At 47.6% G+C, this 144,179-nt stretch overlaps 1 protein-coding gene across 1 annotated transcript; it reads right to left on the bottom strand.

Annotated features, from left to right (window-relative positions):
* Nucleotides 1-12,274: 12,274 nt before the first annotated feature.
* Nucleotides 12,275-116,474, bottom strand: LOC142312838 (uncharacterized). The gene is made up of 10 exons (XM_075351824.1): nucleotides 116,329-116,474; nucleotides 116,123-116,246; nucleotides 115,473-115,567; nucleotides 96,132-96,222; nucleotides 83,627-84,791; nucleotides 65,690-65,873; nucleotides 38,127-38,250; nucleotides 37,946-38,043; nucleotides 34,155-34,245; nucleotides 12,275-13,371 (listed from the first exon to the last, which is right to left on the bottom strand). The coding sequence occupies exons 1-10, from the start codon at nucleotides 116,350-116,352 to the stop codon at nucleotides 12,275-12,277; spliced, it is 3,093 nt and encodes a 1,030-aa protein (XP_075207939.1). The 5' UTR covers nucleotides 116,353-116,474.
* Nucleotides 116,475-144,179: the final 27,705 nt, after the last annotated feature.

Genomic DNA, 144,179 nt, shown 5'->3' on the forward strand with positions numbered 1-144,179 from the left:
AATAATACAGATACTGAGACTTACACTCAGTATACAGGACAGGAGAAGTGGTACTGTGCAGTGTATAAATACAGAGTAATGCAGATACTGAGAATTACACCCAGTACACAGGACAGGAGAAGTGGTACTGTGCAGTGTATAAATACAGAATAAGGTTGAGAGAGCATTGGATGCAATATGCTAATGAAACTAGGCTCAGGCTCTGCTGCGAGTGTGATCCGATTGTCGTTCACTGTGATCTGATTCTCTGACATGGAATTGGATCACAGGTGCGGAGAAGATGAAGAGATTAATTTCTCCATCCCTGCATATATTGCACTGCACTCGGATGTCATCCGAGTGCAGTCCGATGTTTCACATGCACCCATAGACTTGTATGGGTGCGTGTGATTCGATTTGTGCAGGCACTCAGAGATCTGCTCTGCCTTATTGACTAACATTAGGTTGAGTGCAAAGCGAGTTTAATGATAACGTGACAGAGGCCTAATACAGATACTGAGAACATTTGACTGTTATGGAATTGAAACAATGCAACTCACATGGGCAAATAAAAAAAAAAAAAGAGTCCTTCAACTTTTTTCCCATTTCCTTGCAGTACTGCTTGTTTTCTTTATAGACACACACATACATTAGAGTTGCACCATGTATACAGGACAGGAGACATATGCTCAGCTCCAAAATATATGCTGCAATCGATTATATACAAGGCTCAACACTACATATTGTGTTAAGGGGGCTTTACACGCAGCGATATCGCTAGCAGTATCTCTAGCGAGCGTACCCTCCCCTGTCGTTTGTGCGTCAAGGGCAAATCGCTGCCTGTGGCGCACAATATCATTAGGAGCCATCACACGGGCTTCGTGTCGCTGTGGCCGGCAAACCGCCTCCTAAGGGGGCGGTTCGCGCTGCGTCACAGCGGCGTAACCAAGCGGCCACCCAATAGAAGCGGAGGGGCGGAGATGAGCGGCCGTAACATCCCGCCCACCTCCTTCCTTCCTCATTGCCGGCGGCCGCAGGTAAGCTATAGTTCGTCGTTCCCGAGGTGTCACACATAGCGATGTGTGCTGCCTCGGGAACGACGAACAACCTGCGTCCTCAACAATCAACGTTTTTTTGAAAATGAACGACGTGTCACCGATGGACGATTTGCTGAGTATTTTCCATCGTTAACGGACGCTCGTTGGTGTCACACGCAGCGACGTCGCTAACGATGCCGGATGTGCGTCACGGAATCCGTGACCCCGGCGATATATCGTTATCGTTGCGTGTAACGGGGCCTTTACAGAATATAGTGTGGAGCTTGTGAGACTGTGACCGGGGTTATCTATGACGGCCGGTATGTCTCGCCCCGGTTGTGCTCACTCCATGATAGAAAGTAAATCCACTCTAGGGTTAATGCTGTTTTCCTACAGGCTGAAGGAAGGGTTAAATGGAAACAGGAACAAGGGCAGGTGTGCCGGGTGGGAGGGAGTGAACAGAACTCCCTGAGCTCTCTGCTGGAGAGGCACATGTATATTGTTGTGGACTTTTGTTTGGACATTAAACCGTGTGCTGTGAACCTTAATGCCTAGATCCCGTGTCTTCTGCTGCGCAGCCGACCACGCTACCTCACATATGGTGGAGAATGCGGGCATGCCAGCCGGTGAGGTGTAGCATCCATCCCTGGTGACCCAGTAGCACATGTCCTGGATTCGAGCGGCTATACTACAGCCCAAACCCGGTGACGCCATGGAGGACATACTAAAGCAGCTGGCTCAGGCTAATGCACAGCAACAACAGGCTAATGCACAGCTACAAGAGGCTAATGCACAGCAGCAACAGACCAATGCACACCTGCTCCGGGCGTTGGAACGTCAGCAGCAATCCTTGCAAGGGCAGGACAAAAGGCACCAAGAACAGCTGGTTCAGGCCAATGCACGTCAGCAGCAAGCCTTGCAATTGCAGGAACAAAGACATCAAGAACAGATGGTTCTCCTGGCCAAGTCGATCCGTGCCGGACCGGCAGCATCAACCCCGGGACCGGGTGACGACGGCAGCGTCCGGAAAGCGGTGAGACAAGCGTTGCAAAAGATGACCCCGGGGAATGATGTGGAAGCGTTCCTGGCGGTGTTTGAGCGGGTGGCCGAGCGGGAAAAGCTGCCGACCCCCCAGTGGGCTGAGGTATTGTCGCCCTATCTGACGGGGGAACCCCAAAAAGCGTACCTGGACCTCTGTACCGAGGACGCCATTGACTATGTGACCCTGAAAGCCGAAATACTGGCTCGGTTGGGGGTGAATACCTATGTACGGGCTCAGCGGGTAAATCAGTGGTTCTATGAGGAAGCCAAACCCGTACGCTCCCAGGCCTATGACTTGTTGCATCTTGTAAAAAAGTGGTTGCAGCCTGACACTCTGAGCCCGGCGCAAATGGTGGAAAGGGTAGTAGTGGATCGTTTTGTGCGCACTTTACCCGTCACCGTTCAACGGTGGGTAGGACAGGGTGACCCGAGTACCCTGGACCAATTAGTGTCCCTGGTAGAGCGGCATGTGGCTACGCAGGACTTCATACGGGACACTGAGACTTTGCGTACCGCCCGACGGTCCGGCCCCTCCAAGCCTAGGGCCAAGGACCCACCGCTGACAACGGTGCAGGAGTCCCCTACCGTCCCGTCTGAGGCCGCGGTCGCCATTCCTGAGGTCCGGAAGGTTCTGTACCCTAAACGACAACCCGTCAAGGGGGTTTCCGTCCCCATTAGATGTTGGCGGTGCCAGCGGGTGGGTCATATGGAAGCCCAGTGTCCACTCACTACGGAGCCCATGGATTGTGGGGTTACCCGGCGGGGTTCAATGTATGCTCAGGTGGTGTGTACCGCTGACCTGGTCTCCCCAGAGATGGAGCCCCACTTGTGCCAAATACAGGTGAATGGATGTTCGGTTACAGGATTGTTGGATTCCGGAAGCTTAGTGACCCTTGTGCGATCCACCTTGAGGGCTAAAGTAAAGGCCACAGGACGTACCGTGGGGGTGGTTTGCATACATGGGGACCGCCGAGACTATCCCACAGGGATTGTCACCATCACAGCACCTTGCGGTCAGGTGCAACATGAGGTGGGACTTCTTAACACTCTTCCCTATGACGTGATCCTAGGAAGGGATCTGCCCTATTTTTGGACTTTATGGAAGGGACCCCCTAAGTCTCCTCAGATATTGGTCAGTCCGGGACCTGAGCCCTACAATCCTGAATCTGGGACACCTGCCATAGGGATCCCCATGATAGGGACAGAATGTGAACCCGATAGGTCGCCCCTAGAGGTATTGGCAGGAGAGGCTGAGACGGTCGAACCCATCCCGGAGTTGGAGGCGTCCCCGGATACGTTTGGGACTGCCCAACTCCAGGACCCTACATTAATACATGCCCGGAGTCGGGTGACAGTAATTGACGGGGTGGCACAGCTGCCCGGTGCCCAGGTAAGGTACCCCCATTTCGCTCTTAAGCAGGATTTACTCTACCGGGTAGATGAAATACGGGGCGTGGGGGTAGAGCAGTTGGTGGTGCCCCAGCCGCATCGCCGGCGGGTCCTCGACTTGGCTCATAAACACCTGATGAGTGGCCACCTAGGGGTCAAGAAAACGCAGGAGCGAATATTGCAAAGGTTCTATTGGCCCGGAGTCTTTGGGGAGGTAAAACGGTTCTGCGAAACCTGCCCGGAGTGTCAGCTTACCGCACCCCTGACCCATTTTCGCAGTCCGTTGGTACCGTTACCCATTATAGAAGTCCCTTTTGAACGGATAGGGATGGATCTGGTGGGGCCCCTCGTAAAGTCCGCTCGAGGGCACCAACACATCCTAGTGATCGTTGACTATGCCACCCGGTATCCCGAGGCGATACCTCTCAGACATACTGCAGCAAAGCTTATAGCTCGGGAGTTGTTTCTGTGTTCTGCCGGGTGGGGTTGCCCAAGGAGATCCTTACGGATCAGGGGACCCCATTCATGTCTAAAGTGACCAAAGAGCTATGCCGGCTACTCCAGATCAAGCAGTTGCGTACGTCTGTGTATCATCCTCAGACGGATGGGTTAGTAGAACGATTCAATAAAACCATGCTCAAAAGGGTGATCTCCAAAGACGGGAAAGACTGGGATATGATGCTTCCCTATTTGATGTTTGCCATACGAGAGGTGCCACAGGCATCCACGGGGTTTTCGCCTTTTGAATTGTTATACGGGCGACATCCCCGGGGATTGTTGGACCTGGCAAAGGAAACATGGGAGCAAGAGCCCACCCCCCATAAAAGTGTGATTGAACACATTTTGGGTATGCAGAACCGCATAAGCGCGGTCATGCCAATTGTGAAGGAGCATTTGCAGGAGGCTCAGGCCGCGCAAAGCAGCCGCTACAATAGACAAGCCACCGTGCGGACCTTTAAACCCGGGGATCGGGTGTTGGTATTAATCCCCACGGCGGAGAGTAAATTCCTGGCTCAGTGGCAAGGCCCCTACGAGATAAAGGAAAGAGTCGGGGTGGTTAACTACAAAGTATTGCAGCCCGGTAGGCGGAAACCTGAACAAATATACCATGTCAACCTATTAAAACCTTGGCAGGAACGGGAAAGCCTGATGGCTGTTTTTTCCCCATCTCCCTCCTCTTCGGGTCGTTCACATCCGGCTCCAGCGACCTCCGGAGAGGACGAACCGGAAGTAAGGATTGGAGAAGCACTAACCAAGACTCAGAGGCGAGAGGCCAGACGGTTGGTTCAGCAGAACCCCGATGTCTTCTCCGAGCTGCCCGGTAGGACCAGTCTGATACGACATGATATTGTCACCGAGCCCCACCTGAAGGTACGCCTGAAGTCATACCGGGTACCGGAGGCTCGACGACAAGCCATATCGGAGGAAGTAAAGACAATGTTACGCCTGGGGGTCATCGAAAAATCCCGGAGTGAATGGGCTAGTCCGATTGTCCTAATACCAAAACCCGATGGCTCCTTAAGGTTCTGCAATGACTTTAGGAGATTGAACGAAATATCCAAGTTCGATCTCTACCCCATGCCTCGGGTGGATGAGCTGATTGATAGGCTGGGACAGGCGCGATATTTTACCACGCTCGACCTGACCAAGGGGTACTGGCAGGTGCCACTGACGGAGTCCGCCAAGGAGAAAACCGCTTTTGTTACGCCAGAGGGTCTCTTCCACTATGTTGTCTTGCCTTTTGGGTTACATGGCGCTCCGGCCACGTTCCAGGGGTTGATGGACTTGGTGCTGGAACCCCACCAGGCGTATGCATCAGCGTACCTTGATGACATCATTATTTACAGCTCCGAGTGGCAGACCCACTTGGAACAGGTACAAGCGGTGGTGGACGCGCTTCGAACAGCCGGATTGACAGCCAATCCCAAGAAATGTGCGTTGGGACTCACGGAAGCCCGTTACTTGGGCTACGTGATAGGCCAAGGAGTGATTAAGCCCCAAGTTAACAAGGTTGAGGTGATCCAGAAGTGGCCTAGACCCCTGACCACGAAGCAGGTTAGGGCCTTCCTGGGTATCGTGGGATACTACAGGAGGTTTGTAAAGGATTTTGCGGGACTATCAGCCCCCTTGACGGACCTTCTCAAAGGCAAGAAGTCCGTCATGGTGCGCTGGACTCCGCAGGCCGAGGACTCCTTCCGGGCCCTGAAGGGGGTCCTGTGCGGACAGCCCGTTCTTGTACACCCTGATTTCCGGAAGGAGTTCATAGTGCAGACTGACGCCTCAGAGGTCGGCCTGGGGGCAGTGCTGTCTCAGGTGGTTCAGGGGGAGGAACACCCCGTCACCTTCTTAAGTAGGAAGCTCACCCCTCCCGAGCGGAATTATAGCGTAGTGGAGAAGGAGTGCCTGGCGATCAAGTGGGCCTTGGAGTCCCTACGCTATTACCTGCTGGGACGGCAGTTTCGCTTGGTGACGGATCACTCTCCACTGGTCTGGATGAGGTCCGCCAAGGAACGGAATGCCCGGGTTACCCGGTGGTTCCTTTCTCTGCAGAACTTCCGGTTTACGGTTGAACATAGGGCCGGTAGGTTGCAGGGCAACGCCGATGCCTTGTCCCGCGGCCCGTGTTTGATGGCGGGAGTTCAACCCCGCACGCTTGAACTGAGGGGGGGGGTATGTGAGACTGTGACCGGGGTTATCTATGACGGCCGGTATGTCTCGCCCCGGTTGTGCTCACTCCATGATAGAAAGTAAATCCACTCTAGGGTTAATGCTGTTTTCCTACAGGCTGAAGGAAGGGTTAAATGGAAACAGGAACAAGGGCAGGTGTGCCGGGTGGGAGGGAGTGAACAGAACTCCCTGAGCTCTCTGCTGGAGGCACATGTATATTGTTGTGGACTTTTGTTTGGACATTAAACCGTGTGCTGTGAACCTTAATGCCTGGATCCCGTGTCTTCTGCTGCGCAGCCGACCACGCTACCTCACAAGCTAAATACAGTGTGTCCACCCATATCCTGTCCACCGCCATTAACTTGTGAACGGCAGCAACTATAGGTATAGAAGTGGTGTCTAGGTATAGTAAAGTAGCCAAGCGCTACGCAATGAAACCACCTGGTGGAAAACAACGGAGTTAGCATTTTTATTTTGAAAACGAAACGAGATAGAGAAAAAAAGTGAATTACAAAGTTGTAGGGCACCATCAATTCAATATGAATCGACACCTTGCATACAGAAATGCTATGATTAGAATGTGTAAAACTCACAAGGCTGCGGACATGAAGTGATACCTCATGGACACCTTCCTACAAGTCATTGGGTATGGCGGCTGCGTGGAGTGGCCTCCACGCTCACCTGACCTGAACCCATTGGACTTCTTTCTGTGAGGTCAAATCAAACAGCAGGTGTATGCGACCCCTCCACCAACATTGCAGGACCTACGATGACGTATCACAGATGCTTGTGCAAACATGTCACCTACCAAATTGCACAACGTGCAGCAAGATACAGTATGCTGTCCAGAGTCCAGATGAGCATTGCAGCTGACGGTGGCCACTTTGAGCATCAAAGTTAAATGAGCGCCATATGCGTGACAAGAATTCAATAAGTTCTTTTTTTTGGGGGGGGGGGTCATGGGTTTCATATCATAGCATAGCATTTCTAAATGCAAGGTGTCGATTCGTATTGCCCCTGCTGGGACTTGCCGTTGCTGCTGCCCATTGCCGCTGCTCGATCTCTGCCTCAGCCGCTGCAAGTATTGCACCCCCTCTGATCTCTCCATCCATCCCCCCTTCCCCAGGGCTTTTCCTGCCCCCCTTCCCTCTTCTCCCCATGGCTTCTCCCATCACCTGTCCCCCCTCCCATCACCTGCCCCCCTTGGCTTTTCCTGTCCCCCTCCAACGTCCCCTTGCCTGCTGCCGCCGCTGTCCGGATCCTCCTGCTGGGTCGTCAGAGGTCTTCATCATACCCACGTGGTCAAAATTGTTAGTAACCCTTGTTTAATGAAAGAAAAGCCCACAATGGTAACAGAAATACCTTGAATCTGACAAAAGTAATAATAAATAAAAAAATCTATGAAAATGAACAAATGAAAGTCAGACATTTCTTTTCAACCATTCTTCCACAGAGTTTAAAAAAAAATAAAACTTATGAAACAGGCCTGGAAAGAAAAAAAAGGTACCCCTGAAAATAATGAAACAAAAGGGACATGTTAAATCAAGGTATGTCCACTAATTAGCATAAAAAAGAGTGAATCAGCTCACCACCATGTAGTCATTCCAGGAAGGAAAATCCAGATGGTGCTCGTGGGTCAAGAAGGCTGTAGTCAATCAAAGAAAGGCGGATCCCCAGCACAAAGAACGTCCAAAGAAACTTGAAATAAAGTTAAAATTTCATTTTATTCCAATAATGGTTAAAAAAAGGGGGAAATAGGAATAAAACATAACTCCTCCGATTGAACGTTCTTTGTGCTGGGGATCTGCCTTTTTTTATTCACTAATTAGCATCACAGGTGTCTACAATCTTCTAATCAGTCAGTGGGCCTGTATATAGGGTTACACACACTCACTGTGCTGTTTGGTGACATGGTGTGTACCACACCACACTCAACATGGAGCAAAGGATGCAAAGGATAGAGTTGTCTAAGGAGATTAGAAAGAAAATTATAGACAAGAATGTTAAAAGGTAAAGGTTATAAGACCATCTGCAAGCAGCTTGATATTCATGTGACTATGGTTGCACATATTATTCTGAAATTTAAGATCCATGGGACTGTAGCTAACTTCTCTAGATGTGGCCACAGGAGAAAAATTTATGACAAATCAAATAGATGGATAATACAAATGGTAACAAAAGAGCCCAGAAAAACTTCTAAAGAGATTAAAGGTGAACTTCAAGCTCAAGGAACATCAGTGTCAGATCGCACCACCCGTCGTTGTTTGAGCCAAAGTGGACTTCATGGGAGACGACCAAGGAGGACACTATTGTTGAAAAAAAACCCATAAAAAAGCCAGACTGGATTTGACAAACTACATGTTGACAAGCCACAAATCTTCTGGGAGAATATCCTATGGACAGATGAGACAAAAATGGAACTTTTTGGCGAGACACATCAGCTCTAAGTTCACAGGTGGAAAAATAAAGCATATCAAGAATATGTTATGTTCTGGGGCTGCTTTGCTGCATCTGGCTTAGGGTGTCTTGAATCTTTGCAGGGTACAATGAAATCTCAAGACTATCAAGGGATTCTAGAGAGAAATATGCTGCCCAGTGTCAAAAAGCTTGGTGTCAGTCGCAGCTCATTGGTCTTGGAACAGGATAATGATCCAAAACCCCCAAAAATGGCTAAGAGGAAAACATTGGACTATTCTGAAGTGGCTTTCTATGAGCCCTGACCTAAATCCTATTGAGCATCTTTGCAAAGAGCTGAAACATGCCGTCTGGAAAAGGCAACTTTCAAACACGAGACAACTGGAGCAGTTTGCTCTTGAAGATTGCTTAAATCAGATAAGAGGCTAAAACATAATTTTGATTATCAAAGTTATTAAAAAACCTATAATAATAGGTCGAAGTAACCAAAAGCATCTCCAGCCTCTAACATAACATGTCAGGCATGGGTTTCAGACCACATATAGAGATGCCACTACTATAGCAAACAAAACAAAAAAAAAACAACAAAAAAATGTGTTTCCAAGTGCTAAAAAGACAGTGGTCCTATCTAGATACACAACAAAATAGAAAAACACAATATACATGAATCATACAGATTGTTCACAGCGCTCAACAGTTCAAATGCACCCAAGTATAGTACTAGTAGTACAATTGATATATCGGTATACAAAATGGAATAATCTCACCGAATGGGTGGTATGCAGGGTGAATCAGTCTTTCCCTCCTATAGGTCTTGACGTTGCCATGGCGTCGCTGACCCTATTTCTCACTGGGAGATCACCATATACTGTCACCCCAAACTTCCGCCCTAACAAGGGCAGACCACAGCTAGCTATTCTAGAACCCCAGTGCTCTCCCTCATAGCATCCCATTTGCACGCTGGGTAATAAGGGGTTAATGCCAGCTTTGTTTTATCAGCTAGTATTAAGCCCGAGATTCTTAATGTCAGGCCAAGTTTGACCTGGCCATTAAGAATCTCCAATAAAGGGTTAAAAAAAGACACCACAGAGAAAAAATACTTTATTAGAAATAAATTCACAGATATACTTAAGGACTCTATCTTTATTACTCCCTCTCATCCCTCCACGATCCTGGTCTTCTGTCTTATTCAACCGATCTAGTTCTGCTATATCAGACAGCACAGGATGGGAGGAGGAACGCTGCTGCTCCTGAGTGAGCAAAGACTGCAGGTTGGTAAGCGGTGACGTCACCGCTGCCACCATTGCCATAGTAACCTAATGAGCGGGTTTATTATAGCAACGTTGATCTCCGATCACCTGATTCCTGGCGCCGCTATTCACCGCCTGTGGCATTAATGTGTGGCAGCCAATCCCTGCATGTGGGCTGACTCTGTTAAGAGCGCCGACATGCAGGGACGGGGAATCGAGCATGTGCCCGAGCATCTCGCCGGTACACGGTGCTTGCCAAGTATACAGAGTATACGATGCACCAGCGAGCACCGAGACACTGACACTGCAGGACCTTGCAGACGTCATAGTCATGTGAGCAGTCTGTAGATAATGAGATAATATAACATTCACTCGTGACTGGTCACATGGCTATGACGTCACGGAAGGTCCTATCGTCAGCGGTGGTTACCAGGAGGGCAGTGGGCACAGCGATGATCAGAAGCAGAAGCGGAGGGAGACAGAGTCTGCAGGACATATCATGGGACCTGTAAGTATAATGACAATATTTATTATTAACTATATTCTTTATTTTACAGTCCCCCCCTGCCCCATCCCATAACTATAAAGTCCAAGTTCGGTGTTTCGGACACAAGTCCCAGATCCCAAACTAGAACTTTACAAAGCGTTCGGGCGAGGCTCCTGAACATCGGGGGGGTTTGTCCATCACTAGTCATGATCATGTATAACAGCATCTCCCCATTGTCGATGTTTCACTGAGCAGAAGATAGCAGCATCAGACAACTTGTTTATATACAGTAATATGAAAAAGTTTGGGCACCCCTATTAATGTTAACCTTTATTCTTTATTACAATTTGGGTTTTTGCAACAGCTATTTCAGTTTCATATATCTAATAACGGATGGACTGAGTAATATTTCTGGATTGAAATGAGGTTTATTGTACTAACAGAAAATGTGCAATCCGCATTTAACCAAAATTTGACCGATGCAAAAGTATGGGCACCCTTATCAATTTCTTGATTTGAACACTCCTAACTACTTTTTACTGACTTACTAAAGCACTAAATTGGTTTTGTAACCTTATTGAGCTTTGAACTTCATAGGCAGGTGTATCCAATCATGAGAAAAGGTATTTAAGGTGGCCACTTGCAAGTTGTTCTCCTATTTGAATCTCCTATGAAGAGTGGCATCATGGGCTCCTCAAAACAACTCTCAAATGATCTGAAAACAAAGATTATTCAACATAGTTGTTCAGGGGAAGGATACAAAAAGTTGTCTCAGAGATTTAAACTGTCAGTTTCCACTGTGAGGATCATAGTAAGGAAATTGAAAAACACAGGTACAGTTCTTGTTAAGCTCAGAAGTGTCAGGCCAAGAAAAATATCAGAAAGGCAGAGAAGAAGAATGGTGAGAACAGTCAAGGACAATCCACAGACCAGATGGTGTCAATGTGCGTCAGTCAACAATACAGCGCACGTTGCACAAGGAGAAGCTGTATGGGAGAGTGATGCGAAAGAAGCCATTTCTGCAAGCACGCCACAAACAGAATCGACTGAGGTATGCAAAAGCACATTTGGACAAGCCAGTTACATTTTGGAAGAAGGTCCTGTGGACTGATGAAACAAAGATTGAGTTGTTTGGTCATACAAAAAGGCGATATGCATGGAGGCAAAAAAACACGGCATACCAAGAAAAGCACTTGCTACCCACAGTAAAATTTGGTGGAGGTTCCATCATGCTTTGGGGCTGTGTAGCCAATGCCGGCACCGGGAATCTTGTTAAAGTTGAGGGTCGCATGTATTCAACTCAGTATCAGCAGATTCTTGACAATAATGTGCAAGAATCAGTGATGAAGTTGAAGTTACGCAGGGGATGGATATTTCAGCAAGACAATGATCCAAAATACCGCTCCAAATTTACTCAGGCATTCATGCAGAGGAACAATTACAAATTTCTGGAATGGCCATCCCAGTCCCCAGACCTGAATATCATTGAACATCTGTGGGATGATTTGAAGCGTTCTGTCCATGCTCGGCGACCATCAAACTTAACTGAACTGGAATTGTTTTGTAAACAGGAATGGTCAAATATACCTTCATCCAGGATCCAGGAACTCATTAAAAGCTACAGGAAGCGACTAGAGGCTGCTATTTTTTGCAAAAGGAGGATCTACAAAATATTAATGTCACTTTTATGTTGAGGTGCCCATACTTTTGCACCGGTCAAATTTTGTTTAAATGCGGATTGCACATTTTCTGTTAGTACAATAAACCTCATTTCAATCCAGAAACATTACTCAGTCCATCAGGTATTAGATATATGAAACTGAAATAGCTGTTGCAAAAACCCAAATTGTTATAAAGAAAAAAGGTTAACATTTATAGGGGTACCCAAACTTTTTCATATGACTGTAAATGTTATATATTTTACATGTATATGGTTCATACACAGCTGTATTATATGGATGCGAATTGCTTTTCAACAAAAAAAATCAATAGGAATTGTATACATTTTTTTAATAATCAAATGCTCCAAATTGTTTTCCTGTGTGTGTCCTTTGATGTCTAACAAGATTTCCTTTCAGATTAAAACATTTCCCACATTCTGAACATGAAAATGGTGCCTCCCCTGTGTGAATTTTCTGATGTCTAAGAAGATCTGATTTCTTTACAAAACGTTTACCACATTCTGAACATGAGAATGGCTTCTGCCCTGTGTGAATGTTTTGATGTCTAACAAGTTCTGATTTCCCGTTAAAGCATTTCCCACATTCTGAACATGAATATGGCTTCAGCCCTGTGTGAGTTCGCTGATGTACAACAAGATGTGATTTCTGATTAAAACAATTCCCACATTCTGAACATAAAAATGGCTTCTCACCAGTATGAATTCTTTGATGTATAACAAGTTTGTAGTTCTCCCTATAACGTTTCCCACATTCTGAACATGGAAATTCCTTCTCTCCCGTGTGAATTCTATGATGTATAACAAGATGTGATTTCTTTAGAAAACATTTCCCACATTCTGAACATGAAAATGGCTTCTCCCCTGTGTGAATTTTCTGATGTACCACAAGATCTGATTCCTTTACAAAACATTTCCCACATTCTAGACATGGAAATGGTTTCACCTCAGTGTGAATATTCTGATGTCTAACAAGTTCTGATTTCCCTTTAAAGCATTTCCCACATTCTGAACAAGAATATGGCTTCAACTCTGAGTGAGTTCGCTGATGTACAACAAGATGTTTTTTCTGTTTAAAACATTTCCCACATTCTGAACATGAAAATGGCCTCTCCCCTGTGTGAATTCTCTCATGTTTAACAAGATTTGATTTCTGATTAAAACATTTCCCACATTCTCTGCATGAAAATGGTTTCTCCTCTTTAAGAGCTATTTCATGTTCATAAGTTCTTTTGTTTTTAATATCAGTCATTGACGAAGCAGATGAAAAGACTTGTTCATGATTAGATGAAAGATTTTTTCTGAAAAGGGCTTGAAGTATGTCTGGGATATTGGCATGTTCTTCATATGTGTCTGGTGGCATATCATGATCATCTGTTACAAAATCTGAAAACATCAGATGTTCCTCTGAGCTCCCGGTGCAGTCATCTGTCAAGAATAAAAGTGTTTTTTTATTTTTCAATAAGACTGCATTGAAATTATACCAATATTATATATTTTGTACATATTCATACAAGTTGTAATGTAAATTAACTAAGAGAATATAGCCCAAAGCAGGAACTACCGATATTAGATTAAGATGTTAGGCCATCAGGTTGTTATGTTTCAATTTTTCATTTCTCTATTGGAGTCATCTTTTCCATAAGTTCATGTTTCATTTCGCCTGTCACCAATTCTTACCAGTTATTTAAGGGGTGAGGACCATTTTTTCTGCCAAGGGCCATTTGGATATTTATACCATCATTTGAGGGCCGCATAAAACTATCAACTTGAAATTTATCCTAGAAATGCACCATAATGTAAATAATATCCCATTACTATAGGGGGATATTCATATTAAATGCAAATAATGAACCTACAAAGATGAGTGAATAACCAAAGAAAGATAAATAAATCTATATTTTTATTAGTACAAATGCATTAAAAGATACATTAAAATAATAGGGAGCAATTAACAAAAGAAAGATCACAACAAATGTATCAGAAAAAGGGGATGCTATAAATAGTGGTGTTTTATTCTCTAAAATACAGTATGCGCTGGACTGTTTGTAAAAGATATAGCAAAACAATGTGCACTTAAAGTAAATTTAAAAATATTGAAATAAATAAATATAGCAAGAATATACTTTTATATATATATATATATATATATATATATATATATATATATATATATATATATATATATATATGTATACACCGTAAATAAAATCACTGCATATATCAATTAACACGTACCAAAGAGAGAAAGAGAACACTACAAGCGTAAAGATGCCAGGGCTCAGATGTATTTTTAGCTCAGTGAGATATTCAAATTGTTTCTTCAGGGAGGAAGGAAACAAACTCTAGTGCCACTTATTAGAGGTACCAATCCTAAAAGTCAATAGTGACCCTTTAATGATCCTTTTCATATGACTAAAGGGGACTTTACATGCAACGACATTGCTAACGAGATGTCATTGGGGTCACGGAATTAGTGACGCACATCTGGCCTAGTTAGCGACGTCGTTGAGTATGACACATCATGATCACAAGCTGACAGCGTACCCGCAGTGACTACTGACGGGGGAGTTCGGTCACCTGGTAGTGCCACCCGAAATCCACCCAGAGCTAGAGAGAGCAAAGGGGTGGCAGAGTAAGGGGACTGCCAGGGAGGTACCAGGCCCGCACGGGTAACAGGTCCCAGTGCAGAGATAGATTCACCTTTCTTCTGCTAAACCTGCCTGAGGGGGCACTTCAGACCCTCAAGACAACACCACAGAGTCCGCAGCCATGTAGCAAAGTGAGGACCCATAGTTCACAGGAGGCAAGCAGCCGGAGTGACCTGGTCCAGGCTACAAGCAAACGGGCTAAACAAAGAAGGGGAGAAAGGCACCAGCTACTTCCCTGGGCGACCCCAGCAGGGCTTCAAGCAGGGGTTACCCCAAAACACAGAAGGGCTAAGGAAGGCGAGTTGGTAGTCACCCTCACAAGTCAGCCTGAAGGACGCCTGGTTCATCCCAGCTACGCCCGGGTTACTCACCCTGCCACCATCAGTGAGTAAAATCCCTGAAAGACTGTTTGGACTGTGCCTGAGTCATTCTGCACCTTGTGGTTCCACACACCTACACGGGGTCCTGGGGCTTGCCTCACTCTCGGGAGGCCACTACAACTGACTGCACCCACCATCAGCTCCAAGCACCCCTTAATCTGCAGTGGCGGTCACCCTGACCGCAATACCGAGAGTGGCGTCACGACAATCCTAGAAGAAGGTTCCCTACCTGTGACCAGACCGTCCCGCCACGTGGAGTCCCTGAAGGTAATGCACCGACACAACACCTGTGGGGCTTCACATCTGGCGTCACGAACAGGATAAGGACTAGACCTGTTAAGACAGGTGACCATGTGCCTGGACGTTCCGCTTAAAAAGTTTGAAGCGCCACCATATTGCCACCATAAAAAGCGCGCTGAAAAACAACAGAAGCCTGCGCTAGAAGAAGTTACCGCCCACGAAGAGGTGTGGCTACCCAGAGATCCCCTGCAGAGTCCTGACCTCGCAAGTGATGAGAGCGGAGGTGTGCAGAGACGGCGGGAAGGAAAGGAAGCCACAAGCCTGCTGCTGGGAGAAGAGTTACAGGAAGTGACAAGCCTGCTGCTGAGAGAAGATCTGGAGAGCAGCGACGACGCAGAGAAAATGGCGTTCACACACAGCAAAACAGAGATGGGCTCCGCTGCCTGGTGGAACTGGGAGCTGGACCAGTGGTGTGAAAGGCTGGAGGCGAAGGTGATGCAGCAGATCCGGGAAGCAGGCGCAGAGCTCAGCGAGATAGCTGGAGTCGCCTGGGCCAATGAGAAGTGGACGGCGAGGCAAGCGACGCGCGGAGCAGCGACCGCCCAGACACCGGAGATGCTGCGGAGGGGTGAGTCATCTGATGCCCCTGCCGGCGCGAGTGCCCCGAACCCCGCTGCCATGCCCGTGGTCCCTGGAGAGATGCCCGGCGACGCCGAACCAGGACGCCGCCACGCCAGGCCTGGCCCGCCAAGATCCCGCCGCAGCCGCGACGCCTATCCACACCGCAAAAGCGACGCTGAACCAGGCCGCCGCCACGCCAGGCCCGGCCCGCCAAGATCGCGCCGCAGCAGCGATGCCCATCCACACCGCAGCAGCGATGCCCAGCCCGACCCGTCCAGCTCAGGCCGTCGCAGCGATGCCCTGCTCGGCCAGACAAGATCCCGCCGCAGCAGCAACGCTAATCTACGCTGCAGGAGTGACGCTGACCCAGGCCGCCGCCATGCTAGGCCCGGCCCGCCAAGAACCGGTTGCAGCAGTGACTCCAATCCAGGCCGCAGCCACGTCAGGCTAGGCCCGCCAAGACAAGACCGTACAATTATCTACCCCGGCCTGCAAAGCCAGAGCAGACACCACTCCCTAGCCCAAGGAAGTGGACCCCTCGTCCCTACTGGGAGAGGACCCCGAATACTGGAGGCTGAAGGCTGATCTGGAGGCTCATTTCCCAAAGGAGATGGTGGACCGGTATCTGCTCCCTCCGCATTCCCACAAAAAGACTCCAGTAACATCCACGATAAAGAGTCCACCGTCCTGGCCTGCTGATGAGGACCCATCCCCAGCGCTACAACGGGAGGAGTGCTCAAGAGCACTAATGGGGAGGAAAGGCCCAGATCCAGAGATGCTGCCGTACTCCCGCTGGGATGAAGAGAGCCCAACACCCTCTACTGAAGAAGAGCTGACTGTCTTCATGACCAGTAAAGTACATCACCTGGGAGCCTGCAAGCAGTGAGGTGGCAGCCCAGCAGAATCCAACCTGCAAGACACGGCGCCGCAGCAGAACGAAGTTTTCCCCGGCACAGCAGTCTCCAGATAGGAAGGACGAAGTAACAGCCAGAGACTTGGAGGAGAAGCAGTCTTTAAGGAGAGCTAAATCTCAAGTCAGAGGCCCCCTTTGTCGTGGAGTTGTGGAAGATTTCAATTTGAAAAGTGGATACGGCTTCATTGTTGCACCAGGCCTGAAAGAAGGCATCTTTGTAAGCAGGAAAGACATTAGAGCACACTTGCCTAGAGGACATCAAGGAAGAAACCTGTACATGGGAGACCTGGTAGAATTCACCAAACACCAAGGAGAACGCGGATGGTACGCACTAGATGTTACACCATGCCCCAGAAATCCCTACTGTAACCCTGCTGTCTCAACACTACAAGATAAAGAAAGAGTAAAAGAAACAGAAACAGAAGATGAAGATAGAGAAAATAAAGACAAAGAACCCATTGATTTTTTTTTTTTTTAATCCAATCAATTTTTATTGTAGGAAGTTACATTACAAAAAGGAGAAAATCAGGTATCATTGGCAATAATACACAAAGAGGACAACGCTGTAACACGTGGTAGTATCACCTTTGATTATGATTCACATTTCCTGTCACACCACCACCAATCATGTCTGATGCAAGTTGCAACTTTTTTTAGGTTAATCAATACCCAATACGTATAGAGTCAACCTACCAATTTACTCTTTAATCCTCAAAACGAGGGATCCAAACAACCAGAACCAGAGAGTAAGAAAGGAAGATAAGAAAAGGGAGGGGAGAGAGAGGTGGGGGAGAGGGGGAGAACCATGGATGGTTGCAAGGAAGCAACCAGGGAGGGGGAGGGGGGAGGGTGGGAATTGGATGGCGTTTCGGGGTAGCCCGAGCAGTAACAACAACAGAGATTTAAACACCTTGAATATTGACATGTGGTATGGGTGAACTCCCTGCGTAACACTCTCTTTGACCCTATTTGACCCATTTTTAATTATCAACAGTTTGCCCTGGAGACCGATGCCTGACAGGGGATGCATATACAGAGTTTAGCCACGTGTCCCAAATCTGAAGTATTTTGTTTTTGGCGCGGATGGAGTGAGCCAGACAGAACTCGTATTGGCATTGGAGATTAATTTGGTTATATAGTTCAACTAATGTAGGCGTCTTTGGGGATTTCCAGTGCAAACTTATGCAATATCTGGCAGCTACTAGAATGTGAACTAATAAACCCCTGGATTCCCAAGAGAACTCCTCTATACCCACGTTTAGCACTGCCAGACCTGGATTCGGATTAATAGGATTGCCTGTCAGCTCACCCATCAGGCCAAACACCTCCAACCAGAACGAGAAAACCTTGGGACAAGCCCACCAGCAGTGACCAAGAGTACCCCTTTGGAGGCAGCCCTTCCAACAATGTGGCGAATAATTTGGGAGGAACTGTGCTAAGCTGGCTGGGGACCGATACCATCGCAGGTGTACTTTTTTCAGTTGCTCCAGATGATTTATACACTTGGAATATTTTTGGATATTTGCTGAGTGCCAGTTTGAAGGAGAGGTAGAGACACTCAACTCCACGTCCCATTTATTCATATAAAGGAGATTTTTGCTCTTCGGGGGGGTTATTGAGACATTTGTATGTCGAGGAGATACCTTTGGATTTAATTATCTTTTTAAATACCAAAGCCTTTGTTGTAGGTGACTGAGGATTCGACTTTGGAGGAAATTTAGAGGCCAGAAAATGACTAATTTGGATGTGTTGATAGAAACAGCCCTTTAAAGAGGGGTGTTCCCGTACTATTTTATTAAAGGGGTTAACACCCAAATCAGAGTATAGATCCGCCAGCACTGTAATGCCCGATCCCTCCCACCTGGCCAGATTCAAAAAGGGGATTTGAGATTCCAACGACTTGAGGGAAATCTCTGAAAGAGGAATCTGAATCTTATGAATCAAGTCATTTCGCCAGACCTCCAGGGAGGCTGACATGGTGGGAACACACGGGGAGAACCGTGAACGGCTCAAATATTCTGCTTCCATCATTCTTCTGACCGAGCCCTGGTGGGACAGGAAATTTTCAATCTGAGCCCATCTATGTGAATTACCTGGACGCCACCATTCCTTTAGTGATTCAATTAGTAAGGCTTTATAATATGCCGATATGTTTGGGGTGCCCAATCCCGCTAAGTCATATGGGGGGTATAACACTTTACCTGCGACCCTAGCCCTTTTATTACCCCAGACAAATTTGTTAGTCAACGATTGAAGTTTCATCAGGGTTTTGTGAGAAATTTTGATGGGAAGGCATCTGAGCACATACAATATTTTGGGTAAGAAAACCATTTTAAAAGGACTGTATCCTGGCCATCCAGGACAATGATATTTTTTCATACCTTCCCAATTCCTTTTCTAAATTTTGGATCAGAGGTTCCAAATTTTCTTTAATTAACATCTGCGATGGTGTCAGCTTAATACCCAAATAAGGTATCCCCCTGTCGCACCATTTGAATTGAAAGGCCCCCTCCAGCGCACTCCTGGCCTCCACCGGTACATTAAACGGCAGTATCAAAGACTTTGCCGCATTAAGCTTATAATACGACACTTTAGAAAAGTTTGATAATGTGTTCACCACTGCTGGAATCGACACTGCAAGGTTAGAACAGGAAATTATCACATCGTCTGCGTATAAACACAGTTTATGTTCAAATTCCCCAACTCTTATACCAGAAATGGCTATGTTTTTTCGTATAGCTTCCGCCAGAGGTTCTACCACTAAAGCAAAAATAGCGGGAAACAATGGACACTCCTGGCGGGTGCCATTAATTATTTGAAATTTAGATGACAGAAACCCCGATGCCAACACTGACGCATTTGGGTAAGAGTAGAGGGCTAGAATGGATGACTTGATTTTCCCCAAGAACCCGAATTTTGTTAGAACTCTCTCCAGGTATCCCCAGTGCACCCTGTCAAAGGCTTTTTCAGCATCAAGAGACAGGAATGCACTGGGTTCACCCGATATCTCCACCAGTCCAATCAAGTCAAGCATCCGTCTGGTGCCATCCTTAGATTGCCTCCCTGTCACAAACCCAACTTGGTCTGGAGCCACTAAGGTCGGGATCACTTTATGAAGTCTATCTGCCAATAGTTTGGCATAAATTTTAACATCACAATTTAGGAGTGAAATGGGCCTAAAATTACCCGGGGTGTCTGCAGGTTTCCCTGGCTTGGGTAGCGTGATAATAATCGCTTCTAAGTTGTCTGGGGAAATTGACCCTTTCTTTTGCCAAAAACTGAAGGTTTTTGACATAAAGGGGGACAGAGTGGATGTAAATTGTTTGTAATATTCGTATGGCAGCCCATCGGGGCCCGGGGCAGAGTTAGACTTAGTCATTTTGATGGCACCTAGGATTTCATGTGTAGTAAAGGGAAGATTAAGTTCCTCTAATTGCTCATCTGAGACCCGGGGAAGATCCAGGGTGTCTAGGAAACCCTGTATATCCACTTGAGTCGGCTGTGACGTATTGGAATCATATTTTAGATTATACAGGGCCTCATAGTATTTCGCAAATGCGTCTGCTATTTCAATGGGATGTCTAGTGATTGTTACGTTTGGGTCCCTCAGGAATTCTATTTTAGATTGGATCTCACGTTTTTTCGTCCTTCTTGCCAATAAGGACCCCGCTCTATCCCCCATAGCATAAAATGTCGATCTATTTTTTTTAAGATTATGTTCGTATTTTTGCAGGAGTAGGGATCTTAGTTGGAATCTATGGGTTACAATTTCTTTAGTCAAGTTAGGGGATGCTTTTGCTTTATTCAGGGATTCAAGGTGATGAATACGGGTTAATATATATTTAATATCTGCGTCTTTTTTCCTTTTTTGGATGGAGGCTATTTTTATGAGCTGCCCTCTGACTACTGCTTTATGAGCAGCCCACAGGGTCTCGTCAGAAATTTCCCCATTATTATTAAGTTTAAAATATTCTGTTAACACTGACTCTACTTCATCATGTACCTTCTGCCTACCAAGCAAGCTGGTATTCAGTCTCCACCTAGGGGAATTTTGAACATTAAAGCTACCCTGAACAGACAAAGAGATCGGCGCGTGATCTGTCCAAGTAATTAAACCAATATCAGCTGCCACACAATTACTTATAGATTTGCTGTCGACCAAAAAAAAATCAATTCTACTGTATGAGCGATGCCTGGAAGAGAAGAATGTATAGTCTCTTTCTGATGCGTGCAAATATCTCCAGATGTCATGAAAATGGAATTCATTGATGAGATGCTTAAGTACCTTAGCATGTGGGATGCTGGTGTTGGAGCAATCCATGGAGCGTATTACAGGTATATTAAAGTCTCCACAGATGATTTCCGCCCCTGTGGCAGTATCTTTGAATGCTTGGAAAAATTTCCTAGCAAAGGTCAATTGTGATGAATTTGGGGAGTAGACCGTTGCCAAGGTATAAGGGACGCTGTTGATATAACAAGACAAAATAATATATCTTCCATCCGCTCCATAACTGACATTTATCAATTTAAAGGCCACTGAGTTCTTTATTAAAATGGCCACTCCTCCTCTTTTTTTTGAGTCATTAGCAAAAAAGGTGTGTTGGAACCTTGGATGAAGTAGCCGTTTATTATCTGTGGAAAGAAGGTGGGTCTCCTGAATGCACGCTATATCACAGTTAGATGCCTTCACCTCTCTCCACATCATTGACCTTTTTGCTGGGGAGTTGAGTCCGTTCACATTAATAGACAATATCTTAATTCTCATATTGGAGCCGCAGGGGGGTTTGAATTCCTAGGAACGCCATCAGGGTTGAGAGGGGCTAGACCAGCAAGGAATTGAGAGAAATTTCCAGAAAAAATTAAGGAACATTTGTGAGAAGAGGAACAAAAACAAAAAAATTCCAACAACACCGGTTTGCCCCGAGTAGGGTGCCCGGTGTATAACCGCTCGCCATAGGCGAGAACATCAGGGGGGCTACGTGACATCCCGTGTCACAGAAGCAGGGACAGCAGGTGCCATAAGCAGGAAGGAGTCCTAGCTAAGCTACTGACCATTCAGGGTTAATCCTGTCTGGAGGGCCTCTATGATTCTCCTGCCCACCAGGGTTTGGTGGGTGGGTTATTCCCCAGTCATCCAGCAATTTGCCCAGCTGAGAAGGAGTATGACATATGTGAGTGCCTCCATCTTTGAAAATTATCATCTTCACCGGAAAACTCCACTTGTACTTGATGTCTTGATCTCTAAGGAGTTTAGAAAGGTGGGCAAATTCTCTTCTTTTATTAAGAGTTGCAGCAGAAAGATCTGGGAAGATTTTTAGTCCCATGAAAGTGTCTGGCAGGGCTGGATTTCCCCTCAGTTTGTGCAGCACAGCTTCTTTTGTTTTATAGAAATGAAGTCTAGCCAGGACATCTTTAGGCAGAGCTGGATCTATGCCTTTGGATTTAGGGACTCTATGAATCCTGTCCACTATCAGGTCTCTGGTGTCCCATCCAGGGAGTATAAGCTGCAGAAACTTGTGGAAGTATTCCTGGAGGTCTTTATCTGCTACTGATGAGGGAATCCCTCTGATTTTTAGGTTATTTCTTCGGGATCTGTCCTCTATATCACTGATTTTAAGTTTTAGTGCCTCCACCTCCTTTTCCAAAGCTGTGTTAGCATCTATCAGATTGTTATGTGATGTTGCAAGTTCAGCCATTTTAGTTTCTACATGCTCTGTGCGATCACCCAGAGACCTAATCTCTTCCTTCAGCTCTCTTACTATTTCTCTGAGATCAGCCTGCAGGGAAGCCCTCAGCGTTTTCAGCAGAGATTGCATTGTTTCCTCTGTCAGAGGAATGCCTGTGCAGCCTCTCAAGCAGCCTGTATCTCCTTGTGAGGAGTGGGAAGAAGCTGAGTGGGAAGCCAGTGCCATCTTGCTTGGTGAGGAGAGATCCCTATCCCGGGGGTAGAAGTCTGTCAGTTTGGCTGGAGTGCCAGTTTTTTTAGGTCTCCCCTTAGGTATAGCTGGGGGCTGGGGTTACTCACACCTCCTGTAGCTGGTAATCCTGTTATCTGTGAGCTGATAAGAGCCGGTTTATCCTGCTGTCAGCACAGAGCTCTCCTTCAAGCAGCTGTCCCCATCAGCGTGCAGGCCACGCCCCCCAAAGAACCCATTGATGAGACCACTGTTCTGTTGTTGTGTCTCTCAGTAATCACACTCAGTGGAGATCTTCAGGCTATTTATTAGGTGGTATTGTCAGCCATAACATCTCTCTCTGCTGCCTGCACTCTGTCTGCAGTACCAGCGAGTTCCCACTTGCTTGTGAACACATACAAGAAGAGAGACCCCTAGGGGACATACAGCATATACATATTGCTACATCCTTTCTCTTTAAACAAGAATAACAATCAAACTTAATAAACACAAGTTAATCTGACCAAGTAAAAGAGAATTACAATATATACAGTTAGATATAATCCTTGAGGTGCGCAGGCTTTCTGATCATTCTGCCGGCCCTAGTAACATAAGAAGAGTCAATGTCCACCTCTGGTAGTTGTTCTGATTCTGGTAATGTGCCTTCTGATATTGCCTGTCTCTGGTTAACAGTCTCACCCTGATGGTCAGCAGTCACTGTTGGTACTTGGCTTGGACTTGCTGCCTCGTTATCTTGGGTATCAGGATATTGTTCAAAAGGCCATGAATCATCTTATCTTGTGTTTTCCTCAAATATCTCCTATTTCTCCTTAGGCTTCTTCCGTCTTCTGTTACAATTTCGTAGGACCGAGGTCCTAGTTTCTGGACAACCTTTGCCAGTGTTTGTCGTATTTGCTGCTTGGCTGCAGCCGTATGTTGTCATTCCTCTGGAGATCTGGCAGATCCTTTGCAGATTTATTGTAATAGAAAGCTTGCCTATCTTGATTTTTCTTTAGTTGAGCTTTGATGTTTCCCACCAACTTTGGCTTTAACAGATGACTAGCGGTTGGTATGAGTGTCTTTGTACGTCTACTCATGAACCTCTGTGCCGGACTGCTGTCTATGCCTTGGGTGGGTGTGTTTCTATGATCCAGTATAGACAGATATACATCAGTACCTGCCTGTTTTGCTTTTTTAAGGAGTCTTTTGGCCGTTTTTACTGCGGACTCTGCTTTGCCATTACTCTGTGGATATCTTGGAAAAGACGTCTGGTGTTCAAATTCCCATCTCTTGCTGAAAGTTTTAAACTCTTCTGAAGTAAACTGAGCAGCATTGTCAGAGAACACGATATCTGGAATGCCATACCTGGCAAAATGGGCCTTGCATTTTTTAATCACTGTTCTCGCCATTGTGTCCTGTAACAAATCAATCTCCCAAAAGTTAGATAAATAGTCCACTGTAATCAGGTATTCTTTGTCATTCCATGTGAACACATCTGTTCCAACCTTTGACCAAGGCCTCTGTGGAATTTCATGAGGTTGCAATGTCTCCTTTTGTTGCTTATCACTGCAGGATGCACATATTTCACATTGTGCTATATAGTTTTTAATGTGGTCATTCATTCCTGGCCAATAAATAGATTCTCTTGCTCGCCGTAGACATCCTTCCCTGCCTAAGTGCAAAGAGTGCAGTGTTTCCAGTATGTCTCTCCTGAGTGCTTCTGGTATAACAGCTCTGCCTCCTTTAAAGATGATTCCTTGCTGCACTGACAGTTCATCTCTTATGTGGAAGAATGGAGAAACTTCCCTAGGTGCATGCTGCTTGTATTTTGGCCAGCCCTGCAAGATGACAGTCTTTAAGATCTGGAGTATTTTATCCTTCTCTGTACAAGTCTGTATTTGCTTAAACTTGTCTTTTGACACCGCCAGATAGTCACACATATTGATGGTTTCCATTTCATTCTCCTCATCATTTGTGACAGGTAGGTATGCTCTGCTTAGAGTATCTGAAATCAGTAAGGCTCTTCTAGGACAGTAACAGATGTCAAAATCGTATTTCTGAAGTCGCAACAGCATGCGCTGTAGTCTCTTTGGGGCATTTAGTAGTGGTTTCTTTGTAATGTTCTCCAATGGCTTGTGATCAGATTGCACTGTTACTCGTCGACCACTGGTGAAACTTCTCCATCCCAAATACCACAGCCAGTAACTCCTTCTCAATCTGAGCATATCCCTGCTCTGTTGTTGTTAGGGCTCTGCTTGCAAACGTGATTGGCTGTTTGTTCTGCATTAGTGTAGCTCCAAGGCCTTTTTCTGAAGCATCACATTCTACCACCACTTCTCGATCTGGGTCGAAATACTTCAGGGTTGCTGCATCTGCAATAGCCTTCTTTACTGACCGGAAAGCAGTTTCCTGGTTTTCGGTCCATTCCCAGAGCACATCTTTGTGGGTTAGCTGTCTCAGTGGCACACACATATCTGACAGATGCTTGCAAAACTTGGAGAGATAATTTACCATGCCCAGAAATCGTTGTACTCCACACACATCAGTTGGGGTTGGCAAATCTTGAATTGCTCTCACCTTTTCTGGATCCACTTTTACACCATTTGAGGTCAGAAGATGTCCAATATATGCAACTTCTGTCATTTTCAGTTTGAATTTGTCCACGTTCAGCTTTATTTGTTTTGCTCTACATCGGTCCAAAAATTGTATCATCTTCTGATCATGATCCTTGATTGCAGATTCCATATCTTCGCCTTCTCCCACTATAAGGATATCATCTGCTATTGTTTTTACTCCAGGAAGTCCTTCCAAAGCCTGCATCAATTTCTGCTGGAACATCTCCGGGGCAGGTTTTAGTCCCATGGGCAGTCTCAGCCATTTATAGCGTCCAAATGGTGAAGAAAATGTTGTCAATAAACTTGATTCTTCAGTCAGTTCCACATGCCAGAATCCATATTTGACGTCACATACAGAAAATATTTTAGCCTTTGATAGATCTGGGAGAACATCCTCCAATGTTGGCATCGGGTAATGATTTCTTTTCAGCGCCTTGTTGAGTGGCTTCGGATCAATGCATATTCTTAACTTGCCTGATGGTTTCTGCACTATGACCAAACTGCTGATCCAATCTGTACTCTTCTGGACTGGTTCTATCATGCCTCTTTTCTGTAAATCTTGTAGCTCTACTTTCAGTGGTTGCATTAAAGCTACAGGCACCCTTCTTGTAGGTAATCTGGTAGGCTGCACGGTTTTATCAATTTCTAGCCTGTATTTACCTTCAAAACATCCATCACCTTCAAATAAATCAGCATACTCCATTTTTATTTTTTAAAAGTCCAAATTGCGCTCTGCATTTAGTTTGGGATTTGGTATATCCTGGGAAACCTCAACAGACTTAATGTTCTGCGACTGTACTTTTATTAAGTCCATTGCCTGCACTGCTTTTACTCCCAGTATTGGTACATGGTTCCCAACATGCAGCACGGTAAATTCAGCTCTGTAACTTTTCCTGTTACATGGGTTCCGTATTTTGAGCTTACATGTCCCCATAGGTTTCAGAACACTTTTGTTGTACATCACCAGTACCTTGTCCGTTGGCTCAATGGAAACCTGTTTGTCAGCAGAGCACTTGGAATTACATTGCAGCTTGCTCCACAATCCAGCTGAAATCTAATGGGCTTCTCATCCAACAGGAAGGTTGCATAGAGCTGCTTGGCATCCTTGACTACTGGCTGCCTGATTACATTGACATTCTCTGTTGCAGGTTGCAGCTGTAGCCATGTAATGTCCTCTGCACTGTCAGTGTCTGGTGTCACAGTGTGGAACTGTCCATGCTGTTTGCCTGTTCCCAGCCTGCAGACAGCTGAGAAATGATTCTTCTTGCCACATAACCTGCAGGTTTTGCCATATGCTGCACACTTGGTCTTGTTTCTCTCATGTCTTTTACCACAATATTTGCAGTGGATCGTGCTTATAGGGGAGCTTGGTCTTGTCTTTCCTCTCATAGATACTGCATGTACCTCATCATCATTATTATCACTGGTGCCTGCCATCATCTTCAGGCTGCGCTTTGTCAGCTCTGCAGCCCTGCAGGCTAGTTCTCTGCCTTTTTCCCCAATTAAGTAATAAAACAGCTTTACTTTACGTTTGTCATCACTGGGGGCCACTGTCAGATCCACATACAGAGTAAACTCCTCTTTCCAGTGTCCCCATGTCTGGGATAGATTACATAATGAGATATCCAGTTTCTGAGGGGGCTTCAGACCAGTCTCCATCTTGTATAATGACAGGAAATCTGTACTCACAGTTGCAATGATGTTCTGTACAGTCCTCGTCACACACAAGCTCTGAGGATTTGCAGGTGTGTTACATGAAGGTTCTGTGCCCAGCTGCCACCATGTTCTGTTTGCTGTGTCTCTCAGTAATCACACTCAGTGGAGATCTTCAGGCTATTTATTAGGTGGTATTGTCAGCCATAACATCTCTCTCTGCTGCCTGCACTCTGCAGTACCAGCGAGTTCCCACTTGTTTGTGAACACATACAAGAAGAGAGACCCCTATAGGCCCCTAGGGGACATACAGCATATACATATTGCTACAACCACTACAGATGATGACAGAGATGGAGAAAGTAACAAATGCCGCAGCCCTACAGGCCCAAGCCCTGGTGAAACAGAGGAGTAGAGAAAAGTAAAGAAAGTACAGCAAGTTACTGTTTTTGACAAGTTTTGCAATGTTTACATGTTCAAGAATGTGCCCACATGAACTAATGTAAGAAACCCTTTTGCACTTTAACCTATGAACCTTAAGGCTATGAACTGGCTATAGCCACAAACTCTCGCAGTGTAAATAGTTACCCCAGAGGTACAACCACTACCAGAGCAAGCCTGTTTAGGGGCCTGGCTCGCCTGCGACAAGGGAGCACCCCTGTTTATGGGGCCTGGCTCTCCACCACAAAGAGGGTACCTGGTCAGCACCAACTGTGGAGGCCGCCTCTACATCCTGCCAGAAGAGGCTGAAGGCGCGGCTCCACCAGGCCAGGTATACCCTTAAACCACCAGACCAGGAAAGCCGCCTCTACATCCTGCCAGAGGTGGCTGAAGGCGCGGCCAACGGGAGAGGAAGATTGGAGGAAAGGTCTGGGGAAGCGGATGGCCCAGACCTGGTTGCCAAAAGGACCGGTGACCTAGCCCCTGAGAGGGTTTTGGGTGGGTTAACGGACTTGTGGGTGGAGGGTAGTGATGTATGGTACCTGGTGGTTTTATAATGTTTTTACAAGGTTTTACTGTTTTATGCATTTTAAAATGTTGTCTTGCAGCCCGAGGACGTGCTGGTGATAACTAAGGGGGAATGTGGCGCCCCTGACCTGGTCAGGCACCACTGAGTACTGCACCCATGCTGGGGGCAGTACAATACAGGTAATCCAGAAGGCTAACCGAGGTGTGACTACACAGGCGCATAGTAATCAGGTCTCACACATGTACCTTTGGGAGGAATCCTGAGAGCTTCCAGGAGGGGGCGTGGCCTCTATGTCCACTCAAGGGGTGTGGTAGACAGCCTGGTTGCTAGGTTGCATAGGCAAGAACAGGAGAGGAGGAGCAGTGAGCCAGTTTAGTAAGTGCAGCTCAGGGAGAGCAGATGTGAGGAGCAGACCCTGGAGTCTGTCACAAGCTGACAGTGTACGCGCAGTGACTACTGACGGAGGAGTTCGGTCACCTGGTAGTGCCACCCGAAATCCACCCAGAGCTAGAGAGAGCAAAGGGGTGGCAGAGTAAGGGGACTGCCAGGGAGGTACCAGGCCCGCACGGGTAACAGGTCCCAGTGCGGAGATAGATTCACCTTTCTTCTGCCAAACCTGCCTGAGGGGGCACTTCAGACCCTCAAGACAACACCACAGAGTCCGCAGCCACGTAGCAAAGTGAGGGCCCATAGTTCACAGGAGGCAAGCAGCCGGAGTGACCTGGTCCAGGCTACAAGCAAACGGGCTAAACAAAGAAGGGGAGAAAGGCACCAGCTACTTCCCTGGGTGACCCCAGCAGGGCTTCAAGCAGGGCTTACCCCAAAACACAGAAGGGCTAAGGAAGGCGAGTTGGTAATCACCCTCACAAGTCAGCCTGAAGGACGCCTGGTTCATCCCAGCTACGCCCGGGTTACTCACCCTGCCACCATCAGTGAGTAAAATCCCTGAAAGACTGTTTAGACTGTGCCTGAGTCATTCTGCGCCTTGTGGTTCCACACACCTACACGGGGTCCTGGGGCTTGCCTCACTCTCGGGAGGCCACTATGACTTACTGCACCCACCATCAGCTCCAGTCACCCCTTAATCTGCAGTGGTGGTCACCCTGACCGCAATACCGAGAGTGGCGTCACGACAATCCTAGAAGAAGGTTCCCTACCTGTGACCAGACCGTCCCGCCACGTGGAGTCCCTGAAGGTAATGCACCGACACACCTGTGGGGCTTCACACTAGGTCATATGAAAAGGCTCGTTAAAGGGTCACTATTGACTTTTAGGATTGCTACTTCCAATAGGTGGTGCTAGAGTTCGACTCCTTCCTCTCTGAAGAGACAATTTGAATATTTCCCAGAGAAGCATTACGGCTATAAGACTCCTCACTGGCAGCCAGATTGGTTTGTCAGTCTCCGCAAAGAGAAAAGTTTTCCCCTTAGATAAGTAAGAGCACAGGCTCCCTAATTTTTACCCCTTTTAACTATTTAAACCAGCCAAAAGTGAATATAAACTCACTTCCAGGACTCCTGTTGTCTGTCCCACCATGCCAACACCCTGAGACAATGGAAGGCTGCTTCTTGGAAGACCGTTGATTGAGCCCCTGAATCAGGACCCTGTATGTGGCCTGATTCCTGTTGGTGCTTCCCCTGCTGAATTTGAGTCAGAAGGACTCGGAAGCTACACCCAAATCAGACCTTTGAAGTGTGCTGTGTCACAACCTGAATTGTCACAACCTGAAATAATAGGGAATGTTGCCCCGCCACATCTCAGGAGAACCAGGCTAGACACGCACAGAGGACAGAGGATGGCCAATGGTGATGGTTTCCTGAGCACAGGGTCCATTGTGCTTAGTGATAGACAGCTAACCTGGGTGATCGGAGCTCAGTGACAGGTGCGTGCTAGCCTGTAGCGGATGAAGGGATCTCCTCCTTCCTCTCCCTGGTATTCTTCCCCAGAGACGCCATTGTAGCTATTTTTGTCACCGAATTCGCCATCTTGGAAATTCGTGGACAGGATGGTAGCAGTTTCCGCCTGTCTCTCCCTCCTGCTTCCTCTCATAAAAGTGTTTGCTTTAGGATCCCTGCATATGTGCCTAGAAATTGCCACCCTTGCCAGAACATAAGTGGCATCCAGCAGCAGGCAACTATTCCAGTCTTTTCTCTGCTTAAATATATAAGCTATTATAGAGCACAGAATTGTCAAGTACACTACTGCCACCTAGTGGCGCTGTCTGTAACTATGCTGGTAACTTCTAACTGTGGAACTGAACTATCCACCTACTGTATCTGTAAACATGAGAACTCAGACTACTGGACAGTCTCTCCTATTCCAATGTCAATTTGCATTGACTAAAGGCCCTGTCACACACAGAGATAAATCTGCGGCAGATCTGTGGTTGCAGTGAAATTGTGGATAATCAGTGCTAGGTTTATGGCTGTGTACAAATGGAACAATATGTCCATGATTTCACTGCAACCACAGATCTGCCAAAAATGTATCTCTGTGTGTGACGGGGCCTTAAGTCGTTATGGTTGAAAGCCGTGTCTAATGACATCATAGAAATGCTGCCTCCGACCTCACAAAGAAGAAATTCCACAAACATATAGCACCCACTGGCCAAGACAAAAGGGAGAAGTGCCAAACAAATGCACCCAACACCCTTAGGGGTACTTTACACGTTGCGACATCGCTAGCATCGGCTAGCGATGTCCAGCGCAATAGTACCCGTCCCCATTGCACATGCGATATCTGGTGATCGCTGCCGTAGCGAACATTATCGCTACGGCAGCGTCACACGCATATACCTGTTCAGCGACATCGCTGTGACTGCCGAACAATCCCTCCTTCAAGGGGGAGGTGCGTTCGGCGTCACCGCAACGTCACTAAGCGGCCGGCCAATAGAAGCGAAGGGGCGGAGATGAGCGGGATGTAACATCCCGCCCACCTCCTTCCTTCCGCATTGCCGCTGGACACAGGTAAGGAGATGTTTGTCGTTCCTGCGGCTTAACACACAGCGATGTGTGGTGCTGCAGGAACAACAAACAACATCGTATCTGCAGCTGGAGCGAGATTATGAAAATGAACGACGTGACACAGATCAGCGATTTTTGACTGTTTTGCGCTCGTTCATCGTCATTCCTAGGATTTACACATTGCGATGTCGCTACCGGCGCCGGATGTGCGTCACAACAACCGTGACCCCGACGATATATCGGTAGCGATGTCGCAACGTGTAAAGTACCCCTTAGATTGATACTTTGTAAAAGGCAATTGTGCTATTGCCTTTTGCAAAAGAAGAAGCCACCATTTTATAGATTCAAAGCTGCAATCTTTACCCAGTGCGCCCTGTCCCTTCTTGGCCTATAGCACAAAAGAAAACAACCACAGCCTTGACCCTGCAACTCCGTGTCTGGAGGGAATTTCACTGACTAAGGTCAATCAGAGTAGTGCGCAACAGGGAGACATCCCAGCAGCTCCTACAACGACACCAGAGCAGAGGAGAGAGACACGTACTACACAGACACAGGGCCTACAGTTGAGAAGCCTATAGTAACTTCTTCAAATAGCGTAAGGCTGCGTGCCCATGATCAGTGTTCATAGCGTTTTAGGTGCAGAGTGCTTTCGCTATGTCCAAAATGCTACGTTGTACAGTACAAGCACAGTGGATAGGATTTCTAGAAATCCCATGCCCAGTGTGCTTTTTCCAGCAGCAAATACTGACCTGCGGAGTGGCTTTCCGAGCCACAGCATGTCAATTGTTTACTGCGGAGACACACGCGTTCTCCGTAAGGACAACACAGTGAGATGCTGCAACTGCCTGAGCATAGATCATGGGCACGAACAGCTGCAGTCTCCTGCGGAGGAGACTTGAAGCACCGCAGGTTAAGACTTTCCGCGTCCAGGATGCAACATTTCCTGATTGTGGGCACGTACCCTGACAGTGGAAGAAGAAACAACTAAACATGCGCTTTCTCCATTAGATGTCAGTCTCCCACATTGAAGCTTGTAAACTGAAACCCTTCTTGATCCTTCCGTACCCAGCATAATAAACTGTATTGAGGACATCATGCTACCAAAGTCAATGCGGCAACCGGCTGAAAAGTGATAACTAGTGAAAAATTGTGGAGCCTTGTCGGACACCTCCGACATGGACTTGGGCACGACTCCATTATTAATGGACTTAGCTTCTGCTCAGGATACTGGAGGAGGCTCCCAAGATGCCACCTTGGATGTTAAATCAGGTGAGATGGATCTTAGACACCTTCTCACTAAAGAGGACTTTAAATATCTTGTTTTTTAAGTAAAAGATGCTCGCAGAGCTGAAATCCAGTCCATGCAGATGTTAAACTTTTGCAGACATTGGATTCCATGTTAGTAGAACATGACGTCACTAGACGATACATTACTAGACTAAACAGTCATGTGGTTTCCTATGCTAAAGCTATGAATGAGACAAACACCTTGAAGATCTAGACAATAGAGGTCGCCGTAACAACATCAGGGTGATGTGTATCCCTGAAGCAGTGGGTTTAGACGATCTTCATGCGATACTTGAATCATTGATCAACTCCCTCCTGAGCCAACCCTCGTCTGACAAAATAAAATTGGATAGAACACAAAGAGTGCTTCACCTTAAGGACTCTCAATCCCAACCATAAGATGTGATATGTTGCTTTCATGTCTTTCAACAAAAAAGGAATCCATAATGTCCAACGCTCACATGCTGCGCAGGATTGAATTTGAAGAGACACATGGTCATCTTTACCCTAACCTCTTTTGGATCACTATCCAAAGAAGAAGACGACTTAAACTGCTCCTTCTGACCCTGAAAAACAGAAACCTACAGAACCGATGGGGCTTTTCATAATCCTGAACAATGGAGGTCATCCTGTGTTCTCTTAAAGACCTCCAAGCTTTCCATTCTGACCTGGACTGACAGGAGCGGCGGTGTCTTCTGCAGCTCCTGTCACCTCCATGCAGCAGAGCTGGAAGCAACGCTGGACCATCCTGGATGACGCCGGACATGGAGGGCTTTTTCAGGCTGATTAAATTGTTGAACCAGGGTATATGTTTGTGTTTTTTATTTCTAATAAAGGATTTTTTCGGGTGTGTGTGTTTATTTACTGTCACTTACAGATTAATCATGGAAGGAATCTCGGGGAGACGCCTGACATGATTAATCTAGGATTTAGTGGCAGCTATGGGCTGCAATTAACTCCTTATTACCCCGCACCAGGGCAAATCGGGAAGAGCCGGGTACAGTCCCAGAACTGTCGCATCTAATGTATGCGGCAATTCTGGGCGGCTGCTGACTGATATTGTTAGGGTGGGGGGCTCCCCATAACGTGGAGCTCCCCATCCTGAGAATACCAGCCTTCAGCCGTATGGCTTTATCTGGCTGGCATTAAAATGGGGGGGGGACCGCACGCCGTTTTTTTTAATTATTTATTTATTTTCCTGCACAGTATAGACACGCCCACCGGCTGCTGTGATTGGGTGCAGTGAGACACCTGTCACTCAGCGTGGGGGGCGTGTCTCACTGCAACCAATCATAGGCGCCGGTGGGTGGGGAAAGCAGGGAATAAGAGATTGTTTACTGAGCGGCCGGCTTTTTCAAAATAGTAAAAGCCGCCGCAGCAGTGTGAACGCCGTGCAGCGCCGCGCCGGTGATTGGGGAACGGTAAGTATGAGAGAGGGGGGGGGGGACTGACCGACAGACTGTGAGAGAGGGACAGACAGACAGAGAGACCGACCGACGGACTCAGGGAGATTGACCGACATACACAGAAATAGAAAGAATGGCCGACATCACTAGAAAAAAAAACAGCAAACGGACACGGACTATAGGTAGATGCATACGTGTTTACTAACGTGTGTGCACATACCCATAGACTTTCATTGTGTCCACGTGTGCGTGCTCCGTGCAGATAACGGACATGCATCCGTGCAAAACACATACGGATCACGGACACGCACACACGGACATAATGAAATAACGCACGTGTGACCACAATCATAGATTAACATTGGTGCATGTTTGTCCGTGTCTCCGGTATATACGGAAACGGAACAAACACGCACGTGTTTCACGGACGTGTGAAGGGGGCCTTAAACGGAGAGACAACCATTCAAAATAGTGTGAAAAGGGGCTTTTTGTGTTTTTTTAAATGATCAATCTTTAGATGTAAAATCTATATAACAATCTTAGTGTAACAAACAAACACATAATTATACTATACAAAGACTGAGCAAAATCTGTATTTAGTGATTATTTACTACTCACCTGTGCGATTATCGGTAGGAATTTCCTCTTTACACCACTCATCACCGATCACAAATATCTCTATAGTATTATCATGGGTCAGATCTTCACCCTGAAACAAATGTAAAAGTCACAGAGAGATGGATAAGTCATGTGAAAAAACTAAACCCCCCCAGAAACAATAGAAAATTAACCTGGTGGCCAGAAATGGCACCTCCTTATCTATCGTTCATCCTGCTGTAGGCGCTTTAAGTGGTCATGCCCTCTACTGGTAAGTCAGACTAAGGGGTACTTTGCACACTACGATATCGCAGGTGCGATGTCGGTGGGGTCAAATCTAAAGTGACGCACATCCGGCGTCGCTGTCGACATCGTAGTGTGTAAAGCCTTTTACATACGATTAACGAGCGCAAAAGCGTCGTTATCGTATGATCGGTGTAGGGTGGGACATTTCCATAATGCCGCTGCTGCGACGGTACGATATTGTTCCTCATTCCAGCAGGCAGCAAACATCGCTGTGTGTGAAGCCACTGGAGCGAGGAACATCTCCTACCTGCGTCCCAGCCGGCTATGCGGAAGGAAGGAGGTGGGCGGGATGTTTACGTCCCGTTCATCTTCGCCCCTCCGCTTCTATTGGCTGCCTGCCGTGTGACGTCGGTATGACGCCGCACGACCCGTCCCCTTAGTAAGGAGGCGGTTCGCCGGCCAGAGCGACGTCGCAGGGCAGGTGAGTGCATGTGAAGCTGGCGTAGCGATAATGTTCGCTACAGCAGCAATCACAAGATATCGTACCTGCGACGGGGGCGGGGACTATCGCTGCAGCGACGGTAACACATTGTTACCGATGTCGCAGCGTGCAAAGTACCCCTAAGTGTATGTGCACACAATGTCTTTCAGGCGGATTCTGCCTAGAACCCATTGAAAAAACAATAAACATATGCACTGCAAAGTCAAAACACCTTGCTGTGCATATGATCGATTTCCTAAGGGTATGTGCGCATGACAATCTTTTTCTGGTGGTTTACAGAGCGTTAAATAAATACTAAAAAGAATAACCATGTGCACTACAAGGTCAAAAAGACTTGCTGTTCATATGTTAATGTCACAGGTGACAGACAGTCATGTGGTTTCTGGCAATAGAAGGTCACAGCGTTTGGCTGCGCAAAATGCTCCCTGACTTTCTATTGTTCCTGCTGTCAGTATTCATTGTAATAGGTAGCTTTCCTGCTAGATTTTCATCTCTCCCCCTTTTGGATCCAGCAGAAGCTCGCCTTCCACCCAGCTGCTGATCATCAGTATTCTCTTGGTGCTTAAATACTCCCTTTTTCCCTGGACTGGAGTTGGTGATATTATTCAGTTAACTCTAGCTCTGGTTGCAAGCAGGTGGCTTGCTCTCACCTGTAGGATCGTTGCTGCTCTTTGCTGAACTCCTGTCTGAGTTGTGTGTGTGTCCTCCTTTTGTCTTCCTTTAGTGTTTAATGAGATTGACAAAGAGCTCATTCCACCCGTTCCCTATGTAGAGTCCAGCACTAGGGATACCTAGGGTCAGGTGTCCCTATTGGCGCATAGGTGTGAAACCTATCTAGGATGGTGAGAAACCCCAGGGATCAGCAGTAGGTTTGGGAAGGGGTCACCATCTCCCCCTTACCTAGATACAGGGGTCCCCTCCCCTTATCTTTTGACACTCGTACCTGGCATGACAATTAAGTCTTTCAAACATCAGGTTTTCAAAGATGTAAAGCAGTTAAAAGTGACCAGACCATTCTTTTGTGGTTTCTGCTTCAAAGTCACTCTCAGTTGATTCAATATAATTTTTGAATAAAAAGCTGGCAGCCATATTACAATCAGAAAAAATACTGAAAAGATGCAAAAAAAACCCAAAAAACAAAATACCCAAAACGGTTCAAAACAAAAGTCTTCAACTTGAAAAATTCATTCACTAAGTTTGTAGATGTTTAAAAGATGTCTGCACGTACCCTAAGGGGGCACATAACTTTTAATAAGTAGTTATGGCCCCCAAAGAAATTAGATTAATGTCGGACTACAAGCTTGGCTGACGGTTTGATGTGTATCGGTGCCTCTGACTGATGACATCAATGCAGATAATACTTGTCAGATTGCGGACTGCAAATCCTTTTGTTCTCTAAAAGAAAAGCCGCCACCAGACATGTCTAGTAGCAGTTCTCAATTGAAAACAAAGATGCACTCGGCAGAGAGTCAGAGTGAAAGGGCAAAATTCTGGCAACATTTCCGTCAGTTGACAGTCCTCTAAAGTGTATGGGGTATTTAGCCAAACACCTGTTCGGATGAAATATATGGTTTCATTCAGACAGTTGTATTTTCAGTCTTTGTGTTGTCCATGTGTGCAATGATCAGCACCTTATAATTATCTTGTATCAATAAATTAAAGATTACTACATCAACATTAACAAAGTTTGAAAATCACCATCAGGACATGCATTCATCATCAGAAACACCATCAGAACATAAATACATCTCTAGAACCATCATCAGTACATGAATACAGCTCCAAACCATCAGCAGTACATGAATACAGCACCAGATCCACCAACAGTACAGGAATACAGCATCAAGCTTATTACAACAACTCTAATCTTAGGTAAGCCTCCGCCATATACAATTGTTTGACATGAACTTGCAACTCCCAATATATCCTTAATCCGTTCAAGACATATGATGTAAATGTAAAAGTCCTATCAGTTTAATTAAACAGAGCTGGACTCCAAGGAAGGATTAGAACCATCTCAAGGAGGATCACAAGGAAATGGACAGCATGTGACTTAAATATGAGTGTCTGAGCCAAGGGTCTGAATACTTAACACTAGAACTACTGAGGTAGTCATTTTGACTACTTTGCACCATATATTTCTATATAGGTGTCACGAGTCCAGTAGTTCTAGTGTTAAGACCATGTGATATTCCAATTTTTCTTGTTTAATAAGTTTGCAAAAATGTTTACATTTCTGTTTTTATCTGACAAGATGGGGTGCAGAGTGTACATTAATTAGAAAAAAAATGAAGTTTTTTGAATTTACCAAATGGCTGCAATCAAACAAAGAGTGAGAAACGTACAGGAGTCTGAATACTTTCCGTATCCACTGTATATATATATTACGGTAAGCACCAGTCACCTTACTGGTCCAATAATTGTATATCTTTGTTCATGTGTGTGTTTTTGTTTTTTTGCTTTTTTTAAAGTAATATCGAATTAAATACTGTTTTTCACAGGGGGGTCTTTTTCACATATGGTAGTCTCTTGGGCAAGACTTCCAAAGGATGCCATTTTTTTTTTGTTAAATATTTCCTTTCACCATAGGGTAAACAGATGCCATGAAGAGATGATTTTGGTTGGCCACAATACTTATGTAACCCTGAGTGTCCAAACCTCCATCCACAGATATCAGCGATACCCAGGATGAGCCAAAAAAAGCTTTCCCACATTATTATTCCACTTCCACAGCCTGAAGTGTTGATGTTGGATGTTTTCCTTCATCACAATATTCTCAGTATAGCCATGAACGATACCATTGCAAGGAAAATCCTCACAAGGTTTGAAGATTTTGAAATACTGGTCCTGGCTAATGTAGCACCGATGCCCATGTCTGAAGTTACTCAGATCATTCAATCTTCCAATTTTAATGTTGATTACAGCTGATAACTGATCACTTAATTTTATACTTCACTCTGGGGTCACAGGTCTCACTACATACATTGAAGCTACAATCAGGAAAAAACAGGTGTCTAAAATTAACCCTTCAGTGTATAATCCTGGTGGACATCTCTCCATTTACCTGATCATCCTGAGGAACATCGGGATCTTCTTGTTTACAGTCCTGTGGAAGAAGAGGACGGGGACATCTCTCTGGTGTTGTCCTCTCACTGGATAGAACTGGAGGAAACACATACAAGGACTGAATTCATTCCTTACATATAGATAATTATAGGCCGTGTGTATTTAGTCATGTCTATTACCTGGTGATGTGAGGGGCTGGGGAACCTCCATCATGACGTCCTTGTACAGATCTTTGTGTCCTTCTAAATACTCCCACTCCTCCATGGAGAAATAGACGGTGACGTCCTGACACCTTATAGGAACCTGACACATACAATGAAACCGTCATTCCCCGATCCCTTCATAGCGTTACTGTATAATGTCCCAGCATTCCCAGCAGTGTCACCTCTCCAGTCAGCAGCTCAATCATCTTGTAGGTGAGTTCTAGGATCTTCTGGTCATTGATGTCCTCATGTATCAGGGGGTGAGGTGGAGGCCCCGTGATTGGGCTCAGGGGTCTTCCCCATCCCTCAGACACAGGGTCCTGACAGCGCTCACTAGAGGTCTTCTTCACTACTGTGTAATCCTGGATATGGAGAGACACATTAATAAACCTCACTACAGACATTTCCAGAGTCCTCACCTCTCCAGTTCTGTCCATCTGTTATTCCCATAGATAAGAATGATGTAATGTGACGTCATCAGAATCTCTCACCTCTCCAGTAAGCCGGAAGAGGATCTCTAGGGTGAGGTGTAATATCCTCTCCACCATCTTGTCCCTGTCCTTATCCATTCTTGATGGGTCAATCTGGAAAATTCTCTTATATAGAAGATCTGAGAGGATCCGATATTGTAGGGACCTGAATGGGGAGAAGATGACGATGTAACATCAGAAAGATCCCATGTAAGAAATCTCCGGAGCTGTGACCGGCTTCACATGATCACTACATCCAGTCCTGCCCCCGGTATAACACACAATGCAACTATAGTCACACACAGAGATTTATCACAGAATATCTCCAATCCAGCACCAAAAACATAGAAATAATGTAAAAGGAAAATCTGAAATATATTATTATGTCTAATGAAAATAGGCAACACAGAAACACCTAAACAGTCTCAGCACTGAGGGGTTAATGCGCCCAGTAATGGGGAATCTCCACATACCTCCTCCTGCAGAGCCGCACACTGCATATATGTCTATTCTGCGCTTACAGGACCTGTGATGATGTCACATGGAGGGGAGGAGTCAGGGGTCACATGATCAGCTCCTCAGTGTGTGCAGGACTCTGCTGTGCTGAATGAGGTGAAGTTTATGTGTGGGGTCAGGAGGGATTTGCTGTGTGTGCAGAGCGGAGCCGTGTGTGTGTGTGTGTGTGTGTGTGTGTGATGCCTATGTAGGAGAGCCATGTGTGTATGTGTGGTGCCCCTGTGGCTCCAGTCACTAGAGTATTGCACCTCAGTTAAGGTGTGGTATTCGCCTCGGGTAAGGAGGGGGTTAATCATTGGTGTTCTATATTAACACTTTACATACAGCTTAGGAGCCTTCACACTGGGGAGCTGTGCTAGTGTAGGCAGGGAGGTTAGCCAACAGGAGCTTGGGACTTTCCCGGTAACAAGGACAGCCTCCTGGGGGCGGATTCCACTTGGGGTAGAAGTAGGAGCAACTCACACAATCACCAGTCAGTCTTCCCGGGACATCAGATCTGGGGACACGACACCACCTTCTCTTCATCTTTTTCTTTCCTGGGGCCTAGGCTAGGAGTGGAACGGTGAGCTCGGGTTCCTTACTACTGGAGGGGCAACTCTTACAAACAACATTTTCCAAACACCGGTGACTTCTTCCAACTTATCCGAGGTCGACAGGGCCCATCACAGCGGTGACCAGTGCTACTGCGGCAGCAACCAGGCTTCTTAAAGAACTGAGTAAAGACACCTGGAACCGCAGCAGCCAACTCAAACTCTTATTACCGACGCGCCACGCCTCGGCGCCAACAGCCACTGCCACTACTACTACTACTCCCCTCATCATCTTCCCTGGGGCCTGCTCCACATGTGGAGTGATACCATCTTTGCTGCTATTACCACCCGCCCTGGAGGACAGCGACAGCAGTGGCGGCTAATCCCTGGCCGCGTACCACATGTGGCGTCACAACAAACATTCATCTCCAATCCCCCTTTATTGGTGTACACTTCGGGGTCACGAAACCGGGCAGGCCACTGCGACATCCCAAACCTCCTCATCGGCCCAGTGACGAGTAAACAGGTACGAAACCCGACCTGGACTCCCTGCTCCTGAGTGCTACATTTTGGCGTCACGAACAGGATAACGTGCCCCGACAAAACCTGGGTACTGTGCGCCTTATTGGACTGTGTTTAAATAATTTTGCGTGAGAAAAGAAGGCGCGCCATTGGGCAGGACCCGCAAAGAGCGCAAAAGCGTGGGTGGAGCCCAAAAAAAGCACGAAAAAGAGCCCCATTGCCAGCAACTAACAAGAAACCCGGTGCCTGTAAAGACATGTCCAGGGCGGAAAGAGACCAAACCGTCCCTGTTGCTGGACCTGCAGCATTGACCCCTGCTCCGGTGCTACCATTTACCATGCAATATCTTCCAGGGGCAACGTGGCATCCCCAGTATTCCGGGGAGGCATATACCCTGGCTGATTTCAAGGAGAGACTTTACAGTTTATTCCGGGTGTACCCCATGATGGAGGACCAGAAAGCCAGTGTCCTTATTGGTCAATTGACCGAGGCAGCCCGATGTGAAGTCAAATCCTGGCCGGAGACCGATAAGAGAGTTGCAAAGTACATTTTTACTAAACTCAAGAAAACCTTTGATACCCATACAGCGGCAGAAATAAAAATGCGATTTTACGGATCTAAGCAAAAGGTGCAAGAAAGTATTCGGGACTATTCTTTAAATTCAGGAGGCGATGATAGCTGTCCGGCAGGTGGAACCGGAGGGGGTGAAGGATGAGAACCACCTGCTAACTGATCAATTCATTAAGGGGCTTCTGTCCAATGCCCACCGGACCCATATGCGAATTATATCCATGCAAAACCCTGATCTCAGCTTTGCGGAGTTTAAAGACCGGGCCATCCAAGCGCTGTGTGAACCGGATCGCAGCAGCGTTGTGTTAAAGCCACCGGGATTATTGCCAACTACACCCGTGAGGATGGGAGCCAAGGAACAGACTGTGGGTGAGAGCTCCATTGATGGACTGCGGCTCCACAATCTGGAATTGATTTAAAAGTATGGCTACTTTAACCATAAGTTGGACACTTTGCCCATGGCTGTCCTTTGAGTGCCCAGAGCCAGGGGGCTGGGACCAGCCCTCTAGCACCACCAGCAGCCAAGCAAGAATGATTGTTTTTCATATGCAAATGTTGACGTTTATTGCATGATGATACTACTGACTGGTAACTGTTGAAAATGTTTGAAACTGTTTATTAACCCCTTCACGACCTTTGACGGATCTAGCCGTCATGGTGCCCTGGTACTTAAAGACCCATGACTGATACATCCGTCATGGCGAAATCGTGGCCCCGGAGTGCAGGGCACCGCGATCGGTTTTAAAAAACTGTAGATTCGGGAAGGAGAGGACTGGTACCTGACCTCAGGAGGGGTGGTGTCTCCTTCCCGGACCTACGGAGGCTGTGATTATCTGACGAATGCCGCTCAGCCAATCACCGCCAGTGTTATGTTTCAGCCATTGAAAATGGCTGAAGCATTGAAATCCAGCTATGTCAGTGCAGCTGCAGCACTGGCCATTGGCTGGAGCTCAGTGAGCTTTACTGCACCCGCCCCCAGCTCTGATTGGAGAGATCGGCCTTGTGACCGATCTCTCCAAGCACCGTGCATCTGGGACCGGGTGAGCTCGCTGTAGGAGATCGCTCTCCTTAGCTTCTCCCTCCGTGGAATCTGAGGAGAGCGATCCCTGCGGGTGCCCATCTGTGAGTCACAGCCCCCGATCCACCGCTGCCCTGCTCCATGTGCTTCGCCCCTGCTCTCCCGCTGCGCCCCTGCATGTGACGCCGCTACTCTCCCGCTGCGCCCCTGCATGTTACGCCGCTACTCAGCAGTAAGAGAGCAGCGGCGTCAGATGCAGGGGGTGTCGCAGCGGCGTCAGATGCATGGGGGCATCTGACGCCGCTGCTCTACTCACTCTGCGCCCCCCCTGCATCTGACGCCGCTGCTTTCTTTCTGCTGCCTCCTTGTATCCGCCGATGCGCCGCCCCTGCATCTGCCGCTCCACTGCCCCTGCATCTGCCGCTGCAGTCTCATCATCAGCCACTGCACTCTCCCCATCAGCCGCTCCACCGCCCCTGCATCTGCCGCTGCACTCTCCCCATCAGCCGCTTCACCGCCCCTGCATCTGCCGCTGCACTCTCCCCATCAGCCGCTCCACCGCCCCTGCATCTGCCGCTGCACTCTCCCCATCAGCCACTGCACTCTCCCCATCAGCCGCTCCACCGCCCCTGCATCTGCCGCTGCACTCTCCCCATCAGCAACTGCACTCTCCCCATCAGCCGCTCCACCGCCCCTGCATCTGCCACTGCACTCTCCCCATCAGCCGCTCCACCGCCCCTGCATCTGCCGCTGCACTCTCCCCATCAGCCACTGCACTCTCCCCATCAGCCGCTCCACCGCCCCTGCATCTGCCGCTGCACTTTCCCCATCAGCCACTGCACTCTCCCCATCAGCCGCTCCACCGCCCCTGCATCTGCCGCTGCACTCTCCCCATCAGCCACTGCACTCTCCCCATCAGCCGCTCCACCGCCCCTGCATCTGCCGCTGCACTTTCCCCATCAGCCACTGCACTCTCCCCATCAGCCGCCGCACTCTCCCCATCTGCTGCCGCACTCTCCCCATTTGCCGCTGCATTCTCCCCATCTGCCGCCGCATTATCCCCATCTGCCGCCGCATTCTCCCCATCTGCCGCCGCATTCTCCCCATCTGCCGCCGCACTCTCCCCATCTGCCGCCGCACTCTCCCCATCTGCCGCTGCGCCCCTGCATCTGCCACCTCACTCCCCCATCAGCCTCTGCGCCCCTGCATCTGCCACCTCACTCCCCCATCAGCCTCTGCGCCCCTGCATCTGCCACCTCACTCCCCTATCAGCCTCTGCCCCCTCCCTGATCTGCTGCCTGCTCTCTCCCATTCCCCTTAATCCTCTGCCCCCTCTCCCCCCTCCCGGATCTGCTGCAATCCTGCTGCCTAGATCCATTCTGTAAGGTAGCTATCCCCAATCTCACCTCCCACTCCCCTTCCACCCTTCCCCTTGCCCCCCCTTCCTCCGCCGCTCCTGCATCCGTTGTGCTCTCACCCATCCTCCGCCGCTCCTCCATCCGCCATGCCCTCTCCCATCCTCCGCCGCGCCCCCTCTCCCATCCTCCACCGCTCCTGCATCCGTTGCACCCTCTTCTATCCTCCGCCCCTCTTTTTTTTCATCCCACCTAGTCCCCCCCGTTTTGCAGCAGATCCGTGCGTTCGTCCTAATTTTTTTTTATGTAAACTAAGAAAGAAATACAAATAAACTTAGTTTAGGGCCAGTAAAATTATACTGTAGTAATCGTCAACTACAGTATTTTTTACTGAATATTGTAAGGGTCAGCCCAGTGCCACACATGAGAGCGATGCACGAGTCTCACATCGCATCATCTGGCACGGTCGCTCTCTTCCAGACAGTAGTGTGCCGCTGTGTCGGGTGATGCGATGCGAGATTTGTGCATCGCTCTCACATGTGGCACTTGCCTTAGTGTCAGTTGCAGGCGCATATATATATATATATACATATATATATATATATTTTATTTTTTTTTTTACTGACGTCTGTATTTTTTATTTTGCCAAACTAATATTTCTTTGTATGGGGGGTCTAGTTTCCAACATGGGGTCACATGTGGGGGGAGCTCCACTGTTTGGGCACATCAGGGGGATCTCCAAACGCAACATGGTGCAGCTAACGATTTCAGCTAATTTTCCATTTAAAAAGTCAAATGACGCTCCTTCCCTCTGGAGCTCTGCTGTGCGCCCAAACAGTGGTTTTCTGCCACATATGAGGTATCAGCGTACTCAGAACAAATTGCCCAACAAATTTTGCGGTCCAATTTATCCTGTTACCCCTGTACAAATTAAGCCTAAAATAACATTTTTGTGGAAAAAAAAGTACTTTTTTGTTTTTATGCCTCAATGTATGAAGCATGTGAGGGTTCAAAGTGCTCATTACCCATGTAGATTTATGCCATGGGGGTCTAGTTTCCAAAATGAGGTCACTTGTGGGGGAGCTCCATTGTTTAGGCACCTCAGGGGGTCTCCAAACGCAACATGGCGTACGCTAATAATTCCAACCAATTTTGCTGTGAAATGGCGCTCCTTCTCTTCTGAGCCCCGCCGTGTGCCCAGACAATTGATTTCCCCCACATATGAGATATCGGTGTACTCAGGAGAAATTGCACAATTAATTTTATGGTGCACTTTTCCTGATACCCTTGTGAAAATGCTAAATTTTATGGCTAAATTAACATTTTTGTGTAAAAAAAGTAAAATTTTCATTTTTTCCTTCCACATTGCTTTGGTTGCTGTAAAGCTCCTAAAGGATTAATAAACTTCTTGGATGTGGTTTTGAGCAGAGTGAGGGGTGCAGATTTTAGAATGGGGTCACTTTTGGGTATTTTCTGTCACCCAGGCCTCTCAAAGTCACTCCAAATGTGATGTCGTACCTAAAAAAAATTTTTTGTAAATTTTGTTGGAAAAATGAAAAATTGCTGATGAACTTTGAACCCTTCTAACTTCCTAACGGAAAAAAAATTTGTTTCGAAAATTGCGCTGGTGTAAAGTAGACAAGTGGGAAATGTTATATAGTAACTATTTTGTGTGACATACAGTTAGGTCCAGAAATATTTGGACAGTGACACAATTTTCGCGAGTTGGGCTCTGCATGCCACCACATTGGATTTGAAATGAAACCTCTACAACAGAATTCAAGTGCAGATTGTAACGTTTAATTTGAAGGTTTGAACAAAAATATCTGATAGAAATTGTAGGAATTGTACACATTTCTTTACAAACACTCCACATTTTAGGAGGTCAAAAGTAATTGGACAAATAAACCAAACCCAAACAAAATATTTTTATTTTCAATATTTTGTTGCGAATCCTTTGGAGGCAATCACTGCCTTAAGTCTGGAACCCATGGACATCACCAAACGCTGGGTTTCCTCCTTCTTAATGCTTTGCCAGGCCTTTACAGCCGCAGCCTTCAGGTCTTGCGTGTTTGTGGGTCTTTCCGTCTTAAGTCTGGATTTGAGCAAGTGAAATGCATGCTCAATTGGGTTAAGATCTAGTGATTGACTTGGCCATTGCAGAATGTTCCACTTTTTTGCACTCATGAACTCCTGGGTAGCTTTGGCTGTATGCTTGGGGTCATTGTCCATCTGTACTATGAAGCGCCGTCCGATCAACTTTGCGGCATTTGGCTGAATCTGGGCTGAAAGTATATCCCGGTACACTTCAGAATTCATCCGTCTACTCTTGTCTGCTGTTATGTCATCAATAAACACAAGTGTGCCAGTGTCATTGAAAGCCATGCATGCCCATGCCATCACGTTGCCTCCACCATGTTTTACAGAGGATGTGGTGTGCCTTGGATCATGTGCCGTTCCCTTTCTTCTCCAAACTTTTTTCTTCCCATCATTCTGGTACAGGTTGATCTTTGTCTCATCTGTCCATAGAATACTTTTCCAGAACTGAGCTGGCTTCATGAGGTGTTTTTCAGCAAATTTAACTCTGGCCTGTCTATTTTTGGAATTGATGAATGGTTTGCATCTAGATGTGAACCCTTTGTATTTACTTTCATGGAGTCTTCTCTTTACTGTTGACTTAGAGACAGATACACCTACTTCACTGAGAGTGTTCTGGACTTCAGTTGATGTTGTGAACGGGTTCTTCTTCACCAAAGAAAGTATGCGGCGATCATCCACCACTGTTGTCATCCGTGGACGCCCAGGCCTTTTTGAGTTCCCAAGCTCACCAGTCAATTCCTTTTTTCTCAGAATGTACCCGACTGTTGATTTTGCTACTCCAAGCATGTCTGCTATCTCTCTGATGGATTTTTTTATTTTTTTCAGCCTCAGGATGTTCTGCTTCACCTCAATTGAGAGTTCCTTAGACCGCATATTGTCTGGTCACAGCAACAGCTTCCAAATGCAAAACCACACACCTGCAATCAACCCCAGACCTTTTAACTACTTCATTGATTACAGGTTAACGAGGGAGACGCCTTCAGAGTTAATTGCAGCCCTTAGAGTCCCTTGTCCAATTACTTTTGGTCCCTTGAAAAAGAGGAGACTATGCATTGCAGAGCTATGATTCCTAAACCCTTTCTCCGATTTGCATGTGAAAACTCTCATATTGCAGCTGGGAGTGTGCACTTTCAGCCCATATTATATATACAATTGTATTTCTGAACATGTTTTTGTAAACAGCTAAAATAACAAAACTTGTGTCACTGTCCAAATATTTCTGGACCTAACTGTATCTCACAGATTTATGGGCATAAAATTTCAAATTTTGAAAATTGCGAAATTTTCAAAATTTTTGCCAAATTTCCAAAATTTTCACACATAAATGCAAAAAAGATCGGCCTAAATTTACCATTGACATGAAGTACAATATGTCACGAAAAAACAATCTCAGAATCGCCAGGATCCGTTGAAGCGTTCCAGAGTTATAGGCTATGTGCACACAGTGCGTTTTTGCGCGTTTTTCGGGTGCATTTTTGGCCTCAAAACTGCATGACTTTGCTTCCCCAGCAAAGTCTATGAGTTTTCATTTTTGCTGTCCCCACACAGCGTTTTTTTTCAGCTGCGTTTTTGTGGTGACCACAAAAGCGCAGCATGTCAATTATTCCCGCGTTTTTCACTGCGCTTTTCATCCATTGAGTTCAATGGGATGTTGAAAGACGCAATGAGAAACGCAAATAGCTGCGTTTTGGTGCGTTTCTAAGACCAAAAACGCAGCTATAAACGCAGGAGGTGGGTAGTAAAGTGACGTGTACAGGAAGAGGATTCCTTCTGTCAGTATATACAGAAGCGTGAATCCTCCCGGTACCGTTACCGTCGCTTCCATCTCCCGTCCTGTGCATGTATGCTGCCGTGCGGCGCCATGTCTGGGCGGGAGGTGGAAGCTGCTGCGAAAACAAAAGTTAACAGTAGAAAAAAAAAAAAAAAAGTTATACTCACCTGTCTGCAGCCTCCCGGTGCCATGCCCGCTCCCATCTCCTCTCACGGTATCGCCACCCTCGCTCCGGCTGTGTGCAGACGGCCGGGAAAGCTCCGATGGATGCAGGACCTGGCGATGGATCACCTGATGCAGTCACCTGACGCATCAGCTGATCGTAAGTATCGTGGTGACGCGGGCGCCCGGCCGGTATCAGCGGATGCGTCAGGAGACTTCATCCCTGATTACCGGCAGCTGCTGCAGCGATCGGACAGGATCAGACTCCCGCCCCATCGCTGCAGGAGCTGCCGGTAATCATCACATAAGTGAGTATTATTTTTTTTTTTTGCACCGATGCATCTGCTGATTGTATAATCAGCTTTTATACAATCAGCTGATGTGTGATGGAATTCAGCCCCTAGAACCTGACATCATCTGATCGCTTTGCCTTCCAGCAAACCGATCAGATGATATTGGATCCGGATTGGACGGCGCGGGACCCTTGACCCAGGATTACTGCGGAGGGGGGTTCTTTATTTCAATAAAGATGGAGTCACTAATTGTGTTGTGTTTTATTTCTAATAAAAATATTTTTCTGTGTGTTGTGTTTTTTTTTTATCTTTACTAGAAATTCATGGTGGCCATGTCTAATATTGGCGTGACACCATGAATTTCGTGCTTAGGGCCAGTTGATAATATACAGCTTGCTCTAACTCCATTATTATTACCCAGCTAGCCACCCGGCTTCAGGGCAGCTGGAAGAGTTGGATACAGCGCCAGAAGATGGCGCTTCTATGAAAGCGCCATTTTCTGGGGTGGCTGCGGGACTGCAATTCACAGCGGGGGTGCCCAGAAAGCATGGGCACCCTGCACTGTGGATTCCAATCCCCAGCTGCCTAGTTGTACCCGGCTGGACTCAAAAATTGGGCGAAGCTCATGTCATTTTTTTTTTTAAATTATTTCATGAAATTCATGAAATAATTTAAAAAAAAAGGGCTTCCCTATATTTTTGGTTCCCAGCCGGGTACAAATAGGCAGCTGGGGGTTGGGGGCAGCCCGTACCTGCCTGCTGTACCCGGTTAGCATACAAAAATATGGCAAAGCCCACGTCATTTTTTTTGTTTGGGGGGGCAAAGAAATCCTGCATACAGTCCTGGAAGGAGGATGCTGAGCCTTGTAGTTCGACAGCTGCTGTCTGCTCTCCTGCATACACTATTGGATGGAGGATGCTGAGCCTTGTAGTTCTGCAGCTATCTGCTCTTCTGCATACACTAGTGGAGAATGAAGAACACATTGAAGAAGGAAATGACATCAGACCTTTTTTTTTTGTTCACTGATAAAAAACGCATAAAGACGCAGTGAGCAAAAACGCAGCAAAACGCAGCAAAAAACGCACCAAATCGCGGCAAAACGCGTGCGTTTTTTGCCGCGTTTTTTCGATGCAGGTGCGTTTTTGTGCGTTTTTAGCGGCCAAAAACGCACAAAAACGCAGCGTCAAAAAGATGCACTGTGTGCACATAGCCATAACCTGTCAAAGTGACACTGGTCAGAAATGGCCAGGTCTTTAAGGTGAAAACAGGCTGGGGGCAGAAGGGGTTAATGATGCCTCCCATAAAGGTAAGAATGTTATTTTGTTTATTGCATACAAAAATTGCAGTGTTCTGCGGCTCCAGTGACTACAGAGTATTGCACAACTATTAAGGTGCGGTATTCGCCTTGGGTAAAGAGGGGTTAATCACCGGTATTCCACATTTACACTTTACATACAGCTTAGGAGCCTTCACACTGGGGAGCTGTGCAGGCAGGGAGGTTGGCCAGCACGAAGCTTGGACTTTCCTGGTCTCTAGGACAGTTACCTGGGGGCGGGTTCCACTTGAGGGAGAAGTAGGAGCAACTCACACAATCACCAGTCAGTCTTCCCGGGACATCAGTTCTGGCGACACAACACCATCACCTTCTCTTCATCTTTTTCTGACACGGGGCCTGTCACGGGGCCTGCGGCCTATAGCAGAACGCTCAGCTCGGGTTCCTCACTACTGGAGGGGCAACTCTTACAAAGAACATTTTCCAAACACCGGTGGCTTCTTCCAACGTATCTGAAGTTGACGGGGCCCATCACAGCGGTGACTAATGCTACTGCGGCAGCAACGGGCTTCTTAAAGAACTGTGAGTAAAGACACCTGGAACCGCAGCAGCCGACTCGGACTCTTATTACCGGCGCCTCGGCACCAACGGCCACTGCCACTACTACTACTCCCCTCATCATCCCTCCCGGGGCCCACTCCACCTGTGGGGAGCAATACCATCTTTGCTGCTATTAGCATCCGCCCCGGAGAACAGTGACAGCAGCGGCAGCTAATCCCTGGCTGCGTACCACAGGTGGCGTCACAACAAACATTCACCTCCAATCCACTTTTATTGGTGTACACCTTGGGGCACGAAACCAGGCAGGCCACCGCAACAGCCCAGACCTCCGCACCGGCCTGGTGACGAGTAAACAGGTACGAGACCCGACCTGGACCCCCTGCCCCCTGGGAGCTACATTTGTACTAGAGCTGTGTGTATGATGTGTATGTAGCAGAGCCGTGTATGAATGATGTGTTTGGAGTGGAGCTGTGTGTCCATGATGTCTACAGAGCAGAGCCGTGTGTGTACGATGTGTATGTCTGGAGCCGTGTGTCTACCATGTGTATGTCTGGAGCCGTGTGTGTACCATGTGTATGTCTGGAGCCGTGTGTGTACCATGTGTATGTAGCGGAGCCGTTTGTGTACCATGTATATGTAGCGGAGCCGTGTGTGTACCATGTGTATGTAGCGGAGCCGTGTGTGTACCATGTGTATGTAGCGGAGCCGTGTGTGTACCATGTGTATGTAGCGGAGCCGTGTGTGTACCATGTGTATGTAGCGGAGCCGTGTGTGTACCATGTGTATGTAGCGGAGCCATGCGTCTATCACTTATATCCTGTTATACACGGTGTGATATAATCTTTCTCTTATCGGGTGGTGATTATTCTCTATACATTATGTTGTGCACCTTTAGGGTCATGCAGTGAAGTGTATGATAAGGACGTGTGGTTACAGACTTTTGATTGGCGAGCACTGACTCATAATATTCAATAGGGCTGTGCAGATGAACACTATTTCTCCTTGGTCCAACGGTCTATGAGAAAGTAATTACAGCCTGACTTTCATCAGTCATGTCTCACACAAGTCTATGGGATCGTGAGAATATAATAATAATATTTATTAATTTATATAGCGCTGTTAATTCCACAGCGCTTTACATACACATGGCAACGCTGTCCCCATTGGGGCTCACAATCTAGAGTCCCTATCTGTATGTCTTTGGAGTGTGGGAGGAAACCGGAGAACCCGGAGGAAACCCACGCAAACACGGGGAGAACATACAAACTCCTTGCAGATGGTGTCCTTAGTGGGATTTGAACCCAGGATCCCAGGGCTGCAAGACTGCAGTGCTAACCACTGAGCCACTGTGAGAAAAATCGAATCCAACACGGAATAGATGAGGGATGTCAGGACCGGGAGGACTGGTAGACCCAGGAGGTGGATCCGCTGGACCGAGCACCCCACCGGGGGGCAGGGTACACGGCAGCCGGAGCACTGGCGTGGCCGGGATGGGAGCCGCGTCCCACAGGGGACGGGAAGAACAAAGTCACTGGGGTCACGGAGTTCCTAAGACTGTACGGTATACTGGTACAGGTGCCGGGTAGGAAAGACAAACAGTAGTCCAGGACACGGCACAAGGGGACCTGAGCACCTAGCTCACAAGACAAGGCTTCAAGACACGTTGATCAGGCCCCGCCCACATGGAAAGGCAAGTCTTATATACCCAGCACAGCCCTATGTCATTTCCTGCTTCAGGTGTGCTGGGCCTATAAGACCAGGAGAGTGGGCGCGGCCTGGTCCTATACAGAGGCATTAGTCAGAGTCAGACTCCTGAGACCAGGAACAGAACACAGGAGAGCACGAGCGGGGGCGGTAGCCGTGACCGGTGGACACGTGGACAAGATCAATGGTCACGGAGCGGTACTGGGATGGTGCAACCGGGTCAGTGGGTAAGGAGCGGTGCTGAGGTTTCAGGAGCGTGACAGTACCCCCCCTCTATGCCCCCCCCTCCGTGCACAGTACCCCAGGGGCACCCCGGATCGAGTCACCGGACCAGGACCCAACGCAAAGGCAGGGAAGGACCGCTGACCCCGTACCGCCTTCTTGGCCGCACGACGCTTAGCCGAAGATCTACCAGCAGTGGCAACGGGGGCAACGGGAAGCGGGGGACAGACAGAAACAGGACTGGGGTCGTAGACGATCGGATCGGGCGTCTCGGACCGGGTACAGGACGGTGTCTCATCCTCAGTGGCCGGTGACATCAAATTCTCAATAGCCAGGGACGGTGGGGCGACGCTAGACTGCGTCGTTTCTTCTTCAGGGCCCGGTGGTACCAAGGACTCAATCGTCAGGAGTTGTGGTACGACGCTAGACGGCGTCGTCTCCTCTTCTGGTTCCGGTGGCACCACAGGTACAAGAGACAGGAGTTGCGGTACGGCGATGGACTGCGTCGTCACTTCTTCCTCCTGTTGCGACATGACAGGCCCAGGTGACAGGGACCGAGGAACAGGCTGTAGACAGTTATCCTGGCACAACGGACTCCAACGAGTGATTGCACCAGAGCACCAACTGATGTCAGGGTCATGGAGTTGTAGCCAGGGCAGACCCAGCAGGAGCGCGGGAGCCATTCTCGGGATGACATACAAAGTAATAGTCTCAGTGTGCAGAGCACCAACACAGAGTCTCACGGGTTCGGTTGTATATATGACTGGTTCGTATAACGGTTTTCCGTCCACGGAGGCGAACCAGAGGGGCTTGGCAAGCGGGGTCACAGGTATCTGGTATCGGGACACTGTAGATTGGTGAATGAAATTATCCGCTGCCCCCGAATCAATGTGAGCCTCTGCCGTGAACCGGGTCTTCTCAGTCGTTATCTGGACAGTCTGTGTAACCGGGACTGAGGGGATTCCAGTACCAAGGGTGGCGGTTCCCAGCATCCCTTGGACTCGTGGTCTTCCTGGTCTCTCAGGGCATGAGCGGAGCAAATGTGAACCGCTTCCACAATAGAAACACAGGCCCTGGGCGAGTCACTTTGCACGGCGTTGCTCAGCTTGGCTCAGTCGGTCAATTTGCATTGGTTCAGGAGTAGAATCGCAGAACGGCAGTGGCGGGGGAACGGAAGACCTCTGCGGAACGGAGATGTGACGGATTGGTCGCTTCTCCCGGGATACTTCCTTGGTTCGCTCTTGGAAACGGAGGTCAATCCGGGTGGCTGGGGATATCAGAGCGTCCAAAGTACGGGGAACGTCACGACTGGCTAATTCGTCCTTAATGCGTCCCGACAGGCCCTCCCAAAAGGCTGCCGTCAATGCCTCGTTGTTCCAGCCTAGCTCGGAGGCAAGCGTGCGGAACTGGATGGCGTACTGGCCCACCGTCAAGGTTCCTTGGCGTAGCCGGAGGAGCGAGGAGGTAACCACGGTGGTGCGTCCCGGTTCATCAAAGGTATCACGGAAGGCCTGCAGGAATTCCAGGAGGTCGGTGGTCACTGGGTCCTCATTCTCCCATAAAGGATTCATCCAGGCCAATGCTTCGCCTTCCAGATGGGACATTAGAAAGGCCACCTTCGCTTGGTCTGAAACAAACAAATGGGGAAGCAACTTGAAATGCAGGGAGCACTGGTTCAAGAAGCCTCTGCAGGTCTTGGGATCCCCTGCATAGCGAGGCGGAGTAGCGAGGCGGAGTTGCGAAGCTGAGGGGACAACAGGTTCGGACTTAGACGCTGTCTGCTGCGTCGACGGAGACGAGGCGGCGGTCTGTAATGTGTACAACCGGTGGTCCACAGACGTCAGGAACTTCAGTATGAGGTGTAAGGTGTCACGCTGTTGCACCAGTTCCTGGCGTAGTTCAGCCAGCTCAGACGTTTGTGCTCCAGCGGGATCCATGGCCTGATCAATCTGTCAGGACCGGGAGGACTGGTAGACCCAGGAGGTGGATCCGCTGGACCGAGCACCCCACCGGGGGGCAGGGTACATGGCAGCCGGAGCACTGGCGTGGCCGGGATGGGAGCCGCGTCCCACAGGGGACGGGAAGAACAAAGTCACTGGAGTCACGGAGTTCCTAAGACTGTACGGTATACTGGTACAGGTGCCGGGTAGGAAAGACAAACAGTAGTCCATGACACGGCATCTTCACTGACCATTCAAAGAAAAGGAGAAAACTTCTTGGAAAACCAGGAGGCGAGATGCAAATTGATTGTATTGAACTGTTTACCTGTTTATAGAACGTTATGTATCAGTACCCTCTCTCCCCTTGCTTACTTTCCTACTCTCCCCCCCTCCTTTTTTTTTTTTTTCCTTTCTCATTGTCTCACTAAACCTGTTGCTCCCCCCCCCCCCCGCCTTCTCCTTTCCCCATTCCTCCCTCTTTCATTTTTTACATCTGGATCTGATACTGAGCTCTGGTTTACTAGCATTTTACATTGAGTTGATAGCCTCATGTCCTCTTCCTGATATGTGATCCATACCCAAAACACACCAAGTGATTGGGGGTGTGGGGGAGAGGAATGGAAAAGCGATTAATCACTATCAGATTGCATATGTTGATCGTTATTCATATTACTTGTGGGGGTTCGCCGCGGAGGGCAGTTCCTGAAAGGCCGTAGGCTTTCCCGCACCTCTATTAGGGACTTTGCAGAGTGCCACATTAGACAATAGTCTACCAGTAGATACCCAAGACCAGTAGGCACCCTAGTCCTACTTAGCTTATCTAACTTTTCTTTTTCACCACTATCTTATTTCTGCTCTTTCTCTTCTCTCCTTGGTTTTCCCTTTACTCTACCTACCCTTTTCTGTGATGTCGCACCTCAACGTTTGCACTTACAATACTAAAGGCTTAAATAAACCCGAAAAGAGAAGTCAGATCCTATATCGCCTGCACAGGAAGGGAGTTAAAATAGCCCTATTTCAAGAGACACACTTCATAGCCTCCAACACTTTTAACTGTAAAACCAAAAATTACCCGACATGGTTCCATAGTCCACACCCCAACAAGAAGGTATGTGGGGTTTCCGTTGCCTTTCACAAGACATTCCAGCCAACAGTTCTCGACACACTCATTAACCCGGAGGGACGCTGGCTATTTTTTAAAATATCTTTCCTGAATAATACTTATACAATCGCTAACATTTATTTCCCAAACCAGGACCAGGTATCCTTTGGAATGGAGAATCTGGAGAAGTTGGCAGAGTTTGCGGGGGGCACCTGTATCATCTTGGGAGGAGACTTCAACCTTGTGCTGGATCCAGCCATGGATTCGTCCTCTGGTAGGTCTGCAATCCCCTCCTCAGCACTACGCAGATTAAAACAAGAACTAACATCCCTTAAACTAGTCGATCTTTGTAGGGTCTTACATCCCGGAGTCAGAGACTACAGTTTTCACTCCACAGTTCATAATAGCTACACCAGACTAGACCACATTTTCATATCCCACGACCTGCTAGACAAATCCCTGGGTTGTTCAATGGATGTCTTTCTTTGGTCGGACCACGCACCAGTATATGGGGAGGTTGGGGTGAGAGATATGGGTGGGGGGACACACATGGAGACTGAACGACAACCTGCTCAAGAACGAGCAATGCCTGGAGGATATTCATAAAACCTTTGCAAACTTCAAAATAGATCATATGGCAGATCCCACACCTGCCCCGGTCAAATGGGAAGCGTTGAAATGTATAATTAGGGAGGTCTGCATATCCCATGGATCCAGAATTAAAAAAGAAAGTGCAAGGGAACTAAAAGAACTGTTATCACAATTAGGCCATAAAGAAACGATAAACAAAACCAAATCCAGTGACACCCTTAAAACGGAAATTTCCACTATCCGCCACCAAATATTATCTATTCTTGACCGAAAATCACTGTGTATCAGAGATAAATTTCGTAGGAATATCTTTGAGTTTGGAGATAAAAATGGACGATTGTTGGCTAGGACCCTTCACCCCAGACAGGCACAAACCCCAATACTCGCATTAAACTCAGACAGGAACCCAGATACATTCCACTCCTGACATATTAGAAGAATTGAGAAACTACTATACAAAACTTTATAACATCCCACCTCCATGTGAGACATCGCGACATTTGGGAATACTTAAACAAATATGCCCCAAACCCCCTTGAAGATGCGGTAGCCGAAGACATAGACGAGGATTTCTCAGACACAGAGCTAAGCGAAGCCATTAAAACCCTCAAAGTGCGTAAAAGGCCTGGCCCTGATGGGTTCACCCCCCGGTTTTACAAAATTTGTGGAGAAGCCTGTGGCCCTATAATGCTGAAAGCCTTCAATTCTATAACCAACAGATGCCAGTTCCCCAAACAGACACTCCAAGCCCGAATAACCGTAATCCCAAAGCCTGGCAGGGACCCACTGACCTGTTCCAATAACAGACCTATCTCACTAATAAATGTGGATATTAAATTGTACTCTAAAATGATAGCCCTGAGACTAGGCCCCCTCATACCCAAACTAATCCACAAAGACCAGGTGGGATTTGTCCCAGGGAGGGAGGCACGGGACAACACTACTAGAACCCTGTCCCTAGTGGCTCAGGCACGTCAGCGCCAAATCCCAATGTGCCTCTTGACAGTGGATGCCGAAAAGGCATTTGACAGAGTCCATTGGGGTTTTTTAGATGCAGGCAATCGGCATCCGTTCGCGCTTACTACAATGGATAAAAGCATTATATCATGAACCAACGGCACAAGTGGGTGTGAACGGACGCCTGTCAGCTCCATTCAATATCATAAACGGTACCAGACAGGGATGCCCCCTGTCACCCTACCTATATATTCTGGTAATGGAATCCCTGGCAAATGCACTCAGGGAAAACCCTTCAATAAAAGGGATACAGATAGGACAAACATCTCATAAACTATCATTATTCGCGGACGATCTTTTGATATATGTGACACAGCCGAAGACTAGTTTGCCCAACATACTACAGGAGTTTGAGACCTTTTGCAGACTCTCCAATTTTAAAGTAAACCTACAAAAATCAGAGATCTTAAACGTATCGCTATTGTCCGTAGAAGAGAATACTCTCAAACCCGCCTTCCCCTTTAAGTGGGCCAGCAATTACATTAAATCTGGGGATCACGGTTTCTCCCAACCACCAAGACCTATATAATTACAATTTCCCAGACCTTTTAAAAAATATACACAAAGACCTCAAAGCAGGGCATAACCTCCCCATTTCCTTGTTCGGCAGGGTCAATACAATTAAAATGGATGTCCTACCTTGTTACGGTTGCTGTGGCACTGGAGTCTATGTCCAGATTTCTTGCTACTGCACATGTGCAAGCGCTGGAGACTAAGTCCTATCTTGGAGCCATTGCACATGTGCGGGTGACATCATCGCTGACACGTTGTCACATGTCTCTGACACCTTCTATGCCGATTGGTCACTGGTCATGTGCTTGTGACCCTTTGCTCGGTGATAGGCCAGCGTGACGTGATTCCTGTCGTTCTGGCAGCGGATTGGCTCTAGTGTCCTCCATCTTGGATGAGGCACAGAGTTTTTATAAGACCCTGACGCACGCCGCACGGCGCTCAGTCCTCTTGGTTCATGCATGAGAGTAGACGCTCTGTGCACGTTCCTCTAGGCATCTCTCTGTCTATGCTAGGTGAGCGCTACCGGCAGGGTAGCGTTCTTATACCTTACAGCTTCGGCTGCAGTCCGTATCCTTACCTCTTAGGGGAGCGGACATAGGCAGGTGCCGGAGGCACATGGTCCGGCTGGGCCTTGTGATTCTACTCGTAGGTGGACGTTGCCGCTAGGGTAACGTTCCTTATACTGCGTCTGGCAGTTGTTCGTATCCTCGCACACTAGGGGAGCGAACAGAGGTAGGAGCTTTGTGCGGCTTATGCTGCTGTCTGTCTCTTTTGCACCACTAGAAGAGCGGACCTAGGCAGGTGCCATATCTAGTGGTTCGTGTCCTCGCACACTAGTGGAGCGAACGCAGGTAGGAGCTTTGTGCGGCTTACGCTGCTGTCCGTCTCCTGGCACCACTAGAGGAACGGACCTAGGTAGGTGCCATTTCACACTCACTGCCTTTGTCTCTGTGATTATTAACAGAGACCATTCCACACACCCTCCAAGTAAGGGAGGAATTGCCTTATTTACTAATTATATTAATCTGTGAGTTTAACAGAGGTATTGCACTCTGCCATAGTCTGCAGCAGAGTCTTTGCATGGTGGGCCCTGACTGTCTGATACTCCTTTAGGTTTTATTATCAGACAGCCCCCCGTAACATTAGGACTGAGCCAAGGGTCTGGCAGTTATGGCAGAATATCAGCAGTTACACCGTTATATACAAGTACTTGAGTCGCGGCTCAAGAGTATAGAGGATAAACCTCAGACCATGGTGACATCTGCACATGATCCTCGACTTGCTCTGCCAAACAGATATTCTGGCGATGCCAGATCATGTCGTGGTTTCATTAGTCAGTGTCAGATACACCTAGAGGTCAACTCTTCTCGCTTCTCTACGGAGAGGTCCAGAGTAGGCTTTATCATCTCCTTACTTCAGGACAAAGCCTTAGAATGGGCGACTCCTCTATGGGAGCGCTCTGATGTGGTTACTCTGAGACATCAAGACTTTCTTGATGCTCTTAAGGCGGTATTCATGGGTCCGCAGGTTACCCATGATGCGGCCCTGAGACTGTTAGATCTATCTCAGGGTTCGTTATCCACTAGTTCTTATGCCATTGCTTTTAGAACTCTGGTGGCAGAACTAGATTGGCCAGAGAAGGTGTTGATTCCTATCTTCTGGAGAGGGTTGGCAGGCTATGTCAAGGATGCTCTTGCTACTCGTGAGGTCCCTGCTTCTCTGGAGGACTTGATCACAGTAGCAACAAGGATCGACATACGCCACAGGGAACGTAGACTCAAGGTCTCTTCCTCACGCCCTAAGCATCAGGCTATTCCAGTTGTTGAGGGTCCACTACCATCTTCCTCAGCATCTGAAACATCTCCCACTCCTATGGAGTTAGGTCATACGTCCTCCAGACTACGCAAGTTTGGTCCTCCTATATGTTACGTATGTCGTCAGGCTGGGCACTATGCCAACAAGTGTCCTAGCCGTCAGGGAAACTCCCAGGCCTAGTATCCATTAGAGGGGGGTTACTAGAGACGTCTTCTGCACCCTCTAAGTGTAGTATCCCAGGTCAGCTCTCATTCTCTGAGAATACATGGCCTATTATGGCTTTTGTGGATTCCGGAGCTGACGGGACTTTTGTGTCCTCAGGATTTGTAAAGAGACACAATATTCCCTCTATCATGTTAGAGGCGCCTATTCCTGTCCGTGTTGTTAATGGAACTATGTTGTCTGACTCCATTACATTGAGGACAGTTCCCTTGCGCCTTTCCCTGTCTCAGGGTCACATAGAGGAGATTTCTTTTCTTGTTTTGCCTGAGGGTATAGACGACGTCCTTCTGGGTCTCCCATGGCTTCGGACTCATGCTCCTCACATTGACTGGGAGTCCGACAGCATTATTAGTTGGGGTTTGAAATGTCAGTCCCGATGTCTTCCCTTACCACCTAAGGTCGTTGCGGTTGCATCAACTGATCTCTCTCCCATACCTACACCCTATTTGGATTTCGCTGACGTGTTCTCCAAACAGGGTGCTGAGGTTCTTCCATCCCATAGGCCGTATGACTGTGCCATAGACCTTATCCCAGGTTCGGTTCCACCTAAGGGCAGGGTTTACCCCTTGTCGATACCTGAGTCGGAGGCCATGTCGACCTATATAAGAGAGTTTAGAGAAGAGGTTCATTCGTAAGTCTGTCTCTCCCGCGGGAGCTGGGTTTTTCTTTGTTCGGAAGAAAGAGGGTGATTTGCGTCCCTGCAGAGATTACAGGGGTCTCAACGCAATCACAATAAAGAACAAATACCCGTTACCTTTAATTTCGGAGCTCTTTGACAGACTGAGGGGAGCTCAAGTTTTTACGAAGTTGGATCTGCGGGGTGCGTATAACTTGGTACGAATTCGAGAGGGTGACGAATGGAAGACCGCTTTTAACACCCGAGACGGTCACTATGAATACCTCGTCATGCCTTTTGGTTATGTAATGCACCCGCAGTATTTCAGGACTTCGTAAACGATGTGTTCAGGGATTTACTGTTATCCTCTGTAGTGGTGTTTCTGGACGACATCCTGATTTTTTCTCCTGATCTGGAGACTCATCGTCAGGATGTCGTTCGTGTCCTTTCCCGTTTAAGGGAGCACTCATTGTTTGCTAAACTCGAAAAATGTGTATTCGAGCAGTCATCCTTGCCTTTTTTGGGCTACATTATCTCACAAGAGGGTCTGGCTATGGATCCTGCGAAGCTCTCTGCTGTCCTGGAATGGTCCGAACCTCATTCCTTGAAGGCGGTGCAACGCTTCTTAGGATTCATAAATTATTACAGGCAGTTCATACCCCATTTTTCTACTTTGGTGGCCCCTTTGGTGGCCTTGACTAAGAAAGGTGCTAATCCCAAAGTCTGGTCTACTGAGACATCTCAGGCTTTTGAGGCAGTAAAAATACACTTTTCAACTGCTCCCGTTCTTCAAAGACCTGATGAGAATAAGCCCTTCCTCTTGGAGGTTGATGCCTCTTCAGTGGGTGCTGGTGCGGTCTTGTATCAAAAGAACGGTGCAGGTAGAAAAAGGCCGTGTTTCTTCTTTGCTAAAACCTTTTCACTGGCAGAGAGAAACTATACCATTGGGGATAGGGAACTGCTCGCCCTGAGATTAGCTTTGGAGGAGTGGCGTCACTTGCTGGAAGGAGCGAAACATCCTTTCCAGGTCTATACAGACCATAAGAATCTGACATACTTACAAACCGCTCAGCGTCTGAATCCTCGCCAAGCCCGCTGGTCCTTGTTTTTCTCCCGCTTTCACTTCTCCATCAACTTTCTGTCTGGGAGTAAGAATAAAAAAGGCAGACGCCCTGTCTCGCTCTATGGTTTCTACCCAGGAAGAGATTGACGAACCTCGTCTTATCCTTCCCTCCAGGGTTTTTCATACGCTCTCCCCTGTGACGTTAGACCAAATCCCACCGGGCAAGACCTTTGTTCCGCCTGATCGACAGAATGATATACTGTCGTGGGCCCACACCTCAAAGGTGGGTGGGCATTTTGGTATTAGGCGGACACGAGAGTTACTGGAGAGGTGGTATTGCCGTCCATTACGGCAGAGACCGGCTGGGCTCTTGCATCCTTTACCAGTGCCAGATAGACCATGGGAGGTGGTAGGCATGGACTTTGTGGGTGATCTTCCGTGTTCACAGGGACATAGATTTGTGTGGGTCATTACGGACCATTTCTCCCGGATGGTTCATCTCGTACCGTTATCGAGAATCCCATCTTCCAGGGTACTAGCCAAACTATTCCTCAAGCATGTCTTTAGGCTTCACGGGATGCCAGATCGTATCATTTGTGATAGAGGCCCGCAATTTTCTTCCCGTTTCTGGCGAGATCTTTGTAGCCTTCTGCAAATTGAGTTGAATCTCTCTTCGGCATACCATCCGGAGACCAATGGTTTGGTTGAGCGTACCAATCAATCCATGATTATATACCTTCGACACTTTGTTGCTGAGAACCACGATAACTGGTCCTCCCTCCTACCCTGGGCAGAATTTGCCCTTAACAATTCGCTGGCTGAGGCCACTGGGCAGACACCGTTCATACTCAATAATGGGCAACACCCTAGGGTACCGGTACCGTTTCCCGCTGCTGCACCTCCTCCTCTTGTGGCCGACTGGGCAACTAATGCCAGAGAGGTTTGGGATCGGACTCAAGAGTCAATCCAAGCAGCTAAGGACCGTATGAAGACGGTGTCCGATCGGTTTCGTCGCCCGGTTCCTGTCTTTTCTCCGGGGGACTTTGTGTGGCTCTCTGCAAAACACGTGAGACTTAGAGTGAGCTCTGTCAAATTTGCTCCTCGCTTCCTGGGTCCTTATGAGGTTCTTCGACAGGTAAATCCTGTAGTCTACCAATTGAAGTTACCCGTCCATCTTAGGATCCATGACAAATTCCATGTCTCACTGCTAAAGCCGGCTATTTTACCTCACGCTCGTGAAGTGCACTCTCCTGCTTCTGATTCCTCTCGCTCTAGCTATGAGGTACGAGCCATAGTTGGTTCTAAGATGGTTAGAGGGCGCAGGTTCTTCTTGATAGATTGGGAGGGCTACGGCCCGGAACATCGCTCTTGGGAGCCTGAGGAGGCTGTCCATGCTCCCGACTTAGTTGCCAATTACCTGCGTCGCCGGGAGGGGGGCCCTTGAGGGGGAGGTACTGTTACGGTTGCTGTGGCACTGGAGTCTATGTCCAGATTTCTTTCTACTGCACATGTGCGAGCACTGGAGACTATGTCCAGATTTCTTGCTACTGCACATGTGCAAGCGCTGGAGACTAAGTCCTATCTTGGAGCCATTGCACATGTGCGGGTGACATCATCGCTGACACGTTGTCACATGTCTCTGACACCTTCTATGCCGATTGGTCGCTGGTCATGTGCTTGTGACGCTTTGCTCGGTGATAGGCCAGCGTGACGTGATTCCTGTCGTTCTGGCAGCGGATTGGCTCTGGTGTCCTCCATCTTGGATGAGGCACAGAGTTTATATAAGACCCTGACGCACGCCGCACGGCGCTCAGTCCTCTTGGTTCATGCATGAGAGTAGACGCTCTGTGCACGTTCCTCTAGGCATCTCTCTGTCTATGCTAGGTGAGTGCTACCGGCAGGGTAGCGTTCTTATACCTTACAGCTTCAGCTGCAGTCCGTATCCTTACCTCTTAGGGGAGCGGACATAGGCAGGTGCCGGAGGCACATGGTCCGGCTGGGCCTTGTGACTCTACTCGTAGGTGGACGTTGCCGCTAGGGTAACGTTCCTTATACTGCGTCTGGCAGTTGTTCGTATCCTCGCACACTAGGGGAGCGAACAGAGGTAGGAGCTTTGTGCGGCTTATGCGGCTGTCTGTCTCTTTTGCACCACGAGAAGAGCGGACCTAGGCAGGTGCCATATCTAGTGGTTCGTGTCCTCGCACACTAGTGGAGCGAACGCAGGTAGGAGCTTTGTGCGGCTTACGCTGCTGTCCGTCTCCTGGCACCACTAGAGGAATGGACCTAGGTAGGTGCCATTTCACACTCACTGCCTTTGTCTCTGTGATTATTAACAGAGACCATTCCACACACCCTCCAAGTAAGGGAGGAATTGACTTATTTACTAATTATATTAATCTGTGAGTTTAACAGAGGTATTGCACTCTGCCATAGTCTGCAGCAGAGTCTTTGCACGGTGGACCCTGACTGTCTGATACTCCTTTAGGTTTTATTATCAGACAGCCCCCCGTAACATACCTAAAATACTATACTTGTTTCAAACTATCTTACTGAACCTAGGAGAAAATGTCTTCTTCAAGTTAAAGAAGATGATCAGCAATTTTATATGGCGTGGTACCAAACCCCAACTGAAATACTCAATGTAGACTAAATCTCGCTGGGACGGAGGGGTGGGGCTCCCGGATCTTAAAGCCTATCATGCAGCGGCGGTGGGTGGTTGCATACTGGATCTCCTGCACAGTAAAGACAGAAAATTGTGGGTGGAGATTGAATGTGACCTATACCCGAATATGGCACACGGAATCTTCTGGTTGTCATCTAGAACTAACCTAGGGACCCTGGGAGATTCCCCGATCCTCTTGTCCTTGGCTACAGCGTGGAGGACAGCCAATAGACGATATAGACTAACAGGAGAACCGGGTCCTATGACGCCTCTGGTGGGCAACCCCGCATTTCAGTGCTGATTTCATGAACCTCATCCCAGACTGATTTCAACGCCAATGGGAGGGATTCCACGAGTTAAAGACGTAACTACCAAACAGGGATGCAAACCACTGATGTCCCTGCTTGGAGACCGACCACGGGAACCAGGTCATTGGTTCCAATATCTACAACTACGTAGTTTCATAGACTCTCTGGCTCCGGGATCCGAGACACATAGGGATCTGACTCCATTTGAAAAGCTATGCTTCCTTAGAGAAACACCTCCTCACATAGTCTCAATAATCTACAACATAGCAGTGCCCGAGTGGGGTGGAGGAGAAGACTTGCCTGACTATGTTAGACATTGGCAAACAGAATTGCGCCAGACTTTTCCCAAGGCACAATGGTGTAAGTCATTTAACCTAACACATAAATCCACCATTTCCTGTAGAATGCAGGAACTCAATTATAATATACTCTCACGGTGGTACAGGACACCCGCCAGACTACATAAAATGTTCCCAGAGGTATCGGACACCTGTTGGAGGTGCCAGACCTCAGTGGGCACAATGCTACATATCTGGTGGACCTGCCCAGGGATACAGGGACTTTGGAAATATGTCTTTGCTCTCTATAACCATTTACATCATACGGAAGTGACACCCTCACTGGAAGTGGCCCTCTTATCAATGTATACAGGGGCAGTCTCCAAGGCGAAGAGAGGCTTGCTTTCGTACTTCCTGATTTCAATGAGGCAAATCATACCGAGGCATTGGAGATCCCCCTATACATTGAGGAGAGCAGACTGGGTAGAGGCTATGGATAACCTGCGGCATCTAGAGGAGTTGAGGGCGTTTGATGAGGGGAGAGACTCCCAGTGTTTCTCGGCCTGGTATCCATGGCTTCAGTATAGAGAAACACAGCAATTCCAAACCTGGCTACTCACGGGCGCTCTATCACAATAAATAGTCAAGAAGCCGGGATGGGCCCCCGGACACAGGAGTGGCGCGGCATCACAATACAAACCTTCTCCCCTCCCCCCATCCTCCTCATGTCTCCCCCCCCTTTCCCTTCTTTTCTCTACCTCTCTTTCTCTTCCTCACTACATATCTTTTTCTCATCTAATTGATATACATAGGGTCATGTATTCATATCTATTGAACCAGACTATACAGAAGGATGTTGCCTTTAACTCTTTACATGGAATAAAGATAGAAGATTATTACATGTTAATATTAAGATGTTATGTAGGATGTTATACAGATTTTACTTTCCATACGATTTGCAATACATTTCATTACACCATACGTTTTACGAGACTTAAAGGCATAGGTTATTTTATAATCTTCATATGCTGTAGCATTGGGCAACATGAAACACCCATATGCATTCCCTATTTTCTGTTATATGAAAACTTTTGAAATAATAAAGAAATATTAAACGAAAATAATGGTCTGTTTTCTAAAGACAAAACCAACCACTGGGTCTCTCCATTACCCTTCTGATCTACCAGGATAAGACTCCCAAACAACAGAGAGCAAGCTCAGTCTAATTTAGCTCTCTTCAGCGTTCTATGAACAGCTAACCTGAAATGAGAGAACACATTGTCGCCTTTATGGACAGAATATTCCGCAACAACCACGCAGAACCTGCTCCATCCTTGAAGAATAATGAAGAGTGCTGGTATTTGCCTTCATTCGGAGTATACCATCCTCGGAAACCCAATCAAATTAGGGTTTCTTTGACTCCAGTGCCAAACATCAAAGCGTATCCCTTAATGATGTTCTCCTCACAGGTCCCAACCTAACAAACAACTTGGTGAGGTTCAAATAAGAGCTTGTCGCCACCACTGCTGACATTGAACAGATGTTCCACTGTTTCCTAGTCAGAGAGGACCACCGGAACTTCCTCAGATTTCTGTGGTACAAGGATAATGACACCAATAAAGAGATGGTGGAATATCGTATAAGGATCCACGTATTTGGAAACAGCCCTTCACCCGCAGATGTAACTTATGGCCTCCGGAGAACCGCATTAAAGGGAGAGTCTGACTATGAAACAGACGCCAGAGACTCTGTTGAGAAAGACTTTTATGTAGATGATGGGCTCCAATCACTACCCACCAGAAGCAGCCATTGATTTGCTCAAGAGGACCCAAAGTATGCTGTCCCAGGCAAAACTCAGGTTACACAAAATTGTTTCAAACAGCCTGACCGTAATGAGAGCCTTTGAGTTGGGTGATCACGCTCCTGGGTTCAAGGACATTGACTTAGGGTTAGACAGCCCACCCGTGCAGAGGAGCCTGGGCATCAGATGGGATCTTGCAGCTGACTCCTTCGGATTTCAAGTAAGTTGCTCAGACAAGCCATACACAAAACGTGGTGTCCTTTCTATAGTGAACAGCTTATTTGACCCGCTGGGATTCGTAGTGCCTATCACTATATAAGGCAAATCCCTGCTGAGACAATTCTCTGAAACCATCAAGGACTGGGATACCGCACTCCCTCCTGACAAAGAGCAAAAATGGGAAGCTTGGAAACAGTCCTTGTGTGAGTTGGAAACATCCACATCCCAAGATGCTACATCAAAAACCTTCATCACCTCTAGCATAAAGAAGGAACTGCACATCTTCTCAGTTGCCTCCACAGAAGCCATAGCAGCGGTTGCTTACCTGAAGGTGACAGACCCCAATGGGCAAAACTACGTTGGATTTATCTTTGGCAAGGCTAAGCTGGCCCCGAAGCCTGACCATGCCATTCCCAGATTGGAACTCTGTGGCACCGTTTTGGCAGTGGAAATTGCCGACTTCATACACCAAGAACTGTGTGTTGACATAGACGAGGTCCAATACTACACTGACAGTAAAGTCGTTTTAGGTTACATCTACAATCAATCAAAATGATTTTATGTGTACGTCAGTAACCGCATTGAAAGGATCAGAAGATCCTCCAAACCAGAACAATGGCATTATGTACCATGTGAACTGAATCCAGCAGATCACGCCACTAGACCTATGTCTATTAGTTCTTTTGCTACCTCTTCTTGGCTTATAGGTCCAGAGTTCCTGCTGAGACAGTCAGAAGAAAGTGTCCAGGAAGCCTTCAGCATCCTAGATCCAGACAACGATCCAGATGTCCGAGCTGAAGTCAACACCCTGGCCACTAGTGCAGAAAAAACTTCCAAACTCGGTAGCCAATGTTTTGAACGTTTCTCCAGCTGGATGAGACTCGTCAGGACTGTCGCAAGTGTCGCGGGCGGGGAGGAGGGTGTCAGCACACCGCGCTCACCCCTTCTGCTCGGGTCCGGCAGTTGCTCCTGGTGGCTCGAGCCGTGGGCCGGATCCCGGGGTGTCTCGAGCGACACTCCTCGCCCGTGAGTGAAAGGGGAAATGTTTGTTGGGTGAAGGGATTATTATAGTTCGTGACGCCACCCACGGTTGTGGTGATTGCACCACCGCTGCTCAGTGTGGGGGTCCCGGGGATGGTGATGCGGAGCAGCCAGGTGTTGTGTTGCCCCTCCGTGGGTAGGGGTTGGTGATCCCGGGGCCCGGTGATGAGATGTGAAGTGTAGGGCCTGGAGGGCGCAGGGACGCGGGGGCAGCGCTGTGCCTTGCGGCACTATGGTACTCACTCAGCCTGACACACGGACACAGTTTATACGGTAAACCAACGGCTGGTAGGACGGTCCCACAGACGGCTGCACCTGCACTCCCGGTAGGTAACGGTGACGTTTCTCTTCCTTGCACCTATGTTGTCTGATGGTAGCGGTGGATTCCCTCCGGTTACCCGCTCCCCGACTGCAATCTGGGCCGGAGGAGCTCTACACTTTGCCCGCAGGCGCTGGCCCTGGGGAAACTTGTGCCCTGGCGGTGGCGGTGTCTCCCCGGTAATGGTCGGGCTGTTGCCGTCAATCGGGACTTGGTTGCTGGGGGATCTGCGTCCCCGTCACTGACGGATTCGGCAAATTTGGCGACTCCTAGCCTTGCCGGGGTCCGAGAGGCCCCTGCTCTGGTGCTGACTGTTCTTCGGAACACTGCTCCAGACCACCGGGCACACAGCCAACGGGGTCCTTCCAGGAACTTCCAAACGGTCCCCCTCCAAACAGTCACCGCCGTCGCTGACCTTGCTGTTCTGGCCCTCACAAAGCTGGGCTCTCAGGCTCTGCACACTCTCTGCTCTGTCACCACTTCTTGCTCTCCTCCTTTTCCACTTTTCCTTCCTTCACTTTCCACTTGCTGTTTACTTTAGCCCTGCCTGGGCTACTCCTCCACTCCTTCCACTTCCTCCTCCCTGACAGTTCTGCCTGATCTCTTCCTGCCTCCAGAGTTGTGAGCTCCTTGGTGGGCGGAGCCAACCGCCTGGCCCAGCCCCTGGTGTGCATCACCAACCTCTGGAGGAAGGCAACAAGGATTTCTGGTTAGCAGGTGTGCCTACCTGGAGTGTGGGGTGTGGTGGTGTTGTGACCCGTGTCCCCTGGCTTGCCCAGGGCGACACACAAGGTTAGTGCATATCGCCAGATGCTATAGTAAAGACCTTGAAAATAAAGACTGTCATCGCTGGCATGTCTGCCACAAACCCCTTTCTGCTGAGGACATCTCCCATAGTGAGTTCCTCATAATACGCCACCTCCAACAGAGTGAATTTGCCATGGAATGGAAGTGTTTATACAACAAACAACAGAATCCATTAACCCCTTAAGGACGAAGCCAGTTTTGTACTTAATGACCAGGCCATTTTTTGCAATTCTGACCAGTGTCACTTTATGAGGTCATAACTCTGGAACGCTTCAACGGATCCCGGTGATTCTGACATTGTTTTTTCGTGACATATTGTACTTCATGATAGTTATAAATTTAGAACGATATTTTTTGCTTTTATTTGTGAAAAAATCGGAAATTTGATGAAAATTTTGCAATTTTTAAACTTTTAATTTTTATGCCCTTAACCCAGAGAGTTATGTCACACAAAACAGTTAATAAATAACATTTCCCACATGTCTACTTTACATTAGCGTAATTTCTGAAACAAAATGTTTTGGGGATAGGAAGTTAGAAAAGGTCAAAGTTCATCAGCAATTTCCCATTTTTTCAACAAAATTCACAAAACCATTTTTTTAGGGACCACATCACATTTGAAGTGACTTTGAGAGGCCTAAGTGTCAGAAAATACCTAAAAGTGACACCATTCTCAAAACAGCACCCCTCAAAGTACTCAAAACCACATCCAAGAAGTTTATTAACCCTTCAGGTGCTTCACAGGAACTAAAGCAAAGTGGAATGAAAAAAAGCAAAAAATAAAATTTTACCTAAAATGTTGCTCTACCCCAAATTTATTCACTTTTAGAAGAAATAACACAACAAAATGAACCCCAAAACTTGTTACCCACTTTCTTATGAACGCGCCAATACCCCACATGTGGTCAGAAACCTTTGTTTGGACAAATGGGAGGGCTCGGAACAGAAGGAGCAATATTTGAATTTTGGAAAGCAAATTTGGCTGAAATAGATTGCGGGCACCATGTTGCATTTACATGTCCGCTAAGGTACCTAAACAGCAGAAACCCCTTACAAGTGACACCATTTTGGAAACTAGACCCCTTAAGGCTTCTATCTAGGGGTATACTGAGCATTTTGGATCCACAGGTACTTCACAGATTTTGATAACGTTACGTTGTCACATTGAAAATTTTCATTTTTTTCTCAAAAATGTTGCTTTAGCATCAATTTTTTCACTTTTTCAAGAGGTAATTCCAAAAATTTGACCCCAATGTTTGTTACCCACTTTTTTTATGAGCGCGGTGATACCTCACATGTGGTCTGAAACCTTTGTTTGGAGAAATGGGAGGGCTTGAAACGGAAGGAGCAATATTTGAATTTTGGAAAGGAAATTTGGCTGAAAAAGATTGCGGGCACCATGTCGCATTTGGAGGACCCCTAAGGTACGTAAACAGCAAAAAAACACCACAAGTGACCCCATATTGGAAACTAGGCCCCTCAAGGAATTTATTTTGATGTTTGGTGAGTACCCTGAACCCCCAGGTGCTTTACAGAAGTTTATAACGTTGAGCCATGAAAATAAAAAAATAAAATTTTACCACAAAATTGTTACTTCAACCAGGTAGCTTTTTTTTCACAAGGGTAACAGGAAAAAAATCACCATGAAATTTATTGCGCAATTTCTCCTGAGTTTGGTGATATCTTGTATGTGGTGGAAATCAACTGTTTGGGCACACTACAGGGCTCAGAAGAGAAGGAGTGCAATTTGACTGCAAAATTGGCTGGAATCAATAGCGGACGCCATGTTGCATTAGGAGAACCCCTGAGGTGCCTAAGCAGTGGAGGTCCACCACAAGTGACCCCATTCTGGAAATAAGACCCCTGAAGGCTTTAATCTAGGTGTATATTGAGCATTTTGAATCCACGAATACTTCACAGAATTTGATAAGCTTAGGTTGCCATATTGAAATTTTCATTTTTTTCACAAAAATGTTGATTTAGCGACACATTTTTCACTTTTTCAAGAGGCAACAACAAAACGTGTACCCCACAGGTTGTTATCTAATTTCTTGTGAGCGCAGGGATACCCCACATGTGGCCAAAAACCTCTGTTTGGATAAATGGGAGGGCTTGGAATGGAAGGAGCACCATTTGAATTTTGGAAAAGTTGAAGTAAATTGCGCGCACCATGTCACATTAGCAGGGCCCCTTGGGCACCTATACATCAGAAACCCCCCACAAGTGACCTCATTTTGGAAACTGGACCCCTCAAGGATTTTATTCAGGAGTATAGTAAACATTTTGAATCCACAGGTACTTCACAAAACTGTTGCTGTAGCAACAAATTTCTCACTGTTAAGGGGGCTTTACACGCTGCGACATCGCTAATGCGGAGTCGTTGGGGTCATGGAATTGGTGACGCACATCCGGCCGCATTAGCGATGTTGCTGCGTGTGACACCGATGAGCGATTTTGCATCGTTGCAAAAACGTGCAAAATCGCTCATCGGTGACATGGGGGTCCATTCTCGATTATCGTTACTGCAGCAGTAACGATGTAGTTCGTCGCTCCTGCGGCAGCACACATCGCTCCGTGTGACACCGCAGGAACGAGGAACCTCTCCTTACCTGCCTCCCGGCCGCTATGAGGAAGGAAGGAGGTGGGCGGGATGTTCCGCCCGCTCATCTCCGCCCCTCCGCTTCTATTGGGCGGCCGCTCAGTGACGTCACTGTGACGCCACACGGACCGCCCCCTTAGAAAGGAGGCGGTTCGCCGGTCACAGCGACGTCGCCGGGCAGGTAAGTATGTGACGCATCTGCGCGATGTTGTGCGGCACGGGCAGCGATTTTGCCCGTGTCGCACAACAGATGGGGGCGGGTACCCATGCTAGCGATATCGGGACCGATATCGCAGCGTGTAAAGTAGCCTTTAGGCTATGTGGCCATGATCCAGCGACACGGCGTCTAGTACACAGTGTCAGCCTCCTGCAGAAATGTGAGTGTTGTCCACGGGAGAACGCAGCTGCCCATGCCCACGATTTGGGTTCAGGCTGCTGTGGACTTTAGTTCTATTCTACCTGCAAAGAACACTCATCTCCGCAGCATAAATTGACATCCTGAGGCTCGGGAAGCTGCGCCACAGGTCGATTTATGCTGCGGAGAAAAGAAACACAGTGGGCACGGGATTTCTAAAAATCCTGCCACTGTGCTTCTACTGCACAACGCAGCGTTATGGACGCAGGGAAAACACTCTGCGCCCAAAACGCTGCAAACCCTGATTGTGGGCACACAGCCTAAAATGCTACAATGGATGAATGGATAAATGTCAAACATATATAACGTCCCAACCCCCTGCATATTCTAAGCTGGCGCCCTTTAGTGCCTTTCATGTGACACTAAAGGATGCCTAGCCTTGTATTTAGCCCAAAAAAAAAAAAAAAGAATTAAAATAAATGACGTGGGGTCCCCCCTATTTTTGCTAGCCAGCTAGGGTAAAGCAGACAGCTGTAGCCTGCAGACCACAGCTGACAGCTTCATCTTGTCTGGTGATCAATTTGGAGGGCTCCCCAAGCTGTTTTTTTTTTTAATTATTTATAAATAAATAATTAAAAAAAAAAACAAACGTGGGGTCCCCCCAAATTAGATCACCAGCCAAGGTGAAGCTGACAGCTGGGGTCTGGTATTCTCAGGATGGGAAGAGCCACGGTTATTGGACTCTTCCCAGCCTAAAAATAGCAGGCCGCAGCCGCCCCAGAAGTGGCGCATCCATTAGATGCGCCAATTCTGGCGCTTCGCCCCAGCTCATCCCGCGCCCTGGTGCGTTGGCTAACGGGGTAATGAATGGGGTTGATACCAGGTGTGTAATGTCACCTGGCATCAAGCCCAGCAATTAGTTATGTCACGGCGTCTATCAGATACCCGACATAACTAATTGACAGTAATAAAAAAAAAAATTGACAACAAAAAAAATTTTATTTGAAAAAACACTCCCCAAAACATTCCCTGATTGACCAATTTATTGAAAAGAAAAAAAAAATCCACTATAATCCATTTGGACGTCCCACGTCGACTCTGGACCTTCTAGAATATGGGGGACACGTTCAGGGAACGTATCCCCCATTTTCTAGGAGGGCAGACCCTCCATTTGAGGAGAGTGGGTGCAAAGAATCTGCACCCACCCTCCCTGGGTCACAGCTGCAGACTCCGTGCAGCAGCAGCAGCAGCCAGCGTCCTGAACACAGGAAGCTGTCATCTGCTCTGCTCATGTGACCGGCAACTGCTGTGAAGGAGCCGGAGGAGGGGGCCGCGGGGGATCAGGGCTCCGACAGGTATGTATGACACCGGGGGACACCGGGGGGGATAGGGGGGGACCCGGCAGGGCCTAGGCAGCAGGTTTCTGTCGCATGTGTTATGGCACATGCGACAGAAACCATAGGAACAGTGGAAATGCGGCCGGCGCGCTGCTGTGATCGCCGGTGCGCGCGGCCATCTTGGATTTTCGGGAGGGGGTTGGGGGTCGGGGGGGGCACTTTGGGGACACCGGGGGACCGGAGGGAACCGGGAAAAAGATTTATCTCCCATCTGGCATGTTTGATCATGCCAGATGGGAGATAAATCATTTTTTACCGGCGCGGTCATTTGCTATAACTTGATGATCGGTATACGGTGTATACCGGTCATCACGTGACTGGGGACCGGAAAAACCGGCCCGAATCATGATCTCCAGGGTCTCAGCTACCCCCGGCAGCTGAGACCCCGGAAATTTTCTGACTCTGGGGGGCGCTAGACCCTTTTTTCCGACCGCCGTTAAAAAGCGGCGGATCGGAAAAAGTACCCTTATTTACCGCCGTTAAAAGGCGTATCGGCGGTCGTAAAGGGGTTAAGAAGCCCTCTCGCCAATTTAAACCCAGTTATGGACAGTTCCGGCTTACTGAGAGTTGGTGGTCGTTTAAACCAAGCTCATCTCAGAGAGTTGCAGAACAAAATCCTCTCATCATTACCAACAAACGCCATGTTACAGTCTTGCTGATCCGACACCACCATGAAAAGACTGAACACCAAGGCAAGCTAATCACTGAGGGCACGTTACGGTCTGCAGGCCTCTGGATTATTGGAATGAAGAGACGTGTAGCACATATACTGCACGATTGTGTGCACTGCCGTAAAGTGAGGGGAAAACAACTGTACCAACAAATGGCTGACTTGCCTACAGACAGACTTTCTACAGAGCCACCTTTCACCTACGTTGGCCTAAACGTTTTCGGACCATGACGTGGCTAAGCAAACAGTAAGCGGTGGGCTGTGTTATTCACCTGCAATAATGTTCGAGCCGTTCACATTGAGGTGTTAGAGTCCATGGACACCTCCAGCCTAATCAATGCCTTGAGAAGGTTCCTTGTCATCAGAGGACCAGTGAAACAGCTGAGGTCTGACCGTGGAAGCAACTTCGTCGGTGCATGTACAGAACTGAACATCAACACCAAGCCTATCCAAGATCAGCTGGCAGAGAAAGGTTGCACCTGGATCTTCAACCACCTCCTTCCTTCCTCATTGCTGGCGGGACGCAGGTAAGGAGAGGTTCCTCGTTCCTGTGGTGTCACACGTAGCGATGTGTGCTGCCGCAGGAACGACGAACAACATCGTTACTGCAGCAGCAACGATAATTGAGATTAGGGGGGATGTCACCGATTAGCGATTTTGAACGTTTTTGCAACGATTCAAAATCGCTAATAGGTGTCACATGCAACGACATCGCTAACGCGGCCGGATGTGCGTCACAAAATCCGTGACCCCCAACAAGATCGCTTAAGCGATGTCGTAGCATGTAAAGCCACCTTTAGAGAGGCTTATAATTTAATACGCATCTGGGAGGGTGATGAGAGGAAGATGGCATTTTTAACGTACGAGGGTCTTTTTGAGAATCTTATGTTGCCTTTTGGACTGACTAATGCACTTGCTGTTTTTCAAAACTTTATGAACGATATTTTTTCTGATTACATGATATACTGTAGTTTATCTTGATGATATTCTAATTTTTTCACCTGATTTGGATTCTCATTATGGACATATCCGCTATGTTCTACAAAGGCTCAGGGAGAATTCCTTGTTTGCTAAGATAGAAAAATGTATATTTGCCGTCCAAGAAATCTCATTCCTAGGGTTCATCATGTCAGCGATTGGGTTTAAGATGGACCCTGGGAAACTGCAAGCTATAATTGATTGGGTCCAACCTAGTGACCTCAAAGCTGTCACATCTCCACCAGAGTCCGCTTCTGCGAAATCTGCTTCGATCACCAGGCGCTGCCGTATTTCCGCCATGGGCAATGCTGGTGATAGGGGAGAAATCAGTGTCCGTGGCTCTGGTGGGCGCAGGCTCTGCCCATCCACTAAGCTGGGTTTCCATTGGACCTGCAGTACCAATGGCTGACTGTGGTGGAATGTGTCTTCCAGCTGAAGTTACCACTTTTCAGCTACAGCCAATAGGAAGGCACTACACCCTTCTTATTCCCCCTCCTGTCTGCTGGTCATTACCAGATATAATTTTGTAGTACTGCTTGTCTCTGGTTCTCACCCTACTCTGTACATTGATCTCTGTGTTTTGACCCATGCCTGCTCTCTGACTACTTTCCTGCCTGACGTTTTTGTACCTCGCTCCCATTTCTGGTTTTGACCTCAGCCTGATTTCCTGACTACGCTCTTGTCTGCCGATTTTGTCCCTTTTCTGTATCTCCTGGTTTGACCCTGCCTGACGACTGCTCTTCTTGAGATTGCAGCCTTTCCACAGGTAGCGATCTCCAGGGCCCTGTAGTAATTAGAAATTCCTGTATAGGGATTAAAGGGTTTCGGGGTTCTCTGCATCCTGCTTAGTGGGCAGCTTGCCTCTAGCCTGTCTGTGTCAGCCATTCTGAGACTGGTTCAAAGCAGATGTTACAAGTATTATCTGCATCAACTCTGCAAAGAAAAAAGAGGCAACGTGCGCTAGGGGCACTGTAGAATTCTTATTGACTTTGCTGGCATAGATCTAGATTTCTGAAACATCTGCACCAACAAACGTATAAAAAATGTATAAAAAACGCAGCCTTACATTTCCTGGTGAACTTTTTTTTCAGCATTAAAAGCAATGAGAAAAACAAAAACAAAAACGTTACATGTGAACATAGGCTAAAAGGGAAGAATTTTTTTTATGTTGCCTTATATACCAGTCATTATACAGGAAGAATGTTCCTGGATATTTTTTCCCTGTAAAATACAATTTAGATTTGAGTTATGGAGCTCTTAATGTCACTCTGTAAAAGTGGCGTAATATTCTGACAATATTATTCCCAAAGATCAAATGTGAGTCAGAAAATCATCCTGGCATCTTCCCCTTGCTGTTCCCATTCAGTTTCAGCACTTTCCCATCCACTGGAGCATTTTTACAGCCCTCCCAGACTAACTTCCAAAGTGCTCTAGCCAAACAAAATGTATGAGAAGGAGGCCTTTCGACAGTTAAGGGACAAAAGTTGTTACAGAAGGTTAACATTTTTTTTTTAATTTTAAATCAGGTTCATTTTTATTTATCATCTAAATTACAGTCAGAAACAAAAATACACAAATTAAATAACAGTGCACCAGTAATTCATGCCCAACAAAGTTTTATGTCACAAAATATATATTAATCTTCAATGCCCTGCCCATAACAGAAACCAATCCAATGTTGTTAGCAACCATATACAGTATGCCCCAGCAGCGTGCAGGTCACCCCACTCCGGTAAATTTATCATCCAGCTATAAGAAGAAGATCCTGGTCTCCCACGCAATCTTGCAGCTGTGCCGAGGAGGGAAGACCCGGAGTATTCAACCATGCCCTCCAAATCTTATAAAACGTCTCTAATGTGTTTCTTTTAAGGTATACTCCCCTGAAGTATATCCGAAGTATAACGTTTACTCTTGCCCTGAGATCCCCAATAGTAGGGAAGCCGGATCCAGCCAGTAGTAGGCCAACAGTTTCCTGGCCTGGTAGAAGAGCCGCACAATACCGATCTACACCGGTGAACCCAAGTGCATCCCCCCTCCAGGAGACCCAGAATACATGTAACAGGTCTTGGTTGTAAAGGTATATTAAAGACTTGTCCAATTAACCCTAATACTGCCCTCCAGTAGTCCTCAATGTTCCCACAGGACCACATCATATGGCGCAGGTTAGCATTTTCTCTCCCCTGAAGTATATCCGAAGTATAACGTTTACTCTTGCCCTGAGATCCCCAATAGTAGGGAAGCCGGATCCAGCCAGTAGTAGGCCAACAGTTTCCTGGCCTGGTAGAAGAGCCGCACAATACCGATCTACACCGGTGAACCCAAGTGCATCCCCCCTCCAGGAGACCCAGAATACATGTAACAGGTCTTGGTTGTAAAGGTATATTAAAGACTTGTCCAATTAACCCTAATACTGCCCTCCAGTAGTCCTCAATGTTCCCACAGGACCACATCATATGGCGCAGGTTAGCATTTTCTCTCCCGCACTTAGGACAAAGATCATTATTATTATTTATTATTTATTATTATAGCACCATTTATTCCATGGCGCTTTACAAGTGAAAGAGGGTATACGTACAACAATCATTAACAGTACAAAACTGACTGGTATAGGAGGAGAGGACCCTGCCCGCGAGGGCTCACAGTCTACAGGGAATGGGTGATGGTACAATAGGTGAGGACAGAGCTGGTTGCGCAGTGGTCTACTGGACTGAGGGCTATTGTAGGTTGTAGGCTTGTTGGAAGAGGTGGGTCTTGAGGTTCCTCTTGGATCATCAATCCGGATCCCCATCTTATGCAATAGACTAGGTGTCCTATATACTCAATGCAATAAGAATAACTGCGACAGTCATTGGCCCTCAGACACAGCAAGGTTTGGAGTCTGAGACAGAACCGCCTCCCATTGTTCTTCTGTCATAGAGCCTAAAGGCTACTTTACATGCTGCGACATCGCTAGCGATCTCGTTAGCGATGTGAAATTCTAGATCGCAAGTGCGATCTTTCGAGATCGCACATGCGTAAAATGACCTATGTGCGATCCCATAAGATCGCATTTGCGATCTAGAATTTCACATCGCTAACGAGATCGCTAGCGATGTCGCAGCATGTAAAGTAGCCTTAAGTCCCTCTCCCACTTTCCTCTAGCTTGCAAAGGGAACCTGTCAAGATGTCTGGACAACATCACTGTATACAGCCTAGAGATAATACCGTAGGAACAATCAAATGTCAGTAAGTCAGTAAGAGTATGATTTCACTCTATCCTAATGTCCACATGTCGTGTCTGTACCTCACATGTGTGCCAGAGTTGCAAATATTGGTAGAAGTAACTGTGCAGTATCTCAAACTCAGCTTGAAGCTGGTCAAAACTTTAAGTCCGTTATTCTGAAGGATCTGAGAAAACCGATGAACACCCCTGCCCACCCACATTCTCCAACCCGCTAGTTTTTGCAGTTCTACCAGACCATGATTATGCCATAAGGGCCAGTACTCCGTCGCTCCTGCTATTCCCAACAACACCTTTCCTCTATCCGACACCTTGTACAACAATGCCATTGTCAGGTGAAGCAGTCATCCTCTGGCACAGTTTCTTGCATCAAAAAAAGCCACCGAGTGTCGAGATCTTGCAAGACCCCTCACAAGTCTACCCCCAACATCGTATGCCTCATTCTTTCCCCATCCCCTATAGTGCTGCATCTGTGCTGCGACATAATAAACCCACGGGTTGGGAACGACCAGACTCCCCTCCTCCTTCCCTCTCTACAGGGTCTAAAGGTGGATTTTGGCCCACTGTGTTTTCCACAGAAGCTCTCGGAACAGTATTTAATTTTACTAAAAAATTTCCAATTAATCCATATTGGGACGTTGTGAAAAAAATACAAAAGTTTGGGCTTCAGCACCATTTTTAGTAAATTATTATGGCCAATAAGGGACAATGGGAGTCGACACCAGACATCTATCTTGTTCCTAAACTGAATCAACAGTAGCTCCAAGTTTTGAGCATAAAAATCGTACGGTCGGGCACTAACCACAATCCCCAGATATTTAAATGTATCCACCGTTGGGACCGTCAACCCAAGAGCAGCAAAATTAGATGGGAGCGGATTAATAGGGAAAAGAGACGATTTCTCCCAGTTTATTAGGAGCCCCGAGCGTTTACCAAATTCTTTAATAATATTTATTGCTGGGCCCACTGATGCCCCCACCTCCCTAAGATACAGTAACAGGTCATCAGCATAGAGGGAAACCTTTTGCTCCAGGCCACCGACCCCGAACCCTTTTACATCAACTGATGCACGAAGCATAGCCGCCAATTACGCTATTGCAGGTGCAAACAATAATGGAGAGGACAGGCCTTCCTCACGCCCCTGGCCAAATTAAAAGATGCTGTGGTACAGTCATTGACTCGAATCTTGGCCCGTGGAGAGGCATATAATAGTTTAACCCAACCTATAAACCTGGAACCTAGACCTATTTTCTCCAAAACTGCCCATAAGAAATTCCATTCAATACTATCAAAGCCCTTGGCTGCATCTAGTGACAGAACTGCCCTCTCTTTATTTCTCCCTTTAGAACTCAGCTGCATCTCCAGGAATAAACATCGTAAATTAATGGAAATGGATTTTTTAGAGATAAATCCAGTCTGATCCTCATGGATCACCGACGTGATCACCCGGGATAATCTATTAGCTAATATTTTTAACACTTCCAAGAGTCTTGGCAGCAGCAAATGAGTATAGAGTTTGTTGAATTCTCCTGGGAGTCCGCCCGCACCTGGGGCCTTTTCATTTTGGATGTGACCGAGCGCCTCCTTCAGGTCTATATCTCTATTCAGGCATTCTCTCTATCAGACAAATTGGGGAGAGTAATCTCCTCCAGGAAGTCTCTGAGTTCTTCAGCCCTGTAGTGTGATTTAGAGGAATACAGCTTTTATGGGCCAGATTTCATAATAAAGTCCATGGGTGGAAGGGCTGTACATGGCAGGCAAAACCACACCAAGAATTGATATGCTGCAGATTATTTTCTGACACATCTGCACCAACAAACATATAAAAAAAAATGTATAAAAAAATCAGTGTGTACACACAGCCTTTCATTTCCTGGTGAACTTTTTTTTCAGCATGATAAGCAATGAGAAAAATAAAAACGCTACATGTGAACATAAGCTAAAAGGGGAGGATTTTTTTCTTTTTTATTCTGCCTTATATACCAGTCATTATACATACAGGAAACAAATCTTCCTAGTCTTTTTTTTCTGTAAAATACAATTTAGATTGAGTTTTGGAGCTTTTAGTGTCACTCTGTAAAAGTGGGTAATACTCTGACAATATTATTTCCAGAGACTAACTATGAGTCAGAAATGCTTCCAGGCATCTTTCCCATGCTTTACAAACACCACTTGGCATCGGATATAACCAACCAAGAAGAAGTGAATAAACACCAATTATTAGCAAATATTAAATATTTTATTTTTCATTTTTAGTAGATGTATTCAAATAAATATACAAACAAGAGAGCCACCTGGGGGGCACATGGTTCCAGAATTATCAGAAAATTACATCTCGTCCATTATCTGGCATCATAAAGAGTGATCATATATCATATCAATGGAGCATAATATCAAATATCACATGACAGTAGATTTCTCACTAAAAGATCGTGAGGGGACCATGAGGCATTGGAACGTGGCATGAATCACTACCATCAATTCAACCAATCATATCATCCAGCTTATACACTGATCGCATTTACTTAGGGGTTAAATTCAATGGTATATCCCTGTCATCGTTTCAATACTTATTGATTGTAATGCTCACCGAGATAGAATCCACCGGGGAGAAGTGATAACCCATACACAATAGCATGCTCTATCTTTCATTATATTTTCAAGCACCCCAAATAGGTACAGATTCAAGTCAAACATCAAAAGCCATGTGTATTAGGTCATCACTTATCACCCCGTAATAATCAGCTCAATGAGATCTATATATGGTGGAACACTAAGGGGTGCTTCACACACAGCGAGATCGCTGCCGAGATCGCTGCTGAGTCACGCTTTTTGTGACGCAACAGTGACCTCATTAGCGATCTCGCTGTGTGTGACACTGAGCAGCGATCTGGCCCCTGCTGCGAGATCGCTGCTCGTTACACACAGCCCTGGTTCGTTTTCTTCAAAGGCGCTCTCCCGCTGTGACACACAGATCGCTGTGTGTGACAGCGAGAGAGCGACAAATGAAGCGAGCAGGGAGCAGGAGCCGGCGTCTGGCAGCTACGGAGGCTGGTAACTAAGATAAACATCGGGTAACCAAGGTGGTTACCCGATATTTACCTTAGTTACCAGCCTCCGCAGCTCTCACGCTGCCTGTGCTGCCGGCTCCAGCTCTCTGCACATGTAGCTGCTGTACACATCGGGTTAATTAACCCGATGTGTACTGTAGCTAGGAGAGCAAGGAGCCAGCGCTCAGTGTGCGCGGCTCCCTGCTCCCTGCACACACAGCTAAGCGGTGTGCGCTGGTAACTAATGTAAACATCGGGTAACCATACCCGATGTTTACCTTAGTTACCAGTGTCCGCAGCTTCCAGACGCCGGCTCCGTGCAAGCGCAGCGTCGCTTGCACGTCGCTGCTGGCTGGGGGCTGTTCACTGGTCGCTGGTGAGATCTGCCTGTTTGACAGCTCACCAGCGACCATGTAGCGATGCAGCAGCGATCCTGACCAGGTCAGATCGCTGGTTGGATCGCTGCTGCATCGCTAAAGTGTGAAGGTACCCTAAGTGACTGACTTGCACATATCTCCCATTTTGTTTCCCAACACCACAGGAAAGTACATATAAATGCAAATCAATCACCCTTATCGTAAACTATGTACATTCAGGCATTACTTATCACCACCTGATAATCAATATGGTGAGTCATAGACCCATACAATAGCCCGATCGGCTATAAACACACGATCTCATTGTAATACAAACAATATCATAATTAGCATATCACATAAGGACAAAGTACTTACAATGTTAAATAGATTGCCTGGCCATGCGTCCCGCCACCCCTGACGTACGTTTCGCCACTCGCTTTATCAAAAGGGGGCGTGTCAAGGTGAGGGAACATCCGTGTTTAAATATCCTTAATTAGCCAATGGACAACCGCTAGTGTACGTCAGTCATTGCGATAAATACCTCACTTCTGGTGTGACGTAGGCGCATGTTAATGTTGCCACCTACCTCTTGTAAAGGGACTTCCGGGCTGCGCGTGCTGACCCGCAAGCATCGTAGTGCTCTGGGTCACATGATGCACGCAGACCAGGAAGTCCGAGGCGCGGACAGCAGAACATGCGCACAATCGGTGGAGATATTATACATTAGATATATAGATAGTACCATGCCTTTTAAAAAGGCAACCAGCCTAAAACAGCATGATATTTGCTTACGGAAGACATATAATAGATATGTGGCATTGGAGATCAATCTTGTATATTAATAGACAACATGTAAATTATGAATTATATACATTTGAAGTATACATATCTGAATAACTAGACATTATAGGTAGTACAATGGCGGCATTAATTCAGTTTCAGCACTTCCCCATCCACTGGAGCATTTTACAGCCCTCCCAAACCGACTTCCAAGGTCCTCCTGAAAATAATAGGAGTTTCTCATTGACTTGTATTGGGTTTATTATTTCGTCTGAATACTCGAATATTAGAAAATATTCAGCTCAAATAATTTGAACCCAAATATTCTACTGTTTGCTCATCTCTAGTAGTTTTCTGTTTAGGCGAAAGCTACTCATATAATTCAATGAATTGTGAGTATATGATACCGTAGTATATCTGTCTTTTTCTATTTTGTGTCTTGGTCTGTAATGGGTTAAAGTGAATTGAAGCATGATTGGACAGTGTTGTTTTTAAATATTCCCCTGATTTTGTGTGTTTAGACTATGACTAAGGACACTTTGTTATAATATACATAAATATATATATTTAACACATCTCCAAAATCTTATCCCAATATGTAGTAGGCGTAAGAATAATATTAGCAAATACCTACAATTAGAAATGTAGTATCATTCTCCTGATTTATTATATTTCCTACCTCATGTGCAGGACATTGAAGCTTAGTTATTCATGGTAACGGCCACTCATATAGTAACAGTTGCTCTCCGTCGTAACCATGAATACCTAAGCTGTTGCAATGCCCTGCACATATCGGTATATTTACTTGGAGATGGCAATTGCCCTTTAACAGATGGGCTGGGTGTTTGACGGCAGGTGCACCGATCATGTATAGCAGCATCTTTCCATTGTTGATGCCACATTGAATGAAAGAGAGCGGCATCGGACAACTTGTTTATGTAAATGTTAAAATATTTTATATGTATATATTTGTCATAATAATCATCTCATGCTCTAAATTGTTCTCCTTTTTTCTTGTAAATATATGACCCTTATACACTTGGTCAAAATTGTTGGTACCCCTCGTTTAATGAAAGAAAAACCTACAATGGTCACAGAAATAACTTGAATTTGACAAAAGTAATAATAATTAAAAAAATCTATGAAAATGACCAAATGAAAGTCAGACATTGCTTTTCAACCATGCTTACACAGATTTTTTTAAAAAAATAAAACTCATGAAACAGGCCTGGACAGAAATTATGGTACCCCTGAAAATAATCTGACAAAAGGGACATGTTAAATCAAGGTGTGTCCACTAATTAGCATCACCAGTGTCTACAATCTTGTAATTAGTCAGTGGGCCTGTGTATAGGGTTACAGATACTCACTGTGCTGTTTGGTGACTTGGTGTATACCACACTCAACATGGACCAGAGGAAGCGAAGGAAAGAGTTGTCTCAGCAGCTTAGAAAGAAAATTATTGACAAGCACGTTAAAGGTTATAAGACCATCTCCAAACAGCTTAATATGCCTGTGACTACAGTTGCACATATTCAGAAATTTAAGATCCATGGGACTGTAGCCAACCTCTCTGGATGTGGCCGCAGTAGGAAAATTGATGACAAATCAAAATAGACGGATAATACGAATGGTAACAAAAGAGCCCAGAAAAAGTTCAAAAGAAATTAAAGGTGAACTTCAAGCTCAAGGAACAACAGTGTCAGAACGCACCATCCATCATTGTTTGAGCCAAATTGGACTTCAAGGGAGACAACCAAGGAGGACACCATTGTTGAAAAAAACTCATGAAAAAGCCAGACTGGAATTTGCCAACTACATGTTGACAAGCCACAAAGCTTCTGGGAGAATGTCCTATGGACAGATGAGACAACAATGGAACTTATTGGCAAGGGACATCAGCTCTATATGTTCACATGACTGAAAAAATGAAGCATATCAAGAAAAGAACACTGTCCCTACTGTGAAACATGGAGGAGGTTCTATTTTGTTCTGGGGCTACTTTGCTGCATCTAGCACAGGGTGTCTTGAATCTCAAGACTATCAAGGGAGTATAGAGAGAAATGTGCTGCCCAGTATCAGACAGCTTGGTCTCAGTCACATGTCATCGGTCTTGCAACAGGATAATGACCCAAAACACACAGCTAAAAACAACCAAGAATGGCTAAGAGGAAAACATTGGACTATTCTGAAGTGGCCTCCTATGAGCCCTGACCTAAATCCTATTGAGCGACTTTGGAAAGAGCTGAAACATGCCATCTGGAAAAGGCAACCTTCAAACACGAGACAACTGGAGCAGTTTGCTCTTGAGGAGTGGGCCAAAATACCTGTTGAGAGGTGCAGAAGTCTTATTGACAGTTACAGGAATTGTTTTATTGCAGTGATTGCCTCAAAAGATTGTGTAACCAAATATTAAATTAAGGGTACCATAATTTCTGTCCATGCCTATTTCATGAGTGTTTTTTTTTTTTTTTAATTCTGTGGAAGCAGAAAAGCAGCAATGTCTGACTTTCATTTGTTTATTTTCATAGAATTTTTTATGTATTATTACTGCTGTCAAATTCAAGTTATTTCTGTGACCATTGTGAGTTTTTCTTTCATTGAACCAACAATTTTGACCATGTGTGTATGACTTACATTTCTTCTTACACGTTTTTATAAAATTGTTAAAAAAGAAAAATCACTACTTCCCTGTATGTGTCCTTTGATGTCTAACAAAGCTTGTTTTCTGTGTAAAAGATTTCCCACATTCTAAACATGAAAATGGCTTCTCCCCTGTGTGAATTCTCTCATGTCTAGCAAGATCAGATTTCACAATAAAACATTTCCCACATTCTAAACATGTAAATGGCTTCTCCCCTGTGTGAGTTCTCTCATGTCTAGCAAGGTCAGATTTCTGAGAACAACATTTCCCACACTGTAAACATGAAAATGGCTTCTCCCCTGTGTGAATTCTCTCATGTTTAGCAAGATCAGATTTCACTTTAAAACATTTCCCACATTCTGAACATGAAAATGGCTTCTCCCCTGTATGAATTCTCTCATGTTTAGCAAGTTCAGATTTCACTTTAAAACATTTCCCACATTCTGAACATGAAAATGGCTTCTCCCCTCTATGAATTTTCTCATGTTTAGTAAGATCAGATTTCTCTATAAAATGTTTACCACATTCTGAACATAAAAATGGCTTCTCTCCTGTGTGAACTCTATGATGTATAAGAAGTCTAGATTTCTCATGAAAACATTTCCCACATTCTGAACATGCATAGGGCTTCTCCCCTGTGTGAATTCTCTGATGTAGAACAAGATGTTCTTTCTGTATGAAACATTTCATACATTCTGAACAGGAATATGGCTTCTCCCCTGTGTGAATTCTCCGATGTTTAACAAGATGCGACTTGTCTTTAAAAGATTTCCCACATTCTGAACAGGAATATGGCGTCTCCCCTGTGTGAGTTCTCCAATGTTTAACAAGATGCGAGTTCTGTTTAAATGATTTCCCACATTCTGAACATACATATGGCTTCTCCCCTGTGTGAGTTCTTTGATGTACAACAAGAAGTGATTTCTTATTAAAACATTTCCCACATTGTGAGCATGAAAATGGCTTCTCCTGTTTAAGAGTTTGCTCATGTTCAACAGTCCTAGAATTTTTGGTTCGCATAATAGTCATAGACAAAGCAGAAGAAAGGATCTGTTGAACATTACCAGATGAATGTTTTTTTCTGAGAAGGTCTTCAGGTATATCTGAGATAATGGCATGTTCTCCATATGCATCTGGTGGAATACCATGATCATCTGCTGCAAAATCTGAAAATAGCAAATGTCTTTCTGAGCTCCTGGTGCATTCATCTGCCAAGAATAATTAGCATTTTATTATTTTTCATAAACACTGCATTTAAATTATATCAATATTATATATTTTCATACAAGTTAGAATACAAATCAATTTTCAATTAAACAAAGAAAATAGAGCACAAAGCAGTGACTACTAGATTATGATAGGCTATCAGGTTGTGCGGTTTCAATTTTTCACTTCTGTTGGGAGTCGTTTTCTCTATAGGTTCATGTTTTACTTTTCCTGTCACCAATCTTTACCAGTTATATGATCAGTGGAAACCCATAACGTAGCCTCTAAGTCAGTGCTATTTGTTAGTGCCTGTCTCATACCTTCCCTGTCAGATACTGTACATGAAGTCTAGCACAGAGCAGAGCAAGGGGCTGGATATATAAGAAGCCATGGATTTGGAGCAAGTGTAAGGTTTTTTACTTTTTCTAATGGAACTAAGCAGAAAATACAAAAAATTAAAACAAACTTTATATTCATTTATACATGGTGGCAGCCAATAGACAGATTGATTTGCTTCATCAATATATGAATATTGGAGCACTGGGGAGGATCTGAAAACGTTATGTTTGCCAGTCCCTGTTTTTTTGTTGCTCACCTAGCTTAAAGCCTATGAACACTTTTGAGCAAAAAAAACAAACAAACCAAAACAATCAGTAACCACATGTGTGACTAAGTTTTGGTAGATAATAAAGTTGCACTTACCTGTTTTCAGCCTTGACCTTTCCTTTTTATCCCTCATTGCTGTTTTTTCACCTCTTTTAAGTTCATACATTTTCCCTCGGGGAGCATTTCCCCAGCACTGGTCACAGGATATGCTTTGATTTATCAAGAACTAGCACAAGACAAGCTCAGTTTCTCCCTCCTCTACTTTCTAAGTCCTCCTTCACATGTCCATGTTTCCAGTACGTGTGGTATCTGTTTTTTTTTCCCCACAAATACCACTCATACCCATTATAACCTATTGGGCTGCTCACATGTCCATGATTTTACACTGACCCTGTGACATGTCCTTTTTATGGCAGCACAGATGACAAGGGCTCTCACACGTCTATGGGTCCATTAAAAACACGTACATCACACCGATGGAAACAAGCACATTTTTTAACGATCCGTGGAAAATACTGATGACTAGTGATGGGGAGACCCAGACTGTAAAAGTCCGGATTCGCGCGGTTTCAAAAGTATCCGGGTGCTAGACCTGGGCCCGGAGTTCTCTGGGAACTCCGGGTAATGATCGAGGTCCAGCAATTTGGAAGCTAAAAAAAAAAAAAAAAAAATAATAAAAGGAAAATTAAGCAAACGCTCTATGCTTACCGAGTCTTCGGTGCGGTTGTAACTGCTCCTGTGGCTACTCACTCTTCTTCTGGGGCCATTAATTAGCCTCATACACATTTACTGCTTCCCCTGCCACTGGCAGTCCTGGAGTCTGTGATTAGTTTCAGTCAGATGTGCCCACAGCCTGTGTGACAGCGTCTGACTGCTGGCAATCACAGTCCCTGACTGCGGGTTACTATTGTGGTATAAAAATAAATAAATTGGCGTAGGGTCCCCCTGTATTGTGAAACCCAGCACAGATAAAGCATATAGTTACAGGCTGCAGCCCCCAACCGTGCACTTATCTTGGTGGTGTATCAAAATAAGAGTAACCGTATGCTGCTCTTTTATTATTATTATTATTATTATTTAAAAATAAAAATAAAAAGGAGTGCGGTGCCCCCCAATTTTAATACCCAGCCATGATAAAGCCTGAAAGCTGGGGGCTGGCATTGAACACAGACTACAAAAAAAACCAAAACACAGTTTGGGTTCGAAGTTCGAGTGAGTTACAAGTGCAAACCATTCAAGTGAGCAGCGCTGTGGGGTTGGGTATGATTGATGCTCAGCCCTGTACAACCCGCATGCAGTGTTTGAACGGCTTGCACTGGGGGTAAAAATCAGCCTGTTCAGATGTAATGTACACACCAAAAATAAAAAATGTATAATTTGAAAAACCCCACCCACCATCATCTGATAGTGTTCTGCTTACGGCTAGCTGCATGTGGGTGGAGACACAAACTGCCCAATTACTGACTTCCATTGAGGTTCGGGTCGAGTCTTGGTCATAAATTGAACTTTATCTAAAGTTTGACTGTACTCTCTAAATTGAACTTCTAAAGGTTCGCTTATCTCTAATTCTTAGGCTGGGAAGACTCATGCTTATTGGACCCCCGAGCCTAAAAATAGTAGTCTGCAGCCACCAAGCTTTGCTGCATCCATTAGAATTAACAATCCTGGAACGTTACCCGGCTCATCCCAATTGCCCTGGTGTAGTGGCATTCTGGATAATAAGGGGTTAATAACAGCCTACTGCTGCCATTAAGCCTTAGATTAGTAATGTCCGACATAATCCACACGAGGTCCCAGCTCTGCTACATCTAAAGTAACAGGGAACGGTCATAGAACATGATCACCTGCTGTGGGCTTCAGGCAGAGATTGAATTAGCTGCGTGATAAGCGGTGACATCACTAAGGTTTTTTGCGGTCACAGTTGGAGGTTCCCAGGTCCTCCTCTTGTGAATGAAGATAACCTGACTTCAATAAAGTCAGTGACCTCACCTGAGGTGTGGTCACTGACTTTACTGGTTCACAGTTCTGCATCTCCTGGCAGAAAACCGTGTTTTTTTTCCAAGAGATGCAGATTTAGTGCTGAAATTTCAACATATTCCTGCACCTAATCTACACTTTCTGGCAAAAAAAGTATCACTACCGCATGTGGTATGATGTGGTAGTGATGCAATTTTTTCCAGGAGGTGTAGATTGGCTGCATTGGAAAACAGTTTTCATGTCATTAGGGTGCGGTTTTCTGCTAAGATATGCAAATTTAGTGCTGAAATCTGGTGCAGACATTTCAGCACCAAATTTACACTTCCTGGCAGAAAACTGCTCTGAAAAAGTGTCAAAACCGCTTTGTTTGTTTATTGCATTTCTGGGCCAGGAGATGCAAATTTGGTGATTAAATTTTATACCAAATTCATGCTGCCAATCTACACCTCCTTGTAAAAAAAAAAAAATCACATCACTACCGCATGCGGTAGAGATGCCTTTTTTTGCCAGGAGGTGTAGATTGGGTGCAGTAATATGCTGTTGAAATTTCAGCACCAAATCTGCATCTCTTGGCAAAAAAAACCTGAGTTCACGTTCTATTTCTGCGTGCTGTGCCTTTAGATGTAGTAGAGCTGGAATCGTTGTGAGCCCTCGTGTGGAGTACATCAGACCTGGGTGTTTTTTGGTTTAATAAATTGGTGAAAAAGGGTGTGTTTTTTTGTATTTTATTACAAATAAAGGATTTTTTGAGCGTTTGTGTTTATTTCTTTTCACTTACAGATTAGTAATTGGGAAAGTCTCATAGACAGCTCCCATTACTAATCTAGGGCTTAGTCGCAGCAATTAGGAAGAACTGGGTAAAGTGCCGGGACTGTCATATCTAATGGATGCGACAATATTGTGCGGTTGCAGGCTGCTATTTTTTTAAGGTGGGGGGCCCAATAAGCATTGGTCTTCCCAGACTGAGAAAAAAACAGCCACCAGCTGTAAGGCTTTATCATGGCTGAGTATCAAAATTGGGGGTACCGCACCCTAGTTTTTTAATTATTTATTTAACTAATAATAAAAAAAAGCAGAATGCGGTTCCTCTTACCGCACACCTGGGGACTGCAGCCTGTAGCCCTATGCTTTATCTGTGCGGTTTGTCCCACCGATCCCGGATATCTGCGAGTTCGACCATCACTACTGATAACACATTAATGGTAAAAATGTTCACATGAATAACACACTGACTGACACCTGTACCACTTTTTCACGTGCGTGTGAAGGTGGCCTAAGGTTGTTAACCATAACCACACCGACACACTGCCAGACACAGACTGATCGGATATACAACCAAAGCAAACAGAACAAACTGGTCCTATTTATGATAGCATCCATCTGAATTCTGATATTTGTCCTATTTAAGAATAGGAAACAAAGTTATGCATGATGAGCTTTTTAACCTTTTTAAAAATAATTCTGGGACTTCCGGATCCGGTCCTGGCTGAGGAGGCAGCATAGAGGGGAAGCTCCCGACACCCCTCTGAGAAACCGACGATAAACAACATACCCGGGCAAGTGAGCGAGCTGAGAGCAGCACGTCTGGTAGCAGGAAGCAAGCAGCTATGGATCGGTACTTACTGAGGAGTGCTGGTGGTGGTGAGGGGCCCTGGAGGAGTGGAGATCCTGACTGGCAGCGTGGAGAAGAGGAGACTGTCATGGCGCCGTCGAGCCTGATGGAGGAGGAGCCGGAGTACCCAGTGCAAGATGTGGTAATGAAAGGCAGGAGAGGGAGAAGTGAAGGAGATGAGAGCGGGGGGTCGGGGGAGGATGGAGCAGGAGAGAAATCGCTGCAGGGGATTGAAGAGGGAGAAACACAATGGATAGAGGAAGGTGACATGGAGGAACAAGAGAGAGAGGAGGAGGAGTGCAGCAAGGAAAGGGTGCACAGAGACGCTGGAGACCGGATTGATCACTCAGACACACAGTATAAGGTGTCTAATCATGATCAACGCCAGCAGAAGCTGCATGTCAGAAAAAGTAACACTCCTTCTAAAGTAAACAAGAAACAGCCGGCCACACCATTATCTAAATCCTGTAAACAAATGGGGGAGGGTGGAAAACCCCCAGCACAGAATAAGAGAACTAAGAAAACAGCACCACCTGCAGGCCAAGACAAGCATGCACAAGAGCTCAATGTTGATTATAAAAAACTGGCTAAAGAAGTGACATCACCTCTGTCAAAAGAGATTAAAGTGGCCATTGAAACAGCCATACAAACATCCCTAGCAGCTATGCAAAAGCAGATTAGTGGACACGCATCTAGACTGGCAGAAACAGAGCAGAGAATATCTGACTCAGAGGAGAAAATACTGGCTATGCAAGAGCAAATAGCAGCTCTAGTGAAATCTAACGATTATTTGAGAGATAAAGCGGAAGATTTAGAGAACCGATCAAGGCGCAATAATTTGCGCACTGTGGGGCTGCCAGAATCGGTATCTTTGGGACAGCTGGATAACATATGTGAACAGGAGTTTCCTCAGGCCCTGGGCATTAAGGCTAAATTCAGAGTGGAAAGAGCGCACAGAGTGGGACCACTGAGACAACAAGAAGTGAATAGGGGAGAGGATCCAAACCCAAACAAGAAAGCCCCACTGAGAGCTAGGCAAGTGATAGTCAAATATCTTGATTATAAACATAAAGAGGAAATACTGAGGGCCTTTAGAGACAGACAGCGACCATTGCATTACCAAGGCAACAGACTGCTAATTTTTGGAGATTATTCAGCAGAAGTCTCCAGAAAGAGAAAAGAATTCAGCAAAGTATGTTCATTCCTGTATAACAAAAAAGTCAAGTGCCAACTGCTATACCCTGCCACACTGAAAGTCAGAAATCTCAATGGCCGGTTTGCATATTACAAAGACTATAAAGAAGCAGAGCGTACTCTCATGGCAGAACAGGATAAGAATCGGGCTGACGGACAAAAAAAGAGGAAATAATGGAGAAGGGACCAGCAGAGGAGGATCTCCAAGAGGCCCAGGGAAAGACCCGAGAAGCTTTGAGGAGCAATCGCGGGTGGAGAGTAGAGAGGAAAGGAGATTGAGCCCAGTACAACAAAATAATCCTCGCTCGGAACACAGAGACTAACTGTTGGGAATGGTTCATGATAACTGAACTAGATATTGCTGGTCCTGTTCTCGCACTCTCTCGCTCTCTTGCTTTCACTCTCTCATTTTCAGTTTCACTTTCACGCTTACTTTCAGTCTTACTCCCATATTCATATTCAGTTTCACTTTCAGTCTTACTCCCATATTCAGTTTCACTTTCATTCTCACACTCACGTTCAGTCCCACACTCACTCTCAGTCCCACACTTTTTTTTTTCTTTTTCTTCTTTCCCCCTCACATATATCAGTCTCATTTTCAGTTTCATGCTTACTTTCAGTTTCACACTCACTCCCATATTCAGTTTCATTTTCAGTCCCACATTTACTTTCAGTCCCACACCCACTTTATGTCACACATATTCAGTCCCATTTTCAGTTTCACGCTTACTTTCAGTTTAACACTCACTCCCATATTCAGTTTCACTTTCAGTCTCACACTCACTTTCAGTCCCACACTCGCTCTGTCTCACTCTTTTTCTCTCGCATATTCAGTCTCACGCTTACTTTCAGTTTCACTTCCAGATTCACTTTCACACGCCTTTATCCAGGAACGACTTCCAGGCGTAAATGAAGTGGATCTGTCTGCTCTGAGTGCTGGGACGGCCACCAGAAAGTAAAGCTATGTTGGACTTGAAGTTCTTATAGAGGTTTTGTCGTACTGTACTATTTTCGACATATTATTTAAGGCTTGTTCATGTGAATCCGGGGCTAGAACGTATACTCTAAGGGGGGTGACTAGGGAGCTCAACAGTTTGGCTAGGAAAAGGGGAAGTCATCAGCATGGCGAAAAGAGCCAAAAATTTCCCAGAAGGGAAAACTTGTTCTACAGTTACTTGTTTATTGTTATATTTGTTATACCTACAAGGTGGGGAAAAGATATGTCAAGCCTGGGGGGCAAATTCTATACCTGGCAATAATTGTCTCGTCTCTTGTGAGTTCAGGGCCCACAGGGGAGGAAGTAGTAAGAGCAAAATACAAAGGCAAATATGGTACAAATAACTACATGGAATGTTAAAGGCTTGAGATCTCCTAACAAACGAGCAATGATACTAAGACATCTGAAAAGACTAAAAACAGATATTGCATTATTACAGGAAACGCATTTGAGGAAGGAGGACTTTTTCCGCATGAAGAAATACTGGGTGGGTACTGTATATGGGGCAGAGGCACAAGGTAGGAAAGCAGGGACAATGATTCTAATACATAAACAGCTCAGCCATGAAGTAGTGACACACGTGGCAGACGATCAGGGACGGTGGCAACATTTAACAATCATTAGTCCAGCGGGTAAATTAAGTATCTACAATGTTTACGGTCCAAACTCCCAACAGAGCATATTTCATGATGGCATAAAGGCCAACATACTAGCAAATGGGGAGACCAACATCATAGTGGGAGGTGATTTTAACACAGTTCCAGACTCATCTGAAGACAGGAGGAGGGGGAAGGAGAGGACAGAGGATGTGGACAGAAGGCCGGACCATAGTGATGTAACATTAGAAGACGTGGGTTTGAAGGACATCTGGACATTAGCTCACCCGCATGATGGAGAATATACACACTTCTCGCATCCTCATGATAGCTGGTCGCGCATTGATCAATTTTGGATTTCTCAAGGCCTAGTTTATGGGGCACAAGAATGTGTGATAGAAAACATGGTGATATCTGATCATAGTCCAGTGAGATTGGGTATCAGAGAGAAGTTCAAGAGAGGTACAGATATCATATGGAGATTTCCATTGTTTCTTCTCAGACAAGATAATTTCCACAGGGTATTACGAGAGTGGCGGGTAGAATTCACAGAGGAAAACAAGGAACACAAAGGGAACCCAGTGCTATACTGGGAAACGGCAAAAGCGGTCTTGAGGGGTCGCCTGATTGGATATGCGGCCATGATCAAAAGGAAAACCAATGAGAATTATAATGCCCAGAGTGAAGCAGTGCGGGTAGCATACACAAAGTATTTGGCAAATAGATCTCCCACGACAAAAGACAGATGGTTGGAGGCGAAAAGGGGGTTCGATGAATGGGCCAAAAAAAAGGAACAACTATTTTGGTCGCACAGGGAAGCAGAGTTACATAGATTTGGCAACAAGGCGGGGATGATGCTGGCAAATTTGGCAAGGGGTAGCAGGAAAATGACAGTGATTTTCAAACTAAAAAGAAAGGGGGGGAGGTGACCACAGATCCTAAGGAAATTAATAAATTGCTGGGACATTTTTATAGAAAACTATATGGGCCAGGAAACAATGACATGACTGACGAGGCAGAGTGGTTAAGACACACGCACTTGCCTAGCTTAACAGAGGAAGATCTGAGTGACCTAAATGCAGATATCACAGTTGAGGAGGTGACTAGAACAATCGGGGAGCTTAACACCAACAAGGCACCAGGCCCCGACTGTTTTAACAGCGAGTTTTATAAGGCTATGAGAGATCTGATCTCGCCGGATTTAACTGCTGTATTTAATACATTTTTGGAAGGAGAGGAAATTCCTAAAAATTCAAACGTAGCATATATCAAATTACTCCCTAAGGGAACTAAAGACCTGGATGATCCCTCTAGTTATAGACCCATATCACTTATAAACCAGGATTTAAAAATAATATCTAAGATTATGGCTAATAGATTGGCCATGATTCTTCCAAGGATCATTACAGAGCATCAGGTAGGGTTTATTAAAGGGAGAAATGCTGTCACTAATATCCGGAAGACAATACTAGTGGTGGATTCGGTGAGATTGGAACAGATAGAGAGGGGGGCAAGACCCGCTCTAGTTACACTCGACGCAGAAAAAGCGTTTGACAATGTAAATTGGAGCTGGCTGGACAAAGTACTAGAGGCCACAGGGATTGTAGGCAAAATGAGGCTTTACATTAGGAATCTTTACGCTAACTCGGGAGCTAGGATACACACTCCAGGTTTTCTATCAGACGTGTTCCCTTTGATGAAGGGAACAAGACAAGGCTGCCCGCTATCTCCCCTTCTATTCAACTTGGCCATTGAACTATTGTCAAGAATACTGCAGGGCCCGAATAGTGTTAAAGGGATTAAGGTAATGGGAACTGAAATAAAGACAGCGCTTTTTGCCGATGATGTCATACTATATATGGGGGACCCTAACGTGGATTTGCCACAGACTCTAGCCCTAATTGAAAAATTTGGATTAGTCTCAGGATTCAAATTGAATAAAAAAAAGTGTGAGATCCTGTTCCTAAAAGGGGGGAATGCAAGAGATGGTTGTATTTGTGGCATTCCTATAGCACAGATATCACTTAAATACCTGGGAATTCATATAGGAAGAACGGTGGAATCAATTTACGAGATGAATTATGGCCCGCTAATTAGGAAAATTATAGCACAACTAAAGGGATGGAAGGGTCTGCCTCTACCACTACTGGCAAGGTGCCACCTGATAAAAAATGATGAGCTTTCCTAGGCTGTTGTACCCATTCCAGACGATCCCGATATTGCTAAAACTGAGGGACGTAAATAGGCTCAACTCAGCGTATGCGGATTTTATATGGAGGGGAAGGAAACCTAGAATAAAGTTACGATCACTGATGAAGTCAACGGAGGAAGGAGGTCTCAGTTTCCCAGATGTTCGTTCGGGGTTATAACCTGGTGTGTATAATGAGACATGTGTTTGATTGGATGAGAGGAACGAGCAGGCACTCAAGACTATGGCATGGAAGCCAAGTATGCATCACCGTGGGATTTGGCGTCCATTTTACACTCCCCATTGTCCAGGGCGGATGGGCACATAAGGAACTCAATCTTATTCCGAGATACTATGCTAACATGGAAACTGGTAAGAAAGAAATTGGGACTGTCATGGAAAGTATCTAAGTACTTAAATCCCTGGGCATCTCCGAACTTTCCCATGGGACAGGAAAATAAGCTATTTACTAGATGGAAAGAGAAGGGCGTCGAGAGAATGAAGGATGTCATGAATGTGGAAGAGAGAAGGTGGCTGACAGGACGGGAAGTGCTTGACAAGTATGACCTTAATAGCTCACATATCATCCAATATGAACAACTGAAGCATGGAGTATTTGTAGATTTGGGGGAGCTTGGAAAGGAATTGAATAAGAGTTTGATTGATGAGCTTATGGAAAGTGATGTAGCAAGTGTAAATGTTTCCCAAATTTACCGAACATTTCGGGGAATGCTTATATCTGGGGAGGATAGCCGTACTCTAACAGCGTGGGGGAAACAATTGAAAGGGCAAGAAGTTGTAGGGGATATATTGAAGGGATGGGTACAGATGCGGAAACATGTTACCAATGAGAGATGGAGAGACACCCAATTTAGAATTTTACACAGGGCTATTATGGGCTTCAACATTCCGGGAAGAGATATGCGGTGTCCTAAATGTCAAAGAGAAAAAACAGATATGCTACATGGACTATGGGAGTGTAAGGAAATTCACAGGTTCTGGAATCAAGTTAGATTATTTGTCCAGGCAACATGGGGAATTTCTGGAAATCTAGAGCTAATGGTGTGGATTTTTCATTCCTTTGAGGGAGGAGTAAGAGGGGGATCGGACATGCCGGGAAAGAAGAAATATACAATAGTACATGACATAGCCATGATAGCCAAACGGTCCATCTTAAAGCATTGGATACAAAGGGAGGGACCATCCATAAAAGAGGTCATCGGTGAATTACATAATTTATTGAGGCTGGAGAAAGTGGAAGCGGAAAGGGACAAAGACAGGTTGACACCCAAGTTCTTTGGGAAATGGAGAAACTTCATTGAAATTCAATTTACTCAGGGAGAAATAGATAATCTGATGACACCTTTTGTACAATCGGAATGGTACCTTCTGAATGATATCCAGGACAACCTGGGTAAATTGAAAATCACGTAGGTGTGGGTTCCGGAGGGAAGGGGAGACGAGACGCTAAGGTAGCAACAAGACGTGCTAGAAAATTTGGAAGCATTCGGGGTTGGCACAGGGGCTTAATGATTCTAATTGACTTGTATCGCGTCTGTTATGTCTTAGTACTTTTGCCTTGGTTTAATAGAGACCATATCAATCAGATAAACAGTTTAAAATATCAAGTTGGGGCATCGCACCCTATTATGTCACATATTGTCAGACAAATGTTTTTCCTTGTGTAACCATGAATATCTTGTTATGTTTATAAAAAATTGGAAAATCAATAAAAAGTTTTGTAAAAAAAAAAAAATAATAATTCTGGCATTTATATACTGGAATATTATGCTAGTAAAGAAAGTTATTGAGGTTTCCAGGCTGAGAAAAGTATTTTGTACATATCAGTACAGCCTGTGGTTCACTAGTAATGTTTCTGCCTTTCATATCAGGAGTCCTGGGTTTGAATCCCCGACACAGACGAGCGTCAAAAGTCAATTTAGTAAGTATATGTTAGAGAAAACTCTGAATGCAGAAGTATCTCTTCTGAAGCGGAGAGAAAACCATGTGAAAAAGTGATTTTTTTTTTCTCTTTGTTTAAGCAGTAAATCTTTAGGTTAAAAAGACAAAAAAAAAAAACTCAGTACAACATACTGTACCCTGAAAGAAAAAAAAACAAAACACCACTTAATTATATCAGCCAATTATTGAGTAAAATCTGTTACTACTCACCTGTGCAGTTATCTGTAGGAATCTCCTCTTTACACTTCTCATCACCCCTCACATATGTCTCTGTAGTATAAATATGGGTCAGATCTTCACCCTGAAACAAATATTGTAAAAGTCAGGGATGGAGAAGTCGTGTGAAATTATTTCATAAAACAGAAACAATAGTAAATGAACAAGGCAATTAAATATAGTACCTATATATTTGGCGTTCATCTTGCCCTAGGCATATCAAATGGTTAAGCCCCTTTGAAAGGGACTATGCCCAAGCCTGGGATCTTTTGGTTCTGTTACACTCACTTCAGTCGGCATTACCTCCTCAATTCAAACACTCGTCCCTGTGTAGAGACACTTTAGCAACGTGGAAGATAGTAAGGAAACATTACAAACTCGCACATAGAATCTCTAAATACTTACCTATCTGGAACAACCCAGAGTTCTTACAAGGGATTAGTAACAAACTATTTGAGGAATGGAGAGCAAAGGGGATCCGTAATGTCTCTCATCTCTACATCCTAGCAAATTGAGGTGGCTAGAGAGGGAGTAATTGAAGAAGTACCACCTTAAGCTTAATCAGAAAATTCAATTTGACCAGGAGAAACACAATGTCCTGGACGGTTTGGTGGATGTGTCCCTGGAGGTGATCTGTAACACATTTCATTGCCTGGTAAAAAAAACTCGGCCACATCATCCTCTATATCATGGCTGTATGGGGCGATGAGGGGTCAGCTCATTGGACAACATCCGGAGGCCTCCTTTAGGTCTTGGGAAAAGCAGTTAAACAGTCCAAACCTGGGTGGGAAGATTATGGAGGGGTGGACCCAGCTTTAGAAAACCGTCATGAATGAGCAATGGAGGGAAACAGTTCAGAATAATACACAGGACAACATATGCGTTCAATCTCCCCCAGACAAAAGTGAAACCAAACAAAATTACACACTGCCCTAGGTGCAAAGATGAAGTGACGGAGCTATTCCATGAGTTGTGGACCTGTTCTCATCTCCAACCCCTTTGGACTCAAAACGTAAAATGTATTTTTGAAATTTGGAAACTCACAATCTGCCTGACACCCACTTTGGTCTTATTCCATAAATGGGAGGAGCAAAAAGCAAAATCTGCAATGCAGAGAAAAGACGCCCAGTAGTCCTAAATCAAAGGGTATAATAGCAGGGACTAAGACTCAACTTTTAATCTAACAATAAAATCATATATCATAAAATCATATATCAGTGCATTATAGAAAATTTGCCAAAAGGCAATACAATAGATGGATCTCACACGATCTTTCTCCACAGATAAGAATGAGCACCAATCAAGGGATGAGGGATCACAGGCTGGAATCACCAGGGTCAGCAGTCGGGTTATCATGTATCAGCTCCTGTCATGCCCTGTAAATAGACTTCTGCCCTGACAAGGACAGCACCCTAGTAAGCTGTCTGCCCCACAACCTCATCAAAGAAAACGCCCTCCCGACGCGTTTCCCTCTCAATAAAGAAAGTTCCTCAGGGGAGAGAAGGGTATCAACCTGCAGTGGCAGGGATTGGTACACAGATTAAAGGTAAAAAAAACCTATGTGTGCAGAGATAAACTGTGGTAAATGGGAGGAGGAAATTGATGAGGGAGGCAGGTTGAAATATCCACCCGCATTGCTGAGAGTTATTTTGTTGATTAACAACAAAGGTCTGAGCTAATATTCACTGTCAACTAGTATCAAGACAACATCTGAGGAACAGAAACTATTCCCCAAAAAAAACAGTGGATTTTTTCTATAACAAATAGCCTGGTCTTATGTATACATAATTTTGTGCACGTATTACTATTATTATTACTGTACTGCCAATTTCATCGTCCCTCGTGTTGAAGCATCGTTATTATTAACTATTTAATGTTTGATATACATATTTTTAACATTTATTAAATAAAACAATTTTAACTTATTGAAATCACTGTTTTTTTTGGGGGAATAGTTTCTGTTCTTCAGATGTTGTCTTGAGTTATTCTGTTGTCAGCTAAAAGGGCAATACAGTGGAACCTTGGTTAACGAGAACAATCCGTTCTGGGACTCTGCTTGTTAACCAAGTTACTCATTCAGCAAAGCAAGATTTCCCATAGGAAATCATTGCAATGCAAACAACTCGTTCCGCAACTTGTTAAATCTCCTATCCTGGTCCCCTATTGTGCCATTCCACACACGTTCAAACATACACAAACACACACAAACACGCACAAACACACATATTATGCTCACCTTAACTTCCGTTCTATCGCCGGCCTGCTGGATCTTGTAGTTCGCCGGTAGGGCTGTGTCACGGGTAACCAAGGCGACCGATGCGGGACTTTCAGCTCCCAGCACGCTGACGTCAAAGACAGGAGCCGCTTGCCTCTGATTGGCCAGCGCGCTGCCTTTGAGTAGCGCCTGACAGGGGAAGTTCCTCCCTCATCGCCGATGGTTACCGGATACACATCCTGGAACGGCGAACTACAAGAACCATGACGCGATGGAACGGAAGGCAAGGTGAGCATAATATGTACCTTCCGTTCCATCGCCGGCCTCCTGGGTTTTGTAGTCTGCAGGTACAGCATGTGTATCGGCAAGCATCGCGACGAGGGAGGACCTTCCCTGTCAGGCGCTACTCAAAGGAGCTGAAGGTCCCGCATCGGTCGCCTTGGTTACCCGATACACAGCCCGTACCAGCGAACTACAAGATACAGCAGGCCGGCGATGGAACGGAAGGTAAGGTGAGCATAATATGTGTGTGTGCGTGCGTGAGTGTTTGTGTGGGTTTGTGTGGACTGCAAGAGCGGGTTAGAGCGCGGTGGATGTACGGAACCGGAAGTGTGTGCAATGAGTATTTTGCTCGTACAGCAAAGCTTGCTCATAAATCGAGTTACAAATTTACAGCAAGCTTTGCTCGTTAGGCGAAATTCTCGCTAACTGGGTTACTCGTTAAGCGAGGTTCCACTGTACTTAAAAATTGGCTCTATCCTAACACCCCCTTTTTAGATGATATTATGATTAAGATGAAACACCTACTGGTTCTGGAGGGGCTGGATGCAGAGAGGGAAAAAGAGAGAATTGGTAAATACTTTAAAAAATGGTTAGGCCCCCTACTGGTGAGTCAGACTAAGGGTTGGTATACACGTCGTCTATTTTAGGCAAATTCTGTCTGGAACCCACCTTAAAAACAATGAACATATGCACTGCAATGTCACAGAGACTTTTTAGGTTCCGTCTTTTAGGAACTTCTTTAAAACACTTTAGACTTTGAAAGCCATGAAGCAGGTATAAGAAGTGACCGGTCCATTCCGGCCGGATTCTGTTTGGAAGTCTCCACTTGCAAGCATAAGAAAAATTCCAGAAAGCTTAAATTGAAAAATAAGGAGCGCTGATTCCATAAGCCCTTTTTCAATTAGCCTGGAGGATCCGGAATGGAGAGAAAAAAAAGAACCTAAAGAACCCTAAAGACCCTGGGACCCCAGCGTCGCTCATTCTGGACTCCTACCTGACAAGGGAGCCGTCGGGGGAGCAGGAGCAGGAGGATACACATGCTGCAGAGGCGATCCGTCATCTTCCCTACCAGACCGCTGCAGTACTGGCGCTTGTGGAAGAGACTGGGCTGGGATCGCCCACACGCGGCGCAGACGTAGGGAGAAGTAAGGAGCAGAGATCTGAGGATGCCGGCATGCCGAGGGCTTCCCTCGTGGGCAAGATGGCAGTGGTGGAGGAAGCACGCGGCGCCCCACCCATGTTGCTGCTGGAGCAGGACCGAGGCGAGGCAGGCGAGTCTGCATGTCCCCGGAGCCCCGGGCCAGGTGGGCGGTTACCACTTTCCCCCGCACAAGCCCCGGCAGACAAGCAGAGATGGAGATGATTATGCCGCTCCTCCCCCTCATGGAGATGTCGGAGCATGGTGGCCGATGGTGCCCGCCTGCTCCTGTGAATGCCCTGCAGGGAGGTGCAGGGACGGCAGAATGGCCTGACATGAACTCTGGACCGGGGTGCCATGGCGCTGGAGGAGCAAATGAGCAGATGGGGAGCATGGGGGACGCCTTACATGAGGCCTCAGTGGTCAGTTATGCATACTTAAAACTGATGGAGTCCCCCAGCCCCCATGGGACAATGCAACAATAAGGGGAGGTGATCCCTTTTTTTTTCTCTGGGGCTACCAATGTTACAAAATGAGACTCTCTCTCCCAGGCCGCAAAGAGCCCATAAACCAGCCAGAGATTCTGGATTGCAGAGTCCAGATCATGCGGTTCAGCAAAGAAAGGCCCCCCAGGCTACTCCCTAGCCCACCTAGCGTGGATACCTCCGTGAAAAGAGCCCGAGAAAATCCTGTGGCCAGACCTTCACCCGCACAACCTATGTGCCCTCCTGCAGAGTGGTGGGAACATGTTCAGCAGCTCCCAACTAAGAAAGATCTTCAAGCACTCATTTCTGAAGTTAAGGACACTTGCCAATCTGAAATATCGGCGGTCCGGCAGGACGTTATTTCTATCTCCAAAAGAATAAATCAGCTGGAGGATGATCATAACGATGTCAGAACAACCATCCATCACCTCCAGTCCCAGGCCTCTTCTCAAGCAGACGTCATTAGAGAGCTACAGCGTCTTATTGAAGATTTGGATAACAGAGGCAGGCGACATAATATAAGGGTCAGGGGAGTACCGGAGGTCCAGGCGAAAGAGCATGTCGCAGCAATACTGCAGACCATATTCAACTCACTACTGCAACGGCCTCTTGACAACCCAATCCCCATGGATAGAGCGCATAGGGCTCTACACACTAAAAATCTGAGCGGGAACCCAAAAGACATTATCTGCCACATCATTGACTTTCAACGTAAAGAAGAAATAATGTTCAAAGCATGACCAAAACAAGTGATGTACCGGGGCACCAAGATTCAGTTATTCTATTCCAGGATCTTTCATGGATCACATTGCAGCAATGGAGGGCTCTCCAAGCACTACTGTCATCCCTGAGAGATAATAATATCATTTAATGATGGGGGTTCCCATTCAGTCTCTCTGCACGGCAAAGAGAAATGTCAGCCAGCCTGCGGGTCCCTGCAGACCTTGAATCTTTCTGTCGGGCTTTTGACCTATCTGTTCCAGAGCTACCAGACTGGACTGCGCCCCAGCTGATGCCGCCACTTTCTCGGACATGGCAGTCGGCCACTACGTCACGTAAGCGGCGACCCAGGAGTTCAAGGGAGGGAGGTCTCCTCCCATGGACTTACGGTTATCCTTAGAATTCATCTCTTGAAAATTGGTTTATCTACATAGCTTTCCATATTTCTGTGATTTCCTCCTTTTTACAGAATCCCGGGGGGGGGGGGGGCTGAGGCCCGTGGGTCTAATTTTTGGGTACTGCCAGAGTCGTACTACTTTGTTCGCACTTTGTTTTATGGTGCAGGTTATATAAAGTGTGATATTCTCTACTTTGAGCAAATAAAAGTCTACTCTGGTACTGGGATAATGGGAATTTGGTGTTGAATACCATACTCTTATCTCATAGTTGAAACTCGTTATGAAATGGTTATGTTGTTGAGCCTTAGGGTGGTGTCACACACAGCGACGACGACAACGACGTCGCTGATACGTCACTATTTTCTGTGACGTAGCAGCGACGTCCCGTCGCTATCGCTGTGTGTGACATCCAGCAACGAGCTGGCCCCTGCTGTGAGGTCGCCGCTCGTTGCTGAATGTCCAGCTTCATTTTTTGGTCGTCACTCTCCCGCTGTGACGCACACATCGCTGTGTGTGACAGCGAGAGAGCGACGAAATGAAGCGAGCAGGGAGCAGGAGCCGGCGTCTAGCAGCTGCGGTAAGCTGTAACCAGGGTAAACATCGGGTAACCAAGGGAAGACCTTACCCTGGTTACCCGATAATTACCTTCGTTACAAGCGACCGCTGCTCTCGCTGCCAGTGCTGGCTCCCTGCTCTCTGCACATGTAGCTGCAGTACACATCGGGTAATTAATTCGATGTGTACTGTAGCTAGGAGAGCAGGGAGCCAGCGCTAAGCGGTGTGCGCGGCTCCCTGCTCTCTGCACATGTAGCTGCAGTACACATCGGGTAATTAACCCGATGTGTACTGTAGCTAGGAGTGCAGGGAGCCAGCGCTAAGCAGTGTGCGCGGCTCCCTGCTCTCTGCAAATGTAGCACAGCGACGCGTGTCGTTATGATCGCTGCTGTGTTTGACAGCTAAGCAGCGATCATAACAGCGACTTACAAGGTCGCTGTTGCGTCACAGAAAATGGTGACGTAACAGCGACGTCATTGTCGCTATGTGTGAACCCAGCTTTAATGTTAGGGGGTTAAATTCTGATGTGAAGAGGAGGTTGGTCCTTCAGGAAATACGCAAATCTGTGGCTGAGGTGGTGTTCCTACAGGAGACCCATTTTACGGAAAAAAGTTCTTTTAATTTCGCACACCACTGGTTCCCCCAGTCTTCTCAGCTACTAATACTAACAAAAAAGTAGGGGTGGCCATATTGATCTCTCGCACTTGCCCATTCCACATGAACAAGTTGGAAGCGGACCCTGTAGGTCACTTCCTGATAGTGTATGGTACCATGAATGGGATACAAATTATTTTGTGTAATTTATACGCACCTAATTCAAATCAGATGGGCTTCTCCGTTTTGCCTCGTCTCCCTTTAGATCACGGTGTCGCACATATTATAGGGGGGACTTTAATATGGTGTTTTCAGAAGGGGCTGATAGGATGCTGGCCTCCTCACATTCCTCAGGGGCCGTAACATGCCGCTCACCTCCTTCCTTCCGCATTGCCGGTGGAGGCAGGTAAGGAGAGGTTCCTCGCTCCTGCGGTGTCACACATAGCGATTTGTGCTGCAGCAGGAACGAAGAACAACATCGCTAATGAGAGGTAAACGATTTTTTGTTTTAGGACGACCTCTCTGCGGCAAACGATTTTTGCCGCTTTTGCGATCGTTTTAAGTCGCACATAACTGTTACACGCTACGATATCGTTAATGACGCCGGATATGCGTCACAAACAACGTGACCTCGACGATAATTCATTAACGATATCGTAGCGTGTAAAGCCCACTTTAGCACTCTCTACAAGGAGAATCAAGTCAAGGTCCTTATGACATGATATCACACCCGAGAGCTCCTCCACAGGTTTAACCGTACCTACCCAGATGTTTGCTGGAGATGTGGGAACGGTGGGGCGTCTTTATAACACATATTTTGGACATGCCCGGGTATCAATGGATTTTGGGAGAAAGTGGAATCCTTGATAGGTAGATTGGTGAGTGGAGGGATTGGTAGAGACCCTGTGGTGTATTTGCTAAATGCCCTTCCGTCATCACTAGGTACAATGCTGGCCAAAAGTATTGGCACCCCTGCAATTTTGTCAGATAATACTCCGTTTCTTCTTGAAAATCATTGCAATCACAAATTCCTTTGGTATTATTATTATCTTCATTTAATTTGTCTTCAATGAAAAAAAAAAAAAATTGTCATAAAGCCAAATTGGATATAATTCCACACCAAACATAAAATGGGGGTGGACAAAAGTATTGGCACTGTTTGAAAAATCATGCGATGCTTCTCTAATTTGTGTAATTAACAGCACCTGTAACTTACCTGGGGCACCTAACAGGTGTTGGCCATAACTAAACCACACTTGCAGCCAGTTGACATGGACTAAAGTTGACTCAACCTCTGTCCTGTGTCCTTGTGTGTATCACATTGAGCATGGAGAAAAGAAAGAAGACCAAAGAACTGTCTGAGGACTTGAGAATCCAGATTGTGAGGAAGCATGAGCAATCTCAAGGGTACAAGTCCAACTCCAAAAACCTGAAAGTTCCTGTGTCTACGGTGCGCAGTGTCATCAAGAAGTTTAAAGCCCATGGCACTGTGGCTAACCTCCCTAGATGTGGAAGGAAAAGAACAATTGACGAGAGATTTCAATGCAAGATTGTGCGGATGGTGGATAAAGAACCTCGACTAACATCCAAACAAGCTCAAGCTGCCCTGCAGTCCGAGGGTACAACAGTGTCAACCCGTACTATCCGTCGGCGTCTGAATGAAAAGGGACTGTATGGTAGGATACCCAGGAAGACCCCACTTCTTACCCCGAGACATAAAAAAGCCAGGCTGGAGTTTGCCAAAACTCACCTGAGAAAGCCTAAAATGTTTTGGAACAATGTTCTCTGGTCAGGTGAGACAAAAGTAGAGCTTTGTGGGAAAAGCCATCAACATAGAGTTTACAGGAAAAAAAAAAAAAAGGCATTCAAAGAAAAGAACACGGTCCCTACAGTCAAACATGGCGGAGGTTCCCTGATGTTTTGGGGTTGCTTTGCTGCCTCTAGCACTGGACTGCTTAACCGTGTGCATGGCATTATGAAATCTGAAGACTACCAACAAATTTTGCAGCATAATGTAGGGCCCAGTGTAAGAAAGCTGGGTCTTCCTCAGAGATCATGGGTCTTCCAGCAGGATACTGACCCAAAACACACTTCAAAAAGCACTAGAAAATGGTTTGATTGAAAGCACTGGAGACTACTAAAGTGGCCAGCAGTGAGTCCAGACCTGAATCCCATAGAACACCTGTGGAGAGATCTCAAAATGGCAGTTTAGAGAAGGCACCCTTCAAATCTCAGGGACCTGGAGCAGTTTGCCAAACAAGAATGGTCTAAAATTCCAGAAGAGCATTGTAAAAGACTCATTGATGGTTACCGGAAGCGGTTGTTCGCAGTTATTTTGGCTAAAGGTTGTGCAACCAAGTATTAAGCTTAAGGGTGCCAATACTTTTGTCTGGCCCATTTTTGGAGTTTTGTGTGAAATGATCAATGATTTGATTTTTGTTTCATTCTCTTTTGTGTTTTTTCATTGCAAGCAAAATAAATGAAGATAATAATACCAAATAATTTGTGATTGCAATCATTTTCAAGAAGAAACGGAGTATTATCTGACAGAATTGCAGGGGTGCCAATACTTTTGGCCAGCACTGTAAATCAGAAATAAAGCTTCTGCTACACATTCTCACAGCTGCCAAATGTCTAATATCACTGTTTTGGAAAAGGGTGGCCCCACCATCTGTCTCGGATTTGTACGCCCGGGTTAAAGATGTCAGAAATATGGAGCGGGTAACAACTCAGCTTCATAATACGATGGATGGGTTCAGTTCAACGTGGTCCTTGTGGGATACTCTCATGGACACCTACCAATTCTGACAGACTGATGGGGTGGGTCCCTAGTGGATCCGTGGGCTTGGGAATGTATTCATTGTATTAAGGGTGGAGGGAGTGTGTTGATGGAACCTATTTATGTAATACTGATTCCTTTCTCTCCTCTTGGTTAAATAGAAGATATAAAACAGCACATTTTTCAATTGAGCCTTATGGTATGTTTTTCTTTTTACTCAATGTATTTGTATGCATACCTGGGGAATGTTCCTTTTATTTCTGTAATTGTTTTGTGGTTGTAAAGTTATTCAAAAATTCTTTAAAAAATATGAAGTTGAAAAAAAAAAAAAAGATGATCATAGATGTCAGTAATGACGACATTACTGAATTAGTTGGAAGTAACATAGAAGCATATAGGATTATAATGAGTTTTTACAGCAATGCTCGTAAATAATGTCATGATGTATCATTATATTCTTTGTTCTGCAATGTACCGTATTTTTCGAATTGTAAGACACACGTTACCTCCCAAAAATTTGGGTGGAAAATGAAAAGTGAATCTTAACCTTTTCCTGTCCTGAGTACCTCCGGGGGGGGACATTCCAAAAATTCCATTACGCTCCTTTGTCCCCTGGCAGGGGACATCAATAATTCATACGCATTTTACTGTCCTAAGTCCCTTCTAGCGGGCCACTGAGTGGAATGTCTCTTTTCTAAACATAGCAAGCAGGACTTCGCGCATAGTGCTATTTTATATATTTATATATGGGCAAAACATAAAATTTTATTAGATAAGAAAAGATTAAAATCCAATGTAGGTCGAAGGTGGAGAATAGGCGGTGAGTAGGCTGCAGGGCACTGTGCTGGCTGCGGTGGGGGCTGTGCTGGTGGCTATGCTGGTGTAAGAGCAGGGTCACAATGCAGCACACAGAGAAGGAGGAACAGTGGTAACTCAATTTATTAGCGTACCGACAGAGATACGTAAACAGAAGCACATGCAGAGGCGCCGAAATCTTTGCAAAGACCTTGATGAACCTTCTGTATTATCCGGATAGGCATAGGAAAGCCCGGAGTTCTCTCAATGTCAAAGGGGTTTGTCATTTTTGCTCTGCGGTGACCTTTTTTGAAGTTGAGGAAAATAAGTGAAAATTCAGCTCACCGAGTTGCTGTGGTCCGCTGTATGTCTAGATCCGCACACGGAAGGTTAGGCTGCCAGTCTCATATAAAAGATGAAAGAAAGTCCAGCGCAGTCCTCAAGGTGCAATTAAAAAAATTTCCATTTATTTGATAAATCCGTTAAGAGTGAAAAGTGTACAAGGCGGTCAGCTAGGAAGGTATAGGGGACATAGAGAAAGAACCCCACAGAACTACGCGTTTCGACACAGTCTTAATCATGAGAACATGATTAAGACTACGTGTCGAAACGCGTAGTTCTGTGGGGTTCTTTCTCTATGTCCCCTATACCTTCCTAGCTGACCGCCTTGTACACTTTTCACTCTTAACGGATTTATCAAATAAATGGAAACATTTTTAATTGCACCTTGAGGACTGCGCTGGACTTTCTTTCATCTTTTTTGAAGTTGGGTACACTCCCTCACTGGACACAGAATGCCCGATGTACTAAATTTCTGTTCAGAACAGACGGCACTTCTGGGGTTTGACCTTCAGCCCATGCCCCTGCAGTCGCTCCAACACCTGACTCAGCCGGTTAAGGTGGTCCTCGAAGGTGGAAGAGTAAATAATATCGTCCAGGTATATCAAGGTTGATTCGACGTTCAGGTCACCCAAACACCTCTCCATCTGGAACGTCCCTGGGGCATTAGTCAGTCCAAATTGCATTCTATTAAACTCGAACAACCCCATGGGGAGGATAAAGGCTATCTTCATACGGTCTTTTTCAGCTATTGGAACCTGCCAGCACCCACTTGCCAGGTCTAGAGAAGAGAAGTATTTTACCTTCCCCAAGGCCGATAGGGATGCTTCTATTCTCTATTCTTCTATTGGAATCTGTTGGTACCTCTCTAGGATGGGGTCGGTGTCCCTCGTGGGGATCTGATGTTGAATGTGAGTGGTGCACCCAAAGTCATCATGATGCTGAGCAAACACAGGTTGGTAGCACCTCAGCATTTCCTCCACTTGCCCAACTTGTTTGGGGGAAAACTCCTTCAGATCCATGTCCATCTGTTCTAGGAGGGTGTGTCCACTTCCCGTGTTACCCCTCTCCTCTCTCTGAGTGAGGACCGTGGACAGGGTCCACGGGTCTCCCCTGACAGGAGTCAGCTCCACGGCTCCCGATGGTGTAAGTGTCTTAGGCATTACGGAGATCCGAGCCACTACTCTCTTCGAGACGATCTGCATGCTTTCTCCACTCAAGTTAAGGCATCTCACCAGCACTTGCGCCTGCCGAACTGTCACCAGGGTCCGTGTGACCAGCAGCTCTGGGATCTTCTCCGCCTCTTCCATAGGTTCCACTTGCACCTCAATTCCTTCCATGGGCAATCGCGCCCAAACAGGCATGGTGAGCACCATCTGCCCTACTGTCAAAGTCAGTGAAGTACGTGGGGGCACCACGACCTTCCCCAAGTAGTGGGAGGCGCAGGGAGCTTTTGAATCTGACATACCCGAATGAGCTGTTGGAGAGTCCTCCTAGATGGGCATTGTTGGGTCTCCCGGGTCCAACATCTTCCCTGCAGAGCCTCCCGTAAGAACTGTCCTACCTGTTTCAAGTCGTTTATTCCCAAGATCACAGAAGGGCCTTTCACAATCCTTTTCCTTCCCAGGTCTTTTCCACTCACCCATATCTTCATCTACACTACTCCAGCTACGGGGATGGGGAGATCATTAGCAGCGGTCAATCAGAGAGTGGAGGCTGCGCTGGAGCAGACAACATGAGCAAAGTGCTGGCAGAAAAACTCTTCAGGCATGGTGGTCACCTGGAACCCGGTATCCATCAAGCAATAGACTCGCTGTCTTTCAAATTCAGTCCAGGTGGTGGGCCGATCAGCCACCATATATTTGGAGCTTTGTTTTTTTCTTCTGATGAAGTCGGGCTCCCCGGTATGCTCCTCTACCATTGGGCCGGCTAGTTTAACGTCCTGACCAGCTGGAGTAGGGGGCGCCTCCGGGATGTTGCTTAGTTCTTCTCTCACTTCCCGTAGTCCTGCTGTTACGCTCACCGAGGAGCAGCGAGCGTCCGGAGGTGGACCCACTGGACCGTGCACCGGACTCCCCTGAGAAGGCGGCCAGCAGTGAACCCCTATACATGGACTGTGCGGCGCCTCCCCAGAAGGCCTAAATGCACGGCAGCCAGGAACCGGTAGTAGGAGTCTCTGTAAGGCCAGGTGTAGCAAGGTTGTGACGTCCGCAGCCGGCAGAACACGGGAATGGCACCGGAGATGTTCACAGCAGGTGGCGTCCACAGTAGGTACGGCACAGATAATGTCCACGGCAGGTAGGGCACGGTGACGTCCACTGTAGGTATTAGCGGTGACGTCCACAGTCGGAATGGTACGGATGGCACTACGGTGAGACAAGGGATTAGAACCAGGTATCAAATGTACAGATAACAGCACAAAAGGGTCTGGACACTGGCAAAGCTCTAATGGAAGCGTTGCTCGGGCGCCTGCTGCCGGGGGAGGTGAACCTAAATACCCATTAGGTAACAGGTGACCTCTGAGGTCACTTCCAGAAAACGGGGCATACCGCTTTAAGGGGGTGTGGCCTCGCGCGCATCCTAGAGTCACTTACTGCAATTCTGTGTGAGGACGGGAGACAGGAAGAGGCTGCAGCAGGCCTGGGAGCAGGACGTACAGCAGGACCCGGACCAGGGGCAGCGCTTGCAGAGCCATGGGACCGGTAAGAGGAAGGCCGTCGCTGTCTGGGGCTTGGACCGGGAGTGCATGTGGGAGCCATGCTGGGACTGGGCAAATGTGAGGGAGCGTGCCCCCCACGGGGTCTGGTGGGACCAGGCGCTACAGTACCCCCCCCCCCGAAGCCCCTCCCTCCTCAGGAAGCTCCGGAGGAGACGAGGAGCATCCACGTCCTCCGCAGGTACCCACGTCCTCTCCTTCAACTTGTAGGACACCTCATTGATCCGTCGGAGCACTTCAAAGGGACCAATGAAGCGTGGACCCAGCTTGTAAGACGGCAGTTTCAGGCGGACATACTTGGACGAGAGCCAGACTTTATCTCCGGGTTGAAAGAAAGGAACATCCAGACGGTTCTTGTCGGCGTGTTTCTTCATGCGGACGGAGGAATGTTCCAGAGTCGACTTGGTCTCAGCCCAGATGGTGGAGAAGGACCTCACGAGGTCATCGGCTGCAGGGTTGCCTGAAGAACATGTCACAGGGCACGGCACTTTGGGTCGCTGTCCATAAATCACATGGAACGGAGATTTAGCAGAGGACTCACTTTCATGATTGTTATAGGAGAACTCGGCCCATGGAAGCAGTTTGACCCAGTTGCTGTGGTGTTCGTCCACGAAGTGGCGAAGATAGTTAGTCAGGACTTGGTTAATGCGTTCCACTTGACCATTAGACTGAGGGTGGTAGGCAGAAGAGAAGTCTAATTTAACATCCATCATTTTGCAGACTGCTCTCCAAAACCGAGCGGTGAACTGGACCCCTCTGTCGGACACGATATGGAGAGGCAGGCCATGAAGCCGGAATATGTGTTGAATGAATAGTTCAGCAAGAACCGGAGCGGATGGTAGCCCGGTGAGTGGCGTGAAGTGGGCCATCTTGGAGAACCTGTCCACCACCACCCAGATGACTGTGCAGCCATATGATTTTGGCAGGTCCGTGATGAAATCCATGCCGATATGTTGCCATGGAGCGGATGGTACGGGTAAAGGAAGCAAAGGGCCGGCTGGAAGAGTCTTCGGGACCTTGTTCCGAGCACAGGAGGAACAGGATGAGAAAGTCCTGGACGTCTTGCTTTAGCCCTGGCCACCAGTAGTACCGGGATATCAATTGCAGTGATTTCTTTTGACCCACGTGACCTGCTATTCGGGAAGAGTGTCCCCACCGGAGTACACGTTCTCTATCAACCTCAGCAACAAACGTCTTACCGGAAAGGAAGGTGGTGCATGTTAACTGGTGCCGCCATTAGCTTGGAAGGTTCAATGATGTGCCGAGGTTCATCTTCCTGATCCTCTAACAGGAATGATCGAGACAGCGCATCGGCCTTCAGATTCTTCTCGGCTGGATGGAAATGCAGAACAAAATCAAAGCGGGTGAAGAATAATGACCATCGGGCCTGTCGGGGGTTTAGCCTGTGGACTGTCCGGAGATATGCCAGATTCTTGTGGTCAGTATAGATGGTAACTGGATGCAATGACCCTTCCAGCAGGTATCGCCACTCTTCCAGGGCCAGCTTGATTGACAGCAACTCACGGTCCCCGATTGAGTAGTTTTGTTCTGCTGGGGAGAAAGCCTTAGAAAAGAAGCCACAGGTTACTGTCTTACCCTCGGACGTTTTCTGTGTAAGGACCGCACCGTCTCCGGATGAGGAGGCATCTACCTCAAGGATAAATGGCTTGTTAGTGTCGGGTCTGTGTAAGGCTGGAGCTGAAGCGAAGGCTCGTTTAAGGGACAGGAACGATTCTTCAGCTCCCAGGGTCCATTTCTTTGGGTTCTCCCCTTTGCGAGTGAGAGAGGATATGGGGCACACCAGAGATGAGAAATGTGGAATGAATTGCCGGTAATAGTTGGCGAATCCCAGGAATCGCTGGATAGCCTTCAACCCTTCCGGACGGGACCAAGTCAGTATGACTGATACCTTATCAGGATCCATCTTCAGACCGGTATCAGAGACTATGTGGCCAAGGAAGGGTACCGAGGTCTGCTCAAACAGGCATTTCTCGAGTTTGGCGTCAAGGCGATTCTCCCTCAATCTCCGCAGGACAAGACGGACATGTCTTCGATGGGTATGCAAGTCCGGAGAGAAGATAAGGATGTCGTCTAAATACACAACCACACAGATGTAGAGAAGATCACGGAAGACGTCGTTCACGAACTCCTGGAAGACCGCCGGAGCGTTACTGAGCCCGAAGGGCATCACTCGATATTCGTAGTGCCCATCCCGAGTGTTGAACGCAGTCTTCCATTCGTCCCCCGACCGAATGCGGACCAGATTGTACACACCCCGGAGATCTAATTTGGAGAAGATCTTGGCACCTTGAAAGCAATCAAACAGTTCCGGTATCAGGGGTAGTGGGTATCTGTTCTTCACCGTGATCTTATTCAATCCGCGGTAGTCAATGCAAGGCCGTAGACCCCCGTCTTTTTTCCCCACAAAGAAGCCCGCTCCGGCAGGAGAGGAGGATTTTTGGATGAAGCATCGTGTTAGATTCTCCTTTATGTAGTCAGACATGGCTTGGGTCTCATCTCGCGACAGAGGGTAGATGCGCCCACGAGGAGGGGTTGTCCCGGGGTGCAGGTCGATGGGACAATCGTAGGGTCTGTGTGGCGGCAACGTCTCAGCCTCCTTCTTGTCAAAGACATCGGCATAGGCCCAATAGGCGGGGGGGGGTAACCCGGGAAGGGTGACCGGTTCAACTGGTCAGTGCGGAGGATGCACTGGTTTCAGGCAGTTGCTGTGGCAAGACGCACCCCATTGCAGGATGTCTCCAGAATCCCTGTCAGTACTGGCTTGTGTGACCGAAGCCAGGGTATTCCCAGTAGTAGGGCATGCATCATGCCAGGGAGTACGTGGAAGGCGATTGTCTCAGAGTGTAGCAACCCCACTTGCATTGTACAGTTCTCTGTGATGTACCGGATGGGTTCGGAAAGCGGTTTTCCATCCACGGAAGAAAGACTAATGGGGGTAGCAAGACATCGGACGGGAATCTGGTGTAGGTCCACCACAGACTGCTGGATAAAGTTCCCAGCAGAGCCTGAATCCAGGAACGCATGCTCTGACAACCGGATGAAACCGCAGGACAGGGATACGGGTACATGGAGAAAAGGAGAGGACTTGGCGTGACCTAGGGTGGCCTCTCCAATGGACCCTAGGCTCTGTAGTTTCCCGGCTTTACTGGACAGTCCTGAATCAGATGTTTGGCAGTTCCTCAGTAGAAGCACTCTCCTGCCATTCTCCAATTCCTCTGTCGCAGTCTGGACTCAGTGACGCGATCAACCTCCATGGGCTCGTGCGGAGCAGTAGGCCTGGTGGAGGGAGGTGACATCGGCCGTTGGAAGGTGGGCGCAAGGCGCGGGGTTCTTCTCGCCCGGGTGACTTCTCTGGCACGCTCTTCGAAGCGGGGATCAATACGGGTAGCCAGAGAGATCAGCTCTTCCAGGGTGCTTGGTACATCCCGGCCGGCCAGTTCATCCTTGATTTTTCCAGATAATCCTTCCCAGAAGGCAGCTACCAAGGCGTCATTGTTCCACTTGAGTTCGGAGAACAGAGTGCGGAACTCGATTGCATACTGTCCCACGGTGAGATTCCCCTGGTGGATTCTCATGAGCGAAGAGGCAGTAGACAAGAGACGGCCTGGGTCATCAAACACCTTACGGAAGGTATTCAAAAAGATGGACAGGACTTGAACGGTCGGGTCATTCCTCTCCCAGAGCGGATTCATCCAAGCCAGAGCCTGACCAGTCAGATGAGACATGATAAATGCGATTTTCGAGCGATCAGTCGCTCGCTGCAGCGGCGACAGCTCAAAGTGCAGGGAGCACTGGTTTAAGAAACTGCGACACAAATGGGGATCCCCTCCATACATGGGTGGGGAGGTCAGGCGGGAAGGAGACATGCATGTCGATAATCCCGCAGAGTCGGGGGTTGTTCAGGAGGCCGGACTCTGCAGGGTGTATAGACGGGAATCCTCGGACGCCATATATTCGACCATGCGTCTCTGGGCCTCATGCTGGCGGGACAGTTCCTTCTGTAGTTCAACTAGTTGGGAGCCGTCGGAGGATCCGGAGGTTTGCATGGATGCCAGACGGGATTCCACAGACTTCATGTGAGCCACTAATCTTGCTTGGGTCTCACGCTGGCAGGAGAGCTCCTGTTGCAGGTCAGTCAGAGGGTTAGCCTTGATCCCGGCGGAGTCCATGGCCCGAGCAAACTGTTACACTCACCGAGGAGCAGCGAGCGTCCGGAGGTGGACCCACTGGACCGTGCACCGGACTCCCCTGAGAAGGCGGCCAGCAGTGAACCCCTATACAGGGACTGTGCGGCGCCTCCCAGAAGGCCTAAATGCACGGCAGCCAGGAACCGGTAGTAGGAGTCTCTGTAAGGCCAGGTGTAGCAAGGATGTGACGTCCGCAGCCGGCAGAACACGGGAATGGCACCGGAGATGTTTACAGCAGGTGGCGTCCACAGTAGGTACGGCACAGATAATGTCCAGGGCAGGTAGGGCACGGTGACGTCCACTGTAGGTATGAGCGGTGACGTCCACAGCCGGAATGGTACGGATGGCACTACAGTGAGACAAGGGATTAGAACCAGGTATCAAATGCACAGATAACAGCACAAAAAGGGTCTGGACACTGGCAAAGCTCTAATGGAAGCGTTGCTCGGGCCCCTGCTGCCGGGGGAGGTGAACCTAAATACCCATTAGGTAACAGGTGACCTGAGGTCACTTCCAGAAAACGGGGCATACCGCTTTAAGGGGGTGTGGCCTCGCGCACAGCCTAGAGTCACTTACTGCAATTCTGTGTGAGGACGGGAGACAGGAAGAGGCTGCAGCAGGCCTGGGAGCAGGACGTACAGCAGGACCTGGACCAGGGGCAGCGCTTGCAGAGCCATGGGACCGGTAAGAGGAAGGCAGTCGCTGCCTGGGGCTTGGACCTGCACATGGAAGCCATGCTGGGACTGGGCAAATGTGAGGGAGCGCGCCCCCCACGGGGTCTGGTGGGACCAGGCGCTACACCTGCCCACAGCTTTCGGGCCCACTCTGGTTTGGCATCGGTTACTTCAGCAGCGGCCACCTCGGAGCACTGTTCCACATTGGTGGGGGCAGGTGCCTCTTTCTCTCGCACTCTCGCCTCCGCACCCACTTCTAAAAAACTCAGATTGGGGCTACACCGTAGGCGTTCTCTCAGGGCCTGCCACAGGTAAAAGGTCCCGCAGGCCGCCCACCATCTGATCTCGCAGTACGGCGTCCCAGGATCCCAATCCCCGATGTTCTCCATCTCACTTCAGGGTAATATGGGCAGTTACCTCCTGCAAGGCATTCATGTACTACTGGATCACCGTGCCTTTCTCCCTCTGGACCCGACAGAACAAGCACATCCTCCAATTCCCCAGGTCAGTAGTATCATGTCTTCTAGTATTTGTGTCACTTTAGCTACCGTATCTCTGTCTTGTTGGGGTCTAAACATCACGGTCTGTCACGCCTCTCCATCCAGCGTCAGCAACCCTATCTCAGCCTTCAGGGCTGGTGTAAGGGGATGCATGCGCAGCATGCTTTTGAGTCGTTCTATCCAGTCGCGCAGCGACAGATTCTCTCCCGTGAACTTCGGAAGATTCCTGAGGATAGCCTCTATAGTGGAACATTGCCCCAGCTGTGCTGGCTGGGGGCGACTGTGGCAGGTGTCCCAGATACCCTGTTGGCAGTGCGGACTTCAAATAATGCCGCCAGGAGTCGGCGCATGCTCAGATGCAGCTCTCGGCTCAATATCTCATCTGCGTACGCACCTTCTCCGACCCATTGATCTCCCAGCAGTGGACTTAAGGAAAATGGCACCCGAAGGTGGCGTGTGCACAGATAGCTCAGTCTGCGCACACGACGATTACGTCAGCGTGTCCTAAAATTAGCTCATCAATGTAAAAGTAGTGGAAACCTCTTTAATTCACCTCCACCAGCCTGAAGGGTTGATGTTGGATGTTCTTATTTGATCACAACATTCTCGGTATAGCCTTGACACTATTGGAAGGAAAATCTCAACAAAGATGGTGGTTTTCGAAATAGTGATCCTGGCTGATACAGCACTGATTCCCTTGCTTGAAATCGATAAAATCATTAATTCTTCCATCTTTAATGTGGATTTTTGCTAAATTCATCACTTGATTTTATACTGCACTCCGGGGGTCACAGGTCTCACTCCAATCAAGAAAAAGCAGATGTCTGTAATAAATTAACCCTGCAGTCTATAATACTCGTGGATAAAACAAGACTGAATACAAGACCTTCACAGTCGTCAATACATCATAGGGGAGATTTCATGACAGCTTCTCTACCTGATCATCCTGGGGAACATCTGGACTTTCTTCTTTATAGGCCTGTGGAAGAAGACGGGGACATCTCTCTGGTCTTGTCCACTCACTGGATAGAACTAGAGGAAACACACACAAGGACTGAATTCATTCATAATATACAGATAATTATAGGCCATGCATATTTAGTCCTGTCTATTACCTGGTGATAACAGAGAGTAGACGAAGAAAGGGTTCTTAATTCCGCGTCAAGGACACAATGGATTCGGAAGGAGATTAATGCTTCTTTAATATCATGCACAGGTCAACGCGTTTCAGGAGTCACAGCTCCCTTCATCAAAACAGCAGGCAAAAAACATTTAATGTTCTTTGCCTGTTGTCCTGATGAAGGGAGCTGTGACTCCTGAAACGCGTTGACCTGTTCATGATATTAAAGAAACATTAATCTCCTTCCGAATACACTGTGTCCTTGATGCAGAATTAAGAACCCTTTCTTCGTCTACTCTCTGTTATCAGCCATACTTGGGACTGCTGCCTGGACCCGGATTTTTACATGCGTGCAGTGGTTGTGACTGGTACAATCGCTCGCTATAGGTGAGTTTGATTTACATTTGTACCCTTTCTATATTGGGGTAAGACCCAATTGCGTTTTTTTTTCCACAGCTCTTTATTACCTGGTGATGTGAGGGGCTGGGGAACTTCCATCATGATGTCCTTGTACAGATCTTTGTGTCCTTCTAAATACTCCCACTCCTCCATGGAGAAATAGATGGTGACATCCTGACACCTTATAGGAACCTGACACATACAATGAAACCGTCATCCCCCGTTACCTTCATAGCGTTACTGTATAATGTCCCAGCATTCCCAGAAGTGTCACCTCTCCAGTCAGCAGCTCAATCATCTTGTAGGCGAGTTCTAGGATCTTCTGGTCATTGATGTCCTCATGTATCAGGGGGTGAGGTGGAGGCCCCGTGATTGGACTCAGGGGTCTTCCCCATCCCTCAGACACAGGGTCCTGACAGCGCTCACTAGAGGTCTTCTTCACTACTGTGTAATCCTGGTTATGGAGAGACACATTAATAAACCTCACTACAGACATTTCCAGAGTCCTCACCTCTCCAGTTCTGTCCATCTGTTATTCCCATAGATAAGATGGATGTAATGTGACGTCATCAGAATCTCTCACCTCTCCAGTAAGCCGGAAGAGGATCTCTAGGGTGAGGTGTAATATCCTCTCCGCCATCTTGTCCCTGTCCCTATCCATCCTTGACGAGTCAATCAGGAAAATTCTCTTATATAGAAGATCTGAGAGGATCCGATATTGTAGGGACCTGAATGGGGAGAAGATGACGATGTAACATCAGAAAGATCCCATGTAAGAAATCTCCGGAGCTGTTACCGGCTTCACATGATCACTACATCCAGTCCTGGCCCCGTCCTGCCCCCGGTATAACACACAATCCAACTACAGTCACACACAGAGATTTATCACAGAATATCTTCAATCCAGCACCAAAGACACAGAAGAAATCTAAAAGGGAAAATGTAAATTATCTGAATATTAATTAAATATTTCATGAAATAAAAAAGAGAAAGTTATAAAGTGCAGGAACCTCCACAGAGATGAGGATGACAGAACCGGGGCCGTCAGTAACAGATAATGATAGAACATTAATATCTCCTGATAGAGCGGGCGACGGCCATAATGGAGACTGTACAGCAGTGTTTCCCAAACCCCAGTCCTCACGACCCCCAACAGGTCATGTTTTCAGGATTTCCTTACTATTGAACAGGTGATGGAATCATTATCAAGGCATCACCTGTGCTATATTAAGGAAATCCTGAAAACATGACCTGTTGGGGGTCGTGAGGACTGGGGTTTGTTGGAGACCCCTGCTGTACAGTAACAGAGCGGCGTCAGGAGGGAAGTGACCCAATCTAATCCCATACAGACAGATCTCCTGATAGAGCCGCACAGACGGGAACACGTTCTGTCTCCTGGAGTGTGAGCGCAGCACTGAGGGGGTTAATGTAATGGGGACTCTCCACATACCTCCTCCTGCAGAGCCGCACACTGGATATATGGCTGCTCTGTGCTTACAGGACCTGTGATGATGTCACATGGAGGGGAGGAGTCAGGGGTCACATGATCAGCTCCTCAGTGTGTGCAGGACTCTGCTGTGCTGGATGAGGGGAGGTTTATGTGTGGGGTCAGGAGGAATTTACAGTGTGGATGTAGCTGTGTGTGTACGAAGTGTGTGTAGCAGAACCGTGTGTGTACGAAGTGTGTGTAGCAGAACCGTGTGTGTACAATGTATATGTGAATATGGATAAAAGAAATCCGGGTTTAATGCTGCGCTAGAAGCAACATGAATACAGGAGTATGTGATGAAATCCTTTTTCTTTATTCATGCAGGTCAACGCGTTTCAAAGACATATCCGTCTTCTTCATCAGGACAAAAGAACAGTATTATGAAGAAGACGGATATGTTTTTGAAACGCGTTGACCTGCAGGAATAAAGAAAAAGGATTTCCTCACATACTCCTAAATTCATGTGGTTTATAGCGCCGCATTAAACCCGGATTTCTTTTATCCACGTTGTTTTATCTCTCGCTTCGGGGCTGCTGCTGACCACTTTTTGATATATGTGCATCAAGGAGTTGTGCCTGACACAACTTCAAAAGGTGAGTGTGCCTTTGGCACCATATTTGTGAAATCTTATACCTGGTAAGACCCTATGTGCGTTTTCTCTTCCACAGACAAATAATACAATGTATATGTAGCAGAACCGTGTGTGTACAATGTGGGTGACCACTGACCAGTGCCCTACAGCCCCCACTTCCCTTTGGTTTTGGATGAGGTGAAGTATGTGTAATGTTTCCCCCTGTGTAATACGGCCGGCTACCACTAGAGGTCATGGGTCCCGGGTCCCTTAGAGAGATGGGATAGACTGGGAGGTGACAGGGCAGCAGGGGGTTAAGTTAGGAAATGGCTAATCAGCACAGAAGGTTATATAAGGCAGGAGCAGTGCAGGGCATCTCAGATAGGGAGGGAGAAGCTGTTGTAGTGGAAAGAACAAGACCAGGACCAGCGAACTGGATGGAGGTGGTTGAAGCAGTACAGAGATATGGCACCCATGAGGCTTCAGGCGCCACAGGGTACTGCACCTCACCCGAGGTGCGGTGCTCATCTCGGATACGGAGGAGGTCGTCACCGGTAACCACCACCAAAACACTCATCCAATACATAACACGGGAGCTCTTCCACTAGGACCGGGCTAGGGTAGGTGCTGAGGTGGCCATCATGAGCTATGGGACCTATAGCCCACTAGCTTAGGAATCCGGGAGGCGGGGCTTCCACAGGGGAAGTGAGGAGCCATCTCACACATAAGTCAGTCAGAAGTTAACTCCGGGCGCAGCAAGCGTCAGGAGGGATGAAGCAAGCAAAGACATGGATAGTTCAGGGCCCGTGGTCTGGAGCTGTGAGCTCGACCTGAGTTCATAGGAAAGAAGGGGGATGCCAGGGTTCGCGGGAAGTGCGGAAGGCACCCGTGACCCGTTCCATGGCAGGAGCTGGGGTGGAGGGAAACCATTGAACGGAGACGCACAGAAGGAAATGCCGGCAACGACCTCTGAAGTATCCGGGATCAGCTGGAGCCCATCACTGCGGGACGCGGCACACCAAGGGCAGAGTAATTTCAGTGAGTAAAATGAACTACGCCCTCTGTGTCGCTCCATCATTGCCGGCGCCCTCACCATCGCGCCCTTGTACCATAGGCGAGTACTACTACCACCTTTGTCATCCCTGGGGCTTAGCTCTACCTCTGGAGAGCTGACACAACCGAGCTGCGTCATATTGGCCGCACACCACAGGTGGCGTCACGAACAACTACCCCCATGATCCCCATCCCAAAAGCTTTATTGACACCGGATGGGGTCATGGAACCGGGCAAGGCCACCGTAGCGACCCAGGAGCAGAACCGCGACGCGATGACAGGTGAACTCCGACCCCGTGGGCGCGTCAACTTGGCGTCACAAACAGGATTTCGTGTCCACGACCGCGGGTACTGTGCGCCTTAGAGACTGTGTAAAACGTTTGTTGAAAACTACGGTCGCAATTAATTGCACAGCGTGAGAAGAGAGGGGGCGTGCCATTGTGGGAGGAGCCTGTAAAAGCACGCCTAGGGGAGTCCGCAGCCGTAAGTAGATCACTTGGTTGGAGATGTCCATAGAGGAGGAAGCTCAAGCCGTACCTGTAGCCGTAGCCGCAGCCACCGCACAGGTACTGCAATTCACAATGCCATATATTCCGAGCGCGACATGGCTACCACAGTATTCGGGGGAGTCGTACACCTTGACTGATTTCAAGGATAGACTGTACAGCTTGTTTAGAGTATATTCCCTGATGGAAAATCAAAAGACCAGTATCTTGATCAGCCAGCTGACTGGGGCCGCACAACGGGAGGTGAGATCTTGGCCAGATGCTGACAAAAGAACCATGAAGCAGATCCTGGCCAAATTGAAGAGCACCTTCGATACCTGTACAGAGGCTGAAATAAAGATGAGATTTTATGGGTGTAAACAACAGGCACAGGACAGTGTAACGGATTACGCCTTAAACCTTCTGGAGGCGATGAGGGCAGTTAGATTTTGATGAAATACAAGATGAGAACCGCCTGTTGACTGACCAGTTCATTGATGGACTCCTGTCTGATGCACACCGGACCCAGCTGCGCATTTTGACTCTGCAAAGTCCTGACCTCTGCTTCATGGAGTGTTACGTCACCACCAGAGTCTGCTCCAGCGACTTCTACTCCGATCGCCAGGCGATGCCGTGTTCCTGCCGTGGATAGTGCTGGGAGAGGAGTTGATGCCACCGGTGCCGGTGGGCGCAGGCTCCGCTCATCCACTGGGCTGGGTTTCCTTGGGATCTGCAGTACCACTGGCTGACTGTAGGTGGCGTGTGTCTTCCAGCTGAAGTTACCATTATTCAGCTACAACCAATGGGAAGACACCACTCCCTTCTTAATTCCCCTCCTGTCTGCTGACCACTGCCAGAGATAGTTCTGAAATTCTGGTTCCTGTTCCGCCCTGTTCTGTTTTGTGGTTATCGTGTTCTGACTTCTACTTGTTTCCGGACTACCTCTCCTGCCTGCTGTTTATGTACCTCGCTGCCCGATCCGGGTTTGACCTCTGGTTTGTTTGTTTTCTGATTACGTCCTTGCCTGCCGATTCTGTCCCTGTTCTGCAATTCCTGGTTTGACCCTGCCTGACTACTACTCTCTCGGACTGCAGCCTTCCACAGGTAGTGATCACCTTGAGCCCTGTGTAATTCCAAATCCCTATAGGGATTAAAGGTATAGGGGTTAAAGGATTTCAGGGTTCTAGGGGTCCTGCTTGGTGAGTGGCTTCCCTCTAGCCTGTCCATTACAGCCCGCCTGAGACTGTAGATCCAGGCAGGCGTTACATGGAGTTTAAGGATCAGGCTATTTAGGTGCTATGGGAAACCACCCTCAGCATCGCTGTACCTCGTCGGCCCATGAGAACACCAGGAACTGAGGTGGTGCCGTAGACACGGGCAACCGTAAGAGCCAGTGAACAAACCCGGGCTGGCGACTCTGTCGCTGAAATTCGGCTCCAGGTGCTGGAGCTGACAAGAAGCATGGCCGCTCTGACCAAGGTCGTACAATCCCAGCAGGGACCCTCTCAACCGGTGACTATTGAGTTGGCTACCAGGGCTGATGATGTCCCATTGTGACGGAGAAGGAAAAATGCGTTACCGCCAGTCCCTGATCGCTTTGATTCTGACGGACAGCAGTTCTGCCGTCGCTGTGACAAAGCGGGGCATTATGCCCGAGGATGTTGTACCAATGGACAGAACCTGGGGACAGGAGCCGGCCGTCAGGAGCCAGCAACCAAGAAAGAGTAAGGGCGGCTTTGCACACTACGACATCGCAGGTGCGATGTCGGTGGGGTCAAATCGAAAGTGACGCACATCCAGCGTCACTTGCGATGTCGTAGTGTGTAAATCCTAGATGATACGACGAACGAGCGCAAAAGCGTCGTTATCGTATCATCGCTGCAGCCTCCGACATTTCCATAATGCCGGTGCAGCGACAGGTGCGATGTTGTTCCTCGCTCCTGCGGCAGCACACATCGCTGTGTATGAAGCCGCAGGAGCGAGGAACTTCACCTTACCTGCCGCCGGCTGCAATGAGAAGGACGGAGGTGGGCGGGATGTTTACATCCTGCTCATCTCCGCCCCTCCACTTCAATTGGCCGCCTGCCGTGTGACGTGGCTGTGACGCCGCACGACCTGCCCCCTTAGGAAGGAGGCGGGTCGCCGGCCAGAGGGACGTCGTACGGCAGGTATGTGCGTGTGAAACTGCCGTAGCGATAATAATCGCTACGGCAGCTTTCACTAGATATTGCACGTGCGACACATTGTTACCGATGTCGCAGCGTGCAAAGCCCGCCTTAGAGTAAGAGTGCCGAAGCATCGGCCCTGCATATAGTTCAGCATAGGCTGTAAAGTGATAAGTGTTGAAATGGAGAGCTGGGCCACTGGACTATGCGTGGCCAGGACTTTGTTGTAGATAGTTGCACCTGTTGTGCACCCTACCAGAATTAATAGGACTCGAAAACCTGTCGGTGTGCTGAAGAGGAGAAGCAGGGACTGAAACGCTATGAGCACATCCAGAGTCTACATTGGGGGTTTAGGGCAGGTCCCCAATATTGTTGCTGCTAGTCTGTTGCACTTAAGTAAAGGAAAATTTTATAGGAAGTGAAAGTTTTATGTGAAATGAAAAATGTTATCTCAAATGAAGAAGTTTATTGCACAAGTGAATGTTTTATATATAAGGGAATGTTTATTGCCCAATGTAAAATGCTTAGTACTGATGTTTATTACATTTGCAGTGTCAACCGGTTTTATGTCACAAATGTGAAATGTATGTTTGTAACGTTCCAGAGATCCTGCCTCCCATAAAGGGATGAAATGTTATTATGCATATCCAAAACTTCAGCAGTTTCCACTGTATTGCCTTATTTGACAACCCACGAACGTGCTGTGATTCGCTGTGGTGTGTGGCACCCCTGAGGCTTCAGGCGCCACAGGGTAGTGCACCTCACCCGAGGTGTGGTGCTCATCTCGGATACGGAGAAGGTTGTTACCAATAACCACCACCAAAACACTCATCCAATACATATCACAAGAGCTCTTCCACTGGGACCAGGCTAGGGTAGGTGTTGGGGTGGCCATCATAAGGTATGGGACCTCTTGCCCACTAGCTTAGGAATCCAGGAGGTGGGGCTTCCACAGGGGAAGTGAGGAGCCATCTCACACACAAGTCATTCAGAAGTTAGCTTCGGGTGCAGCAAGTGTCGCGGGCGGCGGGGCGCTGCGCTCACCACGCTCGGGTCCGGCGCTGCTGCTGCTGCTCGGTGGCTCGAGCGGTGGGCCGGATCCGTGGACTCGAGCGGCGCTCCTCGCCCGTGAGTGAAAGGGGGTGGTTTGTTGGTGTTTGGGATGTCGGTTTGTGACGCCACCCACGGTGTATGGTGAGGTTGGGGCACCACCGCTGCTCTGTACGGGGATCCCGGGAGCGATGGCAGGGAGCAGCTGGGATGTTTCTCTCCCCTCCGTGGGTAGGGGGATTTTGGTAGTCCCGGGGCCCGGAGTTATAATCTGTTTGGTGGATTGCGGGGCCTGGCCAGGTGCAGGGTCGCGGGGCAGCGCAGTGCCAGACGGCACGGTGGTACTTACTCAGCCAGTAACGCACACGGAGTCTCTGGTAAAACAAACGGCTGGATGGACGAGTCCCACAGACGGCTGCGACGGTCACTCCCGGTAGGTTGGCGGTAACTGTCTCTCCCTGCACCGGTGTTATGTTCTCGGCCCCGATGGCTTCCCACCGCTAACCCGCTCCCCAGTGGTAGGTTGGCTAAGGGAGCCCCTGTTTGCCCGCAGGCTCTGGCCCTGGGAGCTCTAGCTCTGGCGGTAGCTTTCTCTCCCTCACGGTTTGGACGGTTGCCTTCAGTCGGGTCTTTACTGCTGGGAAACCCCGGAGGTTCCCGTCGCTGACGGATTTGACCGGTTTAACGGCGACTCCAAGCCTGGTTGGGGTCCGTAGGCCCTGCCGGATGGTGCTGGCTTCTCTTCGCTCCCCGATCCGGTACCGGCGGGCCACCGCCCGTCCCCGGTCCTTACGGTTGTGCGTCGATCGACCTCTCCTGCAGACGGTCACCACCGTCTGCCAACCTTGCTGTCAGGTGCCCGGGCCACGTACCCGGACACGGCCAGTCAGTTCCTCCGCTACCACTTCCCTAACTCTATCTCTCAACTCCTTTTCACTATCTCCTCTTCTTTCCCGCCTCCAGGACTGTGAACTCCTCGGTGGGAGGAGCCAACCGCCTGGCTCCACCCCACCTGGTGTGGACATCAGCCCCTGGAGGGAGGCAACAAGGATTTGTGTCTGACTTAGATGTTCCTAAACGGGGTGTGGGGTGTGTTGTTGCAGTACCTGTGACGTCCTGGCTTGTCCAGGGCGCCACATTCCCCCTTGGTTAAATGCAGACCGTCCGCGGGCTGCTCGTCCATCACCGGTTTTATTTTCACAACTGAAAAAGGTAGAAAAACGGTAAAACATGTAAAATCACAAACATTTTATAAACTTCCCATAACGGGAGGCACAGTGCTTTAACGTTACCAACATTTTTATTAACGGTACGGCTTCCGCTCTCCCCCCGCCCAAACAACCTGGCCCTGATGCTGCCCCTAAGAAGTGGGCAGCACCCCTTGCCCCAGTCCAGAACCAAATTGCCTGAGCGGGTACGGTCTCTTTCAGGGACCCCTGAACCCCCGGAGGATCGCCACCAGTTACGGTAGTGGCGGGCCTGGGCCATCCCTTTCCTCCAGGCCCATCCTCCCAAATCAGCCTCTCCGGATTCGGTCACGGTCACAAGCCAACATTTTTATTTACTCTCCACAAGTTTGTGGTTGCCCTGCGAGTTCTCGGGCTTGTCCGTAAGTAGTTCCTTTACGCACGGTGCAGAAAGTCCCAACGGGGACTAGTTGCTGGCAACGGCCAGTTCAATCACGGTTGCTAATCTGGTCACAGTTCAGTTGATTGCTTCTTCTTATCATTCGGTTACATTCAACAACATACAAGAACATCACACCCCTAAATGTTAGTCTCCCTGTACCTAAGCGGGGGTCGACCTAGGTTGGGACGTGGGGACCTACGGGGGCCAGTGTTGGTGATGGTAGGCAGTGGAGTGGAGGACACAGCTAGTTCCTCCCCCGGCTATCATGTGGGGCAGGCAGAGGCATGGCGGAGCTGGGTACACATCCCTGGGCGCCGAGGCATTAACGGCCACTTCCATCTCTTTTTCCTCCACGGGTTGTGGGAACAGTATTACGGGAAGGATCACTGCGCCGTTCTGTTTTGGCCAATCGGCCGGGAAATCGCCCATCATGGTGTGGATTACCCCTTTCTCCTTCTCCTCAGCCGGTTTGGTGGCCTGGGCTTCAGTTGCCGTCCTCAATGGTAGGGACACCTTTTCAGGTGATCTTGGGAATCCGGGGCCAAAGTCTTCCCCTGGTCACGGCTGATCTGGTAGGCCTTTCTATTCTCCCAATTGGTGGGTTGTATTACATACGGGGCCTCCTCCCATTGGTCGTCTAGCTTATGGGTCCTTCGCTTTCGCTTCAAGACGACATCTCCGGGCAGAAAGGGACCTGCAGCCGCCTTTTTATTGAAGCACTGCTCCTGCTGCTTCCGACTCCGGCACAAACTCTTTTCCACATAGTCCTGGACCTGTTGGTACTGTGCTCTTCGTTGAATGTCCCACCCCGCGGTCGAAGGGAGCGTTTCCGGGGCCTCCAACCCCATCTCTAGGTCCACTGGCAATCGACCGGGTCGAGCTCTCATCAGGTACTTTGTACAGCTGGAAGGAATGTTGTTGTACATATCGACCAGGTCAGGTAATTTCTCTGGCCATAGGTTTCGTTCCTCCAGCGGCAACGTCTTGAGGAGGTTCAGGACCAAGTGGTTCATCTTTTCACACATGCCATTGGTTTGGGCGTGATAAGGCGTGGTCCGAATTTTCTTGCAGCCGTACAGCTGGCAGAACTCTTGCAACACCTCCGCATCAAAGGCCGGGCCCTGGTCGGTAAGCACCTTCTCTGGGTATCTATGCGACCGACAGAAATTGGCCTGGAATACTCTAGCGGCGGTACGGCCGGTCAGGTCCTTGACGGGGACAACCACCATAAATCTTGAATAGTGGTCCACAATGGTCAGAGCATAAATATACCCACTTCGGCTAGGGGTGAGCTTCACATGGTCGAGGGCCACCAGCTCCAGCGGTTGACGCGTAACGATTGGGTGTAGCGGGGCCTTCTGGCTGGCCTCATCCCTTCTTCTCAGTGTGCAGGGGCCGCATTCTCGGCACCAGGCCTCCACAGATTCCCGGATTCCACTCCAATACAACAGCTCCCATAACAGCATTTCCAGCTTTTTCCACCCGAAGTGTCCGACACCGTCATGGTATGCCTGGAGGACAGTGGGCACATTAGCTTGAGGAAACACCAGCTGGCGAATTTTCTCGTGGGTCTTCGGATTGATTAACTCCCGATACAGCTTCCCTTGATGCAGGCACAGCCGGGTTCATTCCCACCACAAGCGTTGGGCCTCGGCAGGGGCAGTAGGGTCCATTCCCGCCGAGCCCTGTTCCATCAAGTCTTTGACCAAACGGACAGCGGGTGCCTGATCCTGGGCTTCTTGCCACCCCTTACTGGGCAGCGGGTCCAGGATCACCTGTTGTTGATGGACACGCAACTTCTCGACTGGCGGCCGGTGAAACGCAGGCAACTCGATCTCTTCGAGGTCATCATCGTCCAGCCCCTCTTCTGATAGGTGGAGCATCCGGGAGAGGGCATCGACGTTGGCATTCGTACGGCCGGCCCGGTATTTGATGGTGAAGTCGTAATTGGCCAGCCTGGCCACCCACCGCTGCTCTAATGCACCCAGCTTGGCTGTATCCAGATGGGTTAGTGGGTTATTGTCCATGTAAGCGGGGAACTTGGCCGATGCTAGGTAATGGCGGAACCGCTCGGTGATGGCCCACACCAGTGCTAGAAGCTCGAGCTTGAAGGAGCTGTAATTCTCAGGATTCCTTTCGGTGGGTCGGAGTTTTCGGCTGGCTTAAGCGATCATCCTTTCTCTGCCGTCTTGATTCTGGGCCAATACTGCTCCCAAGCCCACATTGCTGGCATCGGTATAAAGGATGAATGGGAGTCTGTAGTCGGGGTACGCTAGGATCTCTTCCCCGGTCAACGCCGCCTTCAGTTGGCAGAAGGACTCGTCTTGCTTTTCCTCCCACACTAAGGGAGTTCCAGTAGGCCTACCACCCTTGGTCTGTCCCACGAGGAGGTCTTGCATGGGGGCAGCCATCTTCGTGTACCCTTTTATGAAGCGGCGGTAGTAGCCCACCAGGCCCAGGAACTGTCTCACCTCCCTCACCGTAGTCGGCCTCGGCCAGTCCTGTATGGCAGTGATCTTTTCCGGGTCTGGGGCGACGCCTTCCGCGCCCACCACATGTCCGAGGTACTGTACCCTGGGCTTTAACAGGTGACACTTGGAGGTTTTCAGTTTCATCCCATACTTGGCAAGGGACGCAAACACCTCAGCTAGGTGCTCCAGGTGGGCTTCATTCGTCTGTGAATACACGATTACATCGTCCATGTACAGCAAGACAGTCTCAAAATTCAGGTGTCCCAGACAGCATTCCATTATCCGCTGGAAGGTTCCAGGGGCGTTGCACAGCCCAAATAGCATGCTGTTGAACTCACAGAGTCCCATGGGGGTAGCGAAGGCAGTCTTTTCACGGTCTTCGGGTGCTACGGCCACTTGCCAGTATCCGCTGGTGAGGTCAAGGGTAGAGAAGTAGTTAGCGGTTCTCAGCATGGCTAGAGATTCTTCAATCCGGGGCAGAGGGTAGGCATCTTTATGGGTTATCTGGTTGATCTTCCGGTAATCCACACACATCCTCATTGTGCCATCCTTTTTCTTGACCAGCACCAACGGAGCCGCCCAGAGACTGCAGCTATCCCGAATAACCCCTGCCTCTTTCATGTTTTTCAACATATCTTTGGCGCATTGGTAATGTGCGGGCGGAATAGGTCTATACCTCTCTTTAATTGGGGGGTGTCTGCCGGTGGGTATGTAATGTTGAACCCCTTTAATCTGCCCAAAGTCTAGCGGGTGTTTGCTGAAAACTTGCTCGTATTCCTGTACTACCCGGTATACCACGTCCTTGTGATGTGTGGGGGTACCGTCAGTGCCTATATGCAGCTCTCGGCACCACTCACCTAACTGTGCAGGGGGCGCGTGGCGACTGGCGGAGGGAGAGGAGGCTGGGGAGACTGCCTCTTGGATGGTGTGGGGGTCCAGGGTTAGTAGCTTGGCGAGGGTGGCGTACCGTGGGAGCCTAACCTCCTCCTCCCCACAATTTAACACTCTCACGGGCACCCTCCCCTTCTTAACGTCCACCACGCCCCTAGCGGACATTACGGTGGGCCAGTGTTCGGAGGGCATGGGCTCTACCATGGCCGGGTAATCACGTCCATGGGGACCTACCGCTGCCCTGCACCAGATCATCATTTCGCTCCGGGGAGGCACAGTTAAAGGAGCCGCATCCATCACTCTCACTCCCCCAATCTCTCCTCCTGCAGAGTTCACTTCCTGCCGGTACATCAAGGCCCGAATTTCTCGCTGCACCGCCCTCTGTCGACCTTCCGCTGCGGTGGCGGCCAGCTGTTGTAGTAGGGTCAACACCTCACTCATGCAATGCTCCATTACATTCGTTCCTAGCACCACCTTTGGATCATGATCGCTGGGGTCATTCCTTATCACGACCATCCCTTGGTGTTGTAGCTCGGTTCGCCCCACAGTCATAGCCACATGTTTGTACCCCACTTGGGTCAAAGGGAGGCCATCAGCGGCAATCAATGTCATGCTGCTATCTGGAGGGGCAAGTTCATCCTCCCCCCAATAACGTTGATACAGTGTATACGGCATTGTGGTTACCTGAGATCCAGTGTCCAGGAGCGCCATCAGCGGGACGCCGTCCACATCCAGAGGGATGATGGGGCGGGCCCCGATGAACCGGTCCCGCCAGTCGGGGGGCCACTGGGTTCTACTCCTGAGGATTGGCCCTTGGCCCCAGAGGTTGTTCGTTTAACGGACACCGTCGGGAGTAGTGACCGGACTTGCTGCACTTGTAACAGATCGGAGGTCCATACCACGGGTCAGTAGCCCTTCTCCGCTGCATCCAGGGAACATCTTTGGGGCGATCGGCAAGCTGTAACCCCCCAGGGGCCTGGACCTCGTTGGAGGCTGCAGTGCGGCGAGGATCTTGGCGAGGTCTCCGTCCATACGACGGACTTGGGCAGCCAGTTCCTCCATCATTCCGCCAGAATTCGCAGGCTCTGCCGGAGTTGGGGGAGAAGGAGCTACCACGATGGGAGCCGTCTCAGCCGGCCACGGGGCCACTCCAGGGACTTCGGATGCCAGGGGCTGCAGAGCCTTAATGGCCCGTTCTTTCAACACGGCAAAGTCCACATCAGGGTGCTCTAAGCCCCACAGCCGCAGCTGTTTGCGGTCCTCCGGGGATCTCATCCCCTGCACGAACTGTTCTACCAGCATTTTGTTACTGTCAGCATCATTGATGGTATCCACCCGCTTCAGCATTCGGAGAAAAGTTTGTAGATGCAGGGCATAGTCTCTGATACTGTCGGTAGGTCGCTGTCGGCATTGGTAAAACTGCATTCGCAGCTCAGCCCCGGTGCGAATTTCAAAGGCAACCTGTAGCTTTTTGAAGATAGTGGCCACGGTGGACTGGTCCCCCTCGGCCCAGGTCTCCGTCTTCTGCTCAGCTGCGCCGGTTAGCTGCCCCAGCACCACCGCTGCATGCTGCTTCCCATTTCCATCTGCTGGCACGTCGGCGGCTATGTCCACCGCCCCCCCAGCGGCTCCGTCAGGCGCAGACATCTTGTTTCCGTCCCCCCTTGGTGTCTCTCTGGCACCTCCTCTTCAGGGGCGGAGCTTCGGCTTTCGCGCCTCCACTGCTCGGGAAGATGCTCGAACGGGGACTTTTCGCGCCCAAGATGGCGGCTTCCGAAAATTTTCGGCCGGACACCTCCGGCGGGACACAAGGCGCACTTCTACCAGGCGGTAGAACGGTAGGATCCTGTTCGTGACGCCAAGTTGTCGCGGGCGGCGGGTGCTGCGCTCACCACGCTCGGGTCCAGCACTGCTGCTGCTCGGTGGCTCGAGCGGTGGGCCGGATCCGGGGACTCGAGCGGCGCTCCTCGCCTGTGAGTGAAAGGGGGTGGTTTGTTGGTGTTTGGGATGTCGGTTTGTGACGCCACCCACGGTGTGTGGTGAGGTTGGGGCACCACCGCTGCTCTGTACGGGGATCCCGGGAGCGATGGCAGGGAGCAGCTGGGATGTTTCTCTCCCCTCCGTGGGTAGGGGGATTTTGGTAGTCCCGGGGCCCGGAGTTATGATCTGTTTGGTGGATTGCGGGGCTGGCCAGGTGCAGGGTCGCGGGGCAGCGCAGTGCCAGACGGCACGGTGGTACTTACTCAGCCAGTAACGCACACGGAGTCTCTGGTAAAACAAACGGCTGGATGGACGAGTCCCACAGATGGCTGCGACGGTCACTCCCGGTAGGTTGGCGGTAACTGTCTCTCCCTGCACCGGTGTTATGTTCTCGGCCCCGATAGCTTCCCACCGGTAACCCGCTCCCCAGCGGTAGGTTGGCTAAGGGAGCACCTGTTTGCCCACAGGCTCTGGCCCTGGGAGCTCTAGCTCTGGCGGTAGCTTTCTCTCCCTCACGGTTTGGACGGTTGCCTTCAGTCGGGTCTTTACTGCTGGGAAACCCCGGAGGTTCCCGTCGCTGACGGATTTGACCGGTTTAACGGCGACTCCTAGCCTGGTCGGGGTCCATAGGCCCTGCCGGATGGTGCTGGCTTCTCTTCGCTCCCCGATCCGGTACCGGCGGGCCACCGCCCGTCCCCGGTCCTTACGGTTGTGCGTCGATCGACCTCTCCTGCAGACGGTCACCACCGTCTGCCAACCTTGCTGTCAGGTGCCCGGGCCACGTACCCGGACACGGCCAGTCAGTTCCTCCGCTACCACTTTCCTAACTCTATCTCTCAACTCCTTTTCACTATCGCCTCTTCTTTCCCGCCTCCAGGACTGTGAACTCCTCGGTGGGAGGAGCCAACCACCTGGCTCCGCCCCACCTGGTGTGGACATCAGCCCCTGGAGGGAGGCAACAAGGATGTGTGTCTGACTTAGATGTTCCTAACCGGGGTGTGGGGTGTGTTGTTGCAGTACCTGTGACGTCCTGGCTTGTCCAGGGCGCCACACAAGCATCAGGAGGAACTCAGGGAACGAAGCAAGCAAGACACAGATAGTTCGGGGCCCGTGGTCTGGAGCTGTGAGCTCGACCTGGGTTCTTAGGAAAGAAGGGGGATCCCAGAGAGTGCAGAAGGCACCCGTGACCCGTTCCACGGCCCAGGAGCAGGGGTGGAGGGAAACCATCGAACGGAGATGTTCTTACGAAGGTAAGGTTAGTTTCACACTTGCGTTGTGCGGCATCCGTCGCATTGTGTTGTGTGACAGATGTAACGGATGCGTTGCATATAGTGGCACAACTGATGCGACGGATCCTGCAAAACAACGGAATCCGTTTTAGCATTTTTTTCAGCCATTTACTCAACTGAGCATGCGCAGTTGTGTAAAGACGGATCCGTCACAGGAATCCATCAAATGACAGATTCCAACGGATTCCGCCACCATAGGCTTCCATTATAAAAATGACGAATGCCGACAGAATCCAGCACATTGCGTTTTTTTACGCTCTCGGAAGCGCAGAAAAACGCCTACATGCTGCGTTTTCCAAAACGGCGGATTGCGACTGAAGGAAAAAAACAGAAGTGTGAAACTAGCCTAAGACTCCTTACACCTGTACCCAACTACCTGCCTTCAATCACCTCTAAGTGGGAACAGAACAGTCAAAAACGTCTTTACAGCCCAAAGTCAAAAACGTCTTTACAGCCCAAAATCAAAAACTTCGTTAGAGCCCAAATCAGTCAAAAGACTATTTAACAGCTCAATACCCCGGCTACAGATCCCTAAGGACCTTGTATCCCTCTCTGTAATCTGCCTAGCAACAGGCCTCATGCAGTAATCTGCCTGCAACAGTGCATGCCTGGACAAGCCTAAAGGGCACATTACACGCTGCGATATCGCTATCAATAGCGAGCGTACCCGCCCCCGTCGGTTGTTCGTCACGGGCAAATCGCTGCCCGTGGCGCACAACATCGCTAACACCCGTCACACGTACTTACATGCCTAGCGACGTCACTGTGACTGGCGAACCACCTCCTTTCTAAGGAGGAGGTTCGTTCAGCGTCACAGCGATGTCACTAAGCGGCCCGCACAATAGCAGAGGAGGGTCGAAGATGAGCGGGCGGAACATGCCGCCCACCTCCTTCCTTCCTCATTGCTGGTGGACGCAGGTAAGGAGATGTTTGTCGTTCCTGCGGTGTCACACATAGCGATGTGTGACGCCGCAGGAACGACAAACAACCAACGGCATGCACCATCAACGATATTATGAAAAAGAGCGACGTGTCAACGATCAACGATTTTTGACGTTTTTGCGATCGTTGATCCTTGGTGTCACACACAACAATATCGCTAACGGCGCCGGATGTGCGTCACTAATGACTTGACCCCGACGATATATTGTTAGCGATATCGTGTGTAAAGTACCCTTTAGGAGAAGCTCTCCCATCTGACACTTCCTGAATCACCTCTGCCTGCATTCTAAAGGAACATTTTATGCACCTGCTGTTTCCCTCTAGCCATACCCCTTCTATAGACTTGCAGTATATTATACCTCATAACTGCAGATTGCCGGACTGCAAACCCCCAAGATTCGCTAAAAACACCTTGGGAATCTCATCAGGGAGTCCTTACGGAGCTGCACAGCAATTTTTGGACCCCTATTCAAAAGTCGAGTTTCTTAAAGAGACAGTACACCTTAAATCAAAATGGCTGAAAAAGACCTCGGACAGTTCCCAACTGCTGAAACAGAGCAAATACAACTTGATACCGTCCATTATAAAGCCAGGAGGCAGATCCCACGCTTTCAGCAGACCAAGTTGTCCGACCAAAACGCTCTTCCAAACTAATGATAAAGGCCATTGAAAACTACCACACTATGAAAGACGAGCTATGTGAATACCTGGAAGAACAATGGGAACAAGTCTCCTATCACATGTCAAGACTTGAATCCTCTTCAGGTGAAGCCACTATTGAACGGCTCAATACAGCTCAAGAAACTGTCCACAAGGTACACTACCTTTCTAAAAGACTCTAAAATTGATGAAGCTCTTTCAGACCTGAGCAAGGCAGAAGAGGTGGACAGGGAAAGAGACGCCATCACTATACAAGGCAAATCCCTGCTGAGACAATTCTCTGAAACCGTCAAGGACTGGGATACCACATTCCCTCCTGACAAAGAGCAAAAATGGGAAGCTTGGAAACAGTCCTTATGTGAGTTGGACAACATCCACATCCCAAGATGCTACATCAAATCCTCCATCACCTCTAGCATAAAGAAGGAACTCCACATCTTCTCAGATGCCTCCACAGAAGCCATAGCAGCGGTTGCGGTTGATCCAGAAGTCCGATCTGAAGTCAACACCCTGGCCACTAGTGCAGAAAAACTTACAACCTCGGTAGCCACCGTTTTGAGCGTTTCTCCATCTGAATGAGACTCGTCAGGACGCAAGGTTAGTGCATATCACCAGATGCTATCGTAAGGACCTTGAGAATTAAGACTGTCATCGCTGGCATGTCTGCCACAAACCCATTTCTGCTGAGGACATCTCCCATAGTGAGTTCCTCATAATGCGCCACCTCCAACAGAGTGAATTTGCCATGGAATGGAAGTGTTTGTTGTATAAACAACAGATTCCATTAAGAAGCCCTCTCACCAATTTAAACCCAGTTATGGACAGTATCAGCTTACTGAGAGTTGGTGGTCATTTAAACCAAGCTCATCTCATAGTTGCAGAACAAAATCCTCTCATCATTCCCAACAAACCACCATGTTAGTCTTGCTGATCCGACACCACGATGAAAAGACTGAACACCAAGGCAGGCAAATCACTGAAGGCACATTAAGGTCTGCAGACCTCTGGATTATTGGAATGACAAGACGTGTAGCACAAATACTGCACGATTGTGTGCACTGCTGTGAAGTGAGGGGAAAACAACTGTACCAACAATGGCTGACGTGCCTACAGACAGACTTTCTACACATCCACCTTTCACCTACGATGGCCTAGACGTTTTTGGACCATGGATGGTGTCCACGCTCAGAAATTACATTTGATGTTGCATTTTAACATGCCTTTTCAAGTTGTTATATTATGGACTCAATAGTAAAATCCCCAAAAGTGAATTTCAGACGGTGTGTGATGTTCCTACCTGTTTTCTCTAAAAACTTGAATGATCATATCCACTGTTATTTAATTAATCTTATTCAATCTATATACACAGTGGGCAGAATTATTAGGCAAGTTATATTTTAGAGGATTTTTTTCATTATTGATCAACATAGTTGTTCTCAATTAACCAAAAAGACTCATAAATATCAAAGCTTAATATTTTTGGAAGTTGGAGTGTTTTTTTTTTTTAGATTTGGCTATCTTAGGAGGATATCTGTTTGTGCAGGTAACTATTACTGTGCAGAATTATTTGGCAACTTAATAAAAACTAAATATACTCCCATCTTACTTGTTTATTTTCACCAGGTAAACCAATACAACTGCACAAAATTTAGAAATAAACATTTCTGACATGAAAAAACAAAACCCAAATAAATTAGTGACCAATATAGCCATCTTTCTTTATGACACTCAACAGCCTACCATCCATAGATTCTGTCAGTTGCTTGATCTGTTTACGATCAACATTGCGTGCAGCAGCCACCACAGCCTCCCAGACACTGTTCCGAGAGGTGTACTGTTTTCCCACCCTGTAGATCTCACATTTTATCAGGGACCACAGGGTTCTCTATGGGGTTCAGATCAGGTGAACAAGGGGTGCCATATCATTATTTTTTCATCTTTTAGACCTTTACTGGCCAGCCACGCTGTGGAGTAGTTGGATGCATGTGATGGAGCATTGTCCTGCATGAAAATCATGTTTTTCTTGAACGATACCGACTTCTTCCTGTATGACTGCTTGAAGAAGTTGTCTTCCAGAAACTGGTAGTAGGTCTGGGAGTTGAGCTTTACTCCATACTTAACCCGAAAAGATCCCACAAGTTCATTTTTTAGGATACCAGCCCTACCAGTACCCAACCTCCACGTTGTTGGCGTCGGAGTCAGTTTATGTTGCTCTCTGCCCTTTACTGATGGCCCATCCATCTGGCCCATCAAAAGTCACTCTCATTTCATCAGTCCATAAAACCATTGAAAAATCAGTCTTAAGATATTTCTTGGCCCAGTCTTGACGTTTTATCTTATGTTTCTTGTTCAAAGGGGGTCGTTTTTCATCCTTCCTTACCTTGGCCATGTCCCTCAGTATGGCACACCTTGTGCTTTTTGATACTCCAATAACGTTGCAGCTCTGAAATATGGCCAAACTGGGGGCAAATGTTATCTTGGCAGCTTCACGCTTGATTTTCCTAAATTCATGGGCAGTTATTTTGCGCCTTTTTTGCCCAACACGCTTCTTGCAACCCTGTTGGCTATTTGCCATGAAACGCTTGATTTTTCAGTGATCACGCTTCAAAAGTTTGGCAATTTCAAGACTGCTGCATCCCTCTGCAAGACATCTCACAATTTTGGACTTTTCAGAACCCGGCAATCTTTCTTCTGACTCATTTTGCCAAAGGAAAGGAAGTTGCCTAATAATTAAGCACACCTTATATAGGGTGTTGATGTCATTACACCACATCCCTCCTCATTACAGAGATGCACATCACTTGATTTAATTAGTAGTTGGCTCTCAAGCCTATACAGCTTGGAGTAGGACAACATGTATAAAAAGTATTATGTGATCAAAATACTCATTTGCCTAATAATTCTGCACACAGTGTACGTTCATGCTTGTCCTTTGCTGCCATCTTCTGGTCAGACCATTCTGTTCCCCTGGTTCTTTTTAGTCCAGCCTGTGGGAGTGTTTTCAGCCCTATCGATGACCTCACATCCTGCCTCCAGGATAGTTTCACTTTTAGTCAATGCATCATAAGGAGCATATCTCTGTCCTTTTGGGCTTCATAAAGGAAAAGTTTTTGACCAGTAGCAGCTCTAGGACAATCATCACAAGACTACAACAGTTACAGCCACTTGATGACTGTACTGCTGCACCTTTTTGTTCATGGAGGAAAAATAAAACACCATTGCTTCACCTCAGCGTGTGTACATTTGAATCCATCCACCCTGGAGCGCTCTGGTCATGTCTGCCTCACCTAGTGGAAACAAAGGTAAGACTCCTCACACCTCTACCCAACTACCTGCCTTCAATCTCCTCTAAGTGGTGACAGAACAGAGAACACTTTGGGATACCTGCAAGTTATTGTTGTTAATCAGGCACCTGGTGCTAATTTCCTTATCTGACAAACCCTATTTAACTGACAGTCTAACTGTAACGATCCCTCTGTGCAGAGAACCTTTTAGACTAGAAGATGCTCTGCTGCAATTTCAGACCTGGCAGTGACATGATTCCGCTGTGCAGAGCATCTTGCCTTTGGAGATGTTCTGCTGCACTTTCCTGAGTTACTGATCTAGGAGCTTGATTGACAGAGCAGGGTTCCATGTTGGTGCTGATTACTCAGGTGTTCCACCTTCCTAGTAATTGCTTAAGCTTCTCTATGGAGCATGTGTTACGGGGAACCAGCGGATTAGGACCAGGGGGTATATATCCCAATCGCCAGTCGGGGCCCACCGTGCTCCAGATGGCAATGGAGCTGCTGGCACCCTGTGGGTTAGGCGGAGACTATAGAGCGAATGACTCAGAGATAACCCAGGAGCCCTGAGAACCGGTCACGTGTGTAGGGACACGTCCAACCGGACGACAACCCAGTTAGCATTTCGGTGGAGCGGGCGTTACTCCGACCACGTGTGTAGGGAACACGTCAGGCCAGATGGTAACCAGTTAGCGTTGACCGAGAAGACCGCTGCGACAGCGCCCTGTCGGCCACGTGTGTAAGACACGTCAGGCCGAGCGGTCCTTCGATTAGCGTTTCTGGTCACTACACGAATGGCCATGTGTGTGGAGGACACGTCAGGCCAAGGGATCACACCAGTAGCGTTGACTGGGAAGCCAAGGAGGATAATAGGTTCACACACCCCATCCTGGAACACCCTGTTAACTCCACAAGGGTCCTGGGGTATGCTGTCCGTGCGCGTAGGAGGCACAACCGGACAGATGGCGCAACAATTGTGTTGTCCGTGTGCGTAGAGGGCACTCTCGGACAGGTGACACAGCAGGTATGCTGTCTGTGTGCGTAGGAGGCACAACTGGACAGGTGACACAGCAGCCGCAGCCCAGTTAACGCCACTGGACTACTCTAGCACAACAGGAACGGTAGCAAGGAAGCACGGCGCCTGACCCTCATGTGCTGAGCCACGAATCTTGGCGTGACAAGCACCATTCGCCTAGCCCTACCTACCGCTTCCAACAAGGCTTATGCCACCATAAATTCTAAGTGAAGACAGCGCACCTCCATGTTGTTCCAGCCCCTTTTATAACCTGGGTCCGCCCAAAAACCCAGGGTGGAACCACCAAGGTCCAATAGCAGAGTGCTATGTCATCAGTGATGTCACCAGCGACCTATCCGGAACCAACACGTCATTGATGACCTCATGGCAGCCACGCCCCAAACACTTCACCAGTCATCGTCTGACGACCAATGGTGTGGTGCCAGATCATAGGGGCGGGCATCTGTGAGCCAGTCCGGAGTGGCCACGTCATCAGGACACCTGACATCCTCTGCCCTATCAGGGCCTGCCACCTCACAGACATGCTCAGTGTGGTCCTTACCGGACCTGACCTCTGATGCAGTAAGTGCCTGAGCATGCTCAGTAGGCACATCCCAGGACTTAGACACAGCACGAAGTCCAAGTACCTGTGCAAAGAGGCTGTTAGGATTAATTGTGGAAGCATGCTCAGTAGCCTGAACTGAGGACTAAGGGCGGCTTTGCACGTTGCAACATCGCACGTGCGATGACGGTGGGGTCAAATCGAAAGTGACGCACATCCGGCGTCACTTTTGACATCGTAGTGTGTAAATCCTAGATGATACGATGAACGAGCGCAAAAGCGTCGTTATCGTATCATCGGTGTATTCTCCGACATTTCCATGCCGGTGCCGCGACAGGTACGATGTTGTTCCTCGTTCCTGCGGCAGTACACATCGCTGTGTGTGAAGCCGCAGGAGCGAGGAACATCACCTTACCTGACGCCGGCGGCTATACGGAAGGAAGAAGGTGGGCGGGATGTTTACATCCTGCTCATCTCCGCCCCTCCGCTTTGATTGGCCGCCTGCCGTGTGACGTCCCTGTGAAGTTGTACGACCCGCCCCCTTAAGAAGAAGGCGGGACGCCGGCCACAGCGACGTCGCAGGACGGGTGAGTGCATGTGAAGCTGGCGTAGCGATAATGTTCGCTACGCCAGGAATCACAAGATATCGCTGCTGCGACGGGGGCGGGGACTATCGCGTGCGACATCGCAGCATCGTCTTGCGATGTCGCAACGTGCAAAGCCCGCCTTAGTCTCAGAAATGACACAATCAGGCTGAGCATGCTCAGTAGGCAAAACACCGGGCTTAGACTCTGGCTGGGGTAAATCGGTGCATGCATGCGCACTAGCCGCCTCTCCACACTTAGACGTGGTGGAAGGAGCAGCCAACTGGACGACCCGAGGCACGGCCAAGAACGGCAGCCGGCGCCTGGGCGCAACAGGAACTGCAGCAGGCTGCTTGAGGCTATGGCGGCGCCGGTTCGTAACAGCATGCTCACCTAGAACCTTGCCAGTTGTATTTCCTGATTCTGCAGTTGTGCTGTTGGCTCATGTCTCTGTTTAGTATTCTGATCTTGGTTTTCTGACCCCAGACTGTTATTTGACTACACCTCTGGTTACTCTTTGTGATCCTACGAGTTCTTCTGTTACCAGTCCCTGGCTTTGCTGACAACTCTTCCTTCTATAATATCCATAAGTAGTGACTGTATCACATTACAACTAGCCAGACTTTTTTTTATCTCAACCCATGGATCCAGTGCGTAATCTCTGTGATCAGGTGGTGAACCTGACTCAGGTAGTCCCCAATCTTGCCATGGAGCAGCAGAAGTTAGAGTCCTAGTACGGTGGTTACTTCCCAGAATTTCTCACTACTGACTGATGTACAATACCTGACAGAGTCCAGGTGTCAGAAACAAAGATCATGAATCTGACACTAGGAAGCCGCACTGCTGAGCAGTAATAGTTCGGAGTTCAGGAAGTCCTGTGGAAAAATGTAGCTTTCAGATGTCTGTTTCATAGAAGCCTGTCGGATATGCTTAAGGACACTCTGACTCTCCACCCCCCCTCTGGGTTCACTGGGGGAGGCCATGACTCAGGCTGTCCAAATGAATCGTAGGATATGGGAGAGATGAGAGTTTTGACAGGAGGTTCCCTTCAGTCTTCCCAGCCTTGGTCATCTACCTGAGGCAGAGCCTATGGAAGTCGCTGCAGCAAGTCCTAGAGAAAAGGTGGGGAGACGACGTCGCAATCTCAGACTTTGCTTCTATTGTGGTCGCACTGGACATTCCCGGAAGGACTGCTTAGCATGTCCCCCAGTAGACAAGCAGTTGAGAAAACGCCTAAGTCTGGGTGATTATCGAGGAGATCACTCAGACTTCCAGGTACCTCTAAAATAATCAAGTAAAGTATTACTGAATGTGGATCTGCTTTTTGAGAATCGATTTATATCAGTATTCGCTTTCATTGACTACTTTGAACTTTATTAATTCTGGACTACTTGTGAAACTAGGGTTAAGGACAGTTAGCTTAAAGGGACCCATTCAGATTGTTTCGATTGACAAAATGCCATTACTCCAGAACGTGGTCCAGTTTGCAATGGTGGAATTCACGCTCAAGGTGTGATCTCTTCACACCGAGGCCATCTCCTGTTATGTGATAGATAATTTACCTGCAGGGTTAATGTTGGGAATCCATTGCTTACATTTGTATAATTCTGTCATTGATTGGTGACAAAGGGATATTGTCAAATAGTGTTCTAATTGTCATAAAAAAAAGTCTCAATTCTGTGCAAGTTTTGTCTGCTAGTCCGGAGGGTCTTCCGGAGTACCTGAAGGAATTCAAAGATGTTTTTTTCGGAAAAAGAGACAGAGGTCTTACCGCCCCATTGTCCTTATGATTGCACCATCGACCTTGTCACTAATGCCAAATGGCCCAAAGCTCGCCTGTATAATTTGTATGGCCCTGACCGGGCTGCCATGAAGACATACGTAAGTGAAAGTTTACAAAAAGGGCATATTCATCCTTCCTTCTCTTCTGTAGCTGTGGGATTTTTCTGTGTCAAAAAGAAGACTGGAGGACTCTGCCCCTGCCTCAATTTCTGTGAACTTAACAAAATTACGGTAAAAATACCTATCCGCTTCCACTTATCCCCAATTTGTATAATTAACTTACTGGGGCCAAATGGTTTTCCAAGCTTGATCTTAGAGAGGCTTATATTGTAATTTAATACGCATCTGGCAGGGTGATGACTGGAAGCATTTTTACCGTATGAGGGTCTTTTTGAGAATCTTATGTTGCCTTTTGGACTGACTAATGCACTTGCTGTTTTTCAAAACTTTATGAACGATATTTTTCTGTTTATAAGATACACCGCATTTTTCGGACTATGACGCACTTTTTTCCCCCCAAATTTTGGGGGTAAGTGGGGGGTGCATCTTACAGTGCGATGGCTGTGGTGCGGTGGTGGTGGAGCGGGTCTTCAGAGGCAGGAGCAGGCTGTAGCAGCGCTACCCTGACCACGTGGGCTTGCTCATTTGATTGCACGCCCATCATCCCGCCCATCATCTCTCAGCCCTAAAGCCGACACTGCAAGGTGGGCGGGATGATGGGCGGGGGATGCGTGCACACTATATAGCTAACCCGCGTGATCACCCCAGGCAACTACAGCCTGGAGTGATCATGTGTGGCTATATTCACTGCCCCCCGTGCACCATCATCATCGCGGGGGGGCAGTGAATAAGTACAGTATACTCACTGTTCCCCTGCAGCTTTGCGGTGTCCTCCTGTCTGCCGGCCCGCTGCTGTGTGTGAAAAGCGGTGACCACAGCGTTGACGTCATCGCTGTACACACGGCTCCACACAGGTCAGCTGGCACACAGACAGGAAGCAAGCGATACTGCATGGAGTGAGGAAAGGTGAGTATACAGCGGGAGTCCTCCAGCTGTTACCACAAATCCTGCCGCGGCTGAAGTGACCGCGAGATCCGCGGTGACTTCAGTCAGGTGATGTGCGGTGACAGTTGGAGTCACCACTGATCCCGGCGGCTCACTTCACTTGTGGCCTGACCCTCACAGAGAGCGGTCATGTTCTATGGCCGCTCTCTGTGATTGTCAGATGTAGCAGAGCTGGATTCCTCTCGTGGGACATCGTGTGGATTACATCAGACCTGGGTGTTTTAAGGGTTAATAAAGTGGTGAAAGAGGGGGATTATTTGTCTTTTAGTTAAAATAAAGGATTTTTATGTGTTTGTGTTTATTTATTTTCACTATAGTTTAATGATGAGGGGGTGTCTCATAGACGCCTGCTATCACTAAGCTAGGACTTAGTGGCAGCTATGGGCTGCTGCCATTAATTCCTTGATTGCCACCACATCAGGGTAATGGGGATGAGCTGGGAAAAGTACCAGGACTGTCGCATCTAATGGATGCGGCACTTCTAGGCGGCTGCTGGCTGATATTTTTAGGCTTGGGGGGCTCCCAATAACGTGAGTCTCCCCAGCCTGAGCAGACCAGCCCCCAGCTGTGAGACTTTATCTTGGCTGGTTATCAAAATTGGGAGAACCGCACGCTTTTTTTTTTTTAAATTACCCCCATTCAGCAGCAGATCCTCGCCCCATAACAGTGTGTCATAACAACATGTTTTGCTTAAAAATGTTATTTTCCTATTTTCCTCCTCTAAAACCAGGGTGCGTCTCATGGTCTGATGCGTCTTATAGTCTGAAAAATACGGTATTGTAGTTTATCTTGATGATATTCTAATTCTAATTTGGATTCTTATTATGGACATATCCGCTCTGTTCTACAAAGGCTCAGGGAGAATTCCTTGTTTGCGAAGATAGAAAAATGTACATTTACCGTCCAAGAAATCTCATCGTGTCAGCGATTGGGTTTAAGATAGACCCAGGGAAGGTGCAAGCTATAATTGATTGAGTCCAACCTAATCCAATCTGGTGACTCCACAAGAGTCCGCTTCTGCTTTGATCACCAGGCGCTGCCGTATTTCTGCCATGGGCAATGCTAGTGATAGGGGAGGAGTCAGTGCCAGTGGCTCTGGTCGGTGGAGGCTCTGCCCATCCACTAAGCTGGGTTTCCATGGGACCTGCAGTACCACTGGCTGACTTTGGTGGTGTGTATATTCCAGCTGAAGTTACCACTTTTCAGCTACAGCCAATAGGAAGGCACTACACCCTTTTTATTCCTCCTCCTGTCTACTGGTCATTGCCAGATATAATTTTGTAGTACTGCTTGTCTCTGGTTCTCACCCTACTCTGTACATTGATCCCTGTTATTTGACCCCTGCCTGCTCTCTGACTACTTTCCTGCCTGACGTTTTTGTACCTCTCTCCCATCTCTGGTTTTGACCTCAGCCTGATTTCCTGACTACGCTCTTGTCTGTTAATTTTGTCCCTTGTCTGTATCTCCTGGAGTGACCCTGCCTGACAACTACTCTTCTTGGGATTGCAGCCTTTCCACAGGTAGTGATCTCCGGGGCTCTGTAGTAATTCGAAATTCCTGTATAGGAATTAAAGGGTTTCGGGGTTCTCGGGATCCTGCTTAGTGGGCGGCTTGCCTCTAGCCTGTGCGTGACAGCCATTCTGAGACTGGTTCCAAGCGGATGTTACAATTATTTTCTGCATCAACTCTTCAAGGAAAAAAGAAGCAACGAGTGCTAGGGGCACTGTAGAATTCTTATTGACTTTGCTGGCATAGACCTAGATTTCTGAAACATCTGCATCAACAAACTTATAAAAAATGTATAAAAAATGCAGCCTTACATTTCCTGGTGAACTTTTTTTCCAGCATTAAAAGCAATGAGAAACAAAAGCAAAAACGTTACATGTGAACATAGGCTAAAAGGGAAGGATTTTTTAATTTTGCCTTATATACCAGTCATTATACAGGAAAGAATGTTTCTGGACATTTTTTCCCTGTAAAATACAATTTAGATTGAGTTTTGGAGCTTTAAATGTCATTCTGTAAAAGTGTCGTAATATTCTGACAATATTATTCCCAGAGATCAAATGTGAGTCAGAAAATCATCCTGGCATCTTCCCCATGCTGTTCCCATTCAGTTTCAGCACCAATAACACATGCGGGGTACTCTGACTGATACTATACGGGAATATTTTATGACAAATGATGGTTCAGCGTCTAGACATATAGTATGGGACGCAATGAAGGCATATGTTCGTGGGACATATATTAGGGAAATTTGCACCCGAAAGGCAAGAACGAGGGAGCGCACTAGGCATCTGACGGACACCTTGGAAGATGCGGAACGACACCTTATAGTTAACCCTAATGACGACACCAGGCAAGCTCTGGAGGAGGCGCAGAGGGCTCTGATGAACCATATGACTACTCTGGCCAATAATAAGCTTTTTTTTTGCTTAAGCAACGATATTTTACAGAGGGGGAGAGTGTGGGACATTTGTTGGCCATGATTGCTAGGGCACAGGACGGATTGACCTATATCACCGCACTGAAACTTGACACTGGAGAGAAGGTGAGGGACAGTGGTGGGAAATGTGGAGGTCATGCAACAGTATTATACTCAGCTGTATTCCTCTAATTCACACTACAGGGCTGAAGAACTCAGAGACTTCCTGGAGGAGATTACTCTACCCAATTTGTCTGATAGTGAGAGAGAATCTCTGAGTAGAGATATAGACCTGGAGGAGCTGGAGGAGGCGCTCTGTCAGATCCAAAATGAAAAGGCCCCAGGTTCGGCCGGACTCCCAGGAGAATTCTACAAACTGTATAATCATCTGCTGCTGCCAAGACTCTTGGATGTGTTCAGAGATGCTGAAGAACAGGGGTCACTTCATGCATCTATGAGGGAGGCTATGATTATCCTGATTCTCAAACCCGGGAAAGATCCGACCGCGCCTGACTCCTACCACCCCATCTCGCTTCTCACATTAGACATTAAATTAATTGCCAAAGAAGGGAATTTTGTTACTTACCGTAAATTCCTTTTCTTCTAGCTCTTATTGGGAGACCCAGACGATTGGGTGTATAGCACTGCCTCCGGAGGCCACACAAAGCAATTACACTAAAAAGTGTAAGGCCCCTCCCCTTCTGGCTATACACCCCCAGTGGGATCACTGGCT

This window comes from Anomaloglossus baeobatrachus, chromosome 5, assembly GCF_048569485.1.
Source record: "Anomaloglossus baeobatrachus isolate aAnoBae1 chromosome 5, aAnoBae1.hap1, whole genome shotgun sequence".
Classification (NCBI taxonomy): domain Eukaryota; kingdom Metazoa; phylum Chordata; class Amphibia; order Anura; family Aromobatidae; genus Anomaloglossus; species Anomaloglossus baeobatrachus.

Coding starts and splice junctions, on each gene's coding strand:
- LOC142312838 (XM_075351824.1), bottom strand. CDS start 116,352: ATGATTGAGCTGCTGACTGGAGAG. Junction 65,874..83,626: donor CAAAGGACACATACAGGGAA/GTAGTGATTTTT, acceptor CTTTACTGTCAG/TGTAGTATTGGACCTCGTCT. Junction 34,246..37,945: donor ATGTTCCTCAGGATGATCAG/GTAAATGGAGAG, acceptor CATTTGTTTCAG/GGTGAAGATCTGACCCATGA.